This window comes from Alligator mississippiensis, chromosome 1 (genome assembly GCF_030867095.1).
Source record: "Alligator mississippiensis isolate rAllMis1 chromosome 1, rAllMis1, whole genome shotgun sequence".
NCBI classification, from domain to species: Eukaryota; Metazoa; Chordata; order Crocodylia; family Alligatoridae; genus Alligator; species Alligator mississippiensis.
The window spans coordinates 320,574,601-320,718,779 of NC_081824.1; the positions used below are offsets into that span (position 1 = coordinate 320,574,601).

At 41.9% G+C, this 144,179-nt stretch overlaps 1 protein-coding gene across 1 annotated transcript; it reads right to left on the reverse strand.

Annotated features, from left to right (window-relative positions):
• Nucleotides 1–689: 689 nt before the first annotated feature.
• On the reverse strand, nt 690–65,317 carry RAI2 (retinoic acid induced 2). Its single transcript, XM_014608223.3, has 2 exons — nt 65,173–65,317; nt 690–3,481 (listed from the first exon to the last, which is right to left on the reverse strand). Exon 2 carries the CDS (start codon nt 3,374–3,376, stop codon nt 1,706–1,708), a length of 1,671 nt encoding a protein of 556 aa, XP_014463709.1. The 5' UTR covers nt 3,377–3,481; nt 65,173–65,317; the 3' UTR covers nt 690–1,705.
• Between the last annotated feature and the right edge of the window lie 78,862 nt (nt 65,318–144,179).

Consider the following 144,179-nt stretch of genomic DNA (forward strand, 5'->3'; position numbering starts at 1 on the left):
CAAAAAATAATGGTGAGGTATATTGAAACTTGGTCCTCCCAGTAATAAGATGGCACTGCAGATAAACCAAAAAGATTTCTTTACCTTGCAGTTGAAGATGCAACATCTAAATTTTTAATTGGATTATATGTTTGGGTCCAAATATTCCTAAATTGATCCTAATGGCACCAGGCTACAACATTTCTGAAACGTGAAGCCAGGACCCTAAGATAGATTTAGGAATTCAGTGTTAGGTTCCTATTTTTTATAATCTTTATTTTGGTTTCAGGAACTCCCACAAAGAACTGCAAAGCTACCAAGCAGGAAACTGGACACCATTCGGTTGCAGCCCAACAAATGAGGGTCAGTTTACCCGATACAGCATCCAACTTACTTAGTCTCCTTTTGTCTGTCTTTCCCTCTTTCTTGAATAGAATCAATGCTGCTACCACAGTCTATCACATGAAATTCTTAAAATATGAATATAATAATATATATATAATATACTATATAAAGGGTAAGGATCGAGTAATAAACAGAAAAATGCAACATTCATCAAAATATTCCTCCTTCTCTCATGTTCATCCTAACACCTAGATATGTTACAATGGTAGAAGGTGAGAGTTTAGAAACAGTAGTAACAGTTATACAGCTCAATACAGCCCAGTAGTAATACAGCTCCAGCCCATTTTCATACACAAGTGCAACCGTTACCTAGCAGAATTTTTATTTGAATTTTACATTCACATTTTGCCATTCATGTGGGTGGCTTTTACACTGTTACGTAATAAAGTTACATTGTTCTACTCTTTCATGTGCATTGGTTTCAGCCATCAAGAAATGGTAAAACTAACAATGAACAACTGTTCCATATATCTATATTCAGGCTGGGAAAAATTATGAGTTTTTTCCTCACCCGCTGTCAAATTCCCCCAACTTTTAGGTTTTGTTCTGTTTTTCCCTTTTAAATCAGCATTTATGTTTAGCAATTACAAACTGATCTATATTTGTTTCTACTAATCAAGCTGGGATTTCCTGTGCGTTTGTTATGTATAACATGAATCTTTCTTTCACTTTTATTGAAGACAGATCAAAACGTATCATTACTGGCTGTTCAGAGGTGCTCTCTGATGGTGCTATTGCGCAATATAATTTTTCTGAGCCTGGTGATCTTAACATTATAGGGCTATAACACAGATAAACTTGTAGTGCTTTACAGTTTACAGACTTTTGCCAAACCTTTCCATAGAATGAAAGCAATTTATAAATGACAAAATACCGCAACCAATTAGCACATACAAACATTTATTTTGAAATGTCCATTCTACCCATTATTAAGAATTACATCATCAAAGCACTTTATGGCAGTGAAAATAGCTCTCACCCCTCTGACTCATCCATTTTTCCATTAAAGCTGCAAAATGTGCAATCCGCTTGAAAAATAAGTTGCTTTTTATTTACTTTTTCATGAAAGTAAAAAAAAAATTAAAAAAAAAAATCAACCAGAAAGACCAAACCAAAAAACCAAAAAAACCCCAACAAAAAAAAAAAAACGACAGCCCCAGCTTATAGGGAATCTACATATGAACTTCTTCCATTCCCCCCAAAAATAACTTACAGAGATAGTTTAAAAGTTTTAAATGCATTTTAAACCAAGTGCATGTTATTTTATTTTATTTCATAATAATAATTATTATTATATCTTAAAATTCTAAAAACTCATAATTTACTTTCTTGGAAAAAAGGCAGCGAGCCGTTGCTTCTTGATTGGAAGAATATGTATTTCCGGTGAGTTCATTTTCTTTAACTTTACACTCCTGTTTTTGACAGGTTTTCTAAGAGCTTCTGCATTATCCCTGGACTCTGGCTGATTCTTCACATCGTAACACTGCAGCACAGAGTCCTGTGGCATGTCCCTTTTGAAGGAAAAGTTTTTGGTGGATACTCCCGAGAGGCCTTTTATCTTGCCACAGAAAATAGTGGGCACAGCATCTTTGACAGAGACTATCACTTTGGCTGTCTGTGAAGTGCTCACGATCTCAATATTATTCCCAGTCTTGGGCTCACAGGATGTTCTGCTAGTCTGATCCACCAGCCACTTTTGCTGTTGTCTCAGGAGCTCGGATGAGTTGCTACTGATGATTCTGCTGTCAACCTTGGCTGAGGTTTCATGTGGTTTTGAAGGGATAAAAGGAGCTGCAACACCAGAGAGTTTATCTGCCATGGCATGAGCAGCACTGTCCATTATGGAGCCAGAGGAAAGGGCACTAGCTGCTTCAGCCTGGACCGCCATACTGCCCGTCTTCCTACAGGAAGCAATGGACAAGTCTAAAGCTCCATCTTCAGGTGAGACCTGAGGACTGGCTTCACTTGCCTTTAGCAAGGGCATCGTTTTCATGGAGAGGTCCAGGGCTTCATTCTCATTGCTCATCTTGATGACAGTGTGGCGATTAAGTTGTGAAAATTCCCTTGTGGGGATGAAGTCAAAGGGTTTTGACTCCTCCTTCTCCAGAGGGGTTTGGGTGCCTTTGCAGGAATGTGGAGTGAACGATGGCGTCTTGGGGTAGTCCGGGTTGACCTTGGATTCAGGACTGTGAGGCACGGGAATCGGGACAGGGATAGGAATGGGGACTGGGACAGGCAGAGGAACAATCACAGGGTATGGTACCAGAAGGGTGGCAGGAGGTACTAATGGAGACAGAGGGGAACTAAAAGCCTGGGGTGGGAGAGAAGAGTAATCGGGAGGTGGCTGACAGGGAGTAGAGCCTAAGGTGCCCTGGGAAGGAAACAAATCCTGAAGGACTGCTGCAAACCCCGGTGTCTGAAACACTGGGGGTAGGACAGGCTCCTGGGTCTGGCTAGATGGTTTCTGATCCAGTAGCTGGGGTTGTGCAACAGGGGTAGAAGAACCCTGGAAAATATTGTTGTGAATGGGATTTGTAGCACAGGGAGCACCCTGAGGTAATACCAGTGGAGAATTTAAATGCTGAAACACATGTTGCTCTAAGAGGACAGGTAGTGGAACCGGACCTTGAGTTGTCATAACGTAGGGAGTATTGTTGCTGGGAGTAATCTGAGGGGTGGTACTCCCTGCTACTTGCAAGTGTATTGGCAGAACCACAGGGCTGTCCCCTAAACAAATTGGCTGGAGCACTGTGGCTGCTACTTTAAGAGCGACCCCACTTTGGGACTCGGCGGGTGGGGTGAGGATGGAAGGGGCTGGGACAGTCACAAGTGGAGAAAGTGCTTTCTTCATCAAGTCTGTTGAGTTGATGTTCCAGGCTTCAGCTGTTATCAGCTGAGCAACTCCATTTTCTAGTTTATTGTTGGCTATTGTGGAAGGATTGCTGGTAACATCCATGGGCAGGTTTTGTGTGTCCTTATACAGTTCCTCCATTTTACAGGACTTCTGAGATTCTGCTGAATTCAAGTTTACATTGCTGTCACCAGGATCCGGCGTGTCTCCCGGCTGCCAAAAGGGTCTGCACCAACATAGTTTGACCTGCAAAACAGAAACATATTTTAAGCAGTGCATAAATCTCTTTCTTAAGCTAATATTTGCAGCTGCCTTTAAAGAGCCTCACACACACGCACACACACAAAAGCCGTTAAATGTTTCCACACTTCAGGGTAACTGCTCCATTATACTATACAGTATATACACATATATACTGTGTATACATACAGCTATGAGTGCTATATGAAGAGTTCTGGAGTACTTGTACTTTGCAGTAAACACAGATAATTTACAGGACTGAAGAACAACTGCAGTCAAAAGAAAAAGCCTCCAGTATACAGTTTAAATGAGAAGTCAGGCACTATATTTTACATTTTTAAACAAAGCTTCATGCCATGATAGTGCATGGCACAGTCAACAGCCACTGCACTGTTTAAACTCAATAAAAAGCACAAAAGCAAGCTTTCCTAAAAATAAACTGTTAGGAAATGTTCCACTGCCAGGTTAAGAAGCTTCACAATGAGTGAAGGGTCCTCACTCAGCCTAAAATAATCATCCTTTTCAGTCTTTGAAGATCTTGCTAGAATAAATCAGACAATCTACTCATGCACTCACTAAATAACATGCACTCACTAAATAACACATTCAAAAACTGCTGTTAACAGCATAACAAAGAGCAATTAGTAGCTTGGCAACATAAGCCTGTAGTTTGATCATATTGTTTATTTGATAAGGATGCTTTTCTTCCTACTAAGAAAACCCCAACACTTGTCCTGCTTCAGAACTAGATAATGACAGTAATATGAACCAGACGTCTTATTAATAGGATACAAAAAAATAAAAAAAATCAAAGCAACTTTAAATTCACTCTGACAGGCTAATCCTTTATCTTAACCAAGCAAATGTCAGTAAAAAGTGCAGAGATCTTTTCCCCATATGAGCACTGAGAAATTTTAGCATCCTTCTTAAAAACATTTTCCTTTCTAGAAGGTATTGAATTCATAGGTATAGTTCCCCCCCCCCCAGTACAAATTATTTCTACCATGAAAGCTGCCACATGCACAACTTGTCTTTAGGTTTTGCTCGTTAAGTAGCACAGAACATACTTCTCCTAATTTAAGTGCTGCATCTTGTCATGATAATTGCCATGGAAATTTGTCCATATTTAGTCCTGTTACGCTGGAGAAGAATAAGAGCACCCCGAATTTACATTTCCACTTACATTCAACTGAATTTTATGACCTAAAATGATGCATGCATTAATGTTCAGGCATTTGTTAGGCTTAACAGTTCAGGGGTTTTGTTCCCTATTATTCATTCAGTAGTGTTTGTTGTTGTGGTAAAATGAAATGCAACTCCAAAATTTGACATTTAGAGCCTGCAAAGCACAAGAGTATTTCCATTGACTCAGTGAGAAGACCCCCAGGTGTAAATTTACTCATGTGTAAGTATTCACAAGAAGAGAGCTATAACCTGTAAACTAAAAACGGATAAGAAAACACACGAAAGGATAAAAAAAAAAAAGGCCAAGGTAGGAAAAAAAAAATCACTCTTGTTAAGATATTTAAATGCCAAACACCAGACTTTAGGTACCATAATAAGTGGCAGATCACAAAGTGTAGATTGCTAAAAATTTAGGCTGCTTATATAGAAACCATTTATTTATTATTATTTTAGAGCACCTATTTCCCCTTATTACCATGCGGACCTGAGGGAATAACTGTAATTCCATGATATGCTGTGATAATATTCACAGTTCCTCCCCACCTTTCTCAAAACAAAAGAAAACTAAAGACAAACAGATATTTATTATTTTCAAAGAGTTTAAAAAAAAATCACTGATTCAAAGAATGCCAACTGTGCTTGTTCTTTACTCTTCAAAAAGGCTATCTTGATTCTTCCTTACTTCAAGCACTTAAAATAAGGACAATGAAGATAAATACTTGGCAGGTTAAGATTTTTAAAACCAACACTTTTCAATTTCACTAATATTAACAGGAAATCCCTTTAAAAATAAACCTTTCACCTCTTTTTATGCCTCTGTTCTATGTTTAAATCACTTTCAAATTTCTTTCTTACTGTATTATATAAATATTGAAAGAAACAGCTGAGAATATCAGAACAATATATTTTATATCACTATGAAATTACACTGGGTGTTTTTGACTGTTTTTATTTGACAAAGTGAGATCTCTGCCCATCAAAAATTAATGACCCAGCAGTGTTAGGAGAGAGCCTTCTAGTCCCCTGAGAAACCCACTTGATACTAAAAAAATGGGGAAAAAATTAAGATGAAAATTATGCTATAGAAGAGACTTGAAGGATAAGTGTGCCGAACTGGCTTAGAGAAGGAAGCAGAGATAAGTGCAGGAGATGACAGTAAAACAATAAAATCCCACTTCACTGCCTTAAAAAGTTACTACGCTACAGGCAGAGGAAATAGCTAGACTAGGGAAAGACAACCTCATATATCATAAACAGACACCTTTAAAAATCCATAGGTATTTCTTCAGCACAGTAAAATAGTGTTCCATGCTGAGTCCCGTGTGCCTCTAGGATATATATTTTGTTGAAAATATTTCTGGCACTGCTAGAGGCTCTGGCCTGCCAGCAACAAGACACAATTTTAAGAGTAGAAACTGCAGTTTTAAGCATGGAAATTGCAAAGGAGAAAGGTGAAGGGGTTCAGTGTGTTAAAAGCTTATAATATAAAAGGAAAGTTGGGTTTGTATATTTTTAAAAAATTATTGTTGTTGGTATTATTCTTCTTCTTCTTCATGACTCAAGTCTCCTAGCTGGTAGACAAGGACATATTATAGAACCCTGTGGGCAGCATGGAACAGATGAGATTTTTTTTTCTTTCACACAATTGCCATTTCTGTCTGTGTTATAATGAGTCTCTGAATATATGGGGCTTTTCTTAAGACCCAGTTCTTGGAAGCCTGTGATTTTAGGAAACACTCTCAGCTTTCTTCTTGAAAAAACATGTTTTTAGTCCTTATGATTTCAGGGACATACTTGAAAATGTGATTCCCAAAAAGCTTATAAAACCCTGCGTACTGTTAAAATACCATGATTTTAGAAACTACCCATGGGCCAATCTAGGATTTTAAAAAGGGGAGGGTGCAGATGGTGTGGTGCATCATTGTATATACCAAAACACATTTTTCTCCTGGTAAAAAGAAACTAGAAGCTGTGTTCACATGTTAAGGGCCTACAGCTATATTATTCTATTTAGGATCCAAGCAAAATCAAGTATAACTTTATCAGAATGTGGATCAATTTGCTATACCATAGGTTATGTAGGTTACGTTTTAAAACCAATGAACAAGGCACAAGTAACCAAAAGATGTTGCTTGTTTAGTCCTGTAATCACTAGAATTAGATGTACCTCTAAAAACTCCTGAAGCTTGAGCGTGCATCTACTGCTTCATTGGAAGTTATTTCCAGAGCTGAGTTCATGTTCACTTGGATTAACATTTTCACACCTAAATTAATGTTTTTAGTTAGAGTTAAAAACAGTTTGCATGGCTGTGAAATAGGAGCTACATTACTGGGAGCGGCAGGGACAGCAGAATTGCAAAAGAAAGAATAGCTTGATCAGTGAAATGTTAAGACCATCAAAATGACACGGGGTCATTAACACTTGTGCAACGAAGACTTTAGAAGGAATCAGGTGGATTATAATAAACCATGAAGTCAGATGACTCCCTCACAGCTGCCTGACTAGAAATGCTGCTGCCACTCCAGGCAGTTTGTTTTAAACTTTGGGTGGAGCAGGAATCAAAGTGGGTGCCACTGCATCCCCCTCCCCCAGGGATCTGCCCCTGAAGCTGCCTTGTGATTTTTCAAAGCTTAAAGTTGGCAATATGGCAGCAGGGGTGGAGCAAGGCAGTGGAAACAGTTCCAACCTTTTCTAGGATGTTACAAAGAATAAGGTAAGTCAAATACTCTCACCAGTCAGGACCAATACACGCATTTTCAATATAAGACAGTAAGATGAAGAAGGCAGAAAGAAAGAGCACAAAATGTAGGTTTCCTTAAGGATTGATCATTGACGAGGTTTGCTGGGATATGCTCAGAGCATCCCCATCAGATTTGCAAAGCAGAATCTTCCGTTCTGTATGTTTGTGGTTTTCCTAAGTTTGATGGTCCTTGTAGCATGCTGTGGTTTGCCAACACTTCTCTCTTATGCACACAATAACTGTGCAACTGCTAGAAAACAAAACCTCGCCTGTACACGAGACAGACCTCACTGATTTCCATGATAGTTGTCAAGCAATTGATCACAGGAAGAAAGTACAATGTATTTCAAGACCTTTCAAAGCACTGTCGTAACAATAAGTTGTGGTGTCTACATTGAAGATATTGGAAAATCAAGCAGAATCATCCACAACATTTCCAAGCCAATCCAATTACACAATTCTTGGTTATATTAAAATTTTGTGACATACTGTGCATGCAGAGGGAAACAGATCCAAGGCCCAGACTCTCAAAAGGTATCTAGGGGCTCCTATACATGTGCAGGAAGCTGGCTCTGATGAACATGCAATCCAGCACTGGCTTGAAATCCAGTGCATCAGAGCAGACTTGAAGAATTGGAAATAAACGTGCTCCAGCAGACTCTGGTGTCACATATATTAGTGTCTTCGCGCTGAAAAGTGGTGGCTCATTTAATGAGCTTTAGTTCAAAGTGCCCCACTACCGTTTTTCAGCACAGGGGGGACGCTGATACATGTGACGCTTGGGTGCTTTTAATTAGAAGCACTCACGAAGTGCTCACCGATTAATGCCCCGTCCCCTCCCGTGCCTCCTGAAGCATGTGACAAAATCCCTAGGTGCCTAATTCATGGGAGTTATATGCTAAAATACCTGCGGATGTCTGGGACCATGTTTCATAGTAGCTAGGGTCAGGAGGGACCTGAACAGATCATCTAGCCTGACCCCCTGCCACAGGCAGGAATGAATGCTGGGTTCACACGACCCCAGACAGGTGATCATCCAACCTCCTCTTGAATTTGCCCAAGGTAGGGGTGAGGACCACTTCCCTGGGAAGTTGGTTCCAGATTTTGGCCACCCTAACTGTAAAATATTGCCTTCTGATCTCCAACCTAAACCTTATTCTCCATCAGCTTATGACCATTGTTCCTCGTCACCCCAGGTGGTGCTGGGAAGAAAAGGGCTCTGCCTATTTGCTGTTGCTGCCTATTTGCATGTACGCTTGGAGGATTTTTCTCTAATGGGTCATATTCTTCTCTACATTGTAACACCTGATTAACAAATAAAAAAATGCAGCAGTCATCTGGGATAAACCTGAAAAATATGATTCAGCTCATAATAATCATGGCTCTGCTATATTTCTCTCAGCATAAAAATGAATATGGAAAACTTTAAAAATATTACTCCTGCTTCAATGAATGTTGAATACCTTAAATTTCATAGGATAATTTTTCATCACACGCTACTGACATAACGTACACCTAATTGTGCAACTTAATATAATTTAGTGAAATCACCTTCATTTTACTTTTACTATCTATCAAAAGGCAAGGATTTCCTAGGGTGATATTTTTTACTGGACCAACTATGTAGCTGGGATAGAGTTAGACAAGCTTTCAAATGCAAGGCATTCTTCGTCGGGTCTTCAGGTCATCCCAATGTCTTGCATTTGTCTAACACTATCCCAACTACAGAGTTGGCTCAACAAAAAAATATCACCCTAAGAAATCCTTGCCTCTTGCATAATTTCTGGACCATCATGGCTACATCACTTTTACTATCTACTAAGCTTCAGTGTGAGAAGTTCATTTAATTGCATTTTCCCCACTCACCTGTTTAATATTTGTTTGTTTCAATTGAAAATAAGCTCTCTGCACACTACAGACCTCCTGTAAATACCGCTGGGTTCCCCACTGCAGTGGTGACGAAACTTAAAAGTGTTATGCAGCAATATGTTATTCTCTAAGCTGCTGCATGTTAGTTATATGGAAATACTATTAAAAAGGGTGGTGATGAATTCTGTTGTGTTACGTCCTGATGATAATTGTGCAATTAACTTGCGTCAATACTGCTATGTGCTGTAAGGGGAAATAAGAATTTCTCTCTCTAAAATATAATGAAAATAATTATATTTTGCTTCCATGCATTTATCACATCTTTTACCTACTTATATTATTTATTTGCACAGCACCCAAAGTATGATAGACATTTTATTTTTAAAAGCTGTCTGCCATGAAGTGTTTTGTTTAGAAGCTTCTGAAAAAGTAGGATTTTGTAGCACATGTAAGACCTACGAATAAAAGCAGAATCTACAATCCTGCATGGGGAGAAAATTATGGAAGAATTTAGATTCCAGGGGGAAGACGGGGGTGGGGAAGAGAATCTTTTTAATCCTGTACTCAACATCATTAATATTTCTGTGAGGAGCAGCCCGTACTGAGCAGTCTATACTCCAACAAATTTCCATGGAAATTTAGCCAGTTAGTCAAATTCTCCAGGGACAGAGTAATTCTGCTGTGGAGTTTTTCCGATTTATAAAAACGTAACCAAAACTAAAATGTACTCTGCAGACCAGAAAATCATGCCTGCGCGTTACCCCTCTTTCTGAAAACACACATTGGCAAAAATCAAGAAAACACAAAATTACGACATTTACTCCTCACTTGAAAGCAATATCTTGGGGGTGGTGGGTGGGGGTGTCTGTGTCTGTGTAGAGGGCCTTTGGTAAATGTCTTGCTTGTCATTTCTTCATTTTCTTTGACATTTAGCAGACCTTGTTGCCAGTCTGTAGGTTTAACTCTCTCTCTGTGGAAGATGACTTAAATGACTCAGCCAGGGAACACTTTACAGAATCTGCAAAAAGAATCCATTTAATCATTTTAAAATTAAAAAGTTCTTGCCTGCAGCACCCATATGTCTGGTATTGTATGGATCCTGGTACTGTATGGATCGCATCCCAGTATTGTATGAATTATTAGCAACACTACAAAAATAAGCCATTTATCATGTTGTTATTGACACGACTACAAAGTTAAAGGACTTGAGGTTAGTTATATTTTTAATTAAATTAAGTTTGGGCACCCAAATCTCTACTTGGGCAGCCTCTCAGGCTTCCTAATAACTTAGGTGTATAGTATTCTGAGTTTTAAAATTCTGTCTCGTGTCTCCTTACAATCACGTACTGGATGCAGTGAGTGTTGGCTGGGAATTTTGACTGAGGAGTGCCAGTGCTCCTGCTAGGACAAAACCCAGAGGGTTCCTGGCTAGATGGTCTTGCCCCTCCACTTAGGGTCAGAGTGATAGCTGTATTTCTGATCAGGAAGGAATTTTACCCCATAGTCAGACTGTTCCATTACTAAAACTACAAAAGCATTTGTAGGGGTTGGTTTGGAGGGATAGATGCCCTCCAGGTGACCCTTCCAGCCCTGCTTCTCTAAGATTTCATGAATGCCTCAAATACCAAAGGGCAGAAATGTATTCAGCTTATACTGTCCTAATCCATTTGTAGACAAAATGAAAGGAGTGTGTGCATGACACTTTAAAGCAGGCTAAATGCTTTTGCACCACTTTAATGGTGTCGGTGTTTGCACGCCTAGGCGGCATATTGTGCATTAAATCCAGCTGCTGTAGGAAATTTGGTGGCGTAATGCGCCTTAAATGACTTGGGATGCAGCAAAGTAAAACTCCTTCGAGGAGTTTTCGTTTGCTGCGCCTACAGCCACGGAGCAAAGCACCGGGCTCTGTGCAGCTCCACAGCTCTGCAGGAAGCCCTGCAGGCAGCCTGGCAACAGCCTAGGAAAGCAGGCTCCGCCCAAGAAAAGCAGTGAGCCTGATCTTTTTTTTCCCCCCCCCCTCCTCTGGAGCCTGCCTGCGTGAGCTGTGCGGGGGGCCCGGTGCTTCCCTCCACAGCTGTGATGCCTCCCCAGGACCGCCCAAGACAGGTACCTGCAGGGGGGTGCTGTCAGGGGGGCCTGCCACTGCTGCAGAGGGAAGCATCAGTCTCTCACCGCAGCCCAGGGACCACTCCGCCTGCTGGCACCTTGCCCTCCCCTCCTCACTGGAGAGGCAGGTATGTCAGTGGGGCGTGTGCATCACTCAGGGGTTTAACCAGCCCTAAATTGAAGCAGTGATTTTTTACAACCCACTGCTTCAATTTAAGGCCCCTGTTTTATCTACACATGCCCATAGAGAGGTAGGGCTGGAACAGACTTCAGAAAAAGTCATCTAGTCCACTCTTGTTCAAGGCAGGATTCTCTCCTACTGGACCATCTCAACCAAGTGTCTGTCTAACCTGCTCTTCAAAATTTCTAAAGGTAAATTCCACAGTGTCTCTGTATAGCCTGTTCCCATGCTTTAAAACCTTCCCAGTGTTAAAGTTCTTCCAAATATCCAACCTAAATTCCCCACACTGCAGTTTGAGACCTTTGTTCCTAGTCCCATGTCTCCACCCTCTCTTCAACAATCCTTTAAGTATTTGAAGACTTATCAAATTATCCCTCCTCAATCTTCTGTTATCCGACAAAATAACCCCAGTTCTTTCAGCATTTCATGAGGGAGCTGGGGTGGTGCTAAAGTGCATAGCTGAGAGCCCAAAGGTTGCAAGTTTGATGCCCTAGCAGAAGCATACATGGTGTAGTAGCCCTGTCAGATTACAACAAAAATCTGCAGTCTGCTAAATACCTTGTCACAAGGACATGGGAAATGAAAGCCTTTCCTCAAAGGTCACATTTCCCAGACTTCTAATAATTTATCTTGCTGTCTTTTGTACTCTTTCTATTCTGTCCACATGCATCTTGAAATGTGGGGGCTCAAAACTAGACACAGTACTCCAGGTTTGGCCTCCTTAGGGCTGAATACAGCAGAAGAATCACTTCCTTTGATTTGCAAGGAACATGCCTGTTAATACAATCCAGTATGCTTGGGATGTTTTGCAATAAAAGCAAGCTGTTGGCTAATATTCAGTTCCACCTCCCCCCCGGGTCCTTCTTTTCAGTACTGCAGTGCTTTCCCAGTCTATATTTGTGTAGGCAATTGTTCTGCCCTACCTGCAGGGTGTGGCACTTGTCCTTGTTGAATTACACCTGATTGATTTAGGACCATTTCCCTAGTTTATCAAGGTCATCCCTCAGAGCGTCTGCAGCTCCATCCAGGCTGGTGTCATATGCATAGCTGCTAAATGTATATGCAATCCTTTTCTCCATATAACAGGTGAAAGTACGAAACAACACCAGTTCCAGGACAGGCCCCTGGGAGCACCATTCAACACCTCATCCCAAGTGGACATTGAGCTATTTCTGGTTTCTCACCGACTCCTCATAAAACAACACTAAATTAACTAACCCCTTCATTTCAGCTTCCCCAAAGTTCTGTTTGAAACCCCATTATACACCACCTTGTAAAGTCATCACAGCTTTTTAATTCCCGTTTTCAGTGAGGAAATAGCCTTCATTCAAGAGAAGTGCAAAGCAGTGCCTGATGATCACCATAGCCTGGGCTTGATGACACGTGGGAAGACCTAGATACAGTGTAAGATGGCTCTAGGTGGTCCCAGACTGGCGAGACCTCATTTCCTGTCTGCAAGGCAGACTCTGTGACTTCACCACTATCTGTGGTGGTTAAGGATGACTTTGATCCCTTAAACTTTGCACGCCCAACACCTCCTCAAAGTTTTGCTTCCCTTGCACTGTAGTCCTGACTAAGGCTGAGGAATTCACCTCTCATCCCTTCCAGCAAATCAGGATACAAAGAGAGGTCCTCCAGGGAACTCCATTGCTTGACAGAGCCACTAGGAAAGGTGCTACTTTGCTTCCTAGTCTTCTTTAAGATCCCCAGTGACCATCCCTCCGGGTGAGATAGCTAGGAACTCACTGGTGAGAGAAATGAATTTAGTCAGCTGTAAACTAGGTACTGAGAAAGCAGTTGGGAGGAGCAGTCCAGGAGGTAATACTGTCATCTGTACTCTTTGTTTTCTACCTCCTCAGTGTCTCAGCTACACTTGCATTTCCTTGCCTGTTTGCCAACACAGAGCTCTTACCATCCTTTATGTAGCCATGCAGTGGCCCCTGGTGATTATTTTTTTCTTCATGTAGGAAATCTGTTTTGGACTCTAACATGAATACTGTAAAAAAATGCCCCTCGATAGCTAGACCATCAGAGGAATAGCTTCAGGAATTCCTTCAGAGGAATATCAGGATAATAGCCAAGGTTCTAGTTGTAAAATATGTGAACAGGCATTCCTCTAATAAGGGCTCTTCCTTGGCTCCACTTACATGCATTGCATGGTGGATCCATCTTATGAGACATGCCTACCAGTGACAAGGCTCTCTCTCATCCATGTCGAGGGTACTGTCAGGGAAGGAAATCCTTGGAGCAGTACAAAACTGCATGTTATTGATAATATACTGACTACATGATCTTTATATATGACATGTATGAAGTACAGTATTTCCGAAAAGCAGTAACTGATACTGCAAGTTTTTAAATCTTCATCTCATCCTTTTAAATATTTTAATTTAGAAATACCTAAAAGAGTTGCCTATTTCATGGACTAATCACCTGTAGAATGATATATTAGCTTGCATAGTAGCATGCCAAGTATATATAAGCAGTGATCCTTTCTGTGGAGATGGAGGAGGATGAGACCTTTTTTTTAATCCAAAAATAAATCTATGCAATTTATTACTAATTTTTTTTTAAAGTTGCCTCAGGTCTAAACACACGATCTCTATTTCCAAGGATGAAGTAGGAGGCAAACAATGAATCCTGACAAGACCAGAACATGTCTGACAAATGTCAACCTGCAGTGATTTTTTTCATCCAGTTTAACACCTCCCCCTGAAAAAATGTGTTTGTAATGGAAATCCCATATTACCCCACACTAAGAGAGCGCTTAGGCTGCTGTATTACCAGATACCTTTTCCCTGCCTCAGCCCCATTTACTGACAATGATGATGGCTGGATGAAAAAGCCAAGCAAAGTGATTTTCAAAGTGATCGCTGCTAAAGCAGTACCTAGTATTACATAAAAAAGGCACCATAAAAACAGAGCCAGTTTGAAATTACCCAAGATTAATCTTGCTATTCCCCAAAGCTCAGGTCCCTCATATCCATAACACATTCCAGCTCTTACTACTTCTAAGCCCTAAATGGTTGTTCTATAAAAGGACAGCATCCTGTAACAAGTTAGAAAAAAATCCCAGAAACCACATTTTGTTTCATTTAGGATGGCTGTGCCTGAAAACTAGGAATTTGCTTAGCCTCGAGTAGGCAGAACATTGGATCTGAAGACAGACACTGCATGAAAATGTGCCACCTTAAACATGACTTCATAAAGGCAGAAAATAAAATCACAGACTGTAATTACTGCTGAGTCATGTGTAGGGTAGACTTTGTTAGCTTCCTTCAATATAACAAAAGCTTTCCAGGCTTGCTAACAGCTGCCTTACTCAGAATTTCAGTTCAAAGAGGGAACCATAGTGGCTGATTTAAAAAAATGTCCTAAGCAACCATGAGGTTATTCAGTTAAAAAAAAAAAAAAAAAAAAGTCAACCTCCCTTCATGTTTCACAGTGCAATGAAAATCCACATGGGCTCCACCCAAGGCCTGATAAAATATTTAATAGGTCAGAAAGTGCCACGTCCTGGTGGTAAAATCATTCGGCACATCAAGCTTTTTGCAGCTCACACCTGGATAAAAGTGGTCCTTTGGTGGAAAGATGCTGCAGTCTTGGCTTTTAGAGAATGTCTATGCGGCAGGCTGCAATGTAGCACAGAGTTATCCAAGCTAGCTTGGATACAAGGAGCAATGTAGGCAAGCAGCATCAGGCTCCACTAGGGCTAATTTATCCTGCTTCTCAATGCTGAGCTCTCTGGTGAGACAGCTCTCTTACTGCAAGCTCATGCACCTTTACATTACAAGGCAGTTTGCAGTATAGGCAGTTTGATGGCAGGTACGAGGTGTGGAAAGCACAGCTGGGATGTCAGTATGCCCTGATGACCCCTGCTTGCTCTCAATGTCCCAGGAAGTTGTTGGTAACTGTTATAAGAGGATTTTCCACTTGATCAACTATGGGATGGACCTAAGCCATGTTTGCATTTCCTCAGCCTTAGAAGCCACCTTTTTGCTCTCTACCCACAACTAAAGACTTGGGTTGAAACCATGGCTCCAATAAAGTCAGAGGCAAAATTCCCAGGGAGCTCAGCGGGGTTGGGATTTCACCATTGGACATTTGGACAGATTATTCAGTACCTTATTGTCTGTAGTCATTTCTACTAAGACAAAATGGTTGAAAAGTATTATCTAATTTTCTCCTTTAATGCTACAGGGTCTTAATTCCCAGTCTGAATGTCAATAACTCCTATACCTATAATCAGAGAGAACAAAAGAGAGATCATATAAAGTGGATTCTGTTGCACGTGTACAGATTCTTGATTGGGCACTGCAAGAGAACACAAGTTTAGTAAAAATCTCAGAAATCTTGGATCAGTGAAAATACATCAACAGAAATTAGCTGCAAGGAATATGGCATGTTATATTCACTCATACCCTGCACCTGTGTCCACAAGCATGAATTCTTAAGCCCCTGGGAAGCCCTACTGCTTGTACCTGCAGTGGGAATAATATCTCAGATACCTGACTTACAGTAACAGCCTAGTGTAAACCCAATGAGATGTAGTTTTATGTTGGTGCTGGTAGTTGAGCAAAGGCCAAAGAGAGGATAGTGTAAGTGATTTGGATACTAGCTTGGTAGACAGATTCAGTTCCCCTCCTTTCTTACAGCCTTCCCAAGTGACCTTGAGTAACTCACTAGGCAGGTCTGGCTTCTGTGACATGGGGATAACTATCCTTCCCCGCCTCACAAGAATGCTGTGAAGTTAAACCCAAAGACTGTAAGATGCTCAGAAACCACAGCAAAGAGGGGCAGATAAGTGCCATGCACAGCTACCACTAATATTTTGATCAGCTTTAGAGTCTCGGGATCTCATCCAACCATTTTGTCCAAGACAGTAGATACCACTTTCTGCTACACATTTTTATAGGAACAGGTGGCCTTATTCAATTTTATCTTGAGCTCAGTTAAATGCTGTCTGCACTGAGAATGGTTACCTGAATTCAAAGAGTTTCATTCAACTTAGGAGATATGGTGGACAAAGACTGGGAGTTATAGACAACCCTAGAAAAAAATACCTCTATGTAAAAATCTGATCTATTCTTGGGGAAATCTCACGTGTCAGTCTAAAAAGACTAGTTCCCAAGCTCTGCCAAATCCTGACTTTCACAACTTACACACACAAAGAGCGTTCAACTTTGGGTTGAGCTTCTTGGAAGAATATGGAACTATGTTAGCACTAAGAACACTTCTTAGACTTGAAAACCAAGCTGCATGATTTTCCTATGGGAAAAATACTTGCAACACTTTTTTCCCTGTCATAATTAAATCTCCCCATTGACTGATTATTTAGTATCATTTTCCTTCATAACATTATAATCTCCATCAAAGCAAAGAAAAATGAGCTGTTTTGAGAACAGGGAGCTAAAAAAAACAAACAAAAGAAAGATTATTTTAAAATACTTTTTAAAACATGCATTTTGTTTTTTTAGCAAATGATAGCTAGATGATAACATAAGGGAAAAAAAGGAAACTAATTAAAATGCAATAGCCAAAAGGAAGGGTGGGGGGAGGGGGGAGGCAACTCCAATATGATAAATACGTGCTGCTTTTCCAGTGAGACCTTTGTGAAACAGTTTCCAGAAAGAACTTTGTAAAACAGTGTTTTAAATCATTTCAGTTCCTACAAAGAATTTCAAAAGTTTTATGGCAGTTAAATGACCTCAAAGTATTTTTAGTCCCATGTCTAAGGTTATACTCAGCAAAGAAAGTGTTTAGTTTCCTAATTTCTCTTGACTTATTTTCACTGATTCAAGATTTCTTAGATATTTTTACTAAACTTGTGATCTCCTCTTGCAATATCAAATCAAGACTGTACAGAAGCAACTGAATCCACTTTATATTCTCTCTTGTTTCCTCTCTCTGGTTTTAGGAGTTACTAAAATTTAGACAGGGAAATTAAAACCTCTGGCATTAAAGGAGAAAAGCTTTGTACATCCAACTTTGCATTAGGCCAGTGTATTCAATGATTAAATTCTAGAGTTGTAATAATTTAACAACTTCAGCAGCCCCCTTTTTACCTACTCAAATGATGCATTCTGGCATCTTTCTTGAGGAGCAAATGAATTTAAACTCCCTAAACCTGCACTGTGATCCATTAGTGCAGACCATTTCATCCATGGAGAGATCTGCTGACTTCTCTGGGATTCTGCAATCCCTGCCAACAATCCCAATGTAGAGGATGTCAACTCTTTACTCCCTGTGGTAACTCATGTGGAACCTACAAACTACCTTGTCTTCACTAGTTTGTTCTGTTTAGCCACCTCTGTAAATTAGCACACCCATTTCTAATCTAATCGAAATAAGGCAAAAATGGGAAAAATTTCAAAAAACAGGGAAGAGATTTTCATGAAACTTGACTGGCTTTGTAGAGCTTTTTGACACTTATGAAGTGAATTGATGACCATGAACTAAGTACTGTCAAACTTGCCGTTTGAAGCGTCTTAATGCTAAAGCTTTGCTGTTACATAGCCTCCTACCGCACTGCTCCACTCTGGCTTATAAAAAGACAACCTAAAATAAAACCAGAAAAAGTCAAAACAAAGTAAAAGGTTCCACCCTGAAATTAAATGTCCACACTAATTGCGAACATTCACATCTAAACCAACTTCAGTAGAGCTTGGGTTGACATAATTAAAACAAGCAAAGCAAAACAAAAAAGTCTGATAGAAGTCAAATTTGGAAGAGGGAACATGCTTTTGTGCCATTTTTCATGCCACAAATGGTAAATCCCACCTCTCAGTCATGGATAGGAAATGTCAGAAGTCAAGTGGAATCAACCTGGTTGCCATACATGGAGAAAGAAGGGAGCAGATTGCAGTCAGTCTAGATAATTAGTAGGCTCCTGTGCACCAAGGGGCAGAGCAGGAGCAAGGGGCCGTCATAAAAAAAGAGGAATTTGGTTGGACAGGGCAAGGCATCTGCGACTGGAGCTCCTCCTATTTCCCCCTCTGTGGCCTGGGTGTCTCCTGTTTGAAAGCAAGTTCAGACAACAAACTGCACTAGTGGCAAAGTGCCACTTGGGGGAGGAAGATTCATTCCCCTTAAGCACAGCCTATTTGAGATGCTATCCCTGCTCCACTGAGGTTAGCAATAAAATGCTCCTGGGCTTCACAGTGCAGGTTCAGGTCCTAAATGCATATCCTTAGCTTTAGCAGGCCCCTGACCTTTCGGTAAATCAAATCCAACTTGTTATTGGCCAAGCTTTGGCACTTGTACTCAGTGGAAAGTACAGCTGCGTTACGTTTCAAACCTTCACCATTTTTTCATAGCCCTATTTAGGTGTGTGGGGATAAAATTCTCTGTTTTGTATTCTTCTGTCAGACTCCTCCCCTCTCTCCCGGTTTGCATTCTTGCAAAAATTCCAAACCACTGAAAGGATTTGACATTTACTGGCCATGAAAATGTAAGCTTCCCGTAATATCTAGCAAAATGCAGTATTCTTATTTTGTTTCATTTCTTGACACTTTAATATACTCATGCTTATCCTAATCTTCTGCATCAAGAAGTTCATGGCTTTATTTTTTAAAACAGGCCAAGTGACGTATTCTCTCCTGGGCTGTCAGGTTTAAAATGGTCTTTTGATTGAATTCAAAGTAATGCCAACATGAGATGCAGCTCCACAGTACTGATAGATGAGATCAGAAACCCTCACAGCTCTTTCAGTGTGCATTCACCCACAGAGTCAAATTTTGCCCTCCTGGAGGACCACACACTTAACTGTGAAATATTTGAGGATGTCTGCATGCCACAAATAATGTATAAATAACTCAAGATAGCAAAGATTTGTTTTGATAGCCGAGACTGCCTCTGGGTTTCTATCTCTATGCAGTTAGCTGGCAAAGACATTTATAATCATACATGAACACGTGCGTATATCAGTGTGTGTAGTTACTTCCATTTCACACTCTTCCCGTTCTCTATCAGATTGTGAGTGCTTCGGGACAGAGACTGCCTTTTAATGTATGTTTTCTATATAACACAATTCCTGGTCCAAGGAAGTCTCCAAATCAGTTAGAGCTTCTATGTGCTACTGTAACAAATAATCGTCCACTGTGCCTGTGCACTTACAAATAAAACCTCTATTTTCCCAGTAATATAGCTGTACAACTCTACTTATCCATTTGTTTCCATATCATGTCTTCTACCTAATTCTGTAAAACAGAACGGGCTTCCAGAATTCTTTACTTTTGCTGGTATTTACTATGTTCTTAACTGCAAATAACATTTTCTAAAATATAACCATGATGTGCTGTATTATCAGAGTTCCTACTAATCCTAAAGTATATTCCCTCACAGGATATCCTGGTCAAGATTTACATTATGTTTGCACTATTACACAAAGGTAAGATTTATTCTAACCAGTGTCCTGAATATGCAATCCAGAATGTCGTTTTGATTAGCTGTGTAGGCTCTGGAAATACAAAACACTAATATTTCAGATAATGAAGGTAACACAGCCAGCAAAGCAAACTAGCTCGTGGTATGGCAGTTTAACATAAATATTCTGCTGCTATGAGCCAGCCAATGTGGAAATATTTTGTATGGCTGTATTGTAAGAGACTATTCTGATGAACAACAATGAACCAAAAATCAGTGTGATCCATGCTTTCCTACCAAACAACAGGAGACTACATGTATCATTAGGAATTAGGATATATAGAATTTTGTAGTAATTCTGTTATCCTAAGGATCCCACATAGTACCAAAATAAACTCTCTCAACCATATGATACAGAATTCCTGACAAATTTACTGCAACATTTTCAATTTCCATTGCTATGTATGCTATTATGCACCATCTATTCAACCCCCCAAAACTTATAGAAAAGCAGAATATAGGACCACAATGACATCTTTCACAGATGAGACTACTACATTAATGGATCAGTGTAATCCATCATCAGAGTCCTCTGGGGAATGTCACAAGGCCACACTGATCCCCTGACTGCAAAATTTTGTATTTGGCTCTCCAGTTCAGTTCAAAGAGGTAGCTTAGAAGTTTTCACTGCATGTGTGATAAATGTTGAAACTCTAAGGGTGAAACATGCTAGATGCACCCCAACTCTGGGTTTTACACATAATCCTAATTACCCTAATTACTCCGCCTGAAAATGTGACTGGACAAAGATTTGCACCTTTTGGTTAATTCCTCACACTTTTATTCAGAGGGAAACACAGCATGCAGACTTCTTGTTATGAAATAAACGTGGATTGTTTTCTGTGAAATGTAAGCAAAGCGAGTATCCATTACAAAAGGAAGCAAAGAGGTTTTGTGCTGCCTGAAACGTACTTCTGGCAAGCACTCCTTTAAATAAAGGTCAAGTATAATGCTCTCACCACTGAATAAGCATATAAATAAAAATCTACATGACTGTAGCACATCCCTACTGCCTACTCTTATAAAAGAAAAGCTAGGGGTCTGATTATCTTCTCTTAGACACCAATATAAATCAAAATGACTTCTTCCATTGATGCTTTACCAGTAAAAAGACTGGGATAAGAGAATTTCAGGTCCATAGGACTCTTTTCTGTGAGGAAGGATGGAGGGAAGCAGGCGTTACGGGTGGGTTGTGAAGGTGCCTTGTTTCTCTCATATTCTGCCTATTCTCTACAACAGATTTTCCAAGATACACCCCTCTTGTTTCTACTGTTAAAGATTTTTCTTTGTCGATACTTCATCCATTTTTAACCCATTTTAAATTCCTGTGTTCAAAAATTTGAAAGCCTTTATTCAGCAGGCAAAAACTAGTTCATTCTGAAAGGCCTACTTCAGAGACTATTTAAAGGGAAAGAGAAGTGTGCTTTTTCCCTTGTGTTCATTCCAGGACACTGATTCTTAACGAGGGTGCTGTGGCACCCTAAAGTACCTTGAGATCCTTTCAGTCGCCTTCATCCTTGTGGGATGCCATACAATGTTAACACTATCAGGTGTGAAAATATGATTTACATGTGAAACCTAGAGATTTCAAATGGGAATCCATATAGTCAAAACATTCTTACCTGTTGTGGTCTTCCTAGAGTTCTTTGCAACAGAAAAAATAGTCCACTATTTTTCCATAGTCAAGAAACTAGTGAAAATTAAGAGCTGGCATTTTCCTAGAGGTACCATGAGCCTAATGCGAGGTGTCATGAGCTTAAAAAAGGTTGTGAACCACTGTTCCAAGCCATCTGAATGGTTCAGCAGGACCCTTCCAAACCAGCAATTTAGCTTCCTTGTTTAAGAAACAGCTGATACTATACAACAAAGCATGTACAACTTTTCAGCAGAACTGAGGTAAACTGAAACAAAGAAATATTTTTAGTTTCCAGAAAGTTTTCTGTATCCTGCCTGGCCACACAAGCTGTAATGTACTATATACATGTGCCTTGCATCAAACAAACCTATCCAGAGAATAGCATGGTCACCCAAAAAATCATCCCACTCCCTTTACTGTGGGAAGAAAACCAGCAAGCAAACACACTCGTAGTATTTCTGTTCCCACTGAACAGTTGCTTTAGTTGTCAGAAAGACCTAAAACATGATTATAAAGGGGAAGAGTAGGTGATCCAGGCAGATGTGACTGATTGCCAGGGCTGTTAACTGTAAATTTATGGACACTGTAAAATATGTGAGAAAGCTGCACTCTTTATAAAAACAGGCAGCCACAGGAGCATCAGTGAAGCTCTGTGGTTGGGAAGAAGCTGGAGACAGTGCTGAAGCACAGCTTGAGCATAGCAGCATCACCTGGGCTCGGTACAGACATTCAGGAGGTTACACTGGGTTGAAAATGGCCTCCCAATTGAAATTTAGCTCATCCTGGTGCTGACCTTACACTTACAGACCCTGTCTAAGTGACAAGTTATCAGTCTAAACCTGTAACTGAACAGAAGTTCCGTGCACACAAACCAGTCTAAAAATTGCAAAACCTGGTTTAAGATAAACCTGGATGTATGTATTATCAGACTCACTCGATTTAGATCAAACTGGTGTATGGAACTTCTGTCTACTTTCCCTGCTCAGCCCCAGGGCTGGAAAAACCCAACCACTGGCCCCAGCTCCAGGGCTGCTCTTTTCACTCCCTCCTTCCCCAGCACTGGGCTATTTTTTGCCCCCCCCGGTCCCTTGCTCCCCACCCCCCAAGCCATCAATCTCAAACCCCACCCCACAAGCCACTCCGAGTACAGCTGCTTTTAACAGAGTTTGCTGCCACCAGAGCTGAGCAAGTAAATCCTGGTGTGGAGAGGGGTGGGATGGATGGGGGTGTAGGTTCGTTGGGGGGACGCACCCCACCCATGGGTCACATCTACCTCCCTACACTTGTGGGTCGCGCCTGACCCCCCCCATGGCCTTCCCAACACCTTGCAGGTCACACCTGCTCCCCCCACTCCCCCTGTGGGTTGCACCTATCCCCCTACCCCACCCATGGGTCACATTTCCCCCCCCCCCATCCCCTGGCAGACCCTCAATCTCCTCCAGCCTGCTGGACTCCCAACCCCGCCAGCTAGCTCCCCCCACCCCCCAACCTGACTTACCTGATATCAGAGAGGCATTTTGAATTGCTTTAACTTTCACCTAATGCCCCTGAATGCCTGCACTTAGCACTGGTGTCTGAATGTGCATGCAAATCCCAAAGGAAGGTCTTTTCAGGGCTTTGTGGCTCACAGGCTTTTCTCTATAGCTCCTTGCCCCCCTCCCAACTATGTGCTCTTGCTGCTGCTGCATCCCCTTTGGTTGTAACTGCTCTTCTTACAGATAGGCAGACAGTAGGTCTTTGTTGGGGTCTGTACCAGGATGGGGGGAGTGGGGCCAGAGGGGGAAGGCTGGGGATGGGTTGGGGGACATGAGTAAGGTGAAGGTGTATTCACCAGGTATCAGAGCCTGGGGGTGAGTAGGGGATACCTGGCGGGTGGGGGGAGCATGGTATAAAACTGGTGCTGCAGTCAAGCAGGGTGGCCAATCCAAAGACTTTTTTTTTTTTTTTTACTGACCATTTCCAAACTTTTTATTGAAAAGCAATTTTTTTTTACTATGTTTTGTGTTAAATCCCTAAATTTGAACAGTAAAGATGGACATGTGTCAGTAAAAAAGTTTGTAGATGGTCAGTAAAAAAAGGAAATTGTTTTGGGCAACCTTGATGGGTGACATCCATGATATTAGCCCTTTGTTGAGATGTGGTCCACACCATACATATGTTTTGGAAACACTGGCAGAGCTGAATTTTCAGACTGGATGGAGATGCCAATTCAAGCCAAATTTAGGACTAGCATTTTTTCATAAGAAGATGGAGGCAATGGCCAAGTAGTGTCCAAAAAAACTCCTCTTGGGAATATCAGCACATTACAGTTTACCTACTAAATGAGCATCTCTGTCCTGTCAGAGCACCACAAATTTTCCTGATATCTGTTTAATTTCATGCATCAATATTTTTAAAATATGAACTTTAACAATAGGCATTGTATTTAACATACTTTGTAATGTATTGCCTGCATTTGGGCCAGCAAGACTTCCCACAAGTCCTACAAGCACATTTAATCTTAGGAGCAATTCAATGGGACTGCAGTTGCAGGAGAAATTAAGCTGCACAGAAGGGCTGGGAGGATCAGAGGCCTTTACCAGTGTCACCAGCAACTCCATGTGCTCAAATCTTACTACCAGGTGGTTTCAGTCTGCAAAAGGAAATGCTCATGCACCATATCTGCAAATATTGTGAAAAAAAAAAAAATCAATAGGCTGCATTGACTTGTGCCTGATTTTAGCAATTATATAATTTTATGTTAACCAAAGTAAGCAGGAGAGCATGAAGCCTACAAAATTAAACACAAAATCCCTAACCTAAAACCAAGTGTACCCATAGCCCCCTTTTTTCTTGAAAATGATTAACATGGGACATGTATACCAGTCCATAAAAGGAACATGTTAAGACAGTACAAGGCTCTGTCTTACCTTAGTTCCCCCCACAAATCTATTGTAGCAACATTCTGCTTTTCGCACCTTGAACACTGCAGACAACCACAGAAAAACTGAACATGCTTCTAATACAAAAGGTCAAGATCCTCAGCTGCTGTGACCTAAATGGATGATGTGGCTGAAACATGGTTAATAAGCTTTTTATTACACAGTAACAGTATAAAACATTTAGTTAAAGCAGCTGCAGAAAGAGAGAGAGAGAGAGAGAGAGTGTGTGAGCAAGGGCGGGGAGAGAAAGAGATGGAATGGAAAGGGCCGAGCCGGTTCCTTAGTTTAATCCACAGCTTGAAGTAACAAGGCTGTTTGCTTTTCCGAATGGACTCTCCAGCATGCGTCACTGCAGAGCAGTTACAGAGACTTGCTATGGCTTCAGAGCATGAGTTCAAAGCCTTCAGACTGAACACGTGTTAAAGACTGCCCCGTCTCTCCCTACAAATGATCCAGCAGTAAATGGGTACTTGGTTGTTTAAATCGGGGGGGGGAGGTCAAAGGTGTCCTGAACCATGCTAGCTATTATTCCCTTATGTACTGTTGGCTGCAGTAGCTGGCAGGCTCTTCCCCCTGGGGGTTTGAGAGTACCTTTCTCCTATTTTCCTTTTAACAAATGGGCCAGTAACAGGGAAGGGAAAATAAATAAATAAACAAGCCTCAGTAGAGGATGGAGTAGAGGATGGAGGTATGACCAGTAGCTCCATCATTATATAGACCTTCTGGCTTAGGCCCACAGGTAGAGGAACACTTAAAGCCATAGCCTTTGAGCCCCTTTGCTTTAACAGCAGCTACACTGCTGGTATTCTGGGAGGAGGGAAGCAGAGGATCTAGTGCTATTTTGCATGAGTGCAATTGCTCTGCGTCTTGTGTAGACAAACAGGGAATGAATGCATTTACTCCTTTTGTTCTAATTAAATGAAATGTGTTTGTCAGAAATCTGTTTCTCACGAATGAAGAATTTGACATATTAGACACCAGGAAATGTATGACTTATGAATACAAACTTATGAGTTATGAAAGATGGGAATTTATGCAACTGAGGGTCCTTCTACATGTGCAGGTAAAGGCGCAATAGGATCTAAGCGTGATCCACACAACTGCTCCTCCTGTCATGCCACTCATGCGTGGTAGGAGGCGTAATTATGGTTGGGTGTTATGGGATCTGATTCACAATCCCATCAGGCTCCCCCTGCACCAGTAAGAAGCAAGCTCCTGCAGGTGGGAGCCCTTTCAGTTGACAGGGCTCCCAGCTGTAACAACAGCCCACATACCCCCACATGGCTGGGAGTCTGCAGCAGCTGGTCTCCCAGCTGTAGAGGTGCACATGGGTCCCACAAACTGGAAGCTTCAATCAGCTGATGGGTCTTCCAGCCACAGGAACCCCTGGCCCCACATTCAATTAATGGCATGGTAGGAAGCAGCTACAAAGTTATTTCATGTATTTTGTGGAATAACGTAGCTTATTCCTCTTTTTATCATGTCATTTATGGATTGAATGTGTGGCCGGGTGACCGCTTAAGGTGTGAGTAACTGGTTAATCACACCTTAAGTGTATTGTGTAGACGGGGCCTGAGTAATTTCTAATGTGGGAAAGGCACTCTGTTATCCTTCCCACTAACAGATTGTTTGAGCACATTGTATAGGGAATTCCTATTCTATGCTAGAAAAATGCCATGGGAAAAATACTCCCTGGATCAGCCCCATAGTAATCAATAGACATTCTGCAACAAAAAGGTTATAAAGATGGAGCTATAACTAGGATTAAAAGAGTTCCTTTTTTTTTTTTTTTTTTTTGACAAAGACTTGGTTCATTTTTAGAGAATAGCATGGCTGCTGTTTATTAAGATACAATACCTATTCTGAGCTGAAAGAGTTATTTTGGTCTAAGTACACTGGAAATATCAGAGTGAATTTGTTATTTTAGTATGCTTACGATAGCCAATATATATATAAGGAAGGAAAAACAACAAGAACAGAGATTAAAGCAATCCCCTCACTGAAAGAAAAAGAAAAAAAAACAAATAAAAAAAATGCAGCAAACACAAGGAAATAAGATAAGATAAGATATTTTGTCTTAAGATAATGTTGAAAGCCAGCAACTCACTTGCTTTCTTTGCTGACCCGCTCAACCACTGGGATAACAATAGGGTGACCATATGTTCCAGTCTGGCCCAGACAGTCCCAGATTTCATGGGCTATTCTGGTGTCCTGGCTGGTTGCTGAGAATTGAAGCAAAAGTCCTGGATTGGTGCCACCCTACCCACATATGCTCAGCCTGGCTCCTCCTAAGCCGGCTGGAGGCAGGGGGCAGGCTGGACTGAGTATTGCTCCTCTCCCTGGGGAAGGGATCAGCTGGGGCAGGGTGGGCTGGGGGATGGGCCTGGGGCTCAGACACCTGCATGGGGAGAGCCAGGATGGTGGACCGGGGTGGGGCGGGACAGGGTTGAGGTTGGATCTGGTTGGAAGCAGCCCCTATGCAGAGCAGCCACACGGAGCCTCCCCATCACAGCCAGCAGCCTCATGTCCTACTATAGCGGCTGCTGCCGAAGCTTGGGCTGCACGTGGTGGCCCTGAGCAGCTGTTGGCAGTGGAGAAGAAGCACTGTGTGAACATGCAGTATGGGCTGGGGAGCCCGGGGGACATTGCACAGGGACGGCTCCCAGCTGGGTCCAGCCTCTGTGTGCAGGAGTTGTAGCCTGGCCATAGGCCTTTGCACTGTCCTGCCCAGTCCCTACTTCATCATCAGGACTCCTGGGAGTTACGGGGTAGGGCTGTGTGTGCATGGGTATCTGCACAGGGAGGGGGCGTGGAGGCACAGTGTGTGTGTGTGTGTGTGTGTGTGTGTGTGTGTGTGTAGGTATTTGGGTGTGTTTGCACGTGAAAGTGAGCACCCCCATCCAAGATTTCCCCAAAATTGATATGGTCACCCTAAATAACAACCTTCTCCTGTTGTCAACTATCACAGCTTGTCCTCTAGTTCTAATACTTCTGTTTTGTGCTGCGGTGCTGGAGATACACAATTCAAATCCTCCAAGATGAGCTAGATGGCATGCAATGTACATGCACAATTTGGGTTTTTAATTTTTTTTCTTTTAGAAAAACATCTAAGAAACCATAACACACAAAAGATGTTAAAAGAATATTATTAAGGCTACATAAGGATATTCAGAAATTGTCAATCTCCTGGTAGAAAACCAAAGGGTGCAGAGATATTCAAGCTTTTCTCCCTAAGCAAGGATGGCCACTCCAGGAGAAAAATAACCCAGAAGCAACCGGGGTCAAATTACTCCTGGGAGAGTTTCTCCTGGGAGATTCAATGCCTGCACACTTCCCCTGGCTTCACTCCTTGCCAGCAATGGAGGAGTGGAGTCAGGGGAAAGGCTCCCACACCTTCCCAACACTGGGGTTAGAAGTCTGGAGACACTGCAGAGACCTGCCCTGTAGATCAGAAGGGGAGGGGAGGAGCTAACACAGGGAGCTCTGCCTCCTGCCTTCTTCTCCATTCCCCCCATTCATTCATTCCACATGGTAAAGAGTTAAGTTTCCACAGGCAACTGTTAATCTAGCATTTCCTACCTTTCAAGTACCACATTTGGTCTGCAAAGTAAATTTTTAATGCAGATATTTTATACATAATCAATATACTCCAATTTTTGGACTTGTTTCATTAAACATGTGCAATGAATCTATTTGTAATGGTACTGTATTAATGAGTTTTACCGGTACAAGTGTATTTGCAAAACTGTTTTAGAATTTCTACTGCCTGTTTCTTATGAAGCCAACATGCTCTGTTTTTAATAATCACATTTTTAAACATGTTTATCTGGGTCACTGCTATTTACAGTCTAAGAAGATTTATTGCACTCTGCATCCTGATTAGCTTCAGCTGAATGAAAAAGAAACAGTCTCTCTCTCTCTCTAAAAAAAAAAAAAAAAAAAAAGGGTGGTGGAGGGGTGGGGATCTTATGTAGCTTAGTGGATAAATGCTTGAACACCTTTCCCTTCTAGGAATTCAGAAGGAGATCAATCAGTTTGGAAGATTATTCTCATATTTTTCTCACAGATTATTTGATGAAATTGGTAACCACAAGTTTGAAGAAAGGAAAGGAAAATAACAAAGAAAAATAAATACTGAGAGTAATGATAAAACAGGAATTTTCATTATGATCTCTCTTAAAGTCTTCATTTTTACTATTTTAAATTTCAGACAGTAGTGATCCTTAGACATGCCAAAGTATAGAAGTATTTACTTTCAAAACTGTCATTGAGGGGTTGTATTCATTGCCATGTAGTGTTCATTATGAAGCTCAGAATACATGGAAGCTGGTTTTGATAGTATTACTTAGGAGACATAAAAAAGTAAAGGCTGTGTAGAGAAAAGAAAGCAGGGATATTGGACATTAAAAGCAATACTTTCCTAGCTTCTGTGGGAGGATTTCTAACACTCTTGGCTTGGCAGAATATTCTGTTTAGTAAATGATTAATTAAAAGAAACTTATGTGGACGAACAAAAAAATTCTATCTGGTAATGACACAAACTGTTGAAAGGCAACTTAGAACTCAACATCTAAACATCTTCGTGAAGTGAAAACCACAATAAGAACAGCATCATTTTAGCATCACACTGTAAGTCAGGTGATATACAGATGACTCTGATGATGAATTTATTTCAAAATTCCTATTAATAAAATGATTTTGTTTTTTGGTGAAAGTTCACTTTATTAGGGGAAGGAAAGCTTAAAGCTGATACATAATTGTTGATTTGGCAGCAGTATGTCACGCGCCTTTGGGGATGGGGAGGAAGCATGGTTGGGGTGGGGGGCAAGCCCCGTGTGTGTTACAATGAGCTCCAAGCTTGATCACGACCAGGGATCTGGGTTTTTTGTTTACCACAGAAAAATGCGATAAAACCTGGAGTTTCTCATTTTAAGGGAGCACAGATTTTCTCCTTTAAAAGAAGAAAAACGCAAGAAACAGTGGGTTTCCCCTTGCAGGCTGGTAGAATTTCAGCTTGCAAGGTGCTGGGGGGAGGGGAGGAGGGCAGGGGACACCAAGCGCATGTGCGTACGTACACATGCACATGGCCACAGGCAGCCTGGAGAGCAGCTCCTGCAGCTAAGTTGAGGAGGAGGGGGGAAACTGAGGTCCCCATGGGTAGGGAGGGAGTTGGGCAGGGTGGGAGCAGGAACTGGGGCTGCTGCCCAGTCTGGGCACTGTGTGGGATTTGGGGCCTGGGGCCTGAATGCGCAGCTGCAGGGCCCAGGTGGGGAGTGAGATGGAGCTGCAGGCAACTTATCCAAAAGATGGGGGGGAGAGGCTGGCTCCCCCCCACTGTGCACACTCCTAGGGGGGAACATGGGAGGCACATGTCGTCCAGATTAGTGCGTGGGGCAGGTGCAGGCTGCCCACTGGAGGCTTGGGGCTCCTCACCCTGTTGCCCTCCCCCAGGACCTCCACAGCCCAGCAGACAAGACCCTGGTGGTGCAGGGCTCGCAGCATTGAGCTTCCCTGTCCTGCTCTGCCCTGCCATGCCAGGTTCCTCCCACTGGGCTACAGAGGCCCTGGGGGAGCGTAGCAGGGCAGGGAGCCTGAGCCCACAGCAGGCAGCCGCAGCACCACCCCTCATGGGATCTGCTGCAGCCATGCCAGTTGTGGGGGAGGGGGATCCAGGCTCTGCGCTCTGCTCTGCCGCAGCAGCCACTGCCTCCCACGGGCTGCAGTTGGGGCTTGGGTGCTGCTGTGGGGGGCTGGGGTGCCCTGGCAGCAGGGAGTCCCTTCCAGCAGGGCTGGGGTGGGTGTGGGGAGTGGGGGGTACTGGCAGGGCTGGCCAGTTGTGGCTTAGGAATGAGGGGCACCAGCATGCGCAGGGCACCAGCATATCAGGACTACTCAGCACCACACAGCAGTGTACAGGGGGACAGCTACAACTGGACCCACATCCTGGTGAGCAGAGGACAGGAGGGGCAGGAGATGTTATACATATATACATGACATTTCATTCACGGAAAAACATGGATTTGTGGCAGGGGCGTGGCATTAATCTAAGAAAATCTAAGAATTTGCAATTTTTTTTATCCAGGAAAACCAGGATCCCTGATCATGACCCATGAGGTGGGCGGATGAGAATAGGATGGAATTCAACACAGACAAGTGCAGGGTACTGCATCTAGGGAGAAGGAACCAGCAACGCACCTATAGGCTGGGGAACACCCTTCTTGTCAACACAGTGGCAGAAAAGGATCTTGGAATCATTGTTGACTCCAGGACGAACATCAGCTGCCAATGCAAGGAAGCCGTCAGTAAGGCTAGAGGCACTATGTTGTGCATCTACAGATGCATCACAAGCAGGTCCAGGGAGGTGATCCTTCCCTTCTATGCAGCGTTGGTCAGGCCGCAGTTGGAATACTGTGTCCAGTTCTGGGCACCACACTTCAAGAGGGATATGGCTAGCATTGAGAGGGTCCAGAGGAGGGCCACTCGCGTGGTCAAGGGGCAGTGGGTCAGGCCCTACAAAGAGAGGCTAAAGGGCCTGAACCTATTCAGCCTCCACAAGAGAAAGCTGAGAGGGGATCTGGTGGCCGTTTACAAACTCACTGGGGGGGGGACCAGAAGGAATTGGGGGAGACTCTGTTCCCCCGGGCACCACTGGGGGTTACTAGGAATAATGGCCACAAATTGTAATGTCCAGCCTGAACCTACTCTCTAACAAGACATTACTTTACAGTCAGGGCTGCCAGGCTCTGGAATGGACTCCCAAGGGAGGTGGTACGCTCTCCTACCTTGGGGGTCTTCAAGGCTGGACAGATATTTGGCTGGGGTATTATGACCCTGCACTCGTTCCTGCCCGGGGCAAGGGGTTGGACCTGATGATCTGTTTAGGTCCCTTCTGACCCTAAGCACTATGAAACTATGACCCCAGAAAGAGTGGACAAGCACCCACTGGGCTCATGGAGTTCAGGGCAAAAGTGTAGTGTAGCTCTTTTCAATGAGTTCTCATTCCACGGAACAAGTGAGTCCCACCTCTTTTAATTATTAGGGATACTCTTGAAATCTATTGGAGAAAACTAATAATGAAACAGTTTTAAGATGACCCCATTGTTACTATATGGAAGACAGTTCTTCTGTTTGTACTGGCATCACAAACAAGCCCAACAGCTGTCCCTGGGTCACCAAGGCAATACACTTTAATACCATCCCCAAGCATTCTTCCCAACACTATTGATAAGAGGCTTGTTCTCTTCCCTTTGCTCTTTTTATGGTTGGAGGAAGAGGAGAGGCAGGGAAATAGCTGTCATTTTGGGTTGCTAAACTGCAATTACTGATGGCCTGATTCTGCCTGTGAACAGGAAGGGTCCTTAACTCATTATTGCCTTTGGTGTAGGAGTTGAGAGATGCTCAGCATCTCCAAGGGTTGGGCCCACAGCTTCTTCAGCAGAAAGCTAACAATTGCCATGCAATTACTAGAATATTGATGTCACAGAAACAGTAGGTTACAGAAGTCATCTCACTGTGCAGTGGAGTTAATTAATTCCCAGCTCTGAATACCAGCTACATGAGACAGGAAGAGATGAGTATGTAGTTGGCACTCTGCTATTTTTTTATTGACTTAAGGTTAAGTGACAGGATGTGGTAAATGCCAACTCTAAAAATGGAGAAGGAAAATGGTGGATTTGCCTCAAATTATTAAAAAAACAAAACAGAGGAGTGGCTCATTTTATAATATAATGTTGCATTTGGTTGTTATGGAAATACAGGGAATTAGGAGCTCCTGTTACTTTAAGGGACAAGTTGCAGCAGGTAGGTCCCCAGATGGGGGCAGAACAAACTTTAAGGGTTAGCTGCAGGGAGCAGGCAGCCAGGGATCCCTAGGCTACAAGTGCCTATTGCAGGGCCAGCTGCCTAGTAACGGGACAGTAGGGTAATGCCCCAGTCAGGCAACATGGGCGCTACTATAACTTGGCGAGGGAAACAGCAGTAGGCTGCACTGGAGGCTGAGGGTACGTACCTACAGCATGGCAGAAGAGCACGTAATCGGAAGAGAAGGAGCCCAGGGGATATAAGCAGAGGGTCAGTACAGCCCCTGAACTTGGCAGTGAGAGGAGCTCCTGCCAGCTCAGGTTGGTGAAGACTGGGAACTGCAGGCCTTGCCAGGTACTCTCAGGGCTGAATGAATCAAAGACTGGGGAGGAGGTATGACGAGCCAGATGGGGACACTTTGAATTTAATTCAGCTGCTTGTATTTTTGTTCTAGTGTATACCAGAGGACAGCGTGTGGCTATAGGAGTGGAAAGGAGCCACACAGGGGGTGCATGAGGAGCATGCGAGGTTCTGAGCCCTGCCAATGAAGGCAGTCTGGGGCTGACAAGAGATTGAGACTGAAAGGTCATGCCAGAGCCAGTAAGCCTAGGATACCAGTCTCTAGCCGGCTAAGGCTAAGAAGACCAAACCCTATACAGAAGGGCAAATGGTAATCAAGTGATACCCACAGGGCATGGGGGTGGCTGTGGGGGTGGCAGAAGACAATGATTAAGAGCCGTCATGCTTAAATAGCCATTTGGGCCACAGGTGGTAACCACTGGCTCACAGTGCCAGCTAGGTACCAGTAGGGCTGCCAGGGTGAAACACACCCATGGAGAACTGTGTAGTTCTGGGCTTGTGGGGAAAGAGTCCAGCAATCACAAGAGATACTTCAGGTTAGACAAACCACCAGTGAGGGCACCTGGGACTCAGGCAGCCTCCCAATTAATATCAAGCAAACATCAAGGTGTGGCAGCTGACATGAACAGAGGAAGTTATATAGAGGACTGTAGGCAGGATTAGGGTAGCCATAGGTAGTGCCACAGATGCCCTAGGACACTTCATGCCACAATGTGCTACAGCTATTTAGTGATCCTTATTCTTTTTTATATTGTCAAATTAAGTTTGATATAAAATGAGAAAAAATTATGTCCAGCACTGACAGGCACTGAGGCCTTCCTCAACAGAACTGTTCATCCTTACTTCCTAGAAAAGCTAAATGGGACTTTCAGCACCAGTGAATTCAAGTGTGTCAGTGAAACTTTCCTTATCATATTTTTTCTGAGCAAAGAACTAGTAGCAAAGTCAGCAGGAGATTTTACATCAACTTGAATGGAGCCAGGGTTTAACCTCTACAGAAAAAAGGAGCTACTATTTAAAGTCTTAGAGTAACATTTCAAAAGCAGCTGATAAAGTGCCATTGGTGCCCAAGTCCCCCTGAAATCAGCAGAGCTCATGTACTTCTGAAAATGTTGCTCTAGTACTGGACTGAAGGTCCTGAACACCCAGATCTTGTGTGTAAATTCAGTAAACATCTGGACTGCTTCTTCATGAATCCTTCTTCCCTCCCTATATATCACTTTACTGCCCGACATTTAAAAGTCACCTTCTGATATTACTATTCACTTTGAAAAGTACCTTATTACAGAAATTGCCCATTGGAATTAATGCGAACAGAGTAGCCTGAGACACTACTCCACATTAGTAAGGGTTCAGGACCTGGACCTTTACAGTAAAGATTTTATCATAACATTTTTAGATATTTATAACTTCCTGCACATATACCCATACAGATTAAAAGGTAATATAGTTTAAAAATGTGACATGGAATCAAACTGTAGAGGTAAAATGAAAAAAGAAATTGTCTGAGCTATTTTTAAAACAGAGATGATCACCATACTATTCTGTTTGATGGATAGTAACAAAAGTACTGTTAAGCATATTTACCAGAACAAGTCATCATCAAACAGAATTAGGGATCACCTGGAAAGTGTGAAAACCTTCATTTTTTTTTTCTTAAAAAATGGGCATCTTGCCCTTTTATTAAATACAGGAGAATGTGTGGGTGATCAGGTGGGTGTTGGTGACTAAGCATGTTAGTCTGAAACTAATGTGATAGTGTCCTTTTTCCTAATCCAAAGATTAATGTCTGGTCAAGTCTGCACGGCCAATATACTCAAATGGATGCCATTTCTCTATTACGGCATAACATGATAACTTCTGAATGTCACAGTTGGATCAGTCCCAGAATATCAGGAAATATTCTAGGTGCCAATGACCCCCTTCCCCCCCCCAAATTAGTAAGGCTGTGAAAATTCAGAAAATGAAAAGAAAAGAAACAGGGAGCCCCTAGCATCTCTCTGTCAATCATCATCATCAAGCAGTTCTGGATTGGAATAGATCAAAGAAACTGCTGATAGCAGCCATGAATGCCTTCAAGCATAACAAGAGTGTCCATTCTCACGGTGAAATTTTATGTTGATATCCTTCAAAACCAATCTTCCAGACAGGAAGAAATAACAGTGAGGAAAGTGGGGGTTACACATAGCTGTGGCATGGGGGCATGGAAAACTGAGGGATCCTGGGATAGGGACCCACCCAGCTCATGCCATGGAGAGAAGAGAATGGAGTAGAGTGCAGAGCTCCTAGCTTTGGGTTAATAAAAGTACAACCTTGATATAGGTGAGAAGAGAAAGCAGGCTACATAAAGTGCTTCTATGCGTGAAGGAAGGGCTAGGGGAGTTGCACAAAGTTTCTGAAGCTGTGGAGGATGGGAACATGTACACAGGCAGTTTGGGAATTGACTGGAGGGATGCAGGAAGGCCCCAGAATGTACAGCGAGTTCGTCCTACAGAAGTTACAGAACACGTGATACTCCATGCTAATTAACAATAATAATGCCTCTGAAGGGTTTTCTATTCAGTTTTGTCGAAATATTTACCCAAACACTCAGGAACAAAGCCTCCTGATCGGAAATTGATCCTTTCTTAGTTTTGCAAATGGGAAAATCGAGGCACCGAAAATAGCAAAGCGGGCTGTTTAGGGTTACACTGCAAAGGCCCAGAACCTACAGTCCTCTCTGCATGGGCATATTTTGCTCCCTGCTCTTGCAGGGAACAGCACGGAGTCCACACTGACTCAAGGACCCACCTGTGCAAATTCAGTTGCATGGTTGGGACCTCCAATGGGTGGCACACCCATGAAAGGTAGTTGTTCTCTTTGCTCCCAGGCCATTACTCTCTCAGCTTTTGCAAAAAAAACATTCGGCACTGGCCTAACTCTGTTCCTAACCAACATAAATAAGAAGTCACTGAGAGAGAGGTTAAGCTGACATCAAATGCTTTGGAGAGGAAAAAAAAAAACAACACACAAGCTGGCAGTCACTACCAGATGGAAAATCTCATTGCACTTCACATTCTGGGAGTAAAAAAATATTGTGCTGAAACCATTTATGAGTAAAAACCTATCCTGGCCACAGAAGTGCCAGTTTTATATAAATACAGTTGTTTACTAAAGCCATTCAGAATATATTATGGTGGCACTGAAGTCAAACTCCTGTAACCAACTTTTACCAGTTATGCCTTACATTCACAAACCAGAGAAAGCAAAAATGATTAGAATGCCTGCAGGTGGTGCTGTCCAAGAGAAACACAAGAAGCACCCCCTTCACTGAAAGGGTAAAATGAATGTAATTTAAATAGTGTGTTGCCATCCCATCCCAGAAGTGGAGGCACTACGGTAAGCAAAACGGAGTCTCAAAAATTCAAATAAATGATCTTTCCATCTATAATTAACAAGAACTAGAAGTAGCTGAAGAGCCAAAATCAATTTTCTTTTTAATTATTTTGAGTTAATATAATACTTTGGACACAAACTCTCTCCCTCCCCCTCACATGCACACACCTCAAAATGGCCATTAAAACTGGAATTAAATGCACTGCACTGTGATTTAGGGGGGTACATGGTTTCACTGTGCTGGGAAATATTGCTGTGTAGATATCTTCTGAACAGCTATTTTCTGACTTCAGTAGCAGTATTCAGATAATCAAAATAGTTATTCATCTTCTACCCCAACAGTATGTGTATGTTATCTACATGGATTTATTCACTCCCCCTTGCCAGGGAATAATTGGGGTCTATTGGCACAGGTACTGTTGGTACCTGGTACCAACAGACCACAGAGGTCTGTTGGAAGAGGTACATACACTTGCTTCACTTTAGCTCCCTTTACCTAGATCAGGAGTGCTCAAAATTGGCCCACAGAGCTCCCCATGGGTTGGGACACTTGACAGCAGGGGAATGGTGGCCACCCTCCTGCCTGTGCAATTCCCAAACCCCAAGCCCCCAGCCAGTTGAAACCCAACCCCAATGTGGGGCTTCCTTCCCACTGCAGGGTCTGGCAACTCCCTCTCCCTCTACATTTAGATTGGGGCTGGGCCATGACCCCTTCCCCACAGGCCTGGGTTGGGGCCAGGGCATGCCTACTCCCTCTTGCGGGGCTTGGCAATGCCTCCTTCTCCTCCATCTGCCCCCCATCAGGCCAGGTCATCTCCCCCCCTTCCACCCTCTGCCCCTGACAGCCAGGTTGAGGTCAGGCTGCTTCCCTTCATGCAGCTGGATGGTGCCTTCTGCATCCACCCTGGGCACAGGATCGGGACCACCAGTCCAGATCTGGCCTGTGGACAGACCAAGGATTGCTTATGCAGCTCGCTAGGGCAGAAGCACGACTGACCTAGATAATGATGAGCACCACTGATCTAGACTTCACTTGCAGTCCAATCCTGCAAAATGCTAAGCATCCTCATCTATCACTAAAATGAATGCAAAGAGAAAGAACTCGGATTAGGCCTTTTTAGGAATTGCCTAAAAACTTAAGAGCCAGATGCAGTTCTTTGTAACTCCAATTGTATGAAGATGTAACTCCATTAAGATCAAATGAATTATAGCCACACAAGTCAGAGAGATGAATCAGTCTCAAAGAATGTACTACATTAGCTTTAGAGTATATTTCTTTTCTGCATTAAGCAAGAGACTCTCTCTCTCTTTTTTGAAAAGTGAAATTTGAGTTTCCAATCAAAAGTTGGCAGGTTTTGCAGCCAGGCCATCTGGTGGTTTGATGGAACACTGGAAACTGGGAATCCAAATCTGATATCATTTGGATTTTTTCAACTTGGAGACGGGTTCATCACATGATGCCATCCTTCCCACTGTCAGCAGGAGAGCATACTGATGGGATACAGTGCCTGGAGGTGTGGGGGAGATGTGGTAACACGCTCTCCATGAGACAGACGCTGGTCCCTTACCCCCTCTTCAAGTCTTCCACTTTCCCATTGGATGGGGCCAGGGTTGGCTGATGGATTCTTACATACTCCCCTCCTGCATATTTCAAGATTTCCACAGTTCTAAAGTATCCTCTTTTCCATTTTTACTTCCCTAACCTCTCTCCTCTTTCCCTCCCCCCACACACACACTTCAAGTAACAGCACAGAAACTGTTTTCAGGATGCTGCAAGTCTGACTCATTTTAGAATCAGGAAAGCCTTTTTCCTTTTCCTTCAAGTTGAGTTCCAGAGGATTTCTCTGCCAAAATAGCATGGAGGGTTGACAGCAATAGGATGTGAAAGTGTAGTATTAGGGAAGGTAAAACCATTTAGCGTACTGTAGCCAATGCAGGTAAAAACCAAAGGGCCAGCTCCCAGAAGAAATAAAACCAGATTCTGCTAGAGGACTTTGTACTTGTTGGAGAATAGGAATACCATAATCTCTGCGGGCTGACGTCCTCCCTCTCCACTCTGCCCCTCCTAAGTGGAGAGGTCTGACAAGCGAGCCAAGTCCCAAGGAAGGTCTACCAAAAGTTTTCGGTTATGGAGTGAAAGCCCTGCAACACTATCAGAATCTGTAAAATGCCATTTATGTGAAGGGGATGCTCACAAAACATCCCTCCCCAGGGTTAAATTGATAAAGTTGCAGTCTGATCATAGAATCATAAAAAATGAGGTTTGGAAGAGATCTCAGGAGGTCATCTAGTCTAATCCCAGGTATATCATCCCACCTAAGGCTTCGTCTAACCAGGTCTTAAAAACCTCCAGAGATAGAGATTCCACAACCTCTTTGGGTAACCTGTTCCAGTGTTTTACCACCCTCCTCGTGAGAAAGTTTTTCCTAATATCCAACCTAAACTTCCCTTTCTGCAACTTGAGACCATTGCTCCTTGTTCTGATTCTTAAGTCCATCCCGGCATCTTTCACTCACTCATTCCATATTCCAGTTCAAATTAGCCAAATCAGTTCCAAATCATACTGATTGAACAGAACTCAATCATTCCAAAAAAAACATATCAACTGAGCAGGTAGAACTCAATCGTTCTAAACACCATGTATGGCGCTACAACCAGCGTGCATCCTCCATTTGAGACTCTCATCCTGAGACTTCAGATGCTCCCAAATCCATTGACAAGCATCCTACGTGCAGGCCCAAGCAAAGACATCTTGGGATTCGGATGCCCCTTGCATGACTCAGTTGAGGGCACAGGACAGTTTTTGAAACGGGGAGTGCGAGTGACTGTAGGTTAATACAGGAAGGTTGGAGTGGGGAAGAGAAGAAGGTGTCATCAGGGCTCCTAACGGCTACTGCCCTGCCCCTGTGGAGTGTCTAGTAAGTCAAGGTGCTTCCAAGCTATACCAACCAAGGCCTATTCTGATGTCTGAAAAGCCTTCTAGATGGCTTTTTCCTTTGTCTCACTTAATCACAAACAAGCACTCACAGCTCTTATCAACAGATATGCTCCTGTGAACTTCAGAACACAGAGTCCTTCCCTAGTCCCTTGGAGCTTGTAGACAAAGCACGGCACTGTGCCCCTCTTCTATTTTCAGAAACTTTAAAAACTAAATCCAAGGCTCCGATTCCAAGATTGTTGTTTATTCACATACTCTTCTACAGTAGTGAAAAGTAAACTAGCGTGTCAGTAAAAAAGTTACCTGTATGCATTTTAGTTCAGGAAATAATGGTTTAAACTATTTATATTGCAAGAGTTATAATGTATTTTCTTTAACACCAAGATGAGTAATATCAGCATTTGATCCAGGTTGTTCATTTTGTTTATAATGTAAGTCATAACAAAAAACCTTGGTGGACAGGTATGCTCGCAGCCATAATACCTTATTTGGAGGGATTATTAATGTTTATGGATGGCAAAGCTAAGCCATCTATATATTCAGTATAAGGACCTGGGAAGCAAGAAGACAGAAAACTCTCCTAATGAAATGTCAAAGCCAACTAGCTTCACTAAAGCTAATCCGCAAATCTTGATGACAGTGCAGATTACCCAGGCTGCTAAACTGGCAAGCTTCCAAAACAACTCATCTCCTAGGGATTACACCTCCATTTGGGGTTGCCTTAGTTTGAATTATTTGGAGCAACCCTCTAGGAAACCAATTTCAACTCATATATTACATTTTCAGTGTTTTCAGTGCACCATCTTGCATGTTAAAGTATTAAAAACAGCAGCACACGCGAGTGCAAACAAAACCCAGCAAAATTGACAGGATTATGTAACCACCAATGAGTGGAAAAATATCAGACTGAGATGTTGACAGATGCTGAATTATAAACCTCCTAAGAACTTTAAATTTTGGCAAACAAATCCCTTGCTCTTCATCTACACTGCTTTAATACTTGGATTTAAAATGCACCCATAATGAAAGATTATTCCCCCCCCCTCCCCCGGCTAGCTACAGAGTAATTTTTTTTAATTCCCTGTGCTGTGCAGCTCCTAGGTGCCAGACCCAGTGAATCAAAACATTTTATTGTAATTTTATATTGTTTACTTTTGCAAGCTAGGATCTTGGCAGAGATGAGTATTTCCTCAAGGGACTGAGGAGGGGGAGGGAGGAGGAATGGTAGGAAACATGAATACAGCCTTCCTCATTGTCTCAATAGGGACAGTGGCTGGAACTCAAAAGGAAAGGCATCTGGGTAGACATCTGCCTACAAATTTAAATGAACAGAAGAAAAAGCACAAAGGTAGACTGAGGCCAGCATATAAGTAGTGATCAGCAATCAAGATTGCTAAAGGAATGCCAATACCTCCTCCTGCCATTCTCTCTTTCTGCTCAATAGGCTCCTACTGTCAGCAAGAGTAGGGCAAAGATTTCCATTTGTTATTCTGCTAACAGTAGAAAGAAGGAATTTGACTAGTCAGGTTATCCTTGCTGGGAGGAGACGAGTATAAGGATAACTTTCCCAATTCATCACTGTCCTGCACTTTGGATAGCCATACACCCCCCCCCCCCATGCAAAACAAACATATATTCTGATTTGACACCCTTTATAACTACTTTGCAACAATACTTTGGTGCAGATGGGGAAAGACCTATGCTGGATACCCTGTCCTTACACAACAGAGAGAGAGAATGTACAGTCTGAACCTATATGACCTACACAGGCAACATTCCTGCGCTTACAGCAGGGTGCTCAACTTGGAAAAGAGCAGCACAGAATGGCTTAATAGATGCACACAGCTGGACTGTTTCTTACGATAAGCCTTCTTCTCTTTATGCCAAATGATGAAGTCTGGCAACTGGCAAAGCCACAGCATCGTCAACCCATAATTTTTTTTCCCCTCTTATGCTCTCTTTATGCATCCCTCCCCCATCACCTTTAAAGATTCAGCTCTCAGAGTCTGGTGATTACAAGACAATCACAGTTTTCACAAGAGGACAAAAGAGTAAATTTCTAGCACTCAGCTGGAGAAGGGAGCTTGGAAACAAAGAGACTTCCTATATATCAATATTTAAATTCTCATGACTTTGGGGAGGTGGAGTAGAAAAGAGATGGACTGGAGTTAAGACTCAAGTATTACTCCAAGACTCAAGACCCAATTACTATTGGTATTGGATTGCAATTTTAGGTGATGCTGTATGAAGGATATAAAAGTATCCAGATATACGATTTTTGTTTTGTATAAAAAAAAAAAAGACATGTTGAAAGCAGGCCTTTAGTATTTTAGCAGCACTGTATGCAGGAAATGGATGAGAAGGACAACTACATGGAGGAAATACAAATCCATGATTTATTTTTTTTGCTACACAAGAGCTAATTCCCCAGTTACAGTACTCCAACTGGACTGAAACTACTCCGTTTTCAACCAGATGAGAGTGTGGTTTCGTATGCTCAGACTGAGCATGATACCCTTCAGTTGTCAGTGGGTGCCGCTGGTGGTCTGCACGACTGTTGAGGAGTAGTATAGGAGAAAAACCTTCCATCCCTCTGTTATGGCACACTGTCTGGTTAGCTTTGACAACCCCAAACTGCAAGCTTTCCCTTAAGCATAAAAAGCATCCCAGCTCACTGGAATAATATATCCAACCCTCCCAAGGTTTGCTACATAGAGAGAGAGAGAGGGATCTGTCTGTACTTAGTAATTAAAAGTGCCTCGACACAGCAGAATTCTTAGCACGATGCGAGTACTCGGTGCAAGGGATGCCTCGCTACGGCGGGAAAAGCCTTGGTGCAGTGATCAGCTCCCGCCAAAACTAGCAGCTGCACTGTTTAGATGCATGCTACCGATTGGCTCATTGTAAATTATTCATACCCGGCAGCTAGCAATTGGCTCACTAGCCGTATAAAAGCTTGGGTAGTTTCCGCCCAAGTTGGAGAACTCCGCGTGTACGTTGGGAATGAGTTCCTTGTGTACCTTGGAGCGAAATTGGAGGCCTGATCAACCACCAACCACTCTCCGTCGCCGACTGTCCCAACGTACCCCGTACCCTGCGTGCTCGGAAAACATCGGTGTGCCACCCGGTTTCTTTCTTTTGTTTGTAACGGAGCGTGCCTACACTGTGTGCGTAGTCGCTAGTCCCTGTACACCAGTTTGTAAGTAAAGTTCTTTTCAATTCAACCAGCACGCATTTGTGCCTAATTCCACTCCATCGGTGTGGCCCCATTCTGGCTATACTCGGCCCCCACAGGATCCACAAAGATCCCTTTTGCAAATTCATCATAGCAGTAGACCTACTGCATTTTTTTTTTTTAAAGAAAACATCTTTCAAAACAGCAGTCCCTCTTATTTTATTACTAATTTCTCTCCTCCACAAAGGCACAGGGCTGACAATGGCTAATGTTATGTCTGGTATTAACTTGCTGTGAATACCTCTCAGCAACAACAACTGATAGCAAAGCAGCCTACACATCCTCCTGTTTGTACATAATTCCCATTTAAAAGATTGCAGCATCCTCACACCAATTTTACACAAGCATTTAGGCTCTTAAAGTCAAGTCAGCCAGCCAGACAGAATGGTGCCATATAACTACAAACAAAGTGGAATCTTTTTTTTTATTAAAATGCACTGCACTATTATTTCTAAATGCATTGACAGTAATATGCAGTGTGTAAAAAATATACATTCATCATAAAGAGGTTAGATACTAATTCCTGCAGCTTAATTTTTCTTAAGGGCACCATGCCATTTTTCAATTAAAGGCAGGATAATATTATTAATCATAAAAAATTGCTGATGTGTAAAATTATGTTTCCTTCCTAGCTCTGCTGTGGTTTTATTTTTAATAGTATTCACTGAGAAATGTCAGAGGTACAGCATTTAACTTAAGACTGATAGCAATACTGAAACTACATCATCCTTCAGAATGGGTTAAATCAACTGCTGCTGTGTGGATGGGGGCAAGTCTGAGGTAAACGTGAAGATGGACGATTCAGTGCATCTGATGTGGCCCTTTGGCAGGCAGCTTCTGGAGGAGAACAGCATATGCTCTGACATGGGTAGATCCAGGATTTTAGAAAGGGGGTGTGGGAGCAGCCACCTGCCCTGCAGGGTTGGCTGCAAACCAGTTCCCAGCTTTCCCCCATTGGGGGCAGACTGTGCCACAGGACCAGTACTGGGACTTTTTAAGTCCGTCAAGCAGGTAATAATCTTCCCTCTTGCCTCCCTTCCCTTCCAAGCTTAGCTGCATGTTCCCTCCCATTCTCTTCTGCTCCCACCAAATACTGCTGCTGTTCCCAGATAAGCTAGGGATGAGGGGCTCTAGAGCCACTCCTCCCCTCTGCAGCCAGGCTGCACGTGGAACTAGCACTGGCTGGAGACAGCAGCTGCAGCAGATGGGCTCTCTTTCCCTGTATCTGCTCTGGGGCTGGCAGGGAACACTAGGGACAGACATTCAAAAAGCCTGAACCTGAATTGACTCAATCTTTGCAGGTTAGTCTAACCTGGCTAGGCTAAATTAACTTGTAACTGCACAGATGTCCAACACAGGCACATGCCTGTAGTGGCTCACGCTAGAAGTCGGGGGGGGGGGGGCGGTAAGCTCTACATGGCCTGGGTCAGTGGATTCAGTTTCAGAGAGCTCAAGAGCAAGCTGCCTATTTCCACACAAATCCCTTACCTTTCCCTTATGGCTATACATTCAATAGCCCAGCAAGATTAATGGTTTGGACATATCCCTACCTCTGAAACTTTTCTGTGTCTTTCTCCAGCAAGCAGAGGGCCAAAAGGAATACATTATGTATTTTTGTCAAAGTTAGATTAGCCACAGCAAACGGATTTTCTCTGAAATTCATGACAGCACAAAAGAACCTCCCCCCGCCCCCCAACCCACCTCCCTCACCCTTAGCCATGAGGCACAAGGCAAAACAGTGGATGTTGCTCACACCTTCTCTGCTCTACTAGGTGGGGAATAGGTTCTGACTTCATGGGGGGGGGGGGTTATGTTTTTTACATTTTACATGCAAAGCAAAACCGAAGTATGAGGAGACTCATAATGGGAGAATTTAACCTCTGGCATTCTCATTATTTAAAATATAACAGCATTAGAAATGTATTCAGTGGAAGAGGGTATAGAAGCTTGCCACAAAACACCTCCCTTCCCTCCAGGTTTCTGACCTTGCACCCATTGCAGACAGAGCAATAGGTCTGCTTTCCTTTTCAGATACCTACTGAAATGTTTCCACATTTGGTTGACAGACGCCGTTAAAACACATGCTCATGGAACGAGCGTTGTGCCTTGTGAAACTTGCCGTTTTGCTGGTGGCAAACTGTATTTCTCTCTCCCACAGACCCCACTTGACATGTTCCCTGACTTCTGCCTAGATTCATAGGTCTAGCTAACTGGCCCTCCCATAATTTAATTACAGTAATTACCTGCCTTGAAGTTCATCACTTCCCAATTAGTTGAAAAGCCACATTAGTACCACTCCCTTCTTATTGTTCCACCTTACCACCCTTAGCCTCCTTCAGAGGGGCTGCATCCTTTTTGTTTCCCACACCATCATCACAACAATACTCTTGTGTTTTCTCTGATGCCACCTGACCATACTTGTCTCTACAGTTCCTATCGTTTCACTAATCCACGTCATAAGTGTACATTATGTATAGGGACAAGGCAATATGACAGGACCTCCAAGAGACCTTCACTACAGTTACATACATGTTACTCTTTCACATAAGACAGCAAGGGCAAGTCCTGGCCAAAGGAGTGTTTGATGTCCAATTTTGCAAAAACAAGCAGAATAATTAGGACCCAGAGGAAGCAGAAGGGAGAGACTGATCCCACAAACGTTTCTGGCAGGAGCAGTAGCTCATGTCCAGATAAGTAGTCCTATTAAGATCAGTGAAGTGTGCTCATGTAGCTAAAATTACTGGCCTGGGCTTATGCATGTGCCTGGGGTCGACAGGACTCACAGATGTCCCCCTTGTGAAAAGGAAGAGGTTTGTAACCTTGCACCACCAAAGCAATAAACAGAGATGGATTAATGGTCAGAGATATGCTGGGCTCCACACCCAGAGATTATCCTCTATCTAGTGGTGCTTATGGGTGTGCTCACTGACAGTAATTGTTACAAACTACTGAATTGTAAGAGAGAGAGAGAAAGTAAGAGCTTTGGAAAAAAAACCCCAAACAAAAGACCCGCCCCCCCCCCCCTACCTCAGACAAAAGTATGCAAGGTGAAGACTAAAGAGCAAGCTTTGTTGGGAGTCTCAGAAATCAAATTCACTGTAACTACTTCACTGCAATCAAATTCATAGCACAAACCCAAGGTTGGCTTCATTACTATCAGAAAATTCAGGCACTGAAATCTTACAATATTAAGCCTAGCTAATAATTTTTCTATTGATGTTATGTCTTCTTCTCATTTTAAAAGGTGAGAAAAAGCTATGTGCACTGTGAGAATGGGAGAGGAGGATTCCTGTTTGATACTGCTGAAAGCTACGCAATCATTCAATGAAATAAATTAATACTATGCAGTAGATATGAACAAAATAAAGCCCTAAATAGAAACACATTTGCAAATACATCTTCTAAATACAAGTGTTACACCGTATTTTCTGATTTTCCATCACATACTTTTTTTTACAAAAATTAAAATATATAGATGCATATATTTTAATCTTATATATAAAACCCATTAGGGAGCTATTTAAATCCACTCCATTTCTGGGATGATTAATCATCTTATTTCCGTGTCATACTGTATGTGAGAGAGTCAGAAGTTCAAGCAAAATGTCTACATTTAATGTGATATTTTAATGAATCTGCCTTTTTGTTTTATTTTATAATAAATACTCTTTAACCTTACTGCAAGACCTAGATGTAGAGCACTCACTGCAATTTCAGCTTCCTTTTTATTCCTTTTCCCTCAAGGTTTCCAGCTATGTTTCTCTGCAGGAGTCAAATGTGGTAAAAAGGCAGATGAGGCAGGGTTTCTCAACCGCTTTTGATAGAGGCGAAGCGGTCAGCTCTTTACTGACTTTCTGCAGTACTGCAGCTCTGTACAGTACCGACAATCCTGCTTTATGAGCATGCACCAGACAGGAAACGGACATGGAAATTTCCAGGCTGCGTTGTTTGATGCACTGTTTGAAAAGCAGCACTACATGCATAGAAAGGAAATTAAAGAGAGCATTTTTCAAAAGCTGCAGTTGTGTTGCTAATCCATAAAGCCTCAGCCATAAAATACATCTACGGATGGGTTAAGGAAGCCATTTTAAAAATTTAACATGTTTCAGAATAATAAAAGGGAACTAGCAGATTATTTTGTGGATAAACCCAACTGTTGTATGTATTAAACAATCATTTTTAATGCTCTAAATAAAGCTATACCTAATGCCTGTGAAGTACTAACTGCTTAAAAGATTTTAAAATCTGTTTAATTACCTACATATTATAGTCTTCAGTTGTCCTCACATGCACCACACACACACAAGGAACATGCACCATGACGTAACCCCACCATGGGGTGACTGTATTACTAATGAATGGTCATACATACATCCTCCCAGTTAAGTGACAATTAAAATTGGCTGGCATTCTATGCCATCACGTCACTTATACCATTGACTGTTCAGTGTCGTCTCTTTGACTCTCCATTTCTCCTTTACTTACTCTTTTTCTGTAATTAGGGAGACAAAGTCCACTAGTTAGGGTGCTGACTGGGACTCAGGACACTAGCAGCTGGGTTTCTGTTCTACTAGAGACTTCCTGTCTGCTCTTCAGCAAGTTGCTTTTGTTTATATTTTAAAGGTATATAGATGCAAATAAATCCTTCTAGGCATCTATCTACTGGGGATCCTAGGTGCCTTTAAAAATTTGGCTACAAGCTTCTGTCTCTCTCCATTACTTACAAAACGGAGATACTACTTCCCTACTACACAGGAGTGTTGCAAGGATAAATATGTTAAAGACTAAAAGATGCTCAAACACTGTAGTAATGGAGGCCTTACAAGTAGTGAAGGGTATGGACAGATGAACTCACACCTTCGTGTAATGTGCTTCAATTCTGTCCACTGATGTAAATTACACTTGGACCAGAAACAGATAAACCTGCAGCCATCACAGGGTAGCTCACAAAGTAGGTTTGCAGGTAGGTTACTGGCTGTTTCCCACTACCTGTTTGCCTTGAGCAAATATGAACTCCAGAATAGACATGAACAGGTGAAACCTAAACTGGTTTAATTTACACCAGTAGAGTTTTAACCTTAGTTCTTTTGGTGCAAATTCTGCAGTGGATTGGGAAAATTTACCCTGGCTTAGAAACTTTCATCATCCATCTGTTACTGTTCTACATGTGCATACAGTATAATGGATATGGATCCAAATACACAGCCAGCCCACCCCTTAAAAATCGTTAACTATCAAGAAACTGCAAATCTCCTAATTGTTATCTAAGGGATGCATAGGCAAGAACTCTCTCTTGAACCCGACATATCAAAACACATACAGTACTTACCATAGTGTTGCATTTCCCTGTTTAAAGACCTCAACAAAATGAGATATAAAAGCTATACTCCCACACACAAATAGGACTGGAGTATCTTGAACAACAAACACTCTTGCAACTAGTGTGATACTATCAGACCATATGCTTCTGATTCAGGAAAGAATTAAGAGCAGGCTTAAATTTTATTGACTTAAACGGTACCTAGCCACGAAATTAAAGATAACCAGATCTTTAAGTGTTTTTTTGAATGGAGATGTTCTGCTGCATAAGTCTTTGATCTGTCAGCCTTTCGTTCTGTGGTTACCTGGATACTGCATCTTTCCCCTCTCTGGGTACAGCACTAAGCTATTTATACAAGATATCAGTTGTGCAGACAGTTAAGAGAACTTGGACAAATTTAAAAACAAAACAACTCGCCATTCCAAGAATGTGAACATGACAAGGCATTTCAATGCATTCCTCATTTTTTTTTAAGAGTTCATGCTGTTCCATAAATTTTCTGACACTAAATAACAGTCAATGATGGGCTGTAACACTGGCAAAGGACACTGATGAAGTAACAACAGCTGTCTTATCCCCTCCTCCCCCCCCCAATAAAAAATGTCCTTATGCTGCTTACTGAGATCTGATACCATATACATCACCCCAGTAATTGAGCACCCCTCTAAAATTAAGAAATTAAATACAAGATTAAGGTCCACCTTCATCCTGCATGTCTTGCCTGGAAAACTGAATAGAAAGGGAATGGGCTTTTGTTATTGTTGAGCAATTTAATTTTCATTCCTTCATTCAGTATCTCCCTGCAACAATATCTCTGGGTGCCTTCCCCCATGTAATCCTCATGTTGCTATTCCAAACCAGATATTTCTCAGCCTAACTATACGTGTATTTTGCATCTTGCCTATTTACTTTGACATCAGAAAAAGGCTGCTTCTACATTTTAATCATGTAACATGGCAGAGCCAAAACAGCTCTAGAGACAGACCTGGATTCCTTTTTTGGCTTGTGCAACAATTAACTGGTTAGCTATGGGTCTAGTCCTCGGACAGGTTTAATGGTCTCAATAACTCTTAATTTCAAAGGGAAGGAAACATTCTCAGTACTTCATGGGATACATATTTGGTTTGATTGCATCGTTTGATTGAAAAAAGTGTAATTCCTACTCATTGATTTTAGTTAAAATAATGTTTCTTAAAAGAGATCTGTGCTATCATTCATGACCTGCTTAAAACAACCAAAGAAAAGGGTACTACTTTAGGTCGCTGCCTACAGCAAGGCAAGAAGCAAGGGGAGGGAGGGGGGGGGTTGTGACATCCTTTACTGGACCAGTTCTATAGTTGGGAGAGATGTCAGACAAGCTTTTTGGTGCAAAGTGAGACTTAAGGAAGAGCACTTTGTGCCTGAAAGTTGGTCTAACATCTGTCGCAGGTATACAGCTGGTCCAATATAAGATATCACCCCCCAAAAAATTCTTCTTCTCACATATTTCCTGGACCATCACGGACAGCTACAACAGAACTTCAACCCTACTATAGCAGAGCAGATATTCTTATTCTGTTTTTCATACGTGTAGTTAAATGGTGTTCCAGGCTATGGGCCAAATTTTACCCTCAGTTCATGTGCTCAATTCCCACTGGCATCAATGATAGCTTCAGTGGAGACAGAGTTGTAAATGGGCATAGATAGACATGCTGCTTGAATGGTACGTTCTATGTACTGAATAATTCATTTTAAACTGTTCACAGAAGTCAAAACATTACTGCTAATTTCTAATCAACACAGAGGACTTTTCTTCTCTTGAAGCAAATGTACTTAGCAGGAATTTTGGGAAGGAGGGGGTTCAACAAGGCAACATAGCTCGTACAGTTGTGTGTGAATGCGCCTAAAAACCAACCAAATTTCTTTAAAAACACCTACACACAATTTGCCTGGCCTTTATCCAGGGCCAGATTAATGCATAGGCAAACTAGGCACATGCCTACAGCCCAGAGTTGCAGGGGGCCCCAGTCCTTCCCTCCATGGCAGTGGCACAAATGGCCCTGTCTGCTTCCCTTCCCCTCCACTGGCTTTGCAGCTGCAGTGGCTGATTCCTAGCAGCAGCTCCAAGCCCCGCTCCCCACAGGTGGCAGCGCTGGGGTGGGAAGGGGGTCTCGACTGGCCCAGGGCCCACAAATTTGTTTGACTAGGGCCCACTAAAGGGTTAATCCAGCCCTGCCTTTGTCTGATTTCCCTTGACATATACCACATATAAACCTGGTGCATCTTTATAGGACTACTACTGGATTTACAGAGTAGATTAAAACCATTAGAAAAAGAACACGTATTTAAATCTTTCTTTTTTTTTAAAAAGGAGGTTTCCACCAATTTAGCATACTACTGTCTGCAAAAGTTTCTTATGGGATTTATAAATACAAGAATTAATAGTGAGAGTCTGATTTGAATCTCAACTATACCAATGTGAATCAGGCAGGCAGAAGGCAGGGCAGGGCAGCACCTTAGAAACTGATCAGGAGTAAAATTCAGGTTGATGCTACAAAGTATTGCTCATATTGTTATATTGACAAAGCCGCATTGTGGAGATACAGTATATGTTGACAGATGAAGTTTTCTTGGTAGCATAGGTTCAATCATGTCCTTTAATGACATAAGCCAAGCCTACAAAAGAACTCTTCGTTTGCATCACTAGGTCAATGCTATGGGTTTTGCCAACATAGCTATGTCAATGAACAGTTTGTAGTTTTTTTGGACTCCTAACCAATGTACCTATACTGGCAGACCTTTACATAGCAGCCCAAGAGGGGACAGACAGTGTCAGAGTTTTAAAACCATATGTTTCATTTTAATAACTAAAAATCCCCATTGCTCAATGCAGCCATTCCCCTGACTGCATGCTATTATGAAGGAGTTCACTGTACAATATTAGTAAAAGCTGGCAAGAAACCAACATAAGTCAAGTTTCAATTAAAACGGTATCACACGGAAACAAGAATGGTATCAGGGTCCTTACTGAATGGGAAGAAAAAAATGGAAAACTTGGTTGGTCTTCTCATTTAGCCTGGTTATATTATTCTTCTCCTGCTATTAGAATTGTTATCAGATCCTCTTGCTGAATGTGCTGTGTACAGAATGCAAATAGCATTTTCTGTTCAAGCTGCCAGGAATCACAGAGTATGTATGTCCGAGTCATGGCTGAGAATATTGTATGCACATGCACACACGCACACTTCTATACCATCTCTCACAGGGTCCAAGAATGACAATTAACACATTAAGAAATAACAACTGCCAAGGGAGCAACCAAATATAAACAGCATGTAGCTGATGTAGCAAGATTTCTGGTTGGAGACAGACTGGCCCCCTTGAGGATCAGGAGGCAGAAAAGAACTGAAGCTTCTCTCAATACTACCTGGCCATTATGCTGGCAAACATCAAAATCAATTTTACACCTGGGTTTTCTGGGTGGTTTTTGTTTTGTTTTGAATTCTATCATTAATATCCTTTACTTTAAACTAGAGCTGGTTGAATGTTTACAAAAAAAAAATCATGTTTTTCATTTTGCATATTTTTTTCTTTTGCAATATTTGTCACAATGTTTCCTGTTAGTTCAAACATTAACATTTCAGTACTTTTGCTAAAAAAAACAACAACCCATCATAATTTGTTGATAAAATATATTGAAAAAAAAAACTATTCTTCACAAAAGGACTGTTAAAAAAACCCTCAGGTTTGGGGGTTTTTTTAAGTTTGTTTGAAAAATATAGTCAGTTTGCAGGTAAGTAGTCCTGTGATATCAAAAGGAATAAGGAAAGGTTGAATTTATTAAGGCTTCCATTTGGATATTATAAAGGACTATGTAGTTTCACAATTTCAACAAATAGGAGCCAAGTCTAGTCCAGCTCCCTTGGAGTTTGGTGAGAGTTCTACTATTGGCTTCATCAGAACCAGCAGGAGGCCCTAATATTTTTTCACTGAAACTTGAAACGAACACAAAAGGATGGTAAGAAACACGATTTATAAAGCACTGTCTCCCTATTTCTTTCTAGACTGATGTGAAATGCAGTAAGAGGATTGTAATTACAAACACCTTCATAACATTCAAACAAACCCAACCTTGTGTGGGGAGAGAAAACGATGTTGGAGGCAATAAATAAGGAGATAATAGCAGTTGTGTTAAAAAGCATCTTCTGGGGAAAGGAGACAAATGCTTTTTGCCTGTTACACATTTGGTGAATCTAACTCAGCACTCGAGAAAAACCTGGTCTTCCAAGCTGGACTGAGGCCTTTTTCATAATTTAGAATAAGACTTCTCAGAAAACAACAAAACGCTTTGTAAAAACAGAACTGTTTTTATTTTCCAATTTGCCATGTTTTGTAGGGTGCTGCTGTGTTTCAGTAAACTGAATAAAAGCAAGCTCCACCTGGAGAACAGTCTTCCAGCATGCTGAGAATAGCAGCAGCCCGTACACTATCTGCTATAAATAAGCGTCATTAAAAAAATGTCCATTTTTTTTCCTCCTTACTATTTGATGTAGGGGAAGCAAAACGCATTTTACCTAACACCTATTAGGGTGGTTTCCATCTTTATGACAAAAAGTTTAGAGTGCTTATTTCACAACCAGTTATGTTACCATCAATTTTATGAACAAAGTATTAGGTCTTGCACATTCCCATATTTCAAATGCAGCAGTATTTGCCACTAGACTGAGCAAAACATAAGCAGTGAATTCAAAATCTGATTGCCTTTCATCTTTACTGAACACACAACATAGGCGATCTCCTTAGGTCCACTAGCAAGAACCTAAAACAATTATTTGTGGGTTTTCTTAAGCTGATAATATATAATCTTCTTCACTCAAGCACCAAGCCACTATAACTTCCCATTTTGCTGCAAAAAAAGAATATGGTATCTAGGTGAAAAAACGTGAATGAGCTATGTCCAGTAAATTTGTTCTAGTGAAACAAAAATATTTTTTTTACCTTAATGGCCAAATTGCAAAAAACAAAAATAAGTTTTTTGTTGTTTCCCATGGGGAAAAATGACTATTTTGAAGTAATTTAATCCTTTAAAATAATTAGAGTCAATTTCAAAATGAAAATGCCTTTTTGAAAACTCTTTCAAAATTCTCCCTCCCTATTTTTTGTGAGAATTTAGCAAATGCTTTCAGATCCCCTAAACAGCCTGCCTTCTGAAAAAATGTTGCCCACATATTAAGAAGAGGGAGACGAAGGTCTCAAGTGCTGGCCAGTGAGCAGAGGTATGAGACACATGCAGAAAAATAAATATCCTTTGCTTTTAGCTTTTCAATGACCCACACAAACAGACACACCTAAAACTCACTGAATGCAATGGGACTCTTAGATTGCAATATGCTTTAGATAAGGAACTTTTAATTAGCAAACAGTAGTTAAATAACGATGATCATCAGAATAACTCTACTACCTTTCATTATCAGCTAGTCAGTCATTGCTGGCAAATCCAAAGAATCTTGTTGACATAAGAGCAACCCTTCACCTTATTTGCCTTTCAGAATGATTTCAATGGGACAAGTATTAGGTTTTCCAGCTTTGAAAGGAGGTGGTTCTGGCCTGGGATAAATTGGAGGAAGGGTAGATTTGCACCTTATAAACTTAACTAAAATTAGACATACAGACATATTAGACAGACTTCACAAGATTTCATGAGCTGAAGTTTACTCCCCATAGTAAAAGCAGCAAGGGGGGAAAAAAAGAGTAAATCTGCTATTTACTTCTATGTAATCCTGTCATAAAAAAGCAAGGTTGGTAAAAGGGCCAGAGCAACACAGGCTCTATCACCTGCCTCTAGACCAGCGATTCTCAACCACATGCCTCAAGTCTACTGAGGGGGGTCTCTCAAATCTCTCAAGGGGTGCCTCGAGTCTAAAAGGTTAAAAACCACTGCTCTAGATCCAACAGATCCACAGATCCATTCTGTGCTCAGTTTTAGTTCCCCTTCTCTACATGGAAGCACTAAATCTCCTGAACTGCACTGTTTTTAACTTTGAATTTCCAAATGGGTACTTCATACAGTCATATTTCACACAGAACTGAGGTGGGAGGGGAAGGGGCATTCATATTGGAAGGGTGAAGGGGAGAAAAGGAAATTGAACTGTCCATTGTCCTTTTCCTTCCAGTCCTGAAGTCCTTACTTAAAAAAATATAAAAGAGCATGATTCAGACCTTAGTCTATAACACTAAGGAAAAACATTTACTTTCATCTCTTAAGCTTATAATATTTAGTAGTCTGTAAAAAAAAACAAACCAAAAAACAAAGAAAAGCAAAACCTAATTCTGGTATAATTTGGACCATCCCAACATGGCACATCAAATACAGCCTTTGTGAGTAAGGACATGCTTCCATATAAAATACAGATCCAAAAGTGAATTACCTCTTCTAGGTGTGAGGTCACCTGCATTCTCAGTTTGAATACTTTGTCACTGGTGAAGCAGCTTACACAGAAAGAAAGGTTGAGCCTTGGTGGGAGTTTAGCTTTTAAGATTTGATTTTTAAAATTCATCAAGAACCAAGAGTGGTAATGAATAACTTCTGCAATAACATTTTCACATAGCCAAGCCTCCATCCTGCAAAGAACTAAGCATCATCAGTTCCCATAGAACTTGGCATCTTGCAGGGTCAGACGCTAACCATAATAGAGGGACAAGGGATGTAGAAGTTCTACAGACACCGTCCTTTTCTCAAGTCATGCTGAATTCTCCAAAAGGAAAAAAAATAGCAAAGATGATACTTAAAAATTCCATTATGATGTTTATCACGGTTGTACCTATAAGTTCACAACAGTAATTGGCAACTATTCCCACTGAAATCAAATGATTCAATTACATTAAATTTTATTTGTTTGTGATAGCACCCATGTGTCAAGAACTGTACAAAAACAAAAAGAGATGCTTTAAAGGCACTTCAAAATATTTTCAATATATTTATCTACAGTTGCCACTTGGATTAGTTAAATTAGTAATATTTACAGAAATATAGGTGTTTAAACTTGTTTTCTCAGTGTGAAGACAGGAGTATATTGATTAAGGTACGGCTTCATCTTGGAAAGCCTTTTGCAATAAGGTTTTACTGATGATCAGGCATGTAATAAGTCAGGGGCTTCTTTTTTATTGGTAATAATTTTGCTGTTATTGGGGCCTGTAGTCAAATTCAAACAGTGCACACTTCCAAAGTCTTGTGTAATTTTTTTTTAATATCCATCTTAATTTGGTATTCATTTTAAAGCTTACTTTTGACTTTTTAAAAAAAGATAATACGTTAAAACATAAAAACAATCTATCTTGCATTTTAGACTAAAAATATAAAATTCTTATAATTAATTTCCATGACTATTTGCCCTCTAAAAAAATAAATCACGTGTTAAAGCAAAGTACTGACTGTATAACTAGTGCAGTTTTGTACAAATATCTTATGTTCCATAATTCTATTTTAAGCCTTCTTTAAATCACTAACTTTAAATGGCTCTAGAAGTTGATACAAATTGAAATATGCATGACAAATAAGACAACGATTCTCAACCAGTGTGCCATGGCAGCCTGGAGTGCTGTGAAATCATTTGAAGGGTACCACGACATGAGGAGATAAGCACAGGTTCAGTCTTCTCCCTGCCTGCCTGATCCCCACACCCCACTGCAAGAAGCAGCACTGTAATATATAAATTAGTTTCTGCAATTGGGTGCCATAAATTCACAGTAGTTATGGAAGGGTGACTTGAGTCCAAAAAGGTTGAGAACCAGTGAGATAAGAGAACCCAAAATGAACCATAACAGCTAAAAAAAAAAAAATTGTTCACCATGAAAATGATAGCTCTCCCACAACTAACAACTTCATATCTTTTAACCTGGCCTCTCAAGAACAGCACAAGAAATAAGTGTAACCCTTACAACGTGCTTTAAAGGTCAATAAAAGGGGCAAATGATATAAGAAAAGGGCAACATTGATGGAAATAACCTCTCTCTTTTCTCCCTTTTATAAAAGATGGCTGTTAGTTGAGGATCTTGACTCACTGGAGGTAGTGGCACCATACTAAAATAAAAGTAGCCCCTGAAACACCACATCCCAAATATTTAGGGGGGGGGTTTTATCCACACACAACACCTTCAATTCCATCAAGAAACCAACTGCAAACCAGAGCAAGTGACACCCATACAGTGTAACCATCTCTTTCTAGCGACTAGGCTTCATACAAAATGTTTAAACATTTGATACTGCCTCCTGGTCAATATACATTTTCTTTTTAACTTAAGTAGCTTAGCTCGGTCCAAGTTCAGTCTCTACAAAAAAACCTTTCAGGCCAGTTAAACTCTGTAACATGTTGTGCTGTGCATGTGAATGCTTCATAAGCAGGCAGCCATCTTCTGTGTTATTGCAACAAGTCAGCAATGTTAAAAACGGGGAGAGAGCACTCTTATCCATGGCTGCTCCTTGAATATCCAAGAATAGGTAAGGATCTAAAAGTGAGTCAGAAAACTACAAAACTAAACAAAAGGCAGGTGCACTCCCCCAACAGAAGCTGGAAAATTAGTCTTCCTGTTGCTTTTCTCATTACCTCAGTAGCAGCAGGATTGAATCTCAGCCAATTAGACTTTTAAACTCTGAGCAACTGCTCAATTGTAATGGCTTAGTGAGACAAGACAGAGCTGGGCATCATGGAAAACAGGAGATTTATCTTGTCACTACAGCCCTTATCTTTGTGCTAATTCTCACAACAAACACACAAAAAGAGCAACAAGATAGATCTCATATTTCCATGACACTGTTCACAAGAAAACCACCTAGGCTGTCCTTTAAGTCCACCCACACCAAAAAGGACAGAAATCACTCAAGATCCACTCCATCTATCCTGCTAGGGACTACAGATGTCTTAATAATATATCACGATGCACCATATCAAGAGGCTAAGCTGTGTATTACTTAGAGCAATGCTTCTCAAACTATCTGATGTGGCAGACCAGCAATTTTTTTTCCAGTGGGCCAGGGACCGGTGCCCGGTTCAGCCAGCGGCAGCAACTGCGTGTAACAGCACTACACAAATGCGCAACCGGCTGTTTCTTTCTCTTTCCTCACCTCGCACGTGACATCACCTGGAGCGTTGGAACGTACGAACTGTGGCGCTATGACATATTAACGTTATGCTTCTGAAAATATATTTCTTTCTTTCCTGACAACTCACTGCGGACCGGCAAATATATTTCTTTCTTTCCTGGCAATTCGCTGCAGACCAGTGACCAGTGCACCGGTCCGCAGACTACCGCTTTGAGAAGCACTGACCTAGAGCAATGCTCCTGTGAAGTAATGAGCATCTTTTGTTATGGACCTTTCTCCAGTCCCTTGAGTACACGCCTTTGAAATGACATGCTGCCACTTCCCTTTGGGATGAGATACTGATCTAGTTAGTATCTGTGAGTACTTCCCAATTATACATTTCTGTTTGACAACCATTTTACCTAGGAGATCCAATGAGCTTGGTTGCAAGCATTTCCTTTCAGAAATCTGGACACAGTAGGCAGAGATACAGAAGCAGCCTCTTATAAACAAACATGAATTATTTGCCAAAAGGTTTATAATGCTGTGAGAAAGGGATTTAAAAATCAGAGACCTTTATCAACCTCTGGCATTCTTCTCAATCTGGTGTTCCCAGTTCTCTTGGGGACCAATCCTTCTTATGCCATGGCTCTCAATCAATCTATAACAACTTCCCCATCCATTTCTGCCAGGCAGATCTTTAACTAATCATCACTTTTTGATCTCTAGGTATTCAGCCTTGAATATCCCTATTTCCAATGCTTCTTGGCTTTGCTGGTTGCCACGAGGCCAGAAAGGATTTTTTCCTCTCCTCCTGCTGCTAGATGGATCAGTGGGGTTTTTTTCTTGTCTTCCCTAGAAGCACTGCGTGTTGGTTGTGGCCAAGGTCAGGGATTTTGACTGGGGTGTCCCCATACGCGTGCTGGGACTTAAACCTGGAGCTTCCTGGCTAGAGGGTCTTTCCCTTCTGCTCAGTGTCAGGCCAATTGCAATACTAGGGGTCAGGAAAAAATTTTACCGTATGGTCAGACTGGTATGGACTGTGGGGGTTTCTGTCTTCCTCTGCAGCAGGAGAAATGGCCCTCTGCCTGGGATCTTGAGTGCATTTTAATGACCCTGGCAGCAAAAAGATATTAGTTGCCATGGTCCCCCTGCTTTACCTGTGGCAGGTGTTTCCTAGTGGTTGTATTAGGGTTGACTTTAATTTTACTAATAGATTAGACAATGGATTTGTATAGAATGATTTGGATAGGGATGATCCTACCTCTGGCAGGACACTGGACTAGATGACTTCTGAAGGTCCTTTCCAGCCCTACTTTTCTATAAAAGAACAGTCACCAAGGTTGGGACTACACCTTTCCAGGCCTATTCACCTGGCTGTTATACTAGAACCTTTTGGGGGTGTTCTTATCTGGACCACTGAGTTGCCTTTCTATTGTGTTTTTTCTAACAGCTCCACTTTGATCTGGCTTCACAGCAAGTAATTAATCTAAAGAGGCCCACACAGACATGTATTACATTCAGAAAAAATACTACAGATAGGAGTTGAATATGTGGAGAACTGAAAGTTATCAACTTACTGGGCCAATCCTTTAGTTAGTAAGTTTAATAGGATCAAGAACCATGAATGAAGGATAGGTGTCTCATAACATGTCATTCAATGATGCAGTAACCAAAGACTAATAACTTGGCCATTCAACTATAGGAGAACTCTTCTCCCACAGAGTAACAAAAAGCCAACACACAAATACTTCTATTATATTCCTTTTAAAACTGAGAGTGTGAGTGCGTGTTAAGTCTGTACGTGCATGAGAGTGTGTGGGAGGGGAAGGCGCACCACAGCTAGGAATACAAAGAAAGAGAAATTAGCCACTAGTATCATTAAGGATTCAGAGGCTAAAAAGGACCAAATGGTGAAATGCAACTGGAATGGCTTTTGAGTAAGTAAACTGAATTCTCTTGCCATTAATATATGTTTCTTCACTAGAATGTAGAACCTGTTTAGTGTACTTCTGGAAATATCCTAGATCTGCTATGCGAAAGAATGTGCTATCCACTATAGCATGCAAGATCTATTGTTCCTTACCCTCCTATTAGTCACAGTAGTCCTTTAACCTACTTGTTATCAATGTTACCATAAAAAACAGGAGGGAAAGTGTTTAATCAATTCTGATGTTTGAATCAAGGCTGCTTTTCATAACTAGCCCGATTAAATTAACGTTGAAAAATCCAGCCATAATCTCTAAGCGTCTCACTCCCTCCTCCAGCTCCTTCACACTCTTCCTGAAAGAATTAAGTTCCTAAATCCCTTAAGGTGTTTTACAGAACACCTGACAGGTTCATAGCATAAATTATACTAATGTGTGGAGCAGACAGAGGACCAATCTCTCTGGATAGTTGCTGCAGGAGTGCTGTTAGAAAAGCTTGCCACTAGGTGGCATAAAAGCCAGTAATAGCCTGCTTATATTGACCAAATGGCTACCCCATGATAGACAGAGACACACAATACCTACATTGATGTCACTTAAACAATGTTTTTTCTCTGAATAATGGTACACCGGATTCTAGTAAGTTACATCAATGTAGAGGTTCCTTGTGTCCAGAACTTCAGCCCAAACCCTAATGTAGACTAAAGACATAACACATAATTAATTACAGGGCTAGAGGGCATTTCCCTCTCTTGCATCTTAATGGAAGCTTTTCCCAGCAGATTCCCAAGTGAAAAACCTATGGCTGTAGCCAATCCTGGAACTGGTTCAAGGATCAAGTCAGATCAAACCTGCTCTTGAACCAAATGAGCTGTTAGTTCTCTATTCCCAACTGCAGTTGAGCAACTAACTCATTCTGCCTGAAAATGCTTTAGAGTGATGGAGGAAGCGTTGATGAGATCAGATATATAAAGCTGATGAGAAGTTTATGCCACAAAGACTGAAAAGGAAAATGAGAAACAACATGACAGGGTTGAAAACTGCCTGAGAGCTTTGGGTTTGTCTTGAAAACATTCAGCCTTCCACCTAACCTGCAACAGAACTGCCAGAGAATTGGGCTATACCAATAACCATATTTGGTGCTGACAGAATTATAAATGAAATAGTATGCCTGAAACTGAGGTGCATATTCAGTAGAACTCAAAAAGTGAGCACGATTCACAGTTGCTGAGTGACAGAGAGAGCACAAAGATTTGTAGCACTGCTGCTGAGTTTCCTCAAGACCCAGCCAGGAACACGTGCTTAATTTTATACCACAATCCTGTAAGATTGTTCAACTAGAACTACAAATTAATATCCAATTTAACAGATCAGATTCAAGAAATGTAACCTTGTGCACAAGTGAAAGGATGCTGTGGATAGGTGAGAGTACAGATGAAGGAAAACAGAGAATTGCTAAGCAACATTAACATACTGTTGATGTAGTTTCTTCATGCAGCTGACATGTACCATCTTTCACGAACAGGGCAATAAATTTGAAAAACTATGCTGTGGGAACTGCTATGGAAAATTAATAAATGCTAATGAGAATTAGCAAGGAAAATGTCTAGGATCTCATGCAAAATCACCTCTACCTTTGTGTCTGTAAACTCTTGTGGAACAATTTGGCATTTCAGGAGGACTTTAAAAACAGAACAATTTTTTTTCCTTCTTTCCTCAAAGATAGTCTGCATGGGTAAAATGATTTTTTTCTGCTTTAGTGATGCTATAAAATATTTGGGCCTAAAACCAACACATTCAGAGCTAGCACTATGTACTGCTACATTGGCCTTTCCTTTCAAACTAAAAAAAAAAAGGCAAACATCCCTGTAAATCATTTATCCATCACAAGAATATTTGTCAGCTCCCATTTTGCTTCTCTCTCTTGTTCACTGCTCTACCAAACCACCATTTCAGCTCTCTAAGAATACCAGCTTGTGGGCACACAGAGCTACTACAGCTAGAGCATTCTGATTCCCTTAGTTAACTTTTTTTTTTCGAAGCTATCTACAAAACAGAAAGGGGGGGGGGGGGAGGAGGGGCAGGAAAGTCTAGGACACTGTATCCTGCATTTGTAGTATTCATAACAAAGTAGGTGACTCAGCTATCTTAAAGACTGAACAGACACTCCACAATGAACAGGTAGGCTTTTGTCAGATAACAGTGATCTTTTATTTGTCAAACTTTATTTGTTAAAATAATATTTTAAAGGATTTTTTTTGTTTTTTGTTACTGGAAGCTATACAAGGCCAACATCATGTGCACTGAGCATTGTAAGTGTCAGATGATTTATGTAGAAGTAATTGGGGTTAAACTATCTGCCACATCAACCTCCTTACATTTGGCCCCATCTCTGGAACCTTGAAACATCTGAAATAAATAAACCCATGTGTTACTTAACAGAGCCTGGGCCTAATTAGGACAGTCTCTAAATTTCACCTTGCATCTCTTGGTCCATATCTAGCATGTCTGGTTTTCTGCTACCTAAATGAAAAAAAAAAAAATCCCCTTCCTAGTAAGGGTTTTAACCCTCTAACCAACAAGCAACAGTTACCTCCTTATCTCTGGCTGTCTTCCATGCTAAAAATAAGAATGCTGCTGATATTCCATGACAGCCTCTACTTCCCTTTTCTGTTGGCTTGCATCGCGGACTACGTGAGAGACCAAGAAGTCCCATTTGCTGACCACCTCTTTTTTACATTATCACTGATGGTGTGCAATAGTTATGCTTATGAGTGTGCTAAAACATTTTGCAAACCCAAAGTGGGAGACAGTCCCTGCCCTAAAAGACTTAAATCTAAGGTCTTTCCTTGCAAGAGTTACTACACTCAAACTAGTCTAGCTCTAGCAAGAGCAGTGACACTATGAAAAAACTTTTGAGCTATACTGGGCCACTTGATTTGCAACACAGGCTATAGACAAATGGATGTTTTGCAGCACAGGCCCACACAATACCCTGGGAAAAGCCAGCATACCCTACAAAATAATATTTCTCGGCAACAAAATGCACCCCTTGAAATGCACCCCTTGAATGGGATAACACTCTTCCCTGGAAATATTGCAGAGGTATGAGACACATGTAGAAAAATAAGTATCCTTTGCGTTTAGCTTTTCAATGACCCACACAAACAGACACACCTAAAACTCACCGAATGTAATGGGTAATTTCCAGATCAAGGAAGTTTCTTCTCAGGATGGCTGTTTGCCGCAAGATATTTATATCCAGGCTTTTGCCTCAAGGCTCTGCATCTTGAGCAAGCTTGTGTAGATGTGGCCACAGGGGAAGCAGACTAGCAGAGACATTGGACTAGTGGTGGATAAACTATAGTAGTTCAAGTTGCTGTGTACCCATAATGTTAGCCAGCTTGACTGTCCACTGCGTTGGAATTTCAAACCATATCCCCACAACAGACCAGCTGGCTCCAGTTTAAAGTACCAGATAACTTGAGCTAGATACTTCTGCATGTAGAATACAGCTGGATGAAGGTATGGGGGGAAAAAACAACCAAACAAACTCCCCCCACTCCAAAAACCTTGCATTACAGTTTGCAAGAACAATGCAGCAAACGGAAGCCTTTAATTGATAAGAATGGGAGAACTGAGGCCCAGAAAAGGGAAATGGAAGTTACCTGATGCCAAATGAGATTGACAGATATAGAAACTGAACTTGCATCTCCTGAATCCCAGACTAATACACCTCAACCATCAGACCTACTTTCTTCACTTCCCATGAATGTACCTTTCCCCCTCCCCATGTCACATTACTGGGGGTCCTAATCAAGTGTGGGTTTCAAATGATCTCTTCATGGCAGATGCCAGCATCTTGAAGCTGTATCACGTTCAGTTGGTCACAGACCCCATGTCTCTTTTTAGCCATGCTGATTGGCTCTATCCTAGCGGCTATTCTTTTAATGCAATTTGAATATTTTAAAAGTGTCCATCACTAGCATTCTAGACCCCCCCACCCAAAAAAAAAAAAAAAAAGGGACTTAAAAACTCTTGCTAGTAGGTCTTGATGTACTAAAACCCAGACAGCTCTTCTGGAACTCTTCCAGAATTTGACATACACATGGAAACAAAATGTCATTCAACATTAATTTTAGCATTTAACCCATCTTCAAATTCTGCTTCCTTCATACTACATGGTGAAATGGATTTAGCTGTCTAAGCGTCACAGAGATGGTTGAGCTCTGTCCTTCCTGTTACAGTGACACACTATTGATCAGAGACATCAAAGAAAAAATATTGAGAGTGCAGGGGATAACAAATGAGCTGCATTGATAAAGATATATAGGCAAATTTGCACATTACTTGTATCTTGTTGGAACAGATCCTCCTGTACATCTGGTCCATTGTATCTGTAGCCTTTTAGTGGTACCATTAATGGACAGAAAGGGAGGAAACAATTTCCCACATTTACATAGAGAGAGAGAGAAAAATATGGAATCACATTGATTTTATTCCCTCTGTTTATTCTGGAAATGCTCCCTTCAGTGATACTGAAACAGACTCATCAACTGCCAATGGAAAATATATGTTGTTACTTTCAAGTTTATTGTAGCAAAATTATTTTACTAGAGGGTTTAATGCGCTAGAGATGGCTTGCAGAAAAAATAAATAAAAGTGTTAAATGTTGAGGACTAAAAAATATTCTTGGAGAAGCAAACCAACTTCAGTTCTATTCATAATATATTTTCTTAAAAGGATAAATTACAATTTTACCTCATTGTGCATTTCTGGATCTTGTGTTCTAAATATGCTTGTATTTAGAAAAATGTTTCCTACTGAGAACAATATCCAATCAAACCACAAGGTAAACACCAGCAAACAAACAAATGAAAAATGAAATGAGAAAACAATTTCTTAAGAAAAAGATACCATCAAAAACATGGTGACCTGTATCAATTTATTTCTTTGTGCCTACATGCCACTATCACTGAAGAATGTCACTTGGTTGGTATACAACTTCTTGAGTAAAATATTTACATACACTTAATATCCAAGATGATGTACATCCAAAACACACACCACTGACACGAACGGCACATAACCTATAATTACCTAGTCCAGAAGCAACAATTAACTCCAACCAGTGTAGGTGCAAAGAGCACAGGTGACAATTTATCTTCCTGGCAACCTTCATTATGACTGAACAACAAAACCAGGAATCACTTCAACTTTGGGAGCATAATTCTTCCCAATACTGCACTACCAACTATGAAAAATAACTGCATTACTGCCAACCTTTACATGCATCATACATTTTTAATTTTCTGCTTCCAAGTTCTTCCTTTAGTTCACTGTTCCAAGTGCTTAAACCTCTGTAAACCAGAAAAGGTTCATTTAGTGGAAAAGCTGGACTACCTCATCTGAACAGCACCTCACTGCAGACACACAACCCCTCTCCCCCACAAGTATTATTTTTAAAAGTTTTTCTAAGGGAAGTGCTTTGTGGGTATTTACATGCTCTCTTCACCCTTGTCAGCTTCTTCTTTCATTGTTTCTACACCATCTCTCCCTACCCGTGTCCAAAACCCACTCCCGGGACATCTACAATTGAAACACAAAGCAGCAGCTGTTTGGCAACAATTTCTCGCCCTAAACAGGAACTGTGATGGGATTTCATTTCACCAAATGGTCAAGACCTCATTCAATGCTATGCAAAATAAGTCCCAGCTTATATATATAAGCTGTGACTACTACACACACACACACTGTTATATATGATATATACTGATTATATAAAAATAACAGTATACACTAATATATATATATATATATATATATATGTATATGCATGTGTGAATATACTAATTGTATATATATGCATTTGTAATCAGTATACACATATATATGTATATATAAAATATATACACACGTGTGTGTATACTGTTATACACACATATACATATATACATATAGAATGCATATACATACACACATATACACCACGTTATACAGGGGCATGCATGTATACATACACGTGTACCCAGGTGTACGCACACACCCGTATGCCTGCGCATCATTGCATGCGCATCATTGCAGGTACACATGCGTGCATGCCCATCACTGCAGACGCATGTGGTGTGTGTGTATGTATATACATGTATGCAGTGATGCCCGGTGGCTGTGCACATACACAAGCACACATCACTGCATACGTGTACATACACACGCACACGTCTCCACACACACACACACACTAGATCTGACAGAGAAGGACGCACAGCCACACGTCCGTCCCTACCCCGCACCTACCCCCGGGCGAGGCGAGGCCGGGAGCGGGGCCGCCCGGTGTCTCCCCCTCAGCCCGGCGCTCGCGCCACCTGCGCCTCCGCGTCCCCCCCCCACCTCCGCGACCCCGGGGAGCCACAAAGCGCAGCGCCAGGGCGGGGGGGGGGGAGGCGGCTCCACGGCCAAGTTCACCTCCAGCCGCAGGGCCCCGCGGGGGGGGGAGCCCTCAGCTTTGTTCCCGGGGATGGAGCCAGCCACCTCCCTCCCCCGGCCCCGCACGGCAGCAAGACTCGGCCGCTGTCACCCGGCTGCAACCTGCCCCGCCCGCCCGCGGCAATGGCCTTCACCTTGCAGCCGGGCTCCGGGCGCGTGGCAGGGGCAGCCCGCAGCGCCTAGCGCGGCTCCATGCCCCGCCGTCGGGCTGCGGCTGCCCCGCTCCGCGCTGTCAGGACGTGCCCTCCGCCTCCTCTGCCGCTGTCTGCGGCTCCGGCCCCTCCTCCTGCTCCTGCGGGGCTGGGGAGGGCCGGCCCCGCCTCCCGGGCGTGCCCATGCCGGGGGTGGAGCCGCACCGCCCCTTCCCGAGCCCACCCCTGTCACCGGCCGCTGGGCGCATGTCTGCGGGCCCCGGGCGGCGGCCGGCGCAGGTGGAGGGCGGTGGTGCGCGAGGAGAGGCAGGTGGGGAGGAAAAGGCCCCGATCCACCCGGGGGCACTGCAGAGGCACGGCTAGGTGCCGCCGCCGCCGCAAGCTGCCTGCCCCGTGTCGTGAGGCAAGCAAGGGATAAAAAAAATGAGGCCTCTTGCAGGCTCGGATCAAGCGTAGTGGCGGCTTAACCTGGCAGGGGAAAGACCGTGTATCTGTGTCCGAGAAGGCAGTTTTCCTGAACCGTTCCGCAGAATTGCTCTTCTGGGCTGGTTCATGTACCCGCCGACCGAGGTGCAGCAGCTTAAGGCCAGTTTGTGGAAACGGGAGACTCCTCCCTTGCTTGCTCCCAGCGCCTTAGGGCTAAGGGTGACCAAAGCTCGGGAGTGTCCGAAGCCCAAGTAGGATGCCCGCCAAAGGTTATGGAAACATCTGAAGCCCCAGGTGCGAGTGGAGGATGTTTGCCGGTAGCAGGGCCACTTCTTGTTCTGGACTCTTGGATCTGGAGTAAGGTTTGGCTAGTTTGGCCTCAGATTCAAATTATATTAAAAAAAAAAAAAAAAAAAGAGGGTTAGAAGGGACCTCAGGAGGTGTAGTGCAGCCACCTGCACAAGGCAAGACCATCCCCAACTAGATCAACCCAGATACGGCTTTGCCTAGCTGGAGCTTAAACACTTCCAAGGCTGGAGAGTCTCTAGGTAGCCTGTTCCAGTGCTTTATTACCCTCCTCATGAGAGAGCTTCCCCTCATGTCTAACCCAGTATTTCCCAACCTTTTCCAGCCCAAGGCAGACTTATATTAATAAAAATTTTCTGCAGCACACCTGCTGAGGCATTCCCCATCCTCGTACTTACTGTAGCTCATTGCCATGGCAAAATTCTGCGGCACACCTGTTCATTTCTGACAGCACACTTTTGTGCTGCGGCACACTAGTTGGGAAATACTGGTCTAATCTTCCCTTGGTGCAACTTGAGACCATCGCTCCTTGTTCTGTCATCTGTCACCACTGAGAACAGCTTAGCTCCTTGCCTGGGATGAAAAGGGCAGGGCAATGAGTCCCAATGCTCGCAATGCTGGCAGCCTCGTGACAGCAGCCCTGAAACTTCCCTGTTGCCCCCCAGGTGCTCTCCTTTGACCAATAGTTTAGATAAGGGATTCTCAAATGGGGCAGAGGTGGCGGGTGAGAGCCTTTTAAGGGCACTGCAGGGTGCCGTGCAATGTGAGGTATGCACACACACAAGATGAAGCCAGAGATTTCCAATAGGAATCTGACCTTAAAACTGGCACCTTACTGTGAAATGCAATTCTGCAAAAGGTTTTATGTTTAATAACCCAGATAAACCAAGCGATTTCAAATAGGCATCAATACCGTCAGAAATAACAACCTGCCCTGTTGTGGTCTTCCTGAGCTCTTTGCAACGAAAGAGTCACTCTCTTCTTTTTCAGTAGCTGAAAACCGAATGAAAGCAAAGAGCTGGCATTATCTAGCAGGCGCCTTGAAGTTGAGACCCACTGGCATAGACATTGTGTCCTCTCTGTTTTGCCTCTGACATCTTGTCTCATATCTCTTCTAACTATGAGGTTGGTTCATTAACAGGCATCACAGTACCAAACAAACTTTGCTTTTTGCATTTTCCCTGTCCAAAATTCAACCATATTCTTTTATATTCTTTCTGGTCCCCTGCTGCTGTTTTTCCTCTGCATCCTTGTTGGCCCCTGCAACTCCCATAGGTCATGCCCAGGTTTTACTGAATTCATCTCCCTTTTGAAGTGTTTTTGAGGATGGCGCACAGTCTTCCCTAGACTTCGGATTTTAGGATGGTTTGGCTTGTTGGACAGTTCAATGCATTAAAGTATATCCGCTTCCCAAATGATGTCATATGGCCTCACAAAAGATTAATGTAATTCCATCTGGATTTCTGCTGATATTAACAAGCTGCTCAAGATTTCCTCTTGTGGTTTAATATACTTCAGAACATTTGATGGGACCTGGATCAAACAGATTATGAATTAAGAAATCTTGAAATGTGTGTACTCGTAGCATGTCAAGAATTGGTGAGGAAAACTTACTAGGTCAGCCCTCTAGTCCATCTCCCAAACAGTGCCGAAGTGTCCCTAACTGTATATCCTGTAGTCATTTATTCAGTTGTTTCAAATACTCCAAATTTGTGGTTTCCTCTCCTTGCCTTAGAAATCTAGGTCAAATCTGCCTGACAGTAACTATAGTAGCTTCTTATGATTTATCACCTAGTTCTGTGGTTTTCCAAGCCACAATTGCCTGGATGCAGCTGCAAATCCCTTTCCTATTTAAGAATATGGGAAGGATAAGGTGCTTTTAGGTTTTTCTAATGTGTTCATCACCAGAGGCAAGACCCTGCCACCGACAAACCCAAAATCTGTGGCATGTTTTCTCAAGCAGTGCCCTGATGCAGTCAACAGGAGTGTTAGAGCAGGTTCATTTAAATTGAAAAATGGTGGATCTTAATTATTGAAACATGCAAATAAATAATGGAGTCAGTGAGAGCCCCTATCATTTCACCTGATACTGAATTTATTTTAAATTCTACTACTACTTTTTAAATTTCAGAAATCTGCAGAATTTCATACAGAAAATGCAGAATGGCTCTATGGAAGCGATCTGTGGGAATAAGCTGGAAGATGTTCTGTAGGATAGTTGAATAGAGGATACTTGGGGCATCTGGCACAAGGGAGGGCAGCTTAGGGCTCTCTTTGCAGGACTGATCAGCAGTACTACAGAAATTTATGTAAACTGGCATCCTTGAAGTTCAGAATTAACACACCATGAAGATGAAAGGCAGCTGTTGTTTCAAGATTATTAGTTTTCTTAGGACTGCATTTTTTTACAGACTTCTCTGGATTCACATTTCCAAAGCTCCCCCCTGCCTCTCAACTGGACATAGTGGAATAGAATCATTATTAAAAACAAAAAAACCTTAGATTCTTTCTAGAGCACAATTCTGTGCAAAGGATGGATATAGAACATATGCCCTGGCTATGGATCAAGGAATATATATAAGGGGCTTACTGCCGATGATCACTGCTGTATTTTTAGATGTATTGTACAGCGTCTGGACAGGCATGTTTTCATTCTTCAGTATTTTGAAACTATTACAACTCTAATTTAAAGGAAAAGAAGCCCTAGAATTACAATATAGTTTATGGACACTTAGATATTTGTATATTATAATATATAACTAATATACTTTTGCAGAACTGTTTCACAGTATCATGCCAGTTTTAAGGACACATTCTGCATCATTGTGAAAGATTCTGTTGTTTTTCAGATATTTGGAATAATAGATGAGGATGTTTGTAGTGACGGCATGAAATATAGGAACCTATTATTCGAATACACTGAATTGTAAATCAAGATGCTTGATATTGTCAGTGGGACAGTGGCAATGTTAGATGGACCACATATCATGGAAGTTTGCAAGGTCACAGCCTACAGGTAAAAACCCTCATGACCCATGGAGTCACTAAGGATGTTGTTGCTCACATATTTCTATCACACTTCTAAAATATGCCAGAAATAATCAAATCTAGTTGTGGCCTGGGGACAGAGACCTTAATTTAAAATCAATCAAAATCCCTGCATCAATGACAGCCGATCGCCCTGTTCACATGTCTCTAGACTGATGCTCTCTTAGGCCTGCCACAGTCAGTGTCACTAAACAAGCTGGTAGGTGTTATGTCATCTTGTGTCCCCCTTGAGGAGAGAGAGAGTGTGGCCTCAAGCACTTTGCTGTGTTACTGAAAAAGGACTTATTTTTATGTATTCATTTCTACGGGTCAATAGGTGGGCCTCAGCAGATCCACCTCATCTATCTATATCTATTTGATTTCCTAAAGTACCTATCAGTTTAACAGCTTAAGCTCTGACACAGCTACAACAGACTCCTGTTTCTGTCAGAACTGACCTTTTTTGGTTGCTGTGCAAAGGACAAACAAAGGCCCTCAAATCGGCAAACACTTCCATGCACGAATAACTTCAGTGGTGTGATTCACGCCCGTTAATCTTTACAGGTTTGGGTCCCAGTACTGTTTTTGCTGCCTTAATGAATTTGTATATCTTTAGGTGACAAAAGGAAAAGCTACAAAATGCTTCCAGTTCCTGCATCAGGACTCTACATGTCTTCTAGTGTGGGTGTGCACTTCTAGACTGAGAAGCAAGACTTTAGTCTGCCCTTGTTTTAACAGTGAAATAGGAACAGTAATTTTTCATATGTAGATGTTACATAGATTGTGTGTGCTATTTTTAGTGTAATCATAATGACTGACTCATTATTTCCAATTACAAAGCACTAAAAGTATTCAGAGACATAGTTAGCTGTGTTGGTCTGAAGTTAGGCAGATGGCAGGGGAAGGTGGTACCTTATTATGGACTAACTTGTTCAGAGTGACATGAGCTTTCATAGGCTACAGCCGCCTTTGTCAGATGCTACGAATGGACTATGAATTAAAGTATTCAGTTAGATCAGTTATCTTTGTCTTACTCTTGATCTCATAGAAACACTATATGATAGTAAAAGAACTTCTGTCAGGTGTTGTTATTAATTCAGCAATCTAAGATGGACAAGACTTAAATTGGATTCATGAATTATAACCAGTGGTCATGCTACAAACTAGGGGGGGTTCAGAATGCAGTGCATGCATATTATCTGTTTTAAATTCTCCAGAGTGTTGTAAAAGGGCTTGTAGTCTATATGATGACAATTCTGAACAGATGCAAGATTTGTAGTGACAGAAATAATTTTCAGTTTTTGATCCAACAAGAAATAGACAGCAAGAAGCTGGCAGCATGAACATATTGAGTAGTAAGGCACTTTAAAAATTATTTAAGGCATTGTATATTATAAAGAGATATAATGCTATACTTCTATTAGCTGAGCTTTCACAAGGTCATAATCCATTTGATCTTCAGAGTTTGTTTCATCACTGTAGTTTTTCACTGGAATTATCATTACTGCTTTACAAGGTTTTAGTGACATAAAATACAACGAAGATGGGATTTGTAAATTATGATGTCAAAATAAAATATCTTGTTCTCAACAGGTGATATCATTTCAGTAGATTCATTTTTAACTTGTTTTTTAAAATTAGATATGATATTAATGGGCAGTGTTTTACTGGTTTTCTTCTTACGTATTTTAAAACTGTTTTGTTTCTGAGACCCATAAAGTTGTAGGCATTGCATATGGGAACAACCAGAATTTATATATAAACATATTACAGCAGTTATTTGAGGTTATCATGAAAATCACAGGTAAACTAGGTAGATTAGTATATATTTTTAAAAAAGGCTAAATATGGGGCAGTTAATAACAAGTACGTTTGTTGGATAAAAATAAAGCACAACACCTTGTTGCTTTTTCAGCTCATTCTGAGCACTTTATTGTGCTGTTTTTCAAGGAGCTTCATAATGGACCCCATGCTAGTTCAAGAATGGATATTGGTAACATCTAACATTGGTAGCATCTAAGAGGATTAGTCATCTAAAAGCTATATAGCTGAAGCCAATTTATTGTCACAGGTAAAAATTACACAGTACTGGACTCAAAACAGGTATAACCTGCCTTAAGGAACTATCACTGAACTTCAGTCAAGCTGTGCTTGAATCTAAGCAGATTTTCTTTAATATAGTTCCCTAAGCTTGATTGTTTGATGGTGTTTCAAGTCCTCGAACAACTGTGTAGTTCCTATTTTGATCAAGAACAGCAAAAAATTTGCTCCTGTGTCTAACATGATATCGTTTATCATATGGGAGAGGCTTAGCATATGATACCATTATAAATAAGATCTGGTTAAAAGATTCCAATCTGATAAAAGTCCAAAACATGTTGGGTGAACCACGAAAAAAATCTTTCATCTCTACCTGGTCTAAGACTGTTTTACAGTATAGCAAACATTAGACATTTTATTTATTTAGCTTTTTAAACTGTGTTTATGACAACGGACTTTGAATGACTTACAAAAACTTACATTTATGTGTTACAACTGTCTTAAATGCCTTAAGTTGTTTTTGTCTTCCTCATATCTTGGGGTTTTTGGGGGGGATTTTTTTTTTGGGGGGGGGGGGGAGGAATTAAGTCAAATGAATAGGTTTTGTATTTTGTGTGGGAAATCAACCTGATCAGTGCTTTTTATGACATGTTCAGGAGTAAGTTGCACAGTCTCAAGCAGCCAAATGAGAAGATGGAAATGCTGGCAGTAACCATTCCATGAATTTAATCAAATATTTTTAATTCATGTTATAAAAGAGGTGGGGAATGCATTTATTGCACTGGGGAAATGGATATAGCACCAGAAAAATCTCAGGCCAATATGTTACTAAAAAGACAAGCTGAACTTGATGTAGTCCTCCAGCAGCACTCAGACACTTTTGTGTTCCTTTGATCATAGGGCAGTCTTTTAAAAATATCTCAGTAATGAAAAATCTATTAAGGTGAGTTTCACTAGAATGCCGTAAGCACACCAAGTCAGTGTGCTGTTCATCTGAAGGAAGGCCCAAGGCCAAAATGACAATCTCCGTACTCTTGCTTCACTACTAAGTAGTGAATAATGCATTAGTTTTGCTTTAAGCATCTTTAAAAAAATACATTTTAGCTAGAATTATTAGTTTTCATGTAGCATCCATGGCTGAACTGAGGTCACAGTGAGATCCCATCTACTGCCAATGCCTTAGATGGCTGGTGCAGAGCAATTCAGCTTGTGGGGGTGGCTGTAGGATCTCAGTGTCTCCAGGCTTATAGGGCGTGATCCAAAGCTCATGGAGGTCAACGGCATCTTCCAGTAGTTTTTGGATTAGGCCAATAGAGGATAGTGGAAACTATGAGACTCTTTTTGCTATTACATCATGGGAAGATTTCTCTATTCTCTGCCTAACAGACTGCACCATTGTCTCATGGCCCAAGTCCTGAGATGCTCTTTCCCAGGTGAGTGACACTGACTCATGTGAGTTACACTATTAAGAACAACCACAGTCCTATTAGTATTTATTTGCAGAGCAACTGTTCCACATTTTAGCACCCTGGACCACTATTCATCATTTCAGGGGGTGCTCTTAAAGGTGTAAGCCCTGATGCTGTCCAACTGCTTGTTGGGGTTAGGATAGACAGCAGGAAACCTCCTCTATAACACTTAGGGCCAGACCCAATTTCACCTGTTAGGCACCTAAGTAGATTTAGGAAATATATTGTGATCTCATACCACCTTGCTCAGGCCCCCAAAACAATGACACAAAAGGTAGATGGATTGTCCTCTAACTTGCTGCTTTTTCGGGACTTGTCTTAATACTAATGTGATAGTATGGTATAAAAGTAGTCATGGTACCATTTTGTCAGGCACTTGAGCAGGGTGGAATAGCATTGCACTTAGGCATGTTCCAGTAGGTGGAATAGTATCTGGTCCTTAGTCCTTTGTATGGTCTGTGGTGACTTGTGCCTAACACTGGTCACCAGACATGGCAGTAACAGGTACAGGTACAGCACTGGCTTAGGGATCATAAATTGTTATTGATCTCTAAAACAGCAGCATTTGCTCCTTCAGTGATTGTGATGGTCTAAAAAGAGAGTTAACCTGAAAGAAGCTATTAAGATGAGGCTGTTTGAAGTACTAGGCATCATTTGCAAAAGAGCAATTGTTTCCAGCCCCCAGCTCTGATTTAAGTTTACGTAGCTATTCTTAGTGCAATGCAGCCAGCTGTTGAATCTTAAATAGCAACTAATACATGTAACACACTCTCTATATTAACATTTGAAAGGAACAGTTTCTTGGGAAGATGGAAATTTGACAGGATATGAATATGTCTGAGGCTGCATTAGACACTAATTCAGCAGGCCTCTTTCTGAAAGAGATGAAGAAGCAGGAGAGAATGAAGAAGGAGAGATACTCTTCAGATTTGAGCTGATTGTTAATTCTGATGAAAGGCCCTTATTTTTTTCAATGATTGTTAATTACCTCCAGAAATTTGCATTTTTTTCCCCAGAAATGCTCTTCAGATGTCAATGGAGGAAGTGTGGGTTCTTCAGTAGATGGGGATGAATACCAGGTCATTTTGACCAGTTGGGTTTTCGCCTATGATATCTGCCTCATGAGACAGGGTTAATATGACATATCCCTTTTAAAATGAGAGCTAGAAAAGTCTTTCCTCTTGAATTTACAAGCCACAATTCAATTGCAGTCCTTTCAGATTGAATGCTGGAATAGTATAGTGCCTTCATCCAAGATACAAGTTCCCTAGGTCCAGAGAAATGTCCTGGGAATATTGCAACAAGAGGATTGGGTGCCTATAGTAGAGATTAGGAAGAAGCTTTGGAAAGAAAATTTAGGAAGGCTTCTTAGTCACACTGAAGTAGATTTAGTTGATGATTCAAATCAAATGTATTTTGTCTTACGTCATAGGTAAAAACAGTCTGAACCAAAAACTACAACTATACATGTAGGGCCGATCTTTGGGGATGGAGCGAATTGGGGCGACCATCCTGGGCCCTGCGCTTTGGGGGGGCCCACAGAGCAGCTGCATCCCCACCTCTTGCAGTGTTAAATGGGCCTCACAGACTGATTTGTCCCGGGCCCCACACCTCCATACAGTCAGCTCTGTATACATGGTATCCGCAGAAAAAAGTGGTAACTCATACCCCTTGCTTAAAATTGGGTCATACGTAGGATATCTTTTGAATCTCCTATATTTAATGGTGACTCCACTTCCTAATCTCCTTTCATCGTTTTATACTGCACTGCTGGATAATGCCTGTTCAGTTCCTCAAGAAATTATTTCCAGTATCTTTGATTTTATACCATTCATTCCCTCCTTATAGATAAAAAATATTAGAAGGCAATGCCTTTATTTGTTTATTGATGTATCGGATTCTTGATTTGTAATTGAAAGAGAAAAGATCTTGGGTTGGTTTACAAACCCAAATAAGGTGGTAAATAAAAGTGGCACAAGATACTAGGTGAAATGGATGGAAATCAGTGAGAGGCACAAAGAGGAGAGAGGATAGAGCTGCTTCTATCACAGTAGCAAAGAGGAAGTGCAGCAGTTCTGAAGAGAGTCAGCAAGATGGATAGGTCGAAGAGGCAGATTTCCCAGAAAACAACCTAGTAGTGAGACAGCTCTCAGCCACTGCACAGAGAAGCCAGCTGCAGTCAATCAAAAACCAGTAGGTCAGCCAGCTCACAAGTTTGCCCACTATTCATGGTACAAGCCAAACATCTTGTGGGAAGCTATTCTGCACAACACCTGAGCAAGAGGCCGGGATCAGCCAAGAGACTTTGCCAGTCCAAAATGTGACAGCTGGGCTGGGAGACTGATTCCAATTTAAGCCAGCTTCCCTGCAGCAGTCTGAATGATCAAGTCAACCCAAAATGGATGCCTGTCTGAACCAGAGCTTGCTGAATGTGACAGTTTGGAGTTAGAATAAGCTTACTAGATGGTTATCTTTAGATCCTAGGGGCTGGAATCTGGTGTAACTATTACATCTCTGAAAACCTGGAGCAAGCATGAGGGATTAGAAACAGGCCCTATGTATCATATAATAATGAAAAATCCAATACTTGCTGCTGATTTTTTTCACTTAAGATTTTATCAAAATATGCCAACATAGTATAATTTTGATTTAACAGAGACATGGGGCAGAAATTTTTTCACCTGGTGAATGACCAAAGTGCAGCTTGGGACTGAGTTGCCCAACTAAACTCCAGCCTCTGTACCCATTTTTGGCTCGGTGGAAAGAGAATGCATGGGGTACCATTGTATCTTTCTGAGGTCTGCAGGGAGCCACATTTATGACTTGGGGTCCCTCCCTTTCTATCTTTCCCTCTCCTTAGGAAAAATTTAAAAAGCTTCTCATAGAGCTTTGAATCTAACCCCTGAAGTTATGACATAGTTGTTCACTTTATGTTTTCATTGTTATAATAATTTGCACTCTCTCCTGAATAACTTGAGGGTGGTAGAGAGAAGAGCACTTTAATGCTAGTCATTATTTTAAACCAGAATTTTTAAGGAACGTAATTTCCATGTGGCCTATTGATGCTTTCCTCAATTATACAGTGATGCCATGGGGAGATGCCACAGGAGTTTTAAGAAGCTCTAAGTGCGTCCAAACCAGGAGTACTTTACCAAGTCAAGACTACTCATGTGCTATCTCAGCAAAGTGCTCTTGTGTGGATGTAGTGTTATCAGCAAAGCTGCATTTGCACCAGCAGAGTAAAAACCACACACAATGAAAAAAACAAGATACACTGCTAAAAGCCCAGTTTTGTCAGTAATCCCCACACAGTTTTGCCAAAGCCTTCTGCTGTCCACAGTGCTGGATGTAGATGACACTTCTTCATACCTCTGATCAGCACACCTGCAGTGTTAGAGGACTGTAGAATAACGGGTTTGCTAACTGATTTTTACCCATTGTTTTTGTCTTTATCTCAGAAAACAATAAACTACTGCTTTTTTATAACTGGTTGGCTGTAGATTTGCTTACTCTAGTTGTTAGGGAAATAACCCTTAGATAGAAGTATGTTTTATAATAATAGCCTCTTCCACACTGGAAGTTCTTTCAGTGTCTACAGCTATAAAACAATTACCTGTGTCTATATTACACTGTCCTAACAATAAAATTGCCCAGTCTCGGAGGCACAGCATCCTCCAGCACAATCAAATATTCCAGAATAGAATCTGCCAGTCAGACTTTGAAGGTACTAGAAAGCCCAAATTCCCACTCCCTGGGTACATCTACACATGCAATTAGCACATAGCAATAAACTCTGGTGCAGTTCATGCTGGAGTTTATCCCTCCCAAGTACATGGGCACCTGGGATCATAACACGTTGAGCTGGGGTGGTAGCCTGCAGCCCGGGGCTGCTCCACCCAGGCTCAATATGCTTCAGAGGGGCTGGCTAGTGCATGAGGTTGCTACAGTGCAGGGCTAGTTGGCAGGCAGCCCCACACTGTAGCACCTTGATGCCCCAGACAGCACGGGTCATCATCTACACGTACGTTTTGGTGCATGTAACTACCCTACTGTAGGACAGTACTTGTCCCAGACAGTAGCATCCTACAGTCTAGTTAGTTAATTTACTGTGCCCTAATATGGTCATATGTGTAGACAGTGATACTTTATTACAGAGCTAATTAACCAGTTTTGAAGTAAAGTGCGTGTGTAGGTGCATCCCCTGAGACACAGCTTATAGCTGAAAACCAGCTCATTCTGAGACCAAAACCTGTCAGTATTAGATTTTCAAGTTTGTTCACTGGATGCCACGAGGTCCAATGGACTAGGAAGAGGAGGAGGTGTCGGAAGGGCTGACTTGTATTTTTGATTCTACCCAGTTGATCTGGGGCCCATCTCTTAGCTTCAGTTTCTCCATCTATAGAATAAGGAAAAATGGTATCTGTGGTGAAATCCTGGCCTCATTGAAGCTAATGGCAAAATTCTCTTTACTTCAATAGGATCAATATGTTACTCCCATCCTCCTTCATAGAATGCACTGAATGAAAAGCATCACATGCAGGTGTCTGCTATACAGTGCCTGAGCTGTGCTGTAATATATTGACTGACAGCGTAATACATTGACAGCATGTTGTGCCCATAATTAATGCAGAGAATAAGAGTGCAGAGTTCAGTGGGGGAAGAAATTCTGGGGAAGAAAGCTAAATAATCTAAAGACAGCCCAAGATGTAGAATAAAAGATTAAACTGACAGAGAAGACAGGATGGTGAGGGGAGGAGGAGGGAAAATAGATGTGAAATTTTTAAAAGCTTTTTATAAAGGAGAGCAAAGGAAAGTCAATACAGTTTAGTAGAACTATAATGGGAAAGTGGGGAAAAACTCCTAGGACCCACTCCAAACTACAGTTGTATGCAGCCTGGAATTTTTTGTTCTGTGGCCAAACTGAAAAATCAACAAAGCTTTTGTTCTGGGTCATCCCCAAAAGTAAAAAGTTTCATTTTGGTTTTAGACTACTTAATCTCTTAAAAATAGGCCAAATATGAAATAAAAATGTCAATTGAAAATGAAGCACTGCAATGTTTCACTTAAACTGATTTTTCCCCTCTTTCTTTTTTGGCCAAAACTATTAGCCAAATTTAACAGTTTCGTGAAGAATTTAGCCTTCCCTGTCCCAAAACTGCATATGGTGCCAAATTAATCCACAGCCCATTTAATTAAATGGAAGACCTCTCGTTTGGCTTTAGCTTGTGCTCTTTAAAACAGCAAATAAAACTTTCTTCATACTTTCATAAAGACATTTGATTCATCCATACTCTCCAGTCCTGTGTAGAAGCAAGGAAGTATAGAGCAAAATACACAGGGAACTACCTAGTCAGATTTATTTCGTTGTCAGCTATGGAGGCAAAAATCCTGGTACTTACACCAAGAGGTCATGAAATCTCCTTTTGCTGTCTTAGGGCATGCTGCCGTACTGCACACATGTTATAATGGCAAATAAATAAACTCAAACACAGCAGAAAGTAATGCATGTAACCAAGCTAAAAATGATGAAGACAGCTAAAAAATTCCAGCAGATTTAAACCTGCTTCCAGCTTCTCTACATTGAAAAAAATCATGTATATTAAACAGACTAAATACATGTCTACAATAATAGAGCTTATTGCAGACACGGCTTTAAAATTTGCATGTGGAAAAGTAACTTCTTGAGTTCTACTTCCAGATGACATATATATATGTCATCCATATATATATATATATATATGTATGTATAAAATAAACACCAGATAAATTGTTCAACACACAGTTGATATATGCATATATATACATACCCACACACATTGTATTATGTATTTAATACATCCCTCTTTTTATGGTCCAGGTTTGGATTTCTTCACCAGATTATATGCCAAATGCTTCTTATAACATCCCCCCAAATACTGCTACATAGCTCAGCGAAAGTTGGCAATGCCCAGTTGCTTTGTGACAGCTCATACAAAGACAGCCTGCAAATGAGTACTATTCTGTGCCTAGCACCCAATGTCATGGTGATGGTATGTGATATTATGATGCAAATGCACTGTGATCCAAATAGCATATAATATATCAAATGTGTAACGTGTGTAAAAATGATCCCAGTAACACAATGTAAATAAATTTGTTGTGATCTTAATGATATACAATTTAGATGTCATATTGACTGAGAAATTGGGCTCTGAAGAAAGTGACCTTTGTACGGTGCCAAAATTGTCCTCGGGCACATTATGCATTTATTACTGCATTACAGAGTAAAGCATCACAGCTACACAAATAAGTCTATTGTCTGTAGTTTGAACTCTTCAAGCACACTGTAAAAATGATGCAATGCAACTATTATGCCACAAAAACACAATGTAATCTGCAAAGAATGCCATTTGCCAATATGCATGACAATCTAATCAGCTGGAGACTAATGCGCTGCAACGTAACCACCATGATCATTTGAGACACGCTGATTCCAAGCATGATGTGGTCCATTGTGCTCTCAGTATGATGAAATCAAATCATCATGTATAATGATCAGTTTAACAACTACCTTTACACCCTGTATGTGGTTGTGTTTTAATAGCTAAATGCTCGAGCCCAGTACATACAGGCATATGGGTAGGCTGTGTGCTAAGGATTTGTTGCAAGGGAAGGGTTAATAAATCCTTAGTTCACAAAGTGGCAGCCAAACCACTGTGCTCCAGTATTGAAGCTTTCCAGTTGTAGCATTCCATGAGACCAATTACATGGGAGAATAGCTAGCAGATCCACATAGCAGGGACCCCTGTCTCCCCACAAACATATTTCTCCCAAAGCTCCAGCATTCACTGGGAATGTGAACACCTACATCTGGGCTTGCATGGGGACTGCTCTGGTTCAGTACCAAAAGAAATGTATCTATCACTGAAGTGTTCTGCTTATTTAACTGCATCAACAAGAGGGGATTTAAACAGGGAGCCTTAGCTCTATAATTAGTCTCACAACCAGCTCTTGCAATTATATAGCTGTTTCAAAGATAGTCTGTTTTGCAAATAAGTGACTGAGACAGGTTTGTGCCCCAGGGGCAGCTGTGATGCCCCCTGATGGCCATGCAATTACTGCCCTGGCTCTAGCTCTAGGGTCCCTCAGCTCTTTTATTCTCCCACCATGCTTATGATGTTAATGTTTAGAAAGGAGGGAGGCTGCCTGAGGGCGTTAGAGCCTGCAGTTGTTCCTGTCTTGGGCTGCAGCCTTTTCAGCCCCTGCCCTTTTTTTCTCGCTGGGCCTTTTAGCTCTAGTCCACTGACCAAACTGAGTTTCAGGGTTCCCAGCTTCTGGTCTGGCCCTTAAAGTCCTTTATCTCTGTCCCTTCTCAGGCTGCTGAGCCTGCCTGGGCTCTCTCTCTCCATCCGGGTCCCTGGCCCTATCTCTGCCTTCCTCCAGGTGCTGAGCCCTTTGGCCCCAAAGTCCAAGACCTGCCCTTCTTGGGCTATGGGCCCACTGGCCCTCAATCTGTGCTTCCTGTGGCCTCTAGTCACACTCCATGGCTTTAAGTTCCACACAGCACAATCTCAAGTTTAGGGTGCTCCCCCCACCCCCAGTCATGTCCTTTCTATAGCCTCCACCACCTCTACAGCCACAACCCATTCCTCCGGGAAGGGGAAGGGGGATGAAAGCCCAAAAATGCAAGCACCAATCCTGGCTCAAAAAGAATGTCCCACCTGGGGTTCACTGCACCCTTGGTGGCAGGCTCCACATACAAAAACAAAAGCCAAAAGCCAGAAAATGCCTGGGGTACTTAACTCACTTCCCATACTGGCTCCCAGCTTATCTTCCCTCAGGTCTGCCTCCTGAGTCCTCTCTGCACTCTGGGCTCCAGTCCTCACACCTCACACAGAGGGTTTCCTTCCCAAACAGCTTCCACAGTCATCTGGCCCAAGACATGGGCTTATACAGGTCTCTCTGGGTTACCTGACTCCTCTACTTCTCTTCCTGCATAATCAGGCTCTGCCTACACCTGGACCCAGTGGCTATCTTGTTGCAGGTCCCTTCTGCCACTGGGTTGAGCCCTGTGCTGACCATTGGGACAAAGGCAAAGAAGGAGAGAGGTGGATGATTAAGATGAAGTGGAAGAAAGTGAGGGACAGTGGAGAGGGAAGGTACCTTCACCAGGGGAAAGACCCCAGCAAGCACATAACAAGGTAGGGGAAGGAAAAGTGCAAGAAGGGAAAGGGGTCAAATGAGGAGTGAATGGGTCAGGGGTGTCTGGTCCTTTCCTCCTTCTAGTAATGGGGTGGGGGGCCCATTACAGTGATGCATACCAGTAGGTATTCCATACATTTCTAGCTGAGGCAGCAAAGAGAAAGCAGTATAATGTAAATGAAGAGAACAGCCTTTTTCATACTGTATGTCCACCAATGCTAATGACAGACTGAATATGTGAACAGAATATATCTCAAGTTTAAGGCTGTAAGGTATGCACGAAGCACTGCCTTGAGAGTGAAAGGATTTTCTTGTATAGTAAAATGTAGTTCAAAGTAGGAAGTATTAAAAGTACGGAACTATGTCTTGGCAATGAAGGCTGTACAGAAGTAAATTAACAGATGGGTATGACTTTTAGTTGTGCTTTTGTGAGCTATTCCATAGATACAGTACCTTGTATCATAGCTTTTAACCAGTGTGTGACCAGCTCTGTTTGTACCATAGGAATTAATAATTGACTATGTCAAATTTTTGTCATATTTATTTTTTAAATGAATTAGTGTTCATGAAAGATGCCAGATGGACCATGCTGGGGAATTAAGTTCTGTGTTTATCAAGCAGCAGGCAGATCAAGGGCTGTAACAGTGAAGGCTCCTCCATATTGTCCTGTCAAGAAACCTCATCCCCAAACTGAAGAAGCCAGCTCTAGCAAAGGATTGTTGTGTAGCCTCCCTGCCTAGTCTGTCCTTCATTCAACTGACACATGCCATAGAGGATCAGGCAGATAGCAGCCATTTTCTTTTAGTGACACCTTCCATTGGCTTCAAACCAATGGAAAGCATGACACGTGCAAGATATGTATGAAAAGCTTTGGGTCCCACTGCCAATAGCTCATGCCATCTAGTTGCCAGAGAGATATAATTTAAAAGAACTTGAAAATTATAAATATGTAAAACAAACCTGGGGGGCGGGGGCAGAGGGGAGGTGTCCAAAATTACCACTCTAAGTCCTGTATTTATCTTTTGAATTTTTTGTAGGCATAATTTATTTTGCCAGCTGTATCTCACCTACCTGAAGGGACTATCTATCTGTGTTTAATATGTTTTTGGTGTTTCGATATGTAAAATATATGGACACATGGTGAAGATATTTATGACAGTGAGTATCTGTCCTTGAGTCATAGACAAAGCTCCTACTAGTATTAATAATATTTGAGTGGTCAAAGACTGTGAATGGTTATATGATATATATATTTTTATATATATGATTCCCTCTCTATGACTAATTTAATTTAATCCAGAGAGGAGTCATATAATCCACTGATGATTTAAAGATGTTCCCATTCTGCTCTTTTAAAATATGTCCATATATATGATTTATGAATGCCAGTTTTGACTTTATATTTCCAAGTATTGATGGCTATATTAGACATGCTTCCATGGGGTATCATCATCATCGGCAGCCATCGGTCTTGGGAGACTATGGAGACTGCACCTTTGGTGGGTTCCCTGGTACCACCACACCTTCTTGAATGGATGAGGAGTCCAATGTGTGACAAGCAGACCCTCTGGCAAGTTACACATACAAACTTGGTTGAGCTTGCACTGGCATGCTGAGTAGTGTCTGTCTTGCCTGCCTCTGATGCCACTTCTCTATCTCATCATTGACCCTCTCCATCTCAAAGTGATGTAGGCCTTGCTTCATGGTGGCTTTCCACTTACGGCAGTCTGAAGTGACTTATTGCCAACATTGGCCATCAATGAACACCTCGTGAAGGTTTTTCTTTCAGGCATCAACAAAACAGTTTGGGCCATTCAAGTTGACGTTTGCCAGTGGCCAGCTCACCACAGAGTATGTCCTTGGGGATTTGGCCATTACTCATACAATTCATGTGTCCTAACCAATGGAGGTGTCTCTATCTCAGGAGCATGAACATACTGTGAATATATTGCACAAACATATGAACATGGGGTATAATATCAAAGGAATAGCAAAGTTTTGAAGGTGTCTTTTCCCCCTTTTCAGTACAGGGAAGCTGTACATGTATGATTCTCATTATTATTATTATTGTATATAACAAGCCCTTGGAATATTAGAAGACTAGGGGACAGACCTAGAACTGATCTATACTGGCATAGCTATATCGAAAGTGTTGGCAATTATGAGTTTATACCAGCTGAGGATTGGGATCTCCAAGACACAGTCCTTTGTAATTCTATTTATGCTGTGCAAGCTGAGTGATTATACAATGGATTTCATGAGACCTGCTCAAAGCCATAAGAATCCCTTCCAGCTCCATCAATGGTGCAGAATAGATAAAATGGAGACATTGTTTTTGGGATGGTAGTATTTCAGGGACAAAATTAACTGAAGATGCTCCCCCACTTTAATTTACATTTGAGAATTGTTTTAGAATGTATTTAATCTTCAAGAACAGGAGGTCTCCCTTGCCACACTTACCCCTATTAAGGGTCTGAACTCAGGGATACTCCACAGAATAAATATATACCCACACTGATGTTCAGTTTACATTCAAACCCAGAAACCTTTACAAGTAGAGAATTGATATCCTGCATCATTTAGCTCAGGTAAAAAAATGTTGGTATTAAAACACTGTCTAAGGCACTGGTTTTTATTTAATGTTGGGTCTAGCAGATTCTTTTTGATAAGGATTTTTTTTAATCAAATGCCTGAAATTATGCATGTAATTGCAATGGCTTTATTTTGGCTTTTGATGCTTTTGAATTTTTTTTACACTTGTCATACAGAAATGGCTTAAATTGGAAAAAAAGAATTGTAATATCTACAGATTTTTGGATTATGCATTAAAAATCACTCTGAAATATTACCCCAGATTAATATAGCATGACCAGAGACAACCCCTATTTCAATTTCCATTAAAAAGGGAAAGGAAAAACCCATATAGAGTTAACTAGCAGAGAGGCTGCTTAACAAGAAAGCATGCAAATTATAGGGACAGATATTCAATACTTTCCTTTAAAATATTGAGTCTAGAAAGTCTGAATAGGTGGAATGTTCTCATGCAAGTCTGGAAGGGGGAGAACTATGTTTTACATTACCAGCATTCCAGAGAATATCTGGAATTCAGCCTATGCAGCCTTCGAGGGGCAAAATAAATAGAGTGAACACAATTAAATCGGGTTAACTTGTACCTAGATTTTGGAGAGCCTAGCATTTGTTTTTTTAATTCAAACTTTCTAAAACCACAAGGATTTTAAAAATATACATAGAAACATTTTTGCCCCTGATTTTCCTCAACCACTTGCATTTCCTCTGTGCTGCTAGAATAGCTAGAAGACAATTGGAAGCTAATTTTAGACTGGCTCATTCTGTAAAGCTGAAATTTTGTAGGTTAGGTTTACTAGTTGCTAACTGCTTCCTATTTTTGTTCTTTCTCCACAACTGTCTTTCTAAATGGCTGGCCGCTGTAAGAATGAAGGTACAAAATCTATATTGTATCGCCCAATAATTTTAAATCAATCTGACTTCACTAAGGCATCATTTAAAAGACACAGAATTAAATCATACACCTACACAGAGAAAAGATTGGAAAAGCCCAAGGAAGCATCACTGCCTTGATTTGCTTTACTGTACATCAGATCTGCTTTAAATGGAGCATAAAGCATTCAATATCCCTTTAACATGTCTAGCTCTCTGAGAAAAATGAAACACTGTAGTGATATATGACATTTGCTTCACTTTTTCAAGATTCAGCAACACAAAAAAACCCTCCCAAAACACAACAAGGCATGCTTTTGGCATTCATTAAAATACAAATGAGAGTGAGAAAGGAGAAATAGAGAAGAGTATGCTTTCCTGCACACAGTATATACAGCCTTGTTTACATGGATGAATAGAAAGTTATAGCAACTAGAAGCTGCAGCTGGAGTGTGGCAGCTTTTCTTGGCCCCCCCAGAGTGTACAGGATGTTCTGATGAGTGTCTCATTCCCATGGGGGCTTACCTTCGGACATATTTTGCTCATTTTATGGCACCATTGCTAGTTCAGGGAATAAACTCCAGAAAAAAAAATAATGTGCTGCTTGGTTGTGTAGCCTGTAGTACCTTCCTTTGCGGAATAATATGTGAGCACGCACATGGCACTCATAGTGTGCATTGTAAAATAGGAATATACACCATTAATTGATGTATATTCACCATTAAAAGACCACAAGGTACAGGTGTGGAGGTTTAAAGGCTAGTTATGAAACCATGAAACATGCTAAAAGTACAAATGACTAACACTAAACTAGAGGGGGACAAAGGTGTAACTCGCAAGTGTTGCACCCTGGGCAAAACTCCCCTCCACCCTGCAGGGAGGAGTGCCAACTGATGGAGAAAGAGGGGAACAGGAAGGGGTGGGAGGATGGTCAGTCTTACTTGTCCAAGGGACTCAAAGACCCCTGCTGCCATGTTCCCACACTGGGCTTCTGTGGAGGGCAGCACCATGCTGCTCCTGCCCTTTCCCTATGGCCAGACAGCACATGGTTGCTCCTGCCAAAACAAAGACTCCTTCAGGGCTTGTGCCTGAGACTGATGCCCTGCTCACCCCCTCCTTGCTACACTACTAGCAGGGGAAAAGACTGTTGCTGTCATCTGATGTCAGTATTAACTTTGTTACATACATAGTCTGCCCTCAGCGCTAGTACTCCCTGTTACAATCTCATAGCCCTCAAATAGATTTGGCAAGCAGCAGTGCAAACATTATTCCACTCTAAATGAAAGCTTCACTAAAGCCCTTTTCCAGTCAGGCACCTTTCTTTTCCCAGTCCTTTCCAGTAACTATTTTTTAACCTGATGCCTTTGAACAAATTACAGCAGAAATAAAGCCAAGTACAAAATTATTTAGGACCAAATGCTTTTGCTGTGCACAGTCCAGGCAGGAGCTGTGCCAGGTGAGATGCTGGGAGTAGATGAAATCCACCCCTCCCCCGCCAGCCTTCACCAATATAGGGTAAACTCCTCACCCTAGCTCAAAGCTGTTACTATGGTTTAGGGGTTGGAGTAACAGCCACAGTACCTTCATATTGCTTGAACCAGGCTGTTGGAGCTACTGAATTTGCATAATCACAGATCCTGTGGGCCCTTCTCTGTCTGGCTACAAACACATCCTTTCAAGGAGACTAGACAGGATTTGTCCAGAATGCCCTTTCATGGCAGAGAAGGAAAATGCAGACAGCCCTGTACACCCTTACCTAATAATATTTAACAGGACACTTAGCACTTTCAATCTGAAGGCACTTTATAATTATTAAGTATTCTCCTGCTTTACTGAAGGGGAACCAGTCAGAGATTAAGGCAACAGTATCTGAAATTAGCATTAATAAATACCTGCTTTCTATTCCTTTGTATCCGAAAGCTTGCAAAGAAGAATTTTTCCAACTATTTGAGTTGGTCTAATAAAAGATATCAGATTTACCCAAAGAACCTTGTCTGCCTGTGTCCTTAGACCAACACAGCTACAACCTACACCCCTGCCTTCTATTCCTGCACTCTTCTTGTATACCCTGCCTTTCTCCCCACTTGAAAATATCATTCCTTGAACTAATTAAAACAATAACATTACATTGCTTCCTTCCCTGATACCCTGAACCAAATCATATAGATTATGCAAAACAGTTTAAAATGTACATATTCACCAAAAGATGGAAGTAACAACTTTTCTGTTTCCACCAATCTATATACTTTTCTTGACAGAAGAGCATTGTCTAACAGTTAGTGCGTTGACTAAGTGAGTGAATGTGCCTTGGCTCACACCCACATGAGCGCAGCTTCTTCCCTATTGCAAAGTCTCAGATTAGTTTGGGAGGTCATTTTGAAGGGAAGTCAGGGTGTGCCTGTTTTTCTTATCTCTCTGACAGAGGAAGCATGATGGCAACCATAGGAGGTAAACTGCCTGTGTGCACTCTTCTGGCTGCATGGTTCTTTTGTTTAATGAACTTATGCCTGCTGTCTTATTTTCAGAGTTTGGGCTGATTATGCTAAAGTCCAGTAAATAGATCACTAGGTCACACAGCAAAAGCATCCTCTCTCTCACAACATCACAATAATATTACAATTCACATCTGTTATGTCTCCCTTCCCCTACATTACTCCCAGTTAGAACTAACACCAAAGTTCCTGAAGTTTCCAATCCTAGAAACAGCTAACTGAATTAAATAGAAATTAAACAAAATGCTTCAATCAATTAATCAATCAATCAATTAATAGTGCCGGGTGGATTCTAACCCGGTAGGCAGTACTGGTTCCAATATAGCTAGGTAGAGACATTCAAAAAGCCTGAGCGAAATCCATCAAAGTTATGCAGTTTTCTGTAAGCAATATAGTTTAGATCAGTAGCAAACAGAGCACACATTCACCCTTTGATGGGAGGAGGAACAAATCATAGGCCAGGTTCCACCATTTTTAAACTAGTCTATGTGTGCCAAACTTCTATTCTGTTATGGGTATAGACCAGTTTCCAATCACTTATATATGGTAAAAGTGTAATATCTGTACCTGGTTTATGTTTGACAATAAATGTTGCTAAATATATTCTAGAAAGGTTGATTGTATTATCTTAGGAATAGGTTAGACAAGGATTTGTTTTGATAGGGATGGTTTGTATAGGGATGATCTTGCCTTGAGCAGGTGGTTGGACTACATAACCTCTGGAGGTGCCTCCCAGCCCTACTTTTCTATGATTCTAAGAGTGCAGCTAATATTGCCACTAATAGCAATAACTCTCTTACCATAGAGAACTTGATCTTGAATTCTTTGGCACCCAAAATTGCCAGTGAAGTCAGTGGTCATATTTAGTTTGGCCATAAACTTATCTTTAAATATTTATTTATAATAGTATACTACATTCCTGAATTGTTAACTAAGAAGACTGATTAAAAAGATCTTCACAGGGTATCAGTCTAACTTCAAGCACAGTAGCAAGCAGACATTTACCATCAAGCATTACGAACCAACATTCATTTTCTATTATGCAAATATAATTGCACACTATGACACATCTGTAAGGCTTCATTTGGTTTCCCCTCGGCATAGTCAGCATCTGCTACTTTAATGCATTTGATATACTGTATTTGATTAGATTAAAGATGATATTTATAGTAATTTCAGTAATGTCATTAACTGTCACTGGAATATCCTTCCCTATTTCGTTTTCTCCATGTGTCTTGCAAAAGAGCTAATGAAATTTGACTGTCCTGTAGCCTGGCTATAATTGTGTTGTTTAGGACCAGAACTTTTTGTGATTGGTCACCGTGAAGCACATGATGATGGTGATAAACAAGTGGATTTTACAAGCCATATAGAAACAAATGCATCCATGGCATCACTGTGCTATTCATCTTTTCTCCATGTTTTAAGAATTTGTCTTCTTTGAAAATGCACTTAAAAGTGATTTTTCCCCAAACATTCCTACCAATAAACTCAGTTTACCAAAAGCAAGCTCAAAAGGTAGGCTGAAAAATGCAAGCAAATACTAAAACAAAATAGAACAAACCCTTTATATTGTTGCAGGGGAGGATGAGTAGGTAGTATTTACTTAGTTCCAGCATTCAGGCCTTTATCCTGCCCTGAGCAGTAAAAGTGTGGATCATTACACTGAAGGGAACACAACTAGTGTATGGTATCAGTGAGACTCTTCATGTGAGATGGGTTCAATCATGGGGCTTTTGCAGGTTCAAAACATTAGCACAGACAAGGAAATATAGGACTGATGGTAGATAGCCTAGTAACACAACTGGAAAAAGAATACATTAGTGTTTTCCAGCATGTATATAGGGGTAATCATACATAGACTTATAGAGGTAGCTTCTCTGGAGCCATATGTAACTATATCTGGAGTGCTGTATACACAAGAAAGAAAGACGAAGTCACACAAGGTCTTATGGAAAAGACTTATGAGGAGAGAATGAGGAAGCCCAATTTATTTCGTGTGGAAAGAAAAAGTCTCTGGGGGATGTGATCACAGGCAATAAATATCATCAAGGTAATATAATAAATGAAGGCAAGGAATTATTTATGATAGGACAATAAGCTACGGCCAGAAGGGAAGGAAAAGAAAGTTTAGGTTAGACATTAGGAAAAAAAATAATATGAAGAGAAATTGCAAAAGGAAGTGGCCAAAGCAGCCATCATAGTCACAGCAGATGTTGTGTTCCAGGGCCGCTGAGAGGCATAGGATCCTGAGGTAGCTGAGTGACCAGCAAATCACCCTGAGCAGGCAGGTGACCACAATCAGACCCAGATTTGGACCTGGCCAGACCCAAAGCAGTATAAACCATGACAGACTTGACCCGACCCAACCCTGATCAAACTGGACTAGACCACACCTAGATGCAACCCAACCCTACCTGACCCTGACTGGATATGATCCTAAACCAAATGGACCAGACCCAGACTGTATTTATACATCCACGCAGCATGGCAGAGCTAGGTCCTCCTGCTGCTGCCTATAGCCAGTCCAGTAACTGAACTCAGGCAGAGGTCAAGGTCTACCTCACCCTCTGAGGCAATAACAGAATCAGGGGGATCTCTGCAAGAGCCACTGGAATAAGGAGGAGTATCTGCAGATCACCACAGTGAGAGCGTGAGTGCCAGGGACTCTCATCAGGCAGGACAGCCTGGGTCCAGTACCTCAGCCGCCACATTTGTAGTAAGCCTCAGCCAATGAACTCTGCCTCAGTTTAGGAGCAGCAAGCATCCTGATTGGCTGCTCTGAGTGCTGCCTATCCATTTCACACCAGCTGGGGCCCTATGTTTGCAGGGCGGTCAATAGTTCTGCTGTGGCAAGCCTCCTGGTTCCTGACCTTGGTTTTGGCTTATTTCTGGTCTTTGGCTTTGGATTTCCCTGTGAATTTTCTCTTGGCTTCTGACCCCCGTTTGTCTTTGCTCTTGAACTTTGCCCTGTGGATTATCCCTCAGATTGGTACTCAACCTCTGATCCCTGGATCCTGATCCTTGACTGTGTTGTGGACTTTGCCCTCTGGTTTTGGTAATATGGCTCCCAGTCTCTGAGCAAGCCAAGACTACCTATATTTTGGCCCCTTACAGTGAGGCCACAGCCAGGATTGGGAGCAGTGCTGAGGCAAAACCAAAGGGATGCGCACCTGCTACCAGAAGGTCTGTGACAACAACCGAACCTCTGGAGGCACCGGGCACACCACGCTTTTTTTCAGTGAGCTCTTGTACATCCTTGAGTGGGGCCAGGGTGTGACTACCAGGCACACCTCTGATGCTAAAAAGATGCAGAGACTGGGAAGCAGGGAGGTGCTCCCCCAGAGCAGAAATGGGGAAAAGGGCCCCTGGGGCCCAGCTGCATCTGGGGTACAGCTGGAACTAGAACTGGAAGTGATGTCCCTTGACCTGTTCTCAAGCCAGGTTCTTGACACTGAGGCACAGGGCATGGTAGACAGCTCTGACAAGACATGCAGGACATAGACTGCAATGTTGTGCCAGTCATATTACAGATAACCCTGGGAAGTGCATCAGTTTCCCCACTGACCTCAATCCCAGAGATCTACAGTGATACCATGTGCCCAGACACCTCCTTTCCCCCATTGTACCAAGGTTAGTCCATGTCCCTTCCACAGGTGGCACCTCACAGCCTTTGCCACTAACTAAGGAACCAGCCCTTGCTCCTCCCATTTCCAGTGCCAAGGGGAATGAACCCAAATCCATCCCACTGACCACATTGGTAAGCGCCCACACTATTCTGCATGGACATGCTGGAGACATCAATATAGAGGAACCTTTGTCTCCCCCCAGAAAGCAGGGTGGGTGGTATGCACAGGTAGCCTGTAGCATGCCAGTGTCAGGTGGTGACTGCAGAGTGGTTCCCCACCCCTATAGCTCCTGAGTTTGCTCCTGGGCCAACTTGTGGTCCATGCAGCCATGGCTCCCTCCCAGCCTGCCCTTGTCTCCAAAGGGAACATTACAGAGATGGAGGGCCGTTTTGAGGGAATGGGGGCACTATTAAGCCATGTCCTTGGATGGACAAAGTCAGAGGCCCCAGTGATAATGTCTGTCCATTCACTCAATTGGTATAAATCTGGCATACACTGGTTTCCTACCCACCCTGGCCAACTCTCCCCCCCACCCCCTCCCTGTTCATTTTTCACTTTAAGACAAGAAAAAGAGGCATTGTTTGGAAAAAAGGAAAAAAAAAATTTTTCAATAAAAGAAGCTATGCTTTGTTAATGAAATAAGACAAACTGAGGCACATCTCATTCCTGCACCCTACTCCTGCACAGATTAATGTACTTTGTGGTTTAATGCAAGTTCTTTTCATAAGTATGCACATGAATTTTCCATTTATTTAAATGAAAATTGCATAGCAATATTAAAGGACAATGCTAATGCCACAGTTTTTCAGATTTTTTTAAAAATGAATGCTATCCCTACCTAGCAATTTATTGCAATTTTATTTCTTGAATCATTCCATCTGTTATTTTTAGAAACCTCAATTTCTCACCTTACTTCACATGCACTGTAAAGAGTAACTGCTGAGCAGGTTTTTCATCCATTAATCTGTGAAGCAAAGATCAATGAAAAGAAATCATTAGGTTTGCTGCCATTTCATAACCATTTCTTTGACTGTTCCCTTTACACACTGGTGATCTACAAGAGCCCCAGATTCTTTGGCAAGTATGCTAATTCTCAAAGGAAGGATCAGTTCAATATTCAGTTCAATATTTATCGGTTGTTCACATTTCGTCTTAATCATTTTATGTTGAATGGTGCTTTTTTGTTATTATGGTAGCATCTAGAGCAGTATTCTCTCAATCAGGATGCCATAGCTCCTTGAGGTGCTGTGAGTTCCTTTTAAGGGTGTTGCAGGATGTTCTGCAATATTACATGTCCAAACAAGTACTTATGATTCACAAGATAATCCCAGAGAACTCAAATAGGAATCAAGAACATTCTGACCTGCTGTGGTCTTCCTGAGTTCTCTGCAACAGAAGAATTGCGCTACTGCCTTTCCATAGCCAAGAAATGAGTGAAAGCTAAGAACTGGCATTTTTCAGGGGGTACCTTGAGTCTAAAATGGTTGAGAAGCACTGGCATAGAGCAGGGATGTCAAATTCACCCTGGGTCCTGGACTAAATCTGAACCATGGGCTTCTCTAGGGCTGCAGAGGATGGTGAAGGTCTAGCAGTGTTGGCAGGGATCCAGGGATGCAAGGTGCAGCAGTGGCATATCCAAGCAGCCATGGGCCAGACAGTGGCAGGGTGAGCAGGTGTGTGACACCACAATTCTTGCTCATCCTTCTGCCACCAGTAGCCATGTCCAGAGGGTCTGTGGGGCTCTGACTTCTATAACAGGCCTTGCCCCTCCCCGGCCATGCTTCTCCACTTCCAGTAGCCCATTGGTGGGTTGGCTGGCCTGACAGAACAATTCCAATGTATGACTCTGATACCTCTCTAAATCAGGCCCCAAGTTGATTTTGTGGTGTTCAGCTTTCCTAACTCTTTTCTCTAGATTGTTTCCTCCTCTCTTGAACTTCAGTTTACAGTTTTCCTGCTTCAGGTTCTGTGGCAGAGATGCGTGACTGTCCAACACCCTAAAATTGTATCTTGAGAATGTAGTCCAGGTGTGCATGGGTTTGTACTCCCCTCTCCAATTGAGGGAATTATTGGCAGGGCACTGTGCTGTGGAGGGACACAGCACCCCACAGCTGCCTCCATCCCCTATAGAGTCAGGCCCTATCAATTACTTAACTATATAAAAATCAATTACTTAACTATATACAAATTTATTATTACAACAAAACCATTAAAGGGTAAGGACATAGATTATATATATATGTACACATTTACAAAACAATAAACCCTATACCATATATATAATGTGTGTGTGTGTGTGTGTATACATACACGTACACACACATTTATTATTAAAAAATACAAGTGAACAATAAAACAACCCAGAACAAAGGATATCGATCGTGCAACCTTATAACTCTATAAATATACAAACTATTACTTCAACTTATTCACATAAACTATAAGGCACAGTCTACAAATATAACAAGCAATCCTTAGACTACCTGGGTGCCCCCCAGGGGAGGGGCCCCACTCCCAAGGTATCACTATAGGAAAGGAGGTGGGGGGAAAGAAAAGAAGAGGGAGACCCCCAAAGGCTCCTAAACCCTGCCTATCACCCAGGAGCAGCCCACATGGTGCCCCTTCACAACCCTGGGGATCCCACCCCTGTGGGGACCCTTCTCTCCAGGGTAACTTATTACTCCATAGTCCCAGAGGATTGCTTCCTGTTCTCCAGGTCAAGCTCTTTTCCCCACTGGGCTTTCCTGCCACCTGACTCTGCTGCTGCTGGCCCAGCTTAGGACCACATGCACTGCTGTGTGTAGTGGGCGCTTCCCCTTGTGTTAGAGGTTGGCAGCCTGGACAGCCTTGTGCAGCATCTGGGCTTGGTCTGCTCCTGGACCCTCTGGGCAGCGTCGTCTGCACTAAGCTGCTGCCTGGTGCCAGCAGCTGTAGACCTGAGCCACCTAAAGTGGCTCCCAGAGTCTCTTACCCTCTGTGCAGCGCCTCCTGCACCGAGCTCCCGACCTCGTGCGGAGGTTGTGGACCTGAGCTGCCCAAATGGCTCCAAAGATCCTGCTTCATGCACCAGCCTGTGCACTGTCTCTGGCTGCATGCCAAAGGTTGCAGACCCAAGCCACCTCATGCAGCTCCCAGGGTCCGGATGCCGTGCGCCATGCTGTGCACCAAGAGCCTAACCGCTGGAGCCGTCCCCCGCTTCCTGCCAATGGAAGTCTTCAGGGGCTCTTCCAGGCTACTGCTTTGCCCCGCTGAGCAGCTCTCCTCAGCTCTTCTAAGCCCTGCTCACCTCTCTTCTCTGTCCCTGACACATCTCCCTCGTGCTGGGCACGCAACTCCTTTTATACGCTTTTATACACTTCAGGGCTCTGCCCCTGAGGTCTTCCAGGCCTGACAGTGTTGCAGTCTTCAATCACGTCTGGGGGAGCTCTTCTCCCTCACCCTCAGGAAAGGGGCACGATGTTATTTCTCTTGCAGCCTCCTGATTGCCAATCAAGACAGCAGAATCTCAAGCCTGGGACTCAACCCAAGCTCCGAAAGGTAAGCGTGTTACAAGACTATCTGACAGCATCAGAGACCAGACTCTCCTAACCTAACTTCAATACAGGTGTATTATCATAGCCCTTATTTTTCCCTTCATTCCCCTGCTCATAGAGTAACTGTCCGAAGTGAGGAGAGCAAGCTGTCAGCATATGATACTACCTGCTGTCAGCAAATGAACAGAGAGGGTTTGGAGAGGGTTTGTTTCTGCCCCCTCCATTTGGCAACCAAAGCAGCTAGCTGGGTTGTGCAGTATGCCATTACACAAAAAAAGGGAGAAATAATTTACTTGCCAGCCAGTCCAAGAGGTGAACAGAACAGAAGCTGTGTGAATCTAAGAGCATGTCTACACAAGGAGTGCCACAGCGGAGCATGGTGCTTCACATCTTAGCTTCCTGGCCACATGAGGAAGAGTTTTACAGTTTTCCTTTATTGCAGGGACAAAACATCACTGGTTATCCATGTGCCTTTAGCTTTCAGATTACATTAAATAAAGATTAACACATAAACTGATACAGCTCACAAAATATTCACAATCAGATTGGAACGTCCTCAGATTTGTTCTCAATCTGAAATTATTAATGGATTTACTTTGGAAAAAAGAGTTTCTTATAGGCTCTGATGATTCTGCCATTTTTGCTCATGCTGCTCCTGGGGCTGTGCATTTCAGAGGATTCTGACCAAAGCTGTGTAAATACTGTTCTCTTGTTTCATTAGCTGAGCTAAACATTGGAGAAAAAAATTAGGTTTTCTGATGAAAAAAAGAAAGTAAAAGAAGACTACTTTCCTCCCCACCCCCCTTGCATTCACACACACATTTGAGGTCAACCAAAACTTTTTTTTTTAACTTGAAACAAAACATTTTTTAGTTTTTTAACCCTCTTCTGTTATCTGTTATTAAGTTTTGGCAAGTTTCAAAATGAAAATATTTAAATGTTTTGCTTTAAAAAAAATTAAATATGAGATGTTTCACCTTTCCTAAAAATTGACATAAATATTTTGTCCAAATTCTGTGCTAGATTTGCCTGAAATTTCTATATAGTTTCAGCTACCCCAAATTCTCATTTTGCCATGAATAATCTACTGACTTTGCTCCAGGCATAAGGGTTCTGGTCACCTTCTTCCACTGATTCCCTCACTCTAACCAAGTGCTAATCCTGTGGTGTATTACCCTGACCTCCCTGTTTTCATCAGAAAGCTGCTTGTATCAGAGGCATTTGTTCCTGTTCTGCTGTTTTAGGTACTCCTTAATTTCTACTCAAACCAAATGGCTTTATCAGTAGGGAATCCCTCTGTTTATGCCTCAGTCCTTCTGACTTCTTGGCTCAGAGCCTCTCCTCAAAAGTTATTTCAATTTGTTAATAAGCCCATGGCTAACTGTGGTAATTCATGCATTTCAATGTTAAATCCTATACACAAGAGTAAAAAGAAATACTCACACTCAGCATCAGGCTACTGAGATATGAGAGATGTTGATTGTTATCATGTTCTTCAATTCTGTTGGCTAATTATCATCTCATGGAAAGAGGCTTGTCTAAAATTGGTACTTTCAGACTCTGGAAGCAAATCCTGTACCAAATAGCTCAATACCTATAGTCTTTATCTTTGTTGGACTCCTGGTGAAAATGGGTGGAGCTCATATTCTTAATGTTCCCTCTTTCACTATTTTAAATGCAGTCCCTTAGAAGTGACAACAAACCAAAAGCCAATTATATTACTTGGTAGATGTACTGTATATGTTGAGCTGATTTGAAAACGAAGGATGCTAGGCCTTATAGAAATTAAAATATTATTAAAACACAAAAGAGGAAAACCTTATATCTTGTCACCAGGTGTCTTGAAGAATATTATAAGGAGGGGGAGGAAGAAAACCTTGAGATGTATTGTCTGCGTTGTGTTGCAGGGCAATTGCATCCAATGGAACTTGGTAAACTAATAAATGGAACACCCGTTTCTTTTCCTGATTATCTTTTAATGGTAGAGGCAGGCTAAGTGTCGTACTATAGCTGACTAAATGACATCCTTGACTATATATTCTATAGCTGGATCTCTCTATATCAAAAACTGTTTAATAGTTAAGGCTGCCAAAATATTTTCATTGTAACCTGATTTTAACAGGCTAAGAGTATTCTCAAGCGTTCACCTTTTCAGATGAGGGGGAAGAGACATTTTTCATATTGGATGCCTTTAAGTCGGCAGGCCCGGATGAGCTCCATCCGAGGGTGCTGAAGGCACTGGCTGACATCATTGCAGAGCCACTGGTGGGAATATTCGAACACTCGTGGTGCACAGGCCAAGTCCCAGAGGACTGGAAAAGGGCCAACGTGGTCCCCATTTTCAAAAAGGGGAGGAAGGAGGACCTGGGCAACTATAGGCCAGTCAGTCTCACCTCCATCCTTGGCAAAGTCTTTGAAAAAATTATCAAGGCTCACATTTGTGAGAGCCCGGCAGGACAAATTATGCTGAGGGGAAACCAGCACGGGTTCGTGGCAGGCAGATCGTGCCTGACCAATCTAGTCTTTTTTTATGACCAGGTTACGAAACGCCTGGACACAGGAGGAGGGGTGGATGTCGTATACTTAGACTTCAGGAAGGCCTTCGATACGGTATCCCACCCCATACTGGTGAACAAGTTAAGAGGCTGTGACGTGGATGACTGCACAGTCCGGTGGGTGGCGAATTGGCTGGAGGGTCGCACCCAGAGAGTCGTGGTAGATGGGTCGGTTTCGACCTGGAAGGGTGTGGGCAGTGGGGTCCCGCAGGGCTCGGTCCTTGGACCAATACTCTTTAATGTCTTCACCAGTGACTTGGACGAGGGAGTGAAATGTACTCTGTCCAAGTTTGCAGATGACACAAAGCTATGGGGAGATGTGGACATGCCGGGGGGCAGGGAACAGCTGCAGGCAGACCTGGACAGGTTGTACAAGTGGGCAGAAAACAACAGAATGCAGTTCAACAAGGAGAAATGCAAAGTGCTGCACCTAGGGAGGAAAAATGTCCAGCACACCTACAGCCTAGGGAATGACCTGCTGGGTGGCACAGAGGTGGAAAGGGATCTTGGAGTCCTAGTGGACTCCAAGATGAACATGAGCTGGCAGTGTGACGAAGCCATCAAAAAAGCCAATGGCACTTTATTGTGCATCAGCAGATGCATGACGAATAGGTCCAAGGAGGCGATACTTCCCCTCTATCGGGCGCTGGTCAGACCGCAGTTGGAGTACTGCGTGCAATTCTGGGTGCCACACTTCAAGAAGGATGCGGATAACCTGGAGAGGGTCCAGAGAAGGGCCACTCGTATGGTCAAGGGCCTGCAGACCAAGCCCTACGAGGAGAGACTAGAGAAACTGGACCTTTTCAGCCTCCGCAAGAGAAGGTTGAGAGGCGACCTTGTGGCTGCCTATAAGTTCATCACGGGGGCACAGAAGGGAATTGGTGAGTATTTATTCACCAAGGCACCCCCGGGGGTTACAAGAAACAATGGCCACAAGCTAGCAGAGAGCAGTTTTAGATTGGACATTAGGAAGAACTTCTTCACAGTTCGAGTGGCCAAGGTCTGGAACGGGCTCCCAAGGGAGGTGGTGCTCTCCCCTACCCTGGGGGTCTTCAAGAGGAGGTTAGATGAGTATCTAGCTGGGGTCATCTAGACCCAGCACTCTTTCCTGCTTATGCAGGGGGTCGGACTTGATGATCTATTGAGGTCCCTTCCGACCCTAACATCTATGAATCTATGAATCTATGAATATTGTACCATAAGTTTTGACCATATTTAAAAATATAACTCCAGCTCCACCACTACCATGCAGAGTCTGACATTCAAAAGTGAAAATTCACACAGATAGTGCATCACCTTGTATTTTGTACTATTCAATTTCATCCTGTTTCTATTCCTCTATTCCTCAAGGTCACCCAGTTTTTCCTGTAAGATACTCTTCAAGAGCCTTTCAGGACCAGGGCCTTGGCAGTTCTTGTGGAGGGCATTAGGGAAGTTAGAGGAGGGGGGACGTTACCTTAAACCTTGCCAATGGAAGATTTTTTTAAAGAAACTCCATGAGCAAAAGCTGCCAATGTTTCCTCACAATTTGTGGAGGGAAACTGAATGGGATCCTATGGGATCTTGTGTTTATTGTTTTTAGCACAAAGAACAACTAATTTAGATTATGCTATCAAAACACTAGTTTAAGCAGAGGCTGTTTTCAGTGGTATAAACAGTCACCAGCAACAGTTAAACAAGCTCATGTCTAGCCCACTGATACAGAACTATGCCCTGACTCTGCCACAATAGAACTTATGTCTGACTCTCTTACAGCCCTACTGTCCATCACTATAACTATACCACATTCACTTACACCATGCTTTATCTTCAGCTTCAGTGGTGGGAGAGAGAGATCACAAAATAACTGCCCTGTCTCAGTTAGTGACAATATACCTTGGCATTATACCTGGCCAAAGTGGTACTCCAGAAAGGCAAGTGTTATAACAAGGAAAAGTAAACCAAACCAAAACAGTTACCATCAATGTTTCATTCTTTTTGCCCTTCTGCATATAAGCTCTAACACTCACCACTAGTAGCAGTGTAGCAAAACCCCCAGTTTTTCTTTTTTCTTTTTTTTTTCTTTTAAAATGCATTCCCTCCCCTTCCCCAACCATTTCTGACTTTTTCTCTCCCTCTATTCCCTATAGATAAGTGTAAGTGAGCTAAGACATAGGATAAGCTTCAGCATTTTATTTTGGTAGCAAGTTGTATTTGTTTTGTTTTTTCTCCTTATTTATATTGTATAATTATTATGTTTATATTGATTTTTACTGTTTCATATTACTGTTTTACTGGCACTATATGATTTAGGCCTACATATGTAAGTTAGCTAAATTAATGAGCATTAGGCTGTGCTAATACACAGTAGTGTAATTAGCACATTAGCATAATGTCACGGGTTTTTACGTGATGCTTTAATGTACAGTAAAATAGTCTACTGAGCATTAAAGCACATGTGTAGATGTGTCCACTGTGTCCCCCATTAAGTTGGGTCATGGATTGATTGATGTCCATCCCCTTCAGCAATGATATTCCATGTCCCATGGCAAGGTTGTGCAAGGTTGATAATCTAGGAATATTCAAGGTAATCTTTTTGGAAATATACAGTAATGTGGCATCAATTTGAATTTCACTTTTGACAAGGCAAAATGTTCCCTTTCTGGCAGTAGTGGAACTAGGGGTAGACTGTCAGGGCACCAGCCCCAGGCACCAAGTTTGAGGGAGCGCAAGAATGGCAGCTATGACCACTGGCTCAGTCACCGCCACCACCCAGAGCACAGAAGCTCCATTTGCAAATCAGGGAATTACAACACTTCGCTTCAGAAGGATGGTAGCATGACAATTAAATTGTATACCACTTTAAAATTTCAAGCATCATACGTACCAAATATTATAATCATCCTAAATTTGATGTGGGGCTGACCCATGTATTTTTGCAGCTCTAGAATCATATTTGACTTTCCTTGTTTTAATTAACAAATTTAATTTCACATTATGAGGGAAAACAAGAATAAAAATAGAACTGCATATGTTTTATTACAAATTATTGTTATCAGCTGCCCAGCAGGACTCCAGTCAGCACTAAATATGAACAGTGGATAAATTACAGGGGTCATTCAATGAGCATGATCAAAATTCAAACACTTTTCTTTTACACAATTCACGGAGAAAAATTAAGAATCCTTTAGCCTCCTTGGAGCCACTAAGATTGAAGAGAAATGTATGAAGTAAACTATAAAACTGATTACTAGGCTCAAAAAGGCTAACATGCAATTTGTGTTCTTTTTATGTAGATTAAATGCATTCACTGCAGCTCACAGAGCTTAGATGCTCAGCAGGGATTCAGAGGGCTGGGTATCAGTCAACCACAGCCAGCCGCTAAACCACAGGGCAAAATCTGCTATTGTACATTAGAATAGTCACTTAATCTATCTTAATGGGTGAAAAACCCATGGGACAAATGTATATTAAAATCAGCAAGTTAGTTGTAATTTTTTTTAAAGCTGTAAATATTTTTTTTTGGTGATAACAATGCAAAACATTATTAATGAGCCAGAAACCCTTGTGAACATCTTCACGTTTAGCGCTTGAAAATATGAGCGCCTAGCAGTCCCTTGATGGAAAGGAAACCCAAAGGCTCTAACATTCACCAGAAGGCTGTGTATGAAATAAACAAGGCAGAATCAGGCTGGATTTCCTTTGGCAATCTGAAGGAAATGATGTCTGATCATTTTCTGTTAGGTACATGAATGTGCTGCTCATACTCTATGGCTTAACCTGAAAAGGTGTGGATATGGCTTCTAGGATATGAATGTTAGAAGCAACCAGAGAACTAGCTTTTAGAAAGGCACTGTACTAATGAAAAGGTAGCATGCATAGCATGAGTCCCTACCTCATACTCAACAGATCACTTAAACCCCCCAAGGATTTGGCTTTATTGAGAACTCACCTCCCTCCCCCTCCCAGCCACCTCCACCTAAAGCACACAGCATAAATCTCAACCAAATATTTATACCCTGTTTAGCTGTGCTTAAAATCCCAACCATGCTTTTATTCTAGATTTCTAAATTACAAAAGTCATGTTCCTCCACACTGCTCTATCCTGTTTGGAGCTAATTGGGCCCACCTCCCATCATGACTCAAATAATTACTCAAATAATTAACCTTGAACCAGGGTTTTTGCACCTGGGCCCAAAGTAACTCAACAAAAGTGCCCTGCATTCTTATGTAGGATCCTAGAATCTGCCATTTTGTAATGAAGGAGCGCAGACACTGGTCCAAAGAGTTCATAATCTACATTGCATAGTTGTATTCCCAAATTAAAATCCTCCAGAAATGTCCCAAACCAATATTACCATTGGGGAATATGGGGTTGGGTTTTGCAAAGTATGTATCATCCATCTGTCTACTGGTTCCATATCTCCTCCTGTTGCTGGTGACTGTTTATACCACTGAAAACAACCTCTGTTTAAACCAGTGTTTTGATAGCATAATCTAAATTAGTTGTTCTTTGTGCCAAAAACAATAAGCACAAGATCCCATAGGATCCCATTCAGTTTCCCTCCACAAATTGTGAGGAAACATTGGCAGCTTTTGCTCATGGAGTTTCTTTAAAAAAATCTTCCATTGGCAAGGTTTAAGGTAACGTCCCCCCTCCTTTAACTTCCCTAATGCCCTCCACAAGAACTGCCAAGGCCCTGGTCCTGAAAGGCTCTTGAAGAGTATCTTACAGGAAAAACTGGGTGACCTTGAGGAAGAGAGGAATAGAAACAGGATGAAATCGAATAGTACAAAATATAAGGTGATGCACTTGAGAATTACTGCTAATAATAAAAGGTTCTGCTATAAGTAGGGAGCTCATTGGTTGGAAATGGCAGAGGAGGAGAAAGACCTGGGTGTACTTATTTGTCACAGGATGACTATAAGCTTCTAAACTGATTAGCAATAAAAATGGAAAATGTTACCTAAGGATATATCAGCCTGTATCTCTGCTATAGAAGAATGCTGAACAAGTGCACTGCAGTCAACTCCAGGTGCCACAGGTTTCTGCAGTTCAGTTTTTTTCCTTTTCTCAAAACTCTGTTAAGAGTTCTTCTTTCCTTTTGCTTAACAAATCTCTTGTTATTTGTGAGAATTGAAAAACACCTTTCTAAATTCTCTTACATGTTAACAGAGTCAGTATTTATTTGCATACCACATGCACCCCAGTTTCTGAAAATTAGCCATTCAAATTTGGGATTCATGACTTTTGTGAGGAAATTGATTTTTGTGCCAAAACAGAGGCATGAGAGCAGTGGGATGGCAGCAGGGAGCTAAGCTCAGCATCTTCTCAGTCCGGGCTGAACACTCTACAGGTTTAGCCCTCTCGCAGCTGCTGCCAAATTGACAGTAGCTCCTTCCTCTTCACTCTGTGCCCTTGCGTATCTTGAAGGTCTCTTTGGGCTGAGCCTGAAGACTAGACTAATACATCAGATCCACTTTGCTCTATTCACTATGGGCTGGGGCAGGAGAGGTCTTCAAACAGATTTTTCTACCTTCTTTTTATGCTCCTGCCTACGCTTCTCAAACAGGGCCCCATTATGACAGCTGTGTTACCAATGTGTAGCAAGAAACAGTCCTAGCACCAGAGTATAACACTCTGAAACCCTGATCCTGTAAATACTTAAACATGTGCTTAACTTCAGACTATTTGTGATAGCAAAGGTAAACACATGCATGTTTGCAGAACTGGACCTGAATAGATAAGCTAGAAATGGGCGAGAAGGAAATAGCCTTCTCTGTAGGGGTGGGGCTGAGGGGAGGGGGAGAGAGGGTGTCACATAGTCTAGCATTTGTAAGCATGGAAGAATCCCATTTATGTACTGCATCCAAATGAATACTCCACTTAAGCCACTTATCTGTGATCTACATGGCAGATCTGATGGAAGAATTTAGCCCTGGAAGATTTATGCATTTATACACCATGAAATACATTTAATAAAGTGAAGCATTATGGTGTCTTTCTTTTCCATTGCTTTTACAGAGCTCCTGTTCTTTCCAAACATGTGATGCGTAGGATGCCCTGCTGGGTCTGGATAATCTGCCTTATCTTTATCCACTTGGCCTCTGAACATCTCCTCATATTTCATACTACATAATGTACAGTAGATTGCCTTTCCCCAAGATCATTTATTCTTATCTCGAATACAGTGATAATCTGCCTTGCACCTTTATACTAGCGCTGATATAATTTTATATTTTTATTTAGAGGAATTGTGCCTCTTACCCTTTAGAAATTTAGAGCTACCCTAATATTTATTTCAGCTGACATTTTATTTGTATATTATATGTATGCTATGTTAAGGCAGGTTTTTATTTTGATAATTAATCCTTCCTTCCTATAGGCCGCATGGCAAGAACTGCACATTCCTTTCATTTAGACCATCCTATTTTCAATATAACCTCACAGTCTTTTTCACCCTTTGGTCATAATCCTCCATGATCAAACCACTATGCTAAAAACACCTGTGAACTATGATTTCCTTAATGCTATCACAAGGTCACTATACACATTCCAGACACACTGCATCTGCGCTGTCATTTAAGTTCATTCAGTTGTTATATTCCAAAGAGGGGTAAGATACAAATATCTGATTTAGCAGAAGCTCTTGAAGATTTGTCAGTAATATTTTTATAATTTAACCCAGAAATTCAGGAAGACTGCATTATCTAGTACTCCATCCTCTTGTGAAATGCCCATTACTGTAGTTTATATGTAATAACATACTTGTTAATAGAATACCCACATGAGGGTATAATGACATTTAGCTTATACTGAGATTATGTTTATCAAGACGGAAATCACTTTTGCTTAAAATTAGTCAGGCCAGAAGAAAAAAGCTCTGATGCTCACAAAAATACAAGTGGTTTTCAAAGTGTGGATATTTTGCAAGACAATGAATTTGAACAAGGATGATGATTTCTGCTGATCTTTTCCAATATTAACTTATTTAAATGGCAATGTTTTTCTCTTTTATGTGATATTCATTTTCCAGACATCATTGTGTTGTCTACCCAAAACTGGAAACTGCAATAAGTCTCCAAATTGCATGCTTTGAGATCTTCCAGCTAACCTCACTATTTGAAATGCTGATATATATAGTAAATTTTTTAATTTCTGTGGAGAATGGTTTGTCACCATTTTTTGTTACAAAAATTTGAGGGGAATTGCCTCCACTCTCTAAAGCAGGGGTGAGCAAAATGGAGGCCTGGGCCCATGGCAGACTCCATTTCTCAGCAGCCCCTGCCCATACTGCTGCAGCCAGCTTCCATGGAGACCCCAGGAACAGCTGCTCCAGGGCTGGGATCTTGCAGCAGTGACAGCGTGGTACAAAGCTGAGCCAGAGGCATGATCCGCTGCCTGCACGTCCCTGCCCAGGGTGTGCGGGAAGCAGATCGTGGCTCTGCCCCAGCTCTGGAGGATGCAGTCACTGCTGCAAGATCCTAGCCCTGGAGCAGCTCCCCCCGCAGCCGTGTGCCCTGCCAGTGCTTCTGGGGCTGGTCTCCAGGGAAACCCAGGCTGTCATGGCACTGCCATTCCTGGGGTCTCCATGGAAAGTGGCAGCAGTAATGCAGGCAGGGGCTGCTGAGAAATGGAGTCTGCCATGGGCCCAATCCAGTACATGGGCCAGAATTTGTCCACCCTTGATCTACAGAAACATAGAAGGTCCCTATTCTTAAGAAGGCCTGAAATGCTGGGCTTCTGCAACTTTCACTAACTAAGAAGGCTCATAGTATATACTTCTGTTAAAGGCCACAAGTTCTCTCCCTAGTTCCCTCACTTTGCTTAACCTTTGAAGCAGTATCTCATGGCCACCATCCTGCTGGTCCAGGTCTACAAGGACTTTGAAATCCTTGCTCAGTGATGCAACTGTTAAACAGCACCACATATCCCTGTATCTGGAGGCACTTACGTGTTGCATTTGTGGTTAATTTGGGTGGAAAAAATTGACAACAGCTTACATCCATTATCACTAGTAACAGTTAAAGTGTAAAAAAGTAAGGTCTATCAGTTTTAAAATGACAGATGATTCAGATTGTAGTTTTTACCTCTAGTTCTTTGAAATAGTAATGATTCCTATGAGGCTATTGTACTCTAGCTGCCAACTCAAAATATACATCAGAACTACTAGAATACTAGAACTATTGTATTCATGCATATTTACTACCATATTCCCTGATGCTTAGAATGTCATGGTCATTGCTAAATTGTATTCCATGGTTTTTGTGGCTTGTCTGACAAATTTGCTTTGAAAGCCCAAGCCCCCCTCCTTGAGCTAAAAGAGAATCTGGCTTAGTTCTTAGCAATATAAAGTGCAGGATGTAAAGTTGAATAATTCTGATTGTAACCTAATGTGTTCTGCTAAATGAATGCATATAAAACCTTTATAGATATACCAGTCCATTGTGCATGCTGAATATGCCAAAACATATTAGGAGTAATAGTTTAACCAAGTTTTTAAAAGTTATTGTGCCTGCTTTTGTAGTCTCCCATCTGTAAATTCAAGTGCCTCAGGTATCCTGAGTCCATTTACACACATTTTCAAGAGCCATAAAACACAGAAAAATAGGTTGAAATGGTGTTTTTAAAATATTTGAGGTCTCACCTTTAAAATCTTGAGCCCTTCCAGGTTTAAAAGTGAATGCCACTAAAGGGCTGGGAAGCTTCCTTTCCCAACAGTATAAACCTTCATTTCTAACTCTGCAGAACATTTTGGTTTAGGTTTTAGGTCAGATTAGGTTTTAATGTCACATGGTGCAATTCTCTTTAGTCCTGGACCCAAGGTGCAGTGATTTATATCAGCAGGGCTAGAAGGCTTGCAAGTCAGAATAATAGCCTTTTATGCTTATTTTGAAGAGGTGGACATGACTGCAGCAATGAAAGATCAGGCCCTTGTATAGGAAAATCTTTACTAATGCAGACTTGAACTCTCAGGCCAAAATTTGGAAATTCTGCCTTGTGGAAGTTCCATACCTGGAGTGAAGAAACATTTTTCCAGCAGGTAGCTGTTTTATAAATTGTAGCTGCTCAGAGGAAAGTTAGAATAAATCCTGGAAGATGGAGTAGGAGTCACATGGGAGATGATGCTGTTAGAGGTGCAATACAAATTCATTTAGTGCATTGCTCTGCAATTTATCGCCTGGATTCCACCTCCATATGTACGGTACATATTCTACATTTAGGGCAAGGATGGAGGGCATGGTGACAATACATAGCTGTTTTGCCATTTTTTGGATCCACCAATCACATTTAAAATAGGAAGCTCTTTACTGATGTTTTCACCTTTGAATTTATGTTGAATTGGGTGGTGTTAGAAGAATAATGTGTGTTACAGAATCAGGGTGAAGTGAACTGCATTTCAACAGTTCAAACCAGCTGGGGTTGTTTTGGGCTCCAAATGTAAGCTTTTATTAACCCTCTATTCTAGTGAAGATAGCATTCGAAATGTGAATAATCTGGCGTCAGCTTGGGTCTGAGGAAAACATGAAGCAATGCTTCTAAGAACTTAGAATAGCCTCTATTCACCTCAACACAATGAGGAGTTTAATATCTACCAGTTTATTTGCTGATTAAAACATAGCAAAGAGAGAGAAATCATTTGTGTTAAGGTAAAACTTAGGAATGTTATGACTTGTATACATGGGGAAGCTAGTTACTGCAAAGTAATCTAGGGCATGAATTTACGTTGTACTGGCTGTTCTGTGCTAACTCCCTGTGTGGACTCTCTGACTGTGCAGTAAGTCTGAGGTTACTTGTCATATTTTCCTCACATACAACATGTCCCTAGATAAAACATATTTTGTTTTCAGAAGGCAGAATATAGATTTTTTTCCCCCCCAGAGTCATGACTAACTGTGTGACATAGAGTAGTAAGTCCTCTGGGGAATATAATGTCCAGGAAGTGTATCACCAGGAACTTCCTGCTGCCCAATTAGGGTGGTCATCATAGAGGATATTCTGATTTTCTGCTACTCTGTCATCTGTCTTCAAATGATACGAAACCCAATGCCTTTATGTCCTCTACATTTCTCTTCAAGAGAAAAATAGAGGACATAAAAGGTGTCCAGTTTTGTATCAATAGAGGACAGAGGGCAACCGGACTGTCCTCTATGATGGCCACCCTATGACCAATGCCTCACCCAGACTGTGTCTTGGAATGCCACACTTCATACACAGTCTGTTTCCAGGAGGACTTACTCTATGTCACACAAGTTTAGGCCCCAGACCCTTGCAAAGACAGCAGCAAGACTGTTTATCCTTTACCGTACGTAGTTATTTATATAAGGTCTTGTAAATAAAGTGTTGTTTCCACATCACTGACCTCATCAAGATACACCAGCAGCCCACTTGCTGCTTCAGGCACAAGCTACAGCACTCAGCCAATAGCTATGGCTGTGAAAGGGTGATCGTGGGACTCTGCCAACTTGGCAACCATCTGAGCACCTGCATGGCATGTGCAGTGTCTGAGTTTGCTTCTTTTCTAGCTTGCATACTTAAAACACACACCTACATTTTTGGGGACTGATTTGGGTTAAAATATTGCATGGTGTATATGAGAAGATATGGTATTCCACTTTCACAAGTGAAATAGGCAGTGCGCTATAAGTGCCTCACCCTTGCTTATTTCAGAATAAGTTCCCCGTGTAGAACAGCCTTCAATCAAGAATCAGAGCTCCATCCATTATTCTAGGCACTGTACCAGCAAGAAACAATGACAGCTCTTTCTCATGAGACTTTCCAGTCTGTATTTTAGACAGGATACAACAGGTGAACAAGCCGGACAAATTGTGTATGGGCGGATTGGGAAGATAAGGAAACAATAAAACAAACAGTTAACAGAAAACCAGAAATCACAGCTTATACTTGCCTAACCAATGCCATATGTGAGAGATTTGTAGGTAACATGGTTGAGGCAGGCTTTCAGGAAAAATTTAAAAGAGGAAAAGGTAGCAGCTTTGTGAACATTTTGACAGGGTGTTTTTCTTATGCATGGAAGAAAGTGTAGAAAGACTTCAGTGAGAGACAGACAAGCAAGCAAGCAAGCAAGCAAGGCAGAGCAAAGAAGGGGTTGATAGTTTTGATAAGCTAGTAGGTCCAATACCATGCTAAGTGGTGAAGAGGCTTTTAAATACAAGAGTAAGAGCTTGTGAATCTAAGAGAAATGGTACCTGATGTTGGAATGACATTGGGAGGGAGCAAAGGCTGGACTGTAAGTATAATTTGGTGCGGCATCACCACTTTTTTCCCCTGAATCTCATCCCTGATCTGTAAAAAATAATGTTTGTTATTCTGTCATATGTAAACCCATTTTTTTTAAATAGCATTTCGGAAAAATCTGAGGATTTAGGGTGTATACAGAAGTTGCTTTTTTTTGCCGTTTAAAGCACTTTATTGTTGTGACTTAACAGAAGTGCATGGCTTTACAGCACTTTAAAAAATGGGTACACTGCTTTAAATTAACCCTTGTTAAATGCGGTATTGAATTTGAAACACTGTATTTTATATAATGCTATAAAAAGCACTCTAATTTGCAGCGCTGTAAAACGTGCACAGACCACTTCTGTACACATAGGCCTCATCTACATGAGAAACTGACTGCTCTCATTCAGTACTTGTATATATGGAGTTACTTATGTAACCAGAGTTACTGCACAGTAGCATCGCTGAACATGACCACATTGTGGGAAGTAAAATCCCTTCACATTAAAGTCAGTGAAAGTTTTGCTCAGTTTCTTACAACTGACTGACACCACAATTTTGTCCTTTGTTTGGAATGCTGGACAGCCCTAGGCTTGTGGTGAACCCCTTGATAATAACCATTTTTTTAAAAGTTGTTTGCAATCTAAAGAAGAAAGATCAAGCAATGCAGCCTTGTAAAACTGCAGTGCAAACACAGTTAGGACTGTTAGGAAATTTCATACATTTAGAATTTCTGGGATTTCAAAAAGAAATAGTGATTGTCCTTTTCCCATTTGCCTGGAGCAGGCGAATTAAGAAACTTCTGAAGCAATAATTTATTGTGTCTTTACTGATTCAGTGAAGCGTTTATGAATATAGCCCAAAGTCTCTTGACATTAGGTGCCCAATATATTGTCTCATACAAGATCTTGAAGAGTAAACTTGGCTTTCTGTTCAAAGACATAAATGCTACACAAACCCACACATAGCCAAATAGGCTGTCAGGACTATGGGTCAAACAAAGGTTTCACTCCTTAATTAACCCACCTTCCTCCATCATGTTGCAGTTATCAGATTTGTTTCAGTCAGATGCGATGCAGGTTCCAAAGTCTCCTGCTCTCGTCTAGAACAAGTAGATTTGTTCCTTTGGGACAGCATTAGGAATGTTTGGGCTCCTCTGTGAGCTTTTTATGTGAGCAGAGCCTGAAAGGAGGTAGGTAGGACAGAGAATGTGTCCCTCAGAACTCGAGGAAGCCAGAGGTTTATACTGAGTTTCATTTGAAGATTTTTTAGTCACTGGTCAAAAATGAGATCACAGATCAGATCTGCAGCTCACAGGACAAAGGGGAAAAATATTATAATTATGGTTAGAAAACCATGATCAAAAGAGCTGAAAGGGGTAGAGGCTCCCAGAGGAAGATACAGAGAAAGATTCATTTATGTCATTCTTCTAATCATTCTCTCTTTGAATCAGCACTGGAGTGCCTCCCTATCAACCCAGCCATGACACAGTTTTAATTAAATAAAATACTGATAGTATTTACTATGCCAAATCCTGGAAATACTGAACTCCTTAAGCCTGACTCTACAAAGTGCCATGTAATGCCTACAATAGAAATTGTGGTCATGTGATATCTTGCAGGATCAAGTCCATTGTTTGACAGATCTTAATAGGTGCTTGAAGAGACACCTGCTTCCCATATTGATTTTGATTTCTTGGGCTAGGGACAGACATTACATATAAACAAGTTTAAGTGATCAGAAACTGGTTTAATCCTGTAACAGAAAAGATGTTCAGGGCACATAAACCAGTTTGAAAATAGCTGAAATTGGTTTGAGATAAACCTGGTTGAATGTAGTATCAGACTTAACTGATTTGGGTCAAACCAGTTTATGCAATGTGTGTCCAAGACCCCTTGCTGGTTTAAGATAAACCAGACTCTCCCAACATCCAGGCATGCTCTCTGGGCTGGGCGGGGTCTCTGTTCCACAGGACAGCTGGCTCCTCTCCTTTGCTCCACGGCTGGAGCTCCGGCAGAGACTGCAGGTACAGAGCGTCTGCCTGGCTTCTCTCTGCTAAGCAGGGATTCCTCCCTCCCCTCTGCCTTATGCAGACACCTCAGCATTAGCTAGCAGACCACATGCTCACTACAGTCTGTGCTGTGGGAGACGACAAAGGCAGGCAGGATCTTTGGAGCTAATCAACAGGTAGCTTAATGTCCTTCCATGGAAGAGCTGTTTAAGAAGATCTGTCTAAGAAGATCTCCATTTGTTAATGGGGGGAGGCTTTGTTTTCTTAATGGGTTGGGAAACACTGAGTTAAGGGTCATAAATATTCCCTGCTGGGCAGCTCAGGAGCAGTGTTCCCTCTAAGCTGCGTGGCATGTGTAGCTATGCAGGCTGTGCACGCTGTACAACTTAGAGGGAACGCTGCTCAGGAGGGGGAATAATAAGAGCATCCTGCCAGGGCCTGGCCACACCCTGCTCAGCTCAGCACTATAGAAGGAAAGGGAGGGCTGCTCTAGCGCCCCCTGGCTTCTACCCTGAGCCACTGCAGGCATGTGCCTGCATTTTTTCAGTCCAGAAGGGATGTCTTTATGGTTACAAACCAGTTTAGCCTAGCCAGGTTGGGCTAACCTGAAAAGATTGAATCAATTCAGGCTCAGGCTCTTTGAACGTCTGTCCCTAGCCTTGGATAACATTCATGTGTGGCATCATATTGATCATGAGAGAAAAATTAAGAGGGCCATTCTGCTTAACAAAACAGCACCTATTAACTTATTTGACACTGAAAATCACAGCCTTAAGGGTGCCTATACACAAATTGGGAGGCTTCTCTGATGTGCTGTAATTGCCATGTGTCAGAGCAGACTCGGTTAATCGAGTCTGCTGGAGTATGGTAATTACTGCACTCCAGCCAGCCTCTGCATCTCATGTATCAGTGTCCCCATGCTTCAAAATGGTGGTGGGGGCACTTTTACTGAAGCTTGTCCAAAAAGCTTTAGACAAAGCACCCCTACTACCATTTTGAAGCGTGGGGATGCTGATACATGAGACATTCAGAGTGGCTCTCAGAACTGGTTAGTGCATGAAAAACAGGGTGTGTAAAAATGCCCCAAATTACTATGTAAAGAAGCCTAAACAAATTAGGCACTTGACTTCTTTAATCTCCTTTGATAATCCCAAGCTAAAATCCAGAGCCTGTTTATGCTTCTAGGGATATCTACCACGAAACTCGCTTAGACTTCAATCAGAAGTTAGGTCCTGTGTTGATCATGAGACAGCAACCCTGGATGTACAGAAAGAGATACCGCTCTAGTTTAGTTAAACTTTTACATCCATTTTGCACTGGCGAAACTGACTGCAAGGCAGGGAACAACTGCACTTGGTATGGCAAAGTCATACAGAAAGCAGAGCTAGAGAGAGAACCTAGATTTTCCCTTTTGGCTAGCAAATGTATATTCAAAACACTGAACAGTATCAAAATGAGTTGTTTTTAAATGTATAGGACCAGTTAATTTATACCCAGGTATAAATTAAACAAGTTGACTGAGGAGTTATTTGAACTGTAGTGATCACCCTGTTCAGTAAACACAGGCATACATGAATTAAAAGAACCACGCACTTTAATTTATAGAGCAGTGAGCATTTGCAAGCCCTGTCTGCCTCTGACTAACACACTAGCTAACAGCTACCACCTAACTAGCTAGCTGCTACTTGAGGGACCATCTCCCAATTCCTAACTCCACCAGATTCATGTTAGAGATCTTCTCTAAATTATAACCATCACTACATCTCTCTTATCAAATGTACAAAAATAAACACAAAATGTCATTGTCACCCATCTACAGAGGAGAGGTTACTAGCACATCACTCTGGATGAATCTTTACCACTCACTTTCCTAACCCCCCTTTCCTGTAGCTCTTTTAATAAGTCTCTACGGGTTTTTTTTAGAAGGTTTCACTTTCTTAGATGGGCAAAGTCTCAAATCCAGTTTTTGATTTGTTTTTGCTGGGAAGGTTTTCCTTCAAGTCTTGATAGACCCGATTCCTTATCCTGAGATCTGACAGACTTTTGGCAGCTTTGCTTCTGCAGATAGCACCAAGTTCATTAGCTATAGACTGCTGAGGCTGCTTTCTTTCTGCCAGATGATATTTGCATTTGTGTCCACAGGTACATTTCATCCTATAAGGAAATGGGTGCTTCTTGTCTTCTGAAACAATTAGTTCCTTCCTAAGAAACTCAAGAATTGGGCTGTGACAGCCAAAAGGATCATCAGAAGGCATGACTTTTGTTTTCTTTTATTGCAAGCACACTCTTACCTAGACTTGGTTTTCCACAAGCTGCCAGACCCAAAACTGGTGTTACCTCCATAACTACCACAATGAATGGGAGTTTGTATACTCTGTTTTTATACTGGATGTTAACAATGCATCTCCTTTTCACTGAGTAGCAAGTTATCTTGATGTCTGTTGGACTCATCTTTGGTCTCAATTTTAATTTTCTATATTCATATTTTGGTATTTATTGACCTGACCTCCAGTGTCCAATTTAAGTAAAACTATTGTTCCTTGCACGTCCACTGACAAAATCCAGTCCCTCTCATCAATTTTGCTTGATTCTACTATATCGATATAAGAATCCTCTTCCAGTGAATGCTCAACTGTGTGCCCTTGAGGTTTGTGTTTGGGATCTGCAGCACCTGGCTAAATAGTTATTCTTGTTACATTTGAAACAGCTTTCTGAATACAGCACAATGATTGGGCCCATGTTGCTTACCACACCTGCTGCCTGGGTGATAACCTATCTTCCCTTCAGAGGCTCTTTCTCAGTGGAAAATTCCACCCTGTGAGTTGGCTTTTTCTGGTCACATACTTTCATTCCTGATATATGGATGACTTCTTTTGGTGTATTCAGCTCTGTAACCTGGGCCTTCAGTGTCTGCTGCTCTGCATATTTGGATAGTTTTTTCTAGGACAAGTCTCCCTCATGCAATATTTTTACTTGTAATGCCACATCTGCAATGGCACAAATAATCCTATCTCTAACCAGATATTCTGTCAAGCCCCCAAAACCACAGTTTTTACTCAATTTCTTTAGTTCAGTAACACACTGATATATACTCTCTTCTGTTGTTTGTCTGCACATAAAAAAATCTGTCTCATTCTGTTCTGGCATGAGGTACTCCTCTAATATGGATAGCATAACACTTAATTTCATATGCTGACCTTTTTCAAAGGTAAAGTTGTTATACACAGCCAGGAAAGCTGGCCCCTTCCCATTGCTCCCTGGCTGGACTTCTTCCCCTACCATATGCAAGAAAATTGGGGATTTGACTTTTCCATTTTTTTCTTCTGCCCCTGTGGCTGCTAGGTACTAGGGCTGTGCGAAGCTTCGGTCCCCGATTCGATTTGGCAGAGATTCGGCCCGATTTGGTGGCTGAATCTCCAAATCAAATCAGAGGGCCCTTTAATCTCTCCGAATGGAATCGGAACCCTCTGAATCGATCTAGACATATTTGGAAAGATTCAGAGATTCAGACGCAGAGACAGCTTTAAACGTTTTTTCTACATACCTGTAAGTAGCAAGGGCTCTTGAATACTGCAATGCTGGGGCGCATGGAGCGTCCCACAGGAGCATGGGGGGCTCCCCAGCACTCTTGGCAGCAGACCTGGAAGTGGACCAGAAGCAGGACCCCCCCCCCCCAGCCTCCTGGCTCAGTGACTGGTACCTCCTGGGTCTGGGGGGGGGGGGGCACCCCAGATCCCCCTGTGACTGATTGCTGAGCTGGAGGGGTGGGGGGGGGAGGGGCTCTGTGTGCTCCCTGGCAGACCCAGAAATGAACTGGAAGTACTTCCGGTCCACTTCCAGGTTCTCTGCCAAGCATGTGGAGGGACCTCCCGCACTCCTGTGGGATGCCCCATCCGCCCCAGAATCACAGTGTTCACAAGCCACACTGGTAGCTTGAGGTATGTAGAAAAACTTTTAAAGTTGTGTCTGTGTCTGAATCACTGATTCTCTGAATCAGCATCAAATCTTCAGATTTGTATTCAGCTGAATTGAATCAGGGACAGTGATCCGAATCAACAAGTCAAATCATTGTCCGCGATTCAGGCCAAATCTGAATCAAATAGGGCCTACTTCGCACAGCTCTACTAGGTACTACTCAAACTTTTGCTGAATGCCCTCTGGTTCTCTGCTACGTTGCCTGACAGTAGAAGGGCAGGTGGAGGTTGTAACATTTTCCATGACCAGCTATCCTTAGACAATAACTTGTGCAGGCAGATCATTTATGTAGACCCTTGCCCCTCCATGTGGCTGCATTGCTCCACTTACCTTTTTGATCTTCTTAATCAGTTTGGGTCTCTAAGTCTTTAAAGGTCTTTCTTATTCACCACACCTGACACCATATAGTGATCACTGGATTAAATAACTATAGGCATACATGAATAAGAAGAATAACACAACAGGTTTTATTCTGGAGCAGTAAACAACACTTGCATAACTGACTAAGTAATTGGTTAGCTACTTAACTGATGAGCCATCTCCCAATTCCTAACATCATGTTGTCCAGGGGCTGCATGTAGCCAGTCACGGACATCTGAGAGACCTACCATAATTCTTTATTTGGTTTCAAAACCATTCATTCAATAATTCCTTTTAATAACTCTCAGAAGGTTTCTGATAACCAAGAAAGGTTTGAGGAGAAAGTCCAACGAAAATTAAATACTCACAGTATAAGAATATTTAAATTTTCAATAGCACATTCAATAACAAAGTACAGAAAAGATATGACTAAATAGTACAGATAAGGCATATCAAGAAAAATGTTTAGAATGTATAATATACACATTTATCTCAAGGCATAACAACTTTATCAATATTTGAAAGCAATTCAATCTTAAAATTTGTTTAGTCTTAAAATCTTAAAAAGCCTCTAATGGGTGACCAGCCCATTAGGGTAAGGACCTTCTTACCTAGGTTTCAAAACTAAGGTGCTAAATAGTGTTAACCGGGTATATTTGCAAGTGGCCAATTCAGCAAGAACTGTAGTTCAAGACTGAAGAGCAAAAATCCCAAAGTGAACCTGGTTTTTATACCCTGTTGCTTAGCTAAAATATAAAAAACTTACTAAATAAGGTAAAAGAAAATATAAAAGCACTTCTAATAGATGCTGCTATACGTAATATTCAAATGCCCATTTCTGTTCCCTACATAAATTTTTATCTTGTCTAAAATTTGCCTTGTCTATCGTCAAACCACCAAACATACTTGAGGCAACCTTGCAACCTTTACCCTAGTTTTGTTCCTTCTATTTCACATGACTTTTCTAAAATGTTTTACACCTTGTGTCCTTCTCTCACCTTAGCAGTTCTTTGCCTGTTCTCTTAACCAAACCATATCCAAGCAGATACAAGTAACTCTATGCTATACTATTATTAGACAGCTGAAGGCCTACTACAGTCTATACTTTGCTGCTGTTCCAAGAGAATAAAAAATGTGAAATATCTGAAAAACTGAATCACTCTTCTACAACCCAAATTGTGTTCTCACTGCACATTTATCAATCTGCTCCTGCATGTTCAGTCCATTTTTCCACTTGCCATGTATTGTGTCCCCACTAGTTGTGGCCCTTCATTGGAAAGTGCACTTTGCAACTCCTCCTCAACAAAGAGTTCCACCTTGCTTGTTACCACAATAGGTGAATGGGCAACAGAATCAGAGAAATAAGGCTGGCAGGGCCTCAGGAAGTCATCTAGCCAAACCCCCATTCAAAGCAAGATCATTCCCATCTAAATGGTACCAGCCAGGTCCTTCTCTCTCTTTCTCTCTGCCTTTTATAACTTAGTTTTAAAATAAGATATAAGTTTGATATAAAAATAGAAGCACTAATGTTTTTCCAGGGACTTGGACAGGGTGGAATAGGAGAACACTTTTTTAAGTCCTCAAATCAGGTAAGAATTTTGCACCTTCCCCCTGGCAATCAACATCATCATCATCATCACTGTATACTACAATGTGGAAAAAAGTAGACCAAACCTGGACTATTAGGCGTACACCCGGTGGAAGGGGGCTATCTCCAAAGAAGAGTATACCTCCACTGCTTGGGCCTGTAGGGAGGCTGTTAGGAAAGCTAAGGCAGACATAGAGCTAGGACTAGCGTCCAAGATCAAAGATAATAAAAAGTCCTTTATCAAATATATAGGGAGGATGAAGAAGGCCCCGGGAAATGTGAGGCCCCTGCAAGATGCGCTGGGCAATCTGATGGTTGTGCCAGAGGAGAAGGCAGACATCTTTAACAAATTCTTCACCTCCGTTTTCTTGTGCAGGGACCGGGACTCCCCCACCATGTTTCAAGACGGACTCGAGGGGAACGCCTCAAGACCTAAGGTTGAGGAGGACCGGGTTAGAGTGCTTCTGGAGGGGCTGGAAGTTCAGCAGGTCCAGATGCTCTCCACCCCAGGGTGTTGAGGGAGCTAGCAGGGGTTATTGCAGGGCCCTTGACATGGCTTTACGAGCGCTCGTGGTGCTCGGGCCAGGTGCCAGATGATTGGAAGATAGCCAATGTGGTCCCCATCTTTAAGAAAGGGAGGAGGGAGGACCCGGGCAACTATAGGCCCGTCAGTCTTACCTCAATCCTGGGGAAACTCTTTGAGAAGATCATCAAGAAGCACATCTGTGATGGGCCAGCATCAGGGAGGATGCTCAGGGGCAACCAGCACGGTTTCATTAGGGGCAGGTCATGTCAGACCAACCTGATTGCCTTTTACGATCAGGTCACAAAAGCAATGGATGCAGGTGTCGCCGTGGATGTAGTCTTTCTGGACTTCAGCAAGGCCTTTGACACTGTCTCCCACCCCATCCTCATTAAAAAAATAGGTGACTGTGGCATTGATGCCAACACGGTCAGATGGATTGCTAATTGGCTGAAGGGTCATACTCAGAGGTTGGTGGTGGATGGGTCATATTTGACCTGGGGGGAAGTGGGCAGCAGAGTCCCCCAGGACTCGGTCCTTGGGCCCGCACTGTTCAATTTCTTTATCAGCAATTTGGACGACGGGGTGAAAAGCAACCTGTTCAAATTTGCTGATGATACCAAAATTTGGGGTGAGGTGGGCATGCTAGTAGGGAGGGAAAGACTGCAGAAAGACCTGGATAGGTTGCAAGGGTAGGCTAACAAAAACAGGATGTGTTTCAATACTGGCAAGTGCAGGGTCCTGCACTTGGGCAGTAGTAACCAGCAGCACACTTATAAGATGGGAAACTCCCTTCTTGAGAGCACGGAGGCAGAAAGGGATCTTGAAGTCATCATTGACTCCAAGATGAACATGGGCCGACAATGCGAGGTCACAGTTGGCAGGGCTAACCGGACCCTATTGTGCATCTACAGGTGCATCTCAAGCAGGGCCAAGGAGGTGATCCTCCCCCTCTACGCAACACTGGTCAGGCCACAGCTGGAGTACTGTGTCCAGTTCTGGGCACCCCACTTCAAGAGGGATGTGGACAACATTGAGAGGGTCCAGAGGAGGGCCACCCACATGATCCAGGGACAGCAGGGCAGACCCTACAATGAGAGGCTATGGGACCTGAACCTGTTCAGCCTTCACAAGAGAAGGCTGAGGGGGGACCTGGTGACCATCTATAAACTCACTAGGGGGGACCAGAAGGGTTTGGGGGAGACCTTGTTTCCCCTAGCGCCCCCCGGGATAACAAGGAATAACGGCCACAAGTTGTTGGAGAGTAGGTTCAGATTAGACATCCATAGGAACTACTTCACAGTTAGGGCAGCTAGGATCTGGAACCAACTTCCAAGGGAAGTGGTGCTGGCTCCTACCCTGGGGGTCTTTAAGAAGCGGCTCGATGCCTACCTGGCAGGGGTCACTTAAGCCCAGTTTCCCTCCTGCCCAGGCAGGGGGTCAGACTTGAAGATCTACAAGGTCCCTTCTGACCCTACTTCTATGATTCTATGATTCTATGATTAGCCACAGAGAACTAGGACCTTTCTGATAGCCTCTAAAATGATAACTATCACATGATGGGGTCCCCAGGGATGGCCGTGATACCCCTAGGGGTCCTTGACCTTGCCAATCCTGCCCAACAGGCACCCTCTTTCTCTCCCACCATGTCTTGCTGGTACTTGTCATATAGGGAGGGTTCCCTTGATCTTATTGTCTGGAAATGGTCTTGCTGGACCCCACTGAACTCTGTGGGTTCTTAGACCGCTTGGCATCCTGCTTCAAAATGGATGATTCACGGGACACCCTCAGCCTTATGGGCTAGATGCATAGCTCCAAAATCTCCCCTTTACCACACCCCAAGCCTCGCAGATGGTATTGATGTTGTCTCTCCTGGGCCTTGCTATAACTCGGCCCCTGGTCCTCACTGGGCTCTCCACAGCCCTGTCTCTGCACCCCACACTGGCGCTGGGGTCTGTTCACCCCCTTATTGCTGTGCCCCTTTCTGACACTGGGGTCCCCACACTGTCATGGGTCCCCAATGAGGCCTCTTCCTTCCCTAATAGCCTCAACCTGATCCACCGGTCAAACAGCAACTAAAATCTGAGCCCCTGGGCTATAACATAATTTAAGCGGTTCTGGGTGTGCTCTGTCCCTTTAAAACATCAAACTTCTCCCAGCACTGAGTGCCTTACAAGCCAGGGTCTCTGGTGCGCTCCTGGAGCCCCTTAATCCTACCCAGAGTAGAACAGGCAGCCAAGCCTCTCTGGTGAGCTTCTTCTCCTTTGACTGCTGACAAAGAACTCACTCTCTACTCCCAGCCCTGGGGTTTATATTTGCCCAGGGCCCTGCCTCTTCCGGTCAGCTGACTGGGTGCAGGTGCAGGCTAATTTACTCATTAACCTGTTGCCATAGTAACCTGCACCTGTGGGCTTCTGTCTGGCTCTTAGGACCTTCTCCCTAAGCAATTTCTGCTCTTATAGGAGCAGACACCTTAGTGCCCTGTGACAATAACATTTAAGAACAATCTTATACTAAAATAGGGAAACTAATTCTTTTAGCCTCAGTTAAAAAGAAAAGACAAGACACATTTTGTGTGTGCTGCTACCATTGGCGATACATAGGGGGTGCACGTGGGTGTATGTGCATCCCCTGAGCTTGGCAGTGCATCCCCTGCAAAAAGCCTGAGGGTGGTCACCACTTGCCACCCCCACCTTGCTGCTGACACCACCGGCAGCGTCTGTGGGTGGCCCCTGATTGCCACTGGCCACCACTGCCACTGCTGGAGGCATCTGTGGGTGGTTGCTGACTGTTGGTTGGCCCTCGCCACCACCCTCCCCCCCCACCACCGACACCACTGTGGCTGCCTGTGGGAGCTCCCCGCTCGCTGCCATCATGCCCCCACTGCTGCCACTGCGGCTGCTACCTGCGGGTGGTCACCGTGCTCCCCCAGCCTCTGGGGGCACGCGGCATTCATAGCTGCTACTGTATTGATTTCAATCTATATTGGAGAAATGGATTGGCTTGAAAACTGTCAAAGCAGAGCACGTAGAGAAGAACATGGGATCAGAGGTTTCTTTTCCGCAGTTACTTTAGGGAGAATATGTAATCAATTCTATGAACTCAGAAAAATTCTGGTGCAAGCATTTTACAAGGTGAAATCAAAAGTCTGAGAGATCCTGAGCTAACAGGAGTATGAGTGTGCATGCATACATCCTGGTATATAATTGGTGTACACTTCCACATCCTTGTCAGATCAAGAGAATTGCGTTTGGAATAAATTAACTACAAAGTGGGGTGTTTGCCTTTCAAACAGGCCATAAACACTTTGAAAGATACACATTCCTAAGGATGGACAAAGTGTGTGCTTTATCTGAAAAGTAAACAGAAACAGGCCCAGAACTATTTTATTGCCTATTCCATCTAGTTCTTACTGACCTGCATATTCCATTGGCTTTGGTGGGACTAACTACTCAGATACACAAGGATCACTCACATTATTAATGGCTTGCAACTCTAGCCCTCAAAATTCCTAGTTTTCTCAAAATAAAAATTATTGTTACCGCAAGTTAGTTTCCTATCAAGAAACGGTCAAAAGAGAAAACGGGATATACAAAATCTTCTTCTTTGGTAATCCCTCAGAGATGCAGATGATTGTCTTCCATGACTGTCTTATTTGTGGGTCCAAAGATGGCTGATGAGGCTGATCTGGGATGACTCTGTTGCAATATGTTTCCATGTGGAATCTGTGGCTCTGGATTCTTGATTTGGTCCAGCACACATTGTTTTTGCTGCTCCAACTTTTCCATCTCCTGTTGTTGTTGTATGGTTTCAAGAACTGAGATCCTTGCAGCAGACTCTCCCTCCATCTCGGGTAGTCCTGGGTGATAATCTCCCATGATGTTAGCTGATGTTGATGTTGCATTTTTTTCAAACTGGCCTTGAGAACATCCTTGAAGCATTTTCTCTGTCCTCCTTTTTATGTATGCCTGGACTGAACTGGAAGAATAAAACTTGCTTTGGGAGTCTGGAGTTGGACTTCCAGATTATATGGCCAGCCAACCAAAGTTGATGTTGGATGATCATTGCCTCAATGTCTGTGGTGTTTGCTCACAAGAGGATGCTAATGTTGGTGTGTCTATCTTCCCACTGGATTTGAAGGATCTTCCGCAGGCAGCATTAATGGTATTTCTCAAATGACTTGAGGTGTCTCTTGTACATTGTCCATGCCTCAGCTCCATACAGTAAAGTGGGGATCACAACTGCCTGATAAACCAAGAGCTTTGTTTTGGATCTAATGTCGCAATCTTTGAACATCCATTTCCGCAGGCATCCAAAGGATGCACTTGCACATTTGAAGCAATGTTGGATTTGTTTGCTGATGTCAGTCTCCTGTGAGAGGTGGCTTCTGAGGTGTGGGAACTACTCTACATTCTCCAGAGTCTCACCATGAATCTGAATGACCAGAGCTAGGGACTGCTTATTAAGAGTTTGTTGATGAAGAACCTTAGTCTTCTGAATGTTAAGCGTCAGTCCCATTTTTTCATATGCCTCAGTGAAGATGTTGATGATTGCCTGAAGGTCTGCTTCTGAGTGAGCACAGACTACAGCATCATCAGCATACTGGAGTTTGATGATTGAGGTCAGGGTGGTCTTGGTTTTGGCGCAGAGCTGGCTGAGATTAAACAGTTTACCATTAATTTGGTAGTTTAGCTCCACTCCAACTGGAAGTTTGTTTGTAGTCAGATGTAGCATTGTGGTAAGGAATACCAAGAAGAGTGTTAGAGCAATGACACTCCAAAATACAGTACCAAAATACAAAATACAGTAATAAGGTACAGAGAATATGGCATAATTATGGATTATTATAAACACATTTCTATAAGTTAATACATTATTTTTAATTATTATTTTACTAAAAGTGTTGGAGTCAAATCGTTTGTTTTTTTCCTAAGAAATGATCAGGTGGATAACTGTGCTTCAATTAGAATATAGATAGAATAAAGAATACTCAGTGAGTCTACCTATATGGAATGATATAATCAGTTGCTCAAGAATATGCCTTACGCAACAAAAGCATTGCCAGTCACAGATTCCTGAAAAAGTTAACTGCCTTTCAACCTAGTGCTTGCCACTAGTGAATTAGTGACAGTAGCTAGCATTTGATATCGATTACTAACGAAGTAAGAAAATGCTGATGCCTCCAGGCTAATACCTTTGTGCAACTGAATGGCTCTATCAACCTGAAGAACTGGAGCAGACATATACAACTGCTCATATGGCCACAACATAAGGACTTTCCAAATAGTTTAAATCTTACAAAGCTGGTGCTGCCTTCCATATTTTAAAAGTAGGATGTTTTTTATTGCATAAGTATAAGGATAGGTAGTAAAATTTAGGTGGAAGTCAGTCCTCATTCTCTTATTGCCCGTAGATATACGCACAATAAGTTCAAAGCAGGATTGGATTCATAAAGCAACACTGCACTAATCTGTATTCGGGTCTCAAGTGTATTATCTGTAATTTACAACCAATTTAAATGGCATTAACAGTCTTCCCCTTATGGGAATTTAAATTTGCATCCTACCATTGAATTAAACACTGATTGCATATTTTCTATAGGGGACGGAATGCTCTTTGAAGCTCATTTTGAATAATAAAACATCTATTCATGCACATGGTGCAATGTGCTTCTTTGTCCTCAATGTAACTGAAGTAAAATGTGAGTTAAAGGGATTTCTCCTTTAGCCACAGGTTTGTTGATTGCCATCTATTCAAAATTGAAAAAGAAAAAGAAAAATACAGTAATCTTTTCCTGCATTGGAACCTAATTTATTTGCTTTCCTGAGAGCTTTTGAGATGAACAATCAGGAGGTCAAGTTTCAGCCTGTCTTTGGGAGAGGGGAATCAAAGCCTAAAAAAGTCCACAAACAAATGACACAGTGTACAGAAAACACTACCTGCTAACATATAGAAGAAGAATCTTTAGCAGTATGTTATAGTTCAGAGCCATTGTCAACTAACACCACCCAAGGAGTAGAAGAAGAGGAAGATTTAAGATAAAAGACAGGAACGTAGGGAAAATAACATTATTGATCATTTTTGTCTAATTTCTGCAGGATTAATAATTGATTCATGGAGATAAACTTAATACAGTTTATTCCTCTGAAGAGCTTAGAGTTCCAATTGGAGAAGGAATCCAGGTCTTGCAACAGATTTGGAATTCAAGCCTTTGAGCATGTTCACTTATCAGTGAGTTTTAGCAATTTGTGTTCACTAGATATATTCCAAAGTTTAAAAACAGAGGAATTTTGAAATCCCATTTCCCTGGCTAAGTATGAAAAAACAGAGATTCCTTTCATAAAAGGACACCCATCAAGTTGAAATCTAGCTCATTTTAGAAAGTGTCTTCAAAGTAGTCTCTGATACATCACTTGGCAGTTTTTTTCTGGCATTGTAGACAGTTTTCTATTAGGGCTGTGCGAAGCTTCGGTCCCTGATTCAATTCAGTGAAGATTTGGCCTGGTTCAGTGGCCAACTCTCTGAATCCAAATTAAATCAGAGGACCTTTTAATCTCTCCAAATCAAATTGGAACCCTCCAAATAGATTCAGAGAGATTCAGAAAGATTTGGAGATTCAGACATAGACACAGCTTTAAATGTTTTTTCTACATACCTCTAGGTAGCAGGCGGCTCATGAATGCTGCAATGCTGGGGTGCATGGAGTGTCCCACAGAAGTGTGGGGCACTCCCCAGCATGCTCAGCAGCAGACCCAGAAGTGGACCAGAAGCACTTCCGGTCCACTTCCAGGTCTGCTGGAGAGTGTGCCGGGGGTGCCCTGGCACCTCCCCAGCTCGGCGACTGGTGCCTCCTGGGTCTGCAAGGGCACCTGAGGTCCCCCCCATGGCCAATCAACAAGCCATGGGGAACGTGTCCCACCCCAGCGTGCTCCCCAGTGGACCTGGAAGTGGACCAGAAATACTTCCAGCCCACTTCTGGGTTCGCCGCCAAGTATGTGGAGGGCCCCCCTGTGCTCCTGTAGGACACTTAATCTGCCCCAGCATCACAGCATTCATGGGCCGCACAGGTACCTTGAGGTATGTAGAAAAAGTTTTAAAGCTGTGACTATGTCCGAATTCAGATTCAGCCAAATCGAATCAGGGACAGTGATACAAATCAATGAATCGAATCACTGTCCTTGATTCAGACCAAATCCGAATCTGAATCGAATAGGGCCCGCTTCGCACACCCCTATTTTCTATATCTAAATCATTGTTCTGTCCATTGTTTGCATGGTAGATGACTTGTGAAAAAACAGGGATAGCTAGATGATGAGTCAGACATGGGAATAGCAAAAATGTGTCTTTTGACAGTACTTTTTACATTCTCAAAGTAAGCAAACAGAAAAAAATCCCTACCCTGTTTCTTAAGTGTCATGGTAACAGTAGGTAAAAATGTCTCCAGCAAGTTTCAATAGATCTTTTTAAAATAATAAGCATTTCAGACTGTGGGTATGATCATGTCAAACAAAGTGATACAGCTAGGTAAGTAACCCCAATATGTATGAACCTTTAATTTATCTAGATATGACAGAAGAGGCAAAAAACATTAAATATATTCTGTCATTTGATGATGTGTGCTGAGTGAACCAATGTAAACAATAATTTGTTTTGGTGCCTTTTGTTTTATCAGGTGCTGGCATCTTCTTTCTGGAAAAAGTGAAAGTTCTCTCTAAAGAATTCTCTCTCATCACTGAAGCCTGTTTGAAATATGTACTCTGCCAGAAATCTAAGCACTCTCTAACAATTGGTGTGTTTCTCAATCTAAAAGATGACTTTATGACTCCTAGAGGGAAGCATGGTGGTAAAACCTGACAGTGACATTTTAGGAAGAGCTTGGGAGAATTTTTCAAAATGTCCCTTCTACCTTGTTCCAGTTAAGTCTTATAGGTGTGGGATAACAATTGCAAATAGACCTCTGTGCTTAAAGAAATTGTACAGATTTCCTCTATGGTATATCATAAATTACCTGAAATTAATATAAGTATAAGAATAGGTAGCAAAATGTAGGTGAATATTGAACTGTAGTGTTGCTGTTGTTCCACACTTAGCTAAGATACAAGGCTGTGTGTTGCTACACTGGCAGCCCCCCTTCCCCTCCCCCCCCCCCCCCAATGTAGTGAGGCAGTCAAGTAATCTCTGTAACCTTCAAAAGCATTTTCAGCATATCATGTGCATCCGAGGGGTATGGTAGTGGCAGGCTGGTCCCTAGATACCTTGTGACTAATTGTCATTTTGTTCAATTTGCTTAATAGGGAAGTTTAAGCATGACAAATATGAGGTTGAAAACAGTACAGTATCACTGGTATAGAAGATCTTAGTGTTGTCCACTGATTGTCTGTCAAAAGTTTGCTTTCTTCTGTTATAATCACAAAGGCAGGAATTTGAAGAGAGAAAAGAAAGAACTATTAAACAGATGCATATACCCATCTGCAGTCTGCAACCCCAAGGGCACCTTGTACTAGCTTTGTGCACTGGCTGTTATCTACAATGATAGCATAGCATGGACAATTGTATGACTCTCATGAAGGACAGAGCAAGAATTTATTCCTGACGTGAAGCTGTAGTTTTTAAGAAGACTTTTCAGTTCAAGAAAAACCTTCACTTAGAACATTAATGCTCTTGGTGCAAGAGCAAATCTTTATAGTAGTGTGACTTTTACTGCATTTAGAATGAATATTAATAATATGTATTGTTTATATAGTGCTATTTGTGTTTAGTCATTAAGGCTAGGTCCAGGAAAGGATATAGGCACAGCATGGAGTCCAGATCCCTGATTTAGGTGCCTGGGCCCCCAACAGGATGTGGTGAGAGTGAGGTGCCTCAAAATGGTAAGCCAAGAACCCACCTGTTCAGCAGGGTGGTGAGAACCTAGAGGTAGCCAAGGAAATGCTGAGGACGAAGGCATGCCTGAAATTACACCTTTCTCTGGAATTTAGGTTCCTCACTTGGGGCTACAAGGAGACCTCTTAATTTACTTGGGATCTACAACTCAGAATCCTCGCCTGAGCATCTACAATCATTTTCTGACAGTAGGGGAAAGGGCTCACTCTTTTTTTTAAAGATGTGGCTGAAAATAGTGGTGATGCTCGTAAAATTGAAAGAACCTAATGGTTTTTTTTTAATTCCGTGATTTTTTGGAATGCTGAACTTCTAATTTTTTTCAGTTTAGGGGTGGATGTACCACATATTTTTATTTATTCAATGGTAGATACTGTTTTGTTCCCTTGTTGAAATCTCTCCATGCATAGCATCATAGCCTCATGAGTAGGTGAAGCTTACATGCAATATAATATTCTAAGAACTCATGCTGGGGAGTGAGCAATCCAGCAGACCTTAAGCATTTTCTTATGTTTCATTAGAATAGGAGGATGAAACATCAGCTCATCACATGAAGGGAACATGTACACTATATATATCACAAGTCCAGATGTGGATGATGAAGTACTTTCCTTCTATTGGCAATTAAAGATGTGCATTTTTAAATGAATAGGCCTAGATAACTTGCACTCAAGAGTCCTTAAAGAGTTGTGTAAGGGGGCTGATGTGAATTTTAATAGATCTTATAATACTACAGAAACTCCAGAAGATTGTAAGGGTGTTAAAGGTGTTGCCAATATTACAAAGGGAAAAGCACAATGAACTGGATGACCAGGAGTAACTTATTTAACCTGGAAAAGTCGATACAGGATTCAAATTAATACAGAATTAAAAGACAGGAATATGGTTAATGGCTATCAACATGGTTTTTATGGAAAACAGAGCTTGTCAAACAGACTTGATTTCATCCTTTGATGGAATAAAAAGGACAATTGCTAAACATCACTACGTAGACTTGGAGTTACACATTTTTAAGGCATTTGACTTAGTTCTATATGATCTGATGAAGAAAATTAGCACTGGTGTACTAAAACAGTAACACTTAGAATTAATATTAGCAATAATTTATATGAGTAATACACGCATGAAATGGATTAATAACTGGCTAATTGACATATCTCAAGAAGTAGTTGTCAGTGGGAAATTTTCTAGTAAGGTTCTACAGGGAAATGTGCTAAGGCCAGTGGTATTAAACATTTTCATCAGTGTTCTGGAATCTCTGCTGATAACAGTTGTGGCTCAACAAAGATGGGCAGAGTGGTAAATAATGCTAAGCAAACATACAGAGCAATCCAGCTCGCTTGGTAAATTGGCTAATTCAGAGAAAATGCGTTTTATTATAGCCAAATGCAAATATATGCATCTAGGAACAAAGAATGTAGGTCAGACCTACAGAATGGGCAATTATATCAAGAGAACAGTGACTCTGTGTCCTGGAAGCAGGAATCACAGTGGACAGGCAACTGAATATAAGCCCTCAGTGAGATGCTATAGCAGAAAGGGCTCATGGCTAGGCACCTTCTTCATTTGCAGTTTTGTGGATTTCACAGAAACAGCAAAATCCGGGATTGTCTACAAAATCCATGAAATTGAGGGGGAAAAAAAAGGTAATAAAAATAAAATGCTGGCTCCCCAGTAGTCCTTGCTGCTGGGAGGGAAAAGTGCCAAAGAATCAATCAGTGCTAAGGGGTGGGGCTCCTGCAAAATGTCTGCAGAATAAGACCTCTACACTGTGATCAACCTGCAAAAATTGTAAGTTCCTTTGTGATGTAGGTAGATCCCCTGCTCATGAGATCCTGGGATATATGAATAGGAGACTGTAAGTAGGAGTCAGAAGGTGATCTTGCCTCTGTGTCTAGCCTGGGTAACACTGGTACTGGAATATGGCAAACAATTTTGGTGTCCCCACTTACAATGATGTTGAAAAATTGGAGAAGGTGCAGAAAAGAACCACCAAAATAATTCAAGGGCTGGAGAAACTGCTTTTCAATGAGCGATTTAGCAAGTTCAATCTGCTTAGCATATCAAAAAGAAGACTGAGAGGTGATTTGATTACAGTGTATAAGTACCTCCATAGGGAGAAAATACCTGGTGCTAAAGGGCTCTTTAATCTAGCAGGGAAAAGCATTACAAGAATCTCTGGCTGGAAACTGAAGCCAGACACATTCAAATTGGAAATGAGGCACCAACAGTGAGGGCAATTAACCCTTGAAACAAACTAACCAAGGGAAGTGGTGGATTCTTCATTTTTGATGCCTTCAGTTCAGCATTGCACACCTATCTGGAAGATATGCTTTAGCCATACACAATATATTTGGCGCAATACAGAATTAATTGGATGAAATTTAAGGGCCTGTGGGGCACAGAATTCCTACTTAGAAGATGGAGTGACTGTTCCTGTTCTTAAACTTAATGAAAATGAAATCAATTCATCACATAGTTAATAGGTGTGTGTGTATAGCTGTGTATATATATTATATACATGCATATCTATGCACTGCTGTATTTTATATATATATATATACATACAAATAAGTAAATGAAAGAGGGGATTAGTTCCCCTCATCTATTTTCCAGGCCTCTGAGTATGAATGTGTGTTTTAAAAAAATAGCAGGACAAAGGTGACGAAGCAGACTTAAACATTTCCATTACCATAGCAACAGCAGCATTAGTCTGACACAGCAACAGAAACCAAAATATAGCCTTGCACAAAATGTGCTGCAAGTTAGGATTTTATGAAATGCGGGGCCATTCAGTCCATATACAGCACACAACATAAATAACGAAATGTAAATCGCTTCGTGTTACTTAATAAAATGACTAATTGCTACTTAAAACTAGATTTTCTGCAAATAAATAGCATTTTAATTGTGTATAAAATCAATTTCCCTTGACATTAGCAGCAAAAGGAAAAACAATCACATCATGTACATATATAAACAATGCAGGCAGTATGTAATTTTATCTTTCTCTTTCCAGAATCTGAAGCTATTAATGCAATATTTCTATTCTTTTCTGTGCTATTCTTCTATTCCCCTTTCACCAGAGATTCAGAGTGCCTTCCAGTATTGCATTAAGCAATGTGGCTAATATCTGTCATGTGTGGTTTGTTCTTTCTCTCATCTACTCCCCAGAGGAAGAATCATGTGTGTGTGTGTGTGTGTGTGTGTGTGTGTGTGTGTGTGCATGCAGTGGACTGTGTTTTGTTTGGGAAATGTTTTAATGTGCACACAGATACATGTTTATATTAGAGAAGGCTATGTCAAAGAAGTGTACCTTGCAGTTGAAGCAGATGGTGGCAAGTTTTGTGACAGCCCTTAATTCTGGGGGAATTCTGTTCCACACTCTTGGACTGGCTGCCAAAAATCTCTAGTCTGCTGTATAAGTGAGTTTTATCCTTACAGTAAAAAGTTCCATTGTCTCTGAGAAGCAGAGCTATCAATCACAGTCCTTATCCCAGTGCTGCCTTAAAGGATATTTTAGATAGAACTGGGCCAAAAATTGAGCACCTTAAAACAGGGATCAGTAACCTATGGCCCTCAAATTGAATCTGGCCCATTGGATCTTGTCCATAGACTTAGGGCTTCTGAGGTTATCAGCAGTGGGGGGTTTGCTGTAGGTGTCCTCCCCATGCCACTGCAATGAAGAGTGTTGGTGGCGGGCACATCCTAGTGCCTGCCCATCCACCAACCTCTGAGCTACGGTTGGTCATTCCAGCCCACAGCCAATAAGGGTTTCCTACCCCTGCTTTAAACGATTAAAACTGAGACTTTGAACTTGATTTGGAAGCTAGTGTAGAAGACAGGTTGATGTCTTTACAGTATCCAGGTTGCTGAGAAGATTCCCTGAAGCATACTGAAACGTTGGAGTTTCCTAAGCTTGGACAACTTCATGCTCAGGTATACTGGATAGCTGTAGGCCATGTGAGAACTGATTAAGGTATGTATAACTGAGAAAAGTTATCATTCACCATGATGTGATGGAGGCTCCTGGACAACCAGAGATGGCTATACCTGAGGCTATTGAGCTTAGTCTAAGTCTAATTCAGGAATGAAGAAGCACACCTAAACTGTGGACTAAATACCAGTGCTGGTATGAACTTTCTGTCAAAGGAGATTGCTCTGCATCTGCAAACTCCATTGAGTGACTTCCTTCTGCCCACAGAGTAATCTCCATCTCAGTCAGATTTATCTTCTTTCATGAGCTAATCTCATCCAGCTGTGGGGTATTTTCTTGGTAGTGATGGTATGAGCTAAAGGTGGGTTAAAGCTGTGTGCTAGCTGCACTATAATGGTACCCAAGTCCTTTTTACTTCTGCACAAAATAGCTATAGATTTTACTGGGACTGCAGAGAGAACTGATCCTTGTGGGACTCCACATGCATGAGTTCTAGTGGCCAAGGTGCCATGTCCTTGATATGGCTATTAAGGTTCAGTGTCTTACCTTGCCTTTTATTACTTTGAAATAATATGGCAAATACCTATTCAGCTTTAGCCACATGGATGTACTAGAGATATTATAGTATTCCTTTTAGAGCTGACCAATTGCCGCTCTGTATGAATGTCATGATCTGATTCATAACTGTTTACATGGCATTAGCATATATGACATTTATTTTTGTCCCAGGTGTTAGGTTCCAGATTTGCCCACAGCCTCACAGTTGAACCCCTTAAGAGTTTAGCTCTTCTCAAACAATAATTTGTTTTTTAATTCATATTTTTCCAGGGCACAGGCAATTTATTGTGTTAAAGACAAAAGAACTAAGCTTGTATATCTAATCTCCTGGAAGCTAAAAAGAGAGAAGACAGATTGGATATTGTTATAGAGTCCAAGGTGCCAAAGAGATGTCCTGTACCATTTTGTACTAGTTACGAGTTTCCTAAGCATGGATGGCTTCATGCCCAGGTATACTAGACTGCTAGAGCCCACTGGGGACTTGATTAAGGTATGTATAATCAAGGCCTCTGCTAAGGAAAAGTAGAGCTGAAACCAATTTAAAGTACAATAGGCTTTTCACATGCATGCCAAAAAGAGAGGAAGAAGGAGAAACTGGCTCTGGATGCAGTTTAGGGAAGAAACTAGGTCCCTCTGCCTTCTATAAATAAGCTAAGAGGAAATATTTTAGCTTAGTGTCTGCAGAAAGAAATAAAACAATTTCCCATGACCTCAATTTGCCTTCCCCTAATTACTACCTTCATTTCCTCCTCCCTTTTGCTTCCATTTCCTTCATTTCCTCTCCTCTTGGATCTCTAGCAGTTCAGATTCTGCATTCTCCAGTACAATGAAACTGCTCCTATCAAGGTCAACAGTAACCTCATTCTGTCCAAATCAAAAGCCTGCTTCTCTGTTCTCATTCTTTTCCACCCAGCAAATGCTTTCAGCACAACCAATCTGTCCTTCCAGGTCTTTGTGTTTCCTCCTCAGGCCTTTGTGTTTCTGAGCTCTCCACCTGCTTCTACAATATCCCTCCTCCTTCTGTCACTGCGTTCTTTAGACCTGCCCTCTGGGTGCTGTCCTTATTTTCTACTCTCTCTTTATAAACTAGCCATAGTTTATCTCTCCTGCTCTCACAGTTTCAACTAAGATCTCTTTCTCTTTAGGTTATCTATGACTCTGAAACTGTTCTCCCTGCCTCATTTATCCCCAATTTTACTTGTGTAAAATTCATCCAGTCCAGCCAAAAATCCTCTTGCTCTTCTATCCACTTGACCATGTTGCTCCCTCTCTTCACCTCTCACCTCCTACAAAATAGTTCAAGCTTACTCACTAAATCTTAGTACAAAATCTGCTCCACTCTCATCTTTTACTCACTCCTTTTTTCTTTCCAACACTACCTCTTACCTGCCCTGTTTCTATCCTCCTTTCAACCACAACTTCATATCTTCTTCCATGCTGCCACTTTTCTCATTAGTCTTCCTCTGCTGTTTTCTTTCCATCTGCAAAAGGGAGCTTTTCAACAGTGATGTCTACAAGATTTCCAAATGAGTTTCCATTCATGTCTGAATTTTTGCATATGTCTCAGACATAAGGAATAGTGTTCACTTTATAACCATATTGTGCTGAAAAGTCTGTGCTTTATAAATAATCCATGAAGGTGCTTCCTTCTCCTGGTGATGAATGGTATTGGTAGAGAGCTCAATCCCTCTGTAATGAGCTGAGCAAAGCAGGGATAGCAAAGAATGGTTGCCAAAATAAAAAAGCTAAAAGTGTTGGATGGGTTTTTTTCCATCTTTTTCACATCATTTAAAAAAATATCAGTCATCTTCTATTACTATTAATCACACCATCCACATCCTATGAACTTTCAGAAATGGTAGACTAGCAGATACATGGTCCAGGTCAGAACCAGTTACCTTACTGGAGCTCTTTAGGGAAAGTGAGAAAGCTACCCTAATTGCCCCACAGCAAGTGTAAAAGGTTGTCTTGGCCCTCCTAAAAGTGGTCCTCCTATGTTGAATACTGCAATGCTGCTGAAGGTAACCCTATCATTTCATCAGGCTTACATGTTGTCAGGTAGAAAACACCAGATGTGATGAGGTGTCTGGATCCAGCTCTATCTGCCTCTGTTGTATATCCTCCATGATAATGAATTCCTTTCCAGACAATTGCTGTGCAACACCCAGGTATGTAAATGGGAAAGCACAGCAGAAAGAATACTGGTTTCATTTTGTTTAACTTCTTTCTCAGGAAGATAGATATTAATAGACTTCGAGAAGTCCTTTATAGTCCACATATAACATTGTCCTGGTCCAATCTAAGGGGATAAAATGGAATTCATCGTAAATAAATGTGGAATTATGTTCATAGAAAGCAATGTAGAGGGTGATCCTAGCAATGGCTGATGGAGAAAAATGTTCATGAGCATCTTGCAAGGGACAATACATGAGATTGTGGTCACAATAAATAAATTAAGAGTCCTTTTTCTCAGTTGGAGGGAGCTTCTGCATGGGTTAAAGCGTATGTTATAGTTACTTGGAGGTGTCCAGGGAATGAAATAGAGTGGAAACTTGGCCACACATCTCCTTTTCTTGGCTGCCCTCATGACCACATCCAAAACTGAGTATGTGCCAAAAGTGACATTTAGGTGCATAAAGAGTGATAGAGTTCAAGCCTGCATCCCCTCTGTGGTACCCATGGAGGAAGTATGCTTTATGTGGATTCCACCAACATTACTTTTAATCTGCATTTCTCTAACATCACCATTTCATTGGTATGACAGACATGGAATAAAGGGAGCAACAAAACAAAAGAAAGGTAAAATAAGACAATCAATCTGGTACTTAATGCTCCCAATATGGTTCTATTGGCCACTAAATCTAACATCCTCTGTATTTCACTAATTTCCATAATCAATTAATTCTGTGAAATGACTTTAAAAAATGTAGATAAACCAGAGACATTGCCCCTAAAGGGATATAAATTCCTTCAGAAACTCAGCCTTACTCAGAGGCTTATTGAAGTCTACCGCACACTCAGGGAGTGAAATACTGTGTTCTCTTGAAAAGTTATATAAGGATAATTTCAGGTCTAGGTCAAGGACTTAGGAACTAGCCCATCATAGATGTTTAAACTCCTTCCATTTCTCTTAAGAAACAGCTGCTTGTAAAAAAGATTACTACAGCCATTGCGAATGCCATCCAGGTTTATTTTCTTTAATCATCAGAATAAAATGGAACATGATTTGAAGTGAGAAGGAAAGTGGAAGGGGGGGGGGAAGTATTTCCTCTCATTTGCCTAGAGCTCAGAAAAGCCTGGAAGGAGCCACTTAGTTACTAAAATGCAGCCACCTTTACAAAGAGGGATGTCAGCTCCTCATGAATCCAGTTATAACACCGTCTGCCCTTTTAACTAGGGGTGGCCGGAGCCACTTTGAAATGGAAAGATTTCCAAGTTGAGAGATATATAAATCCCTTCCAATTACCCATTTCCCTCTTTTTTCCTTCTATCATGTCAGACATTGCCCACTCTTATCCATTTGAATTGCCTTTTAATAGCTTAAGAGAGCACAGTTCATATTTCAGGCAGGCAGATAGGGAAAAGCAATGATAATGTCCATCTTGAGAAGCACATTATTTCCATTGACAGTTGCTTAATGCATAATGCTGTGTTGGATTTCAGAAGCTGAAATCCCTTTTGTTCTAGGTTTTTTTACATCAATTTATGAGATAAGTTATTGCTCCTGTGAGTAGGCAGGAGGGGAAAAAAGCGAGTCTTTACTTGACTTCTCTTTATAGGAGTCTGAGAGTCAAACATTTTAATAAAATGATAGCCATGTATATTTAAGCTAATGCTTCCCACCGTGGTTTTAATGATCTCTGACCACTTTAGAATCTGTTTGGTTTCCTTGACAAATAGTTTGCTCCACTCAGTTTCCTTCTAAACCTGGCTACGGGGCATGGCATTTTTCATGTGGGGATACATGAAAGAAAAATATTAAAACATTTTCTTCATAAATGTTGGGTTTTCTTTAATTTTCAAATAAAAAGAATACTTTGTGCCAAGGTACCATTGCCCTGCCATTATTATGTAGCCTGAAATGTGTCTCATGCTCCTTTGATTTTTTGGCATTGAGGACCTGTCCTAATCTTGACAACAGTGCTTTTCAGTTTTGGTTCAATTTACCATTATCAATTAATTAATCTTCAAAGCACCACTTTGATTATATTAATTTCCCCAGTGAAACTTAGAAAATGAGCTGTACTCTATTTCCTATAGGTTCTATTCCATATCCAAAGCCAAGCCACGACTGCTTTTCCAAATCAGGAGTGGCCAACCTCTGCATTTAATACAGAGTTCCCATCCATTGAACTGCTAATCTCCTAAGAAGGTTCATGACTTTATGGTGCTTGCTCTTCAAGAAAAGGAGGCATTCAGTATCAAAATTAATCCTTTTAGGAAGGGGCTCAATAAGTTGAATTGATTCTTATGAATCTACAACTTTCTAAAACATCCTAAAAATAAAATGGAAAATAAAATTTACAGAGTTGAGCTGTGATTTGGGGGGCTGAATTTGAGCTTTTCTAAAAGAACCTGGCTTTTGTACTCTGAAAATCAAATTTCTCAAATTGAGCATCCACTTCTTGAGGAACCCTCAAATAACTAATAACTTGTCTGTTACCTGTTGGGAGTAACTAATAAGCAGGTCTAGACACCTGAGCTGAGAACAGATTGTCTGTCTCTCTTCTTGGCTCAATGATCACAATGCTGGGATCCTTTGGCCCTAGCTGACTTCCTATACCTTGGGTCTTACAAGATCCCTTCCAGCTCTGCCCAATGATCTTACAAGATCCCTTCCAGTCCTAATGTCTATGAAATCTATGAAATCTTCATCCCAGGCCCCAGACATTGTGGAAAAGAAAGCTGCTTGATTTGACACAGAGAGGGGAGAAAAGCTAGGCAAGTAGTGCAGACTCTACAGGTAGTCTGAGGCAAGGAGCCTGGGATGTGGGAAAGGGAAACTAGAGTTAGACAGTGGTAGATCCATCCGAGGGTGCTGAAGGCACTGGCCGACATCATTGCAGAGCCACTGGCGGGAATATTCGAATGCTTGTGGCGCACGGGCCAAGTCCCGGAGGACTGGAAAAGGGCTAACGTGGTCCCCATTTTCAAAAAGGGGAGGAAGGAGGACCCGGGCAACTATAGGCTGGTCAGTCTCACCTCCATCCTTGGTAAAGTATTTGAAAAAATTATCAAGGCTCACATTTGTGAGAGCCCGGCAGGGCAAATTATGCTGAGGGGAAACCAGCATGGGTTTGTGGCGGGCAGATCGTGCCTGACCAACCTAGTCTCTTTCTATGACCAGGTTACGAAATGCCTGGACACAGGAGGAGGGGTGGATGTCGTATACTTAGACTTCAGGAAGGCCTTCGATACGGTATCCGACCCCATACTGGTGAACAAGTTAAGAGGCTGTGATGTGGATGACTGCACAGTCCGGTGGGTGGCGAATTGGCTAGAGAGTTGCACCCAAAGAGTCGTGGTGGATGGGTCGGTCTTGACCTGGAAGGGTGTGGGCAGTGGGGTCCCGCAGGGTTCGGTCCTTGGACCGATACTCTTTAATGTCTTCATCAGCGACTTGGACGTGGGAGTGAAATGTACTCTGTCCAAGTTTGCAGATGACACAAAGCTATGGGGAGAAGTGGACACGCCGGAGGGCAGGGAACAGCTGCAGGCAGACCTGGATAGATTGGACAAGTGGGCAGAAAACAACAGGATGCAGTTCAACAAGGAGAAATGCAAAGTGCTGCACCTAGGGAGGAAAAATGTCCAGCACACCTACAGCCTAGGGAATGACCTGCTGGGTGGCACAGAGGTGGAAAGGGATCTTGGAGTCCTAGTGGACTCCAAGATGAACATGAGCCAGCAGTGTGACGAAGCCATCAGAAAAGCCAGTGGCACTTTATCGTGCATCAGCAGATGCATGACAAATAGGTCCAGGGAGGTGATACTTCCCCTCTATAGGGCGTTGGTCAGACCGCAGTTGGAGTACTGCATGCAATTCTGGGCGCCACACTTCAAGAAGGATGCGGATAACCTGGAGAGGGTACAGCGAAGGGCAACTCGTATGGTCAAGGGCCTGCAGACCAAGCCCTACGAGGAGAGACTAGAGAAACTGGACCTTTTCAGCCTCCGCAAGAGAAGGTTGAGAGGCGACAGAAAGGAATTGGTGAGGATTTATTCACCAAGGCGCCCCCGGGGGTTACAAGAAACAATGGCCACAAGCTAGCAGAGAGCAGTTTTAGATTGGACATTAGGAAGAACTTCTTCACAGTTCGAGTGGCCAAGGTCTGGAACGGGCTCCCAAGGGAGGTGGTGCTCTCCCCTACCCTGGGGGTCTTCAAGAGGAGGTTAGATGAGTATCTAGCTGGGGTCATCTAGACCCAGCACTCTTTCCTGCTTATGCAGGGGGTCGGACTTGATGATCTATTGAGGTCCCTTCCGACCCTAACATCGATGAATCTATAAGATGTGGGGAGAGAAGAAATCGGTTCCTGGGAGCCATTGCATGGAGACAGTCTGGATGAGGAAGATGGGGTAGGACTAGAGTTAGGGGTAGAGGGTGGAATGGAAGGATAGGCGACATCAGAATATGAATAGGAAAGGAGACAGGGATTGTATAGGTCCACATATCCTGGGAGGAGGGCAGAGGGAAGAAAAACTAATGGAAAAAAGGTATGGTGTTATTGTGTTTGTAAAAACTGAGAACTTAGAGTTTGAAAATGCCAAAACTAAGGTTGCTGGTCCAACTTAAATTCTGTCCCTTGTATTTGTCTGGTATTCTGTAATTACTGGTACATGATCACACTGCATCTTCTAAGGGTCTCTGTCTTATTCAGACCACAAAAAGGATGGTGTACATTTAATGAGAAGTTAATTGATAATTTTTCTCCTCATAGTTCAACGGTCAGTCATATTTACTATACATTATTCAAACTTGGAAGACAGAATAGTTAATTTCTTTATGGACTTTTCTATGAAGCTCACTAGTATACAGTACATATATTGGTGTTCACAAACAGTAATGAATTTATTCTCTCTCTCTCTCTCTCTCTCTCTCTCTCTCTCTCTCCCCCTCCCCTCCCCCACACACCTGTGAAGTGGGTTTTTTTCCCCCAGAATTTACCAATGGAAGACTGAGTCACAGAGACATTAAAGTCAAAAGTATCTGATAATTTGACCCAGTTTGACCCACTGAGGAAAGCTTAGTTGAGGTTTGCCAAGTATCTCATCTGTGGCAGAGCCAGGGATAGAATCGAGCCACTTTCATTCAACTACCTCCAGGTGTGCCTGCACTTTCTCTTCCTGTAACCTCCTGCCACATTCTTCATCCGATTTCTGCAAAAAATGGAACAGGGTTCCTAAAGACACCAGTCTCTTCCAATACATAAACCTGATTCATCCTCACAGCATTACCCATCCTTTGCAGGAAATAAGGCAGAACAAAATAATAGGCACTCTTTCAGGTAATGAAAGATGGCATCATATGTTCACATCATAGAATCATAGAGAACTGGAGCTGGAAGGGACCTTTGGAGGTCATCTAGTCCTACCCTCTGCTTGAGGCAGGCCAACCCATGTATAAGAGGGATGAATTAAAGTTGGATGGCAACTCTAATTCCATCATTTCTTGACTTTGAGTGCATGAGTTGGCAACCTTAATAAGGGTTTTTTAACATATGGTGTGTGTGTGTGTGTGTGTGTGTGTGCATGTGTGTGTGAAATTCCCTAGTTTCTCAGAAAAGCCAACTGAAAAAATCCATTACATGCGATCATATTGACAGTTATCGAGGTCACGAGAAGTGTTGGAACTTGTAGAACTACCACATAGATCTCTGCCATTTGAGCTAAAAGAACAAGTGATAGCACAAGTATGTTGTCATCCTGTATACAAGGTAATGGAACACTTTTTCTGTGAATTTCTCAAGAGTTTGCTGGGATCAGAGTGATGGTCAGCCTGAGGAATCTTCAGTTCCTTTCCAGGGGATGAGGGAGAGCATGCTTCAGTAGGCACAGATTTTTCTGCTAGTTTCCTTGAACTCTGACCTCCTCTTTTTTGTGTGCTTTAACCTGTCTTTGGTTCAGTCCTGTCTCATCTGACCCTCTAGGTCCTTGTCCCTTTTTCTTCCCCAAGCAATCTCAATCTCCATTCAGTGTCCTTGACCAGAAAATTCCACTCTCCTCCAGCTTCCAGTTTCCCACTCTGCATTCCCACCAGCATCTGGTCCCAGGCTCATCCTCTTGTTCCTTGTTCCAGTCTACTCCCTCTCCGCTCTACATTACCTCCTCTATGCTGCCTGGCCCAGAAGTGGGTCAGGAGAGACAGTTTCCTTGATATCAGCTTTAGCATCTGGATCTAGAATTAGCATGGCTTGAAGACACTTTGTTCTGTGACTTCAAGGAAAGTAGTGGTGATCTCTGGATTGGAGTATGCCCGATGGAGAACATATCCTCTGCTGAGACTTTAGCTGAGCAGGTGTGATCTTCAGTTTTTCAAAGGCCTATAACTTGACCAAATTTGGCTAGATTTTAATGGGACCCAACAGAAGGCCCAAATGTGATATAAAGGCTGTGCCTCTGCCAAATTTCAAGGACTCACTCTAAATTAACAGAGCCACTAGAGTTCCACAAAGAAAGGATTTCAAAGTTTTCTAACTTGGACAAAGCTATTTCTCCCTTAGCCTTAGTCTTGGAAACAGTGGAATGATTCTGAATGAATGCTCCTCCCCCCCCCCCCCCCCCGCCCCCAAATCAGCCTGTAGCAGATAACAGGCATGGAAACTTTTAGCCCAAATAGTTAAGTTTTGGCAATGTTACAAGCAATTGGAAATAGCATATTATAGTGGAACGTATCGGGGAGTCAATAGGCAATGCTACCATCCTCATCTATAATATACACCCACATATACACACTTCCCACATATAAACCACACACACATGCAGTGTGTGTTCTGGACTGGCCCTGTGCACCACATATCGTGCACAGAGCTTTTCTGGTATGCTCCTCATGAGCTGAATCTAGTCCATGGGCCACAGCTTTGATACCCCTGCTCTATGGAGTATAATTAAAGTAATTCTCATTTCACATATTATGTGTAACTCCAAAACTGAGGAAGTCAGGGTTTTCACTGATTGGGTTGGATAAAAGATATTTATTGGACCACAAACATTAGGAAATAACTGGCTTGAAACAGCAGAAATACCCAATAGTATAGTACCTGTTAGGGCTATGCGAATCTTTGGTCCCTAATTCAATTTGGTAGCCAAATCTCCAAATCTGAATCGAATCAGAAGACCCTTTCATCGATTCGGGGAGATTCAGAAAGATTTGGTGATTTGGACCTAGATACAGCTTTAAATGTTTTTTCTACATATCTCTAGGTAGCAGGTAGCTCATGAATGCTGTGATGGTGGGGCGCATGGAGCATCCCACAGAAGCCTGGGGGCTCCCCAGCACGCTTGGCAACAGACCCGGAAGTGGGCCAGAAGCACTTCCAGTCCACTTACAGGTCCGCTGGAGAGTGTGCTGGGGGATCCCCCTGCGCTCCCCTGGCTTGGCAACTGGTGTCCCCTGGCCCCCCCCGCATGCTCCCCAGCGGACCCAGAAGTGGACAGGAAGTATTTCCGGTCCACTTCCGGGTTCACTGGTGAGCACTCAGGGACACCCCCACACTCCTGTAGGACACTCCATCCACCCCACCATCGCAGAGTTCACGAGCCACGCCTGGTACCCTGAGGTATTTTGAAAAAACATTTAAAGCTGTGTCTATGGCCAAATCGCTGATTCTCCAAATTAGCATCAAATCTTCAGCTTTGAATCAATGAATCAAATCACTGTCCCCGATTTGGGCTGAATCTGAATCAAATACAGTCTGTTTCGTACACTCCTAGTACCTGTCAAGCTTTAACAAAGCTTCCCTCCCTTCTCAGTGCAAATCCACATTGTTCCTTATTCCCTATACCAGAGATGAAAAAACAAGAAAGCCGATCCATAATTTATGGATTATATACTTTCCTTGGGATTTCCCTTAGTTTAATATTTCTGAACATTTTTGCGTTAATGTGCTCAGAACTCAGGGGGAATTTGCCGCAGAGTTTATTTTCCAATTGTTTTCCCTCTTTTTCAGTTATGTGCTGCTTTTTGAATGTACGGTGTATAAATGTATAATATATAAAAAGGGTGAATAACCTGAGGGAGTGAATTCTGACAAGAGATGGGTGGTGGGATGAGAGAGTGTTTCCCCCTTTTTCCTCCCCTGTGCGGGATGAAGCATTTTTTTCCTCTTTACTCCTGGGGAAGACAGTCAAGAAACTGTTACCTTTCTCTTTCCCTGCCCCACCTCCTAGTGGGAAGTTCTGTCCCACTAGGGGAGACGTGTTGACTCTGGTTTCAATATGGGTCTCATTATAGTAGGTCTGTTTTCTCAACTGAACAAAGTTAGGGGGCTCACTTGCTTTGGGCAGTGCTAGAGCAGCTCTCTCCTCCCAAAGATAATGGGCACTATTCAACTCCCCTTGTTCTCAAAAGACACGCACAGTAATGTCAGTGGGAGTTTGATTGAGCCTAGACTCAGAAACATATAAGCAGCGTTCCAGTTCTAGGCTGATTCACAAAACTAAGTTTGTGCCCAGTGGTCTCCATCCACTTTCTTCTGGTTCTTCTAACTCTTCTGACATCAAGTGACCCAAACCAGTAAGGACCTAGACCAGTGTAAGTATAATCTTTCAATTTGTCATTTCCCTAAAAATAGTGCAAGGACACACACGTTACCCTTTAATGTCTCCACCAGTTGATTTTCTAAAATATCAAAGTACCAAAACTAATTGGACAAGTGATTTCCAAATGTCCTCATACTGAGACCCTTTAATCTATACAGGAACCCAATATCCCTACTTCCCATTTTTTCTTTCCCATTCACATCTGCCATTCAAATTCCAAGGAAAAACAGCATGGTTGTGATCTAACAGCTGTGGATCCAACCCCCCTGTAGGCTATGCCTCATAGTGTGAGAACTCTGCATCAAATCATATTATGCACTGATCATTTTCTACATTTCATTGGCTAATAACTACTGAAAAACTTTGGGTTTATAATGGAAGTACTGAAGCAGGCTTAACTGTTGGCTCTGTGAACACCACACAACACCAACCAGTTGGTTCTCAAGAAAGACATAATAATCTCTTGGAGATACAGTGGAGAATACACATAGGGAGGACATATGAGAGAAAATATAATGAAAGTAACCTTTAATAAAAAAACTGAAGTGTGTAAAGTGAACCCTCAGAAGCATATGTAAATATATGATGGATGGATGAAAAATGAGACCAAAATGCTGGCAAGTGAACTAAGGCAAGTCTTTTAATGGCTTAATAATAGGAACACTTTAGGAACCAGTGAGGTTAATACAGAAATGACATAAAACAGTGGGGGGTCCTGGACTAAATTTATCCTGAATACTAATTGAAGGACACTGAATAGCAGATAATGGTTGAAAAATGGGGTTGTGGCTCTCTCCGCTTCTGCTCATTCACAAAGGATGATCTGGCAGAATTTAATAGCTTCACAATATCAGCAAGGGTGACACTTTAATAGGGAACAAAATACACTATTGCAGTGCAATATAAGAGGAAGCCAGAAGAAAGAAAAATTACAAATGAATTTAACTGAAGATGACATGGCAACCTCCTGTTTAGAGGGATATGGGATTCCCTAGTCGTGCTTTATTTCAATTAGGAGAAATATTTCAAAACAGTATTTTTGGGTATCCAACGTGATGTTATCTAATTATATCTTGCCTCACAATTAGATTTTGTAACAAGTATTTTTAAAAGCTTGAGACCAACAGAAACTACTCCATAATTGTCTTGTTAAAATGGCTCACCATTTTCCAGCAAGCTTGGAATACAAATACTACAATACTAAGAGCCTGCAAGTTAAGTGGTCTATAAAGAGGGAAGCTGTTTTCATTGATTCCTGTTGTCCAAGCTGAGAGAAAAAATACACAAAGACCATAAAGAGTGACAAGCAAATTTTTTTTTTTAAATTTGTGACTATTAAAAAAACTCTAGATGTAATTAGTGACATGAAAAAAGACATCTATTTAATTTTTTTTAGCCAGGAATATAACTTTGAAATATGTGGTAACTTATTATGATAGCTCTCACTAAGAAATGAAACCATTGTGAGAGAAAGGGTATTATTGAAATGTTATTTTGTGTAGCTGATAATATGTCTACACAGAAACACTGTTTTTTAGAGTCAACTCACAGCCTAACAGCTACACACCAAAAATTGTATAAAATCATGAAGGAAATGATGGTCTTATAAAATCTTATCCTTCCAAATCAAAGTGGGACTACTAGTTCATTATTTTCAGCAATTCTGTATGTGTTCAGGGAGGGTCTGCCTGAGTAATTAGATATAAATAAATAAAGACTCAACTAAACACTAATCCATGGAGCTCAAAGCACTTAAATCTTTCTCCATTGCATTTTCCACATCTGTAGAATGGGGTTAAAAATACTTGCCTTCTTTCAAATGTCTTTTCCCCAGGTCAACGGATGACTCAAGTACAGAGATAAGAACAGAGCCTAGGTTTCTTGATTCCCTATGCCTGTGCCCAAACCATTAAGCAAAGTTGACCCTCCCTCCACATTATTTCATCTGCAATTTAGAGTTACATATAGATATTTAGAGGAAGATCTTCACAAAGCTGCCCCTTAGAGCCAATGAAGGCCATGAGACTAAAGCTTAGTTCAAAGATAATATCTTATCTGACTGTGCAAAAAGAGGACATGTGAAATAAATTAGCTAAGCACTTGTAACAGTTATTTGTTAGGGTGGTGTAAAATACAATTGAAGACATATTTTGCCATGCAGCTAGGCAAACTTAAGATAAAGGAAATCATAGAGTCATAGAGAAGTAGGATGAGAAGGGAACTCTAGAAGTCATCTAGTCCTACTCCCTGCCAGAGGCAGGATCATCCCTGTCCAAACCATCCTAACAATCCATTGTCTAATCTCCTAGCAAAATTACACAACCTAGACACAACCCAAGATATAACACCTTAATCTTCCAGAGGTAAAGCCGGGAGGCCACAGTGGCCAACATCCTGCTGCTGCAACTGTTGTTAAAATACTCTTGAGAGATCCCGGGAAGAGGGCCACACAGATAGTTCTGTCTTCAAACTAGAGATTACTTGCGTGAGTTGAGAATGTAATATTATTGGAAGGCACCAGGTGGCCATCCTACAAATACTTTATTTAGACCTGTGTCTCTGAACATATCTGACTGAGACATCAAAAGAAATGCCTGTTGTCAGCTGTGGTGCAATTCTTTACAGGCTGAGTGTACCAGGGAAATATGTTCTCCTTGAATCTCTGACTGAAGATCTTATTTCACAGATATAGATATTTGCTACAGCAAATGATTATTACCCAGGAAGGAATTTTCCCACTGGTCAGGTTGGCAAAAATCTGGCAGAAGTTTGGCCTTCCTCTACAGCATGGAGTGAGTTTTCCTGTTGGGATCATTTGGGCATATTTCTATCACTGAGAGCGCTACAGTTTGACACGGCCTCTGCTGTCCTTTGCTGGTGGCAGACGGTTTCAATTTTTTCTGGAGCTGAAACACTTTGGTCTAAATGGAATCTGTGGGTCTGATACCAGATACCTAGGTGTCACTCACTGGTCAATGGTCAGGCTAGATAATCTGATAGACTGTTTTGGTTTTAATCTCTGTGAATTGGGAAAACATTCTAGGAAACTCTCATTACAGAATGTGCATGAAGCTGCATATTTAATATTCTTAAAGGGACTATTAGAACTTGTGAAAAAAAACTAATTTGGTAGGTCTGGACACTGTCTGCTTTTGTCCACAGAAAGGTTGTTGTAGCCTCTGTGACAAAGATCCACTGTTGGAACTAAGAAAGTTAGACCAAAAGGAGCAGAAGTTGAGAGGTGGTGGTTGCACTCCTAATCTGACCTGAGACACTTTGGAATGATTCATCTGTATCTCAACAAGGCTAGCTGTTAAACGGTGCAAGATCTCACTGAGAATCACATGTTGCTGCTGAGCTGTTTGGGGGAAGAAATTAAATTTAAAAAATCCACAGCACTTGTTTTACAGTTGAATGCCATCTCTTGCTTGTTTGTTAGAAGCCTTGGTCCCAAATTGCCATTACAGCACTGGAGAAACACAAGCATATGATTTTCAATATAAATTGATGGCATCCCTGAAAGTCAGGACCTGCTGAAAGGCAGTAGATATATATTCCAGCCATGGGAAATCTCTCAAGGATGAAATCTCACATGGCTAATATCAGAGTAGCAGAGGAGAGAAAGCAAAAAAGCAGGAAGAACAGCATTTTATGAGTTGTTTTGGAATTTTCTGATAAACTACAATAATCAAAATGGCAATACACTGTGTTGTTATATAGTTTCTGTTCCTCCAGAGAAACAGCCTGCTAGTCAGCTGTTGATTTCTTTTCAGTGCACAGGCTTTTCTTTATTCTTTTTTTGAGTGGCTATCGTGATATGGGAATGTCCAATTTACAAGACCAAACTTTGCCCCTAGACATCCTAATGTGAAGATTATCATTATTGCATGACAGAAAGAGCTGTCAGATCAAGAATCTAATTGAAAGTGCTGACCAAATTTCCTGTGGAGAGACTACTCTCTTTTCATAATGAGAAATCAAACAAAGCTCTGGGGTGTTCATCAGCCTGAGTAACAGCACGAATGAAGTGTTCAAAATGTCCTTCTTTTCCTCTGTCA

Bases quoted from the DNA above. Each gene is read 5' to 3' on its own strand.
- RAI2 (XM_014608223.3), bottom strand. From the start codon at position 3,376: ATGGAGGAACTGTATAAGGACACACAAAACCTGCCCATGGATGTTACC.